The 144,179-nt window shown below is 38.0% G+C and overlaps 4 protein-coding genes and 1 long non-coding RNA gene across 6 annotated transcripts in view; 4 read left to right on the forward strand and 1 right to left on the reverse strand.

The window, feature by feature from the left end:
* The first annotated feature begins 47,321 nt into the window (after nt 1-47,321).
* Nucleotides 47,322-80,703, forward strand: LOC105053621 (sterol 3-beta-glucosyltransferase UGT80A2). Of its 2 annotated transcripts, XM_010934866.4 has the most exons (15): nt 47,322-47,481; nt 51,076-51,263; nt 53,788-54,030; nt 55,233-55,344; nt 55,446-55,616; nt 67,318-67,381; nt 67,620-67,677; nt 70,454-70,631; nt 71,277-71,407; nt 73,371-73,473; nt 73,592-73,668; nt 77,855-77,902; nt 77,993-78,142; nt 80,265-80,388; nt 80,462-80,703. In XM_010934866.4, the coding sequence occupies exons 1-15, from the start codon at nt 47,418-47,420 to the stop codon at nt 80,590-80,592; spliced, it is 1,842 nt and encodes a 613-aa protein (XP_010933168.1). In that variant the 5' UTR covers nt 47,322-47,417; the 3' UTR covers nt 80,593-80,703. The 2 variants fall into 2 exon arrangements, with proteins under 2 accessions (XP_010933168.1, XP_010933170.1); XM_010934868.4 differs by lacking the exons at nt 73,371-73,473; nt 73,592-73,668.
* A 10,416-nt stretch (nt 80,704-91,119) lies between these two features.
* On the reverse strand, nt 91,120-95,035 carry LOC105053642 (uncharacterized). Its single transcript, XM_010934893.4, is given in 3 exon segments — nt 91,120-91,514; nt 92,066-92,992; nt 92,995-95,035. Coding segments are annotated over 3 exon segments (2,982 nt in total). The 5' UTR covers nt 94,697-95,035; the 3' UTR covers nt 91,120-91,161.
* A 13,168-nt stretch (nt 95,036-108,203) lies between these two features.
* Nucleotides 108,204-109,350, forward strand: LOC105053620 (GATA transcription factor 1). The gene is made up of 2 exons (XM_010934865.4): nt 108,204-108,604; nt 108,700-109,350. The coding sequence occupies exons 1-2, from the start codon at nt 108,332-108,334 to the stop codon at nt 109,285-109,287; spliced, it is 861 nt and encodes a 286-aa protein (XP_010933167.2). The 5' UTR covers nt 108,204-108,331; the 3' UTR covers nt 109,288-109,350.
* Nucleotides 109,351-131,477: 22,127 nt separating this feature from the next.
* LOC105053641 (beta-glucuronosyltransferase GlcAT14A) lies at nt 131,478-138,534 on the forward strand. Its single transcript, XM_010934890.2, is given in 6 exon segments — nt 131,478-131,671; nt 131,674-131,964; nt 131,967-132,032; nt 133,237-133,312; nt 133,422-133,537; nt 137,837-138,534. Coding segments are annotated over 6 exon segments (1,206 nt in total). The 5' UTR covers nt 131,478-131,529; the 3' UTR covers nt 138,352-138,534.
* Nucleotides 138,535-143,671: 5,137 nt separating this feature from the next.
* Nucleotides 143,672-144,179, forward strand: part of LOC105053619 (uncharacterized) — a 2,122-nt gene continuing 1,614 nt past the window's right edge. Inside the window, exon 1 of the long non-coding RNA XR_833491.4 lies at nt 143,672-144,179. This exon is cut by the window's right edge and continues 117 nt beyond it. This is a non-coding gene — a long non-coding RNA (uncharacterized lncRNA).

A 144,179-nucleotide genomic window follows, 5' to 3' on the forward strand; every position in this document is an offset into this window, starting at 1 on the left:
ATCTCGAAAAAATAGTTCTCTGTTTGCACCTATTGCTCGCAAGGATCCACCCATGGATCATCCCCTGGCATAAAGATCATCCCATGGGGCATCCCCTCTACGTGCCAGATCTACTTCAGCATGCTGAAGTTGACTCTTTGATCTTGGGGTCGACTCCTGATCTATTCAAAACTCAAAATTTTGATCTTTTTAGTCCATTTCAGTACAGAGATCGACTCCTAGCCTCCTGAGGTCAACTCTACTAGGTCTAAAACTTGCAAAAAAAATTTTGAAATTCTTGACCTAGTTTCTTTTGAAAAATTTTTTTGTGGATATTCACTTCATTTTGAATACTTGAAAAGCTCTATATTCAACTTTCAAATACATGATTAGATTTATAATTTTTTTTTAAATTTAAAAATCATCAAAATCAATTATAAAGTCAACATGCATACTATTCATACTTTTTCCTTTTTTTGTGAGATTAGTTCAAATAAGTAATGTCTATTAGTTATGTATATTGTCATTATTATTCTCATCCCTCTCTATTGTCTATCTTAAGAAATAGAGAAACAAAGTTCTATTTGTAGCATAACAAACTCAAATTATGCTTAATTTCTTAGGTAGAAAAGTTAGAATTATTTTTTCTTTTCTTCTCTCTAAATAAGACAACCAAAATCACAGCAAAATACCTATCATGGCACATTCATATTTTTTTCCCCTGTAAATAAGACCTAGTCAACATTTACAAGATATATAAAGTGGCAATTAAGCTACCTTAGCCAGGTAGCAAGCATAAGAGAATATAAATATATACAATAAAGCTAGTTAATTATATAAATTAGTATACTTAAACAACTGACTAAACCAAATTATGATAATGCAACATATGTACCACAAGGCCATGGTCCCTTGGTCATTTTGACCTTCTTTGAAAGATCATCAAAGGTTGTTGGATGTCCCTCTGAATCACTTGCGATACCCCTCTCCTACATCAATAGTAGGATCTACCACATCAATGTGGGTGCGAACTAAACCTCGCCCTCACTCTCGACCTCTGGGCATAAGTGACCTACCCTTTGCTACAACAAAATCAACATCTGGCTCTGGATCATCATGATGCTCATGTATATGCGACATGCTATATCTCAGAGATATGTAGAGAGTCCTCATGCCACATCTCTAAAAAATATGGTGATGCCATAGGTAACCCAATATGATAAATAAGGATGTGGTCAGCTTGCTCAATATCCTGATATGTATGTTTGATAGTATCATTCAATTGACTTAATATGATCAATCATTCTGATTTATCGTTAGCAGCAATGGCATGTTGTGTGGAAATCGCTATCTCATTCAAACGTTTCATCTGCATAAATCATACAATATAATTAACAATTTAGAGTAATATATAAATTTGATGAATTAAAATTTAATATGATATTGACGTAAGACATAATTTTTTTGATCTTACTAAAATGCACACAGTGAAACTCTCACCCTCACATCCTAAAACTACGTATTGAGGCAGCCCAATAATCCATACTATAATGCTAAGAAATCAAGTCATGTAGTTCTCAGTATATGGATAGCCTTCCAAAATATGATCACCATGAATAATATGATCTTACCGTACATTTCAAATGGTGATATACTCAGCACGCTTGATATGCCAATCAATATGAGCTCTCTCTCGTCGATCAACATGATGAAGTCTCTGACTGGTATATATCAAATTGCTCTAGTATACTCTGTATCTGACCAAATTGGCACAACATACGGTCTGAAAGGTGCCACTCCACCATATCAAAGTAAATAAATGGCATCCTAGCAGGCCATATATCATGTCCATCTGTACACATCTGTGGTAATATGGATAATATATCATCTGTGTATAGCTCCCACAAAAACTAATAGAGTTAAAAATAAAATCCAATTAGTAAGCATATTTTTCAACATATTATGCATACTATAAAAGGATATTTGTACAAGAAAAAAAATCCGACAGCATAGTAAACTATAGTACATATAAAAAGAGCCTTACCTCTGCTCCAGTAGCCTCTCAGCTTCAATTTCTGGCAAGCATAAGAAAAAAAGCCTATGGCATCAATAGGAGAAAAGAGGGAAGAAAGAGGGCGACGATGTTCGTTGGTGATGCATAGTGGATGGCACTTTTAAAAGCGTCATTTGGCATGGCGTTTCTATAAGCGCCATTCTAAATGGCATTTTTATCTTTTTTTTTAAAAGAAACATATTCCAGTGTGGTTAGCTGAGTTGAAATGGTTGGGTGAGTTGGCACTAAAAATATCATTTTGAATGATATTTTTATTCTTAAAAATACTATTTAAAATTATATTTTCTAAAAAGACCCGATTCCCAGAATTAAGTTGAAATCAACACCAAAATCAAAAAAAAAGTTGAAAAAAAAAAAACACCAACCTAAGAAACGATTCCATTGTAGTGGCTAGTTAAAAGCCTCAAATTGCTGATTTGGAAGCCCACCCTTCAATTTCACATCATCTATGAAAAAATTCTTACATGGAATTGTAGGAGGGCTACCAAAACCTCTTTTGTTAACTATACTAAATCTATGATTTAGCAATATAATCCAATTGTATTTTGGTTTTTAGAATCCAAACTTTCTATTAATGCCATTAATAGAATAAAAAGACTTATAGAACTGGTTTGGGAGGTGTACATGATTTTAGCTATCAGTCTTCAAGTGGAGTCATCATATGCTTGCGAAAAGATGTTGGGAATATTTCTTTCATCCACTTTGATAGATAAGTGGCTTTTGAAGTTGTCACACCACAAAATGAAACCACCTAGATTCTTCGGGTTGTGTATGCAAGCACTTGTGCGACTGAACGATGATGACTTTGGGCAGAGGCTAGTATGGTTATGTCCATGGGGATATCTTTTCTTTTTATTGATGATTTTAATTGCATCATGTCTTCAGAAGATAAGAAAGGAGGGCGACCTTTCAGAATAAACAGGAAGATTCGAGACTTTCATACTTTTATTATATTTGGGGTTCTTTGGTCCTAATTATACTTGGTGCAACAACTGATTGGGCCTTGCTCATATGTGGGAAAGGCTTAATCGGGTTTTTGCCTCTGATACTAAGATTAATGCCTATTTAGCAAAAAAAAATATGTTACTCATCTAACCAGATATGCATCAAACCATTGCCTCATCTTGTTATCGACCATGGGAGATATTGATAGAAGACCTTTATCTTTTAGATTTGAAAAGTTCAGCATCCACAATGTGATCCAAAAGATTTGATATTGCAAAGGTTCTCACTCCCTTGGCATTAAGCTAGTTAAGCTTCTAACTAATACCAAACTTGCTCTTAAAAGATGGAAAAAGAATATTGGCAATTTTTTTTAGGAGGAGGCAGCATACAACTCAATGAAAAAATCTACTAACTTCGAACACAGAAGGCTCTTATAGGGGGTCTCAACCACCCATAGCACATGCATCTTTTGTCTCTTGTTAGGACATATCATAAAAACCTGCACATGCAGGAAACATTTTGGAGGCAAAAAGCTAGGTCACCCTGGCCTAAGGAGGGTGATACAAACATATGCTTCTTTCACAAAAATACAATTTTAAGGAGGCGGTGTAATCATATCACTAGAATTAAAACTAGTCAAGATCAGGTGACTGAGGACCAATCTTAAACAAAGTACATCCTTCTTCATTATTTTCAATAGAGATGGTCTGAGGTCCTTATTCAAGGGAGCTTGATGTCCTTATGGTATTCCCTGAGATCTTTTCTGACCAAAACAAGTCTCTAAAGATGTGAAAGAGGAAGAGATGACTGAAGCCATTCGATCTATGCAACCTGACAAAGCCTCTGACCTGATGGTTTTCCTAACTTCTTCTCTATAGAGTTCTGATACATTATTAAATCTAATATCATAAAAGCTATCCAATATTTCTTTAAGGTGGATAAAATGCCTTTAGAATAGAAGAGGACATATATTTCTCTCATTCCTAAAGTTAAGAACCCTGAGGATTAAGGACTTCTGACCCATTAGCTTGTGCAATTCTATGTACAAAATTGCGGCTAAAATCCCAGTGAATATATTGAAGAAAATTTTATCTCATATCATCTCCCCTGAATAAGGAGTTTTCATATCATTGACCATATCTTGTTTAGCCAAGAATTAATACCCTTCCTCAATAAAGCACCACCAGGAGTCTCATGATGCTCAAACTTTATATGCAAAAGGCATATGACTGCATTCACCGGTCATTCCTTTTCAAGGTGCTTCATCAGTTTGGGTTTCATGCCAAATTTATCCAGCTGATCAAAGAATGCATGCAGCACTCTACTTCCCCTACTGTCTGGTTTACTCTTTTGCAAGGATTAAAATATGGTTGTCCTATTTCCCCACATTTATATATAATTTGTTCTAAGATTTTTTTCAAGATTCTTGCAATTTGCAGTTCAAAATCATATGTTAAAAGCCTATAGACCTTCTAGCCAAGGACCTTCAATCTCTCACATCTTTTTCATTGATGATTGTCTATTAATTGCAAGAGCAACTATTAAAGACAACATATACTTACTAGCCATCATTGAAGCTTATCACTCATTATCAGGTCAAGCTATTAATGTGGATAAATCCCATATTAAACTCAGTCCATCAGTTTCTAATTCAATCAAATCTCAGATTAAGAGGCTATTCCATATATCAGAACAAGGGTGCACCTGGAAATATCTTGGTGCTCCACCATCTGGTGAACAACTTACCCCTGCTGATTTCAATTACATGATTGAAAAAGTGATGGCTAGCATTGGGAATTGGAAGTGGAAAGCCCTTTCCCTTGCGGGAAGGATCACTCTTCTTCAGTCAATGCTTCTCTCAATCCCGGCGTTTAGTATGTCATCGGTGGTAGTGCCTTTAATTGTTCTTCTCGAGCTTGAGATGGAATTTAAAGCATTACTATGGGGGCATACCTCTGATTGCATCTCTTATCATGGGAAAGAGTTTGCTCACGTAAGAATTTGGGTGGACTTGGCTTGGTGGATTTATTTACCAAGCATCAATTTTTACCTTGTAAAATGGTCGTCTATCTTATTCTCAATCCAGAATCTTTATGGGCCAAGCTAGTTAATGCTATATATCATTTCCATGGTAATTGGAATGACTATCACAAAGTGTGAAGCTGTTCCTCTATTTGGAGGAGAATCTGTGACTTCTGGTGGAACATAAGCACAGACTCTAATATCAATATTCTCCAAGATCCCTGGCTCTCTACAACATCTCTATCTAAATAGCCAACCCCCCTAAATGTCGATGTCTGCACAGTGAATATGCAAGTGCAGTGGCTCATACAACCTAACCACTCTTGGAATCAACAACTATTAGAATCTATGTTCTCGCCTGAAATGAAGCATTGGATCTGCAGCATCCACATTGCACAGGGCAACTAGTCATGATCTACTTTGCTAGGGTCCCAATAAGCTTCATCGGGTTAATGGCAAAGTTATGTATGCTTTAGTGAAGCCAATTGGATCAGTGGAGGTTAATTACCCATTCAAATACCTCTGGAAACTGCCTATTCCCATGAGGGTTAACACCTTCTGCCGGAGGCTTCTCTGGGATAGGCTACCAACTAAGAAACTTCTATATGATAGGAACATCATTAACAATCAGGATCTTATGTGTGATTATCATTGTTCTTCAGTCAAGGATGCTGAACATGTTATCTTCAATTGTCCTTGTGTCGTCAGCTGCCGGGAACAACTGCACCACAGTGGTGGACTTGACTTGCTTCCTCAAATCACTGCCAGCTTTGAAAGAACATATTCTAAAAGCTCAAGTAGGGATGGGGGAGAGTGCCCTATTTGCTTGTGTTGCTTGACTAGTATGGAGGGCAAGAAATGAGAGGATTTTCAATAACAATGTCACACCTACTGCTAACTTGATTAGAAAGGCCTTTTCAATAGCCATTATTAAATAGATTTCTAACTCTTCACTGTGCAGTAGCTGCCAATCACCACTTTTAAAGGACATAAATCAGTGGAAACCAACAGTACAAAGGCTTATGGTCTCACATACATGCCGCAAAGCCAACCAGGATGCTGATCACTCGTCTAAGGTGGTTCTGATGGGTAGTTTCAACTACCACTCACATGATATCTTGTCTGTACTCTTATCTGACATGATGGTTGTTGATTGCAGAAATGTACAATACATCAGAAGGCAATGAGTGCTTTGAAAAAGAATCGTTATTATATTGTTATGGCTTTAACATTTTTAATGCATCATGAATTTGTCCCTCCATAGGGGCTATTGCAATTATCAGGTACCATCATTTATTTACACTGCCTCAAGTTGAACATTCTGATGGTCAAAAGCTTTGGTTTTACCGGCGTCTCTCTCAATTGAAGCAGAATTACACATTCTGCTATCAAGCCATGCAGACCTGCTGGCACTATCATCGTAGCACGGGCTTGATATATATACTCTGGTAACCCTGTTGCTTTGGGTGTTAAATGTCATAGCCCAAGCCCAAGCTAGATTAACAGACCCAAGCCCAAAACGAAAAAAAAAAAAACAGAATAAAACCGGGAAGAAGACTCCCGGTAGGAGTCTTCTTCTCCGGCGAGAACCAAGCACATTAGGAGTCCTAGGATCCCTCGAAATCCTAGGACCCTCTATAAGAAGGTCTCCCCTCTCTCTTGAGATCGATCATCGGCCTCTTCTCCCTCTCTTTCTCTCCGATTTTCCCGAAGAAGAGCCGCGGGCACTGTTGGTTTCTCACCGTGATTTTTCGCCGATGAGGTCACCGGAGGCCGAGGTGAGTCTCCTTCTTCTTCCCCTCTTTCTTCTCCTTCCTCCCATGCTCCTGTACGCGGCTGCCGGCGACGAGTGTCACCGATCTACCGTCGGGAAAGAGACTCTGTTTTTGGGTCTCTTTTCCTTGAATTTTCCGACGCCGGCGATCGGAATCGATCGCCGGCCATACTCCTCCGTGACCGGGGGAGTGGCCCCCGTCGGCCGCCGGCCTCCGCCGCGACGGCCATGGCCCGAACGGCCAGTCAAGGCCGGAGGATGCCGGTCCTCTGTTCCGGCACGGGAAGAACCAAGAAAAAGAAGAAAAGAAGAAAAAGAAGAAAAAGAAAAATAAGAAAAAGAAAAGAGAAAGAAGGAAAAAGAGAAAAAGAAAAGGAAAGAAAAAAAAAAAAGAAAAAGAAGAAAAAGAAAAGAAGAAAAAGAAAAGAAAAGAAAAGAAAAGAAATAATAATAATAATAATAATAATAATAATAAATATATATATATATATATATTTGTATATATATATATATATAAGTAAGTAAATAAATAAATAAATGAAATTGATGAGAGAGAGAGTTTCTCTCTCTTCTTTCAGTCTGAACCCTGACTTTCTCTCTCTGAAATTGGACTTTCTCTCTCTACTTTCTCTCTCTAGGATATTTCTCTCTCTTGATGGATTCCTCTCTCTCTAAAGTTATTCCTCTAGGATTAGCGTAGTGGGAGGTCTCATCTGATGATTCTGATCGAGTTTAGGAAAGAGTCGATTTTAAGTGAAGTTTTGAATTGGGATTTGTTTAGATTTAATTTTAAATTAAAATTAATGTAAAAATATAATTTTGAATAATAGGCACGGAAGAATCTCCTAGAAGTTAGTCAATCTTTTCATTCAGTGCTCCGTGAAAGGTAAGTAATGAATCATCTTCTCGAGATATTTCATATTTATTCTGAAAATAAATAATTATTCTCTGAAATTATGCATGATTTATGAAATTATGTTTTGAAAGAAAAGTGCTTTTGAAATGTTATGGTATATCGATTTATGCACATGTTCAGTGAAAAATTATGATATATTATGATACAAAGTATTTTGATACAGATCGGATTTATGCTCTCAGCCTAACTATGTTTCAGTGGGCCCCGCCAATGGGGATTATACGTTGGTACTCAGTGGACCCTGCCAGTGGGGGTTGTGCGCTGGTGTTTGTGGACCCTGCCAGTGGGGGTTGTGCGCTGGTATTCTGTGGACCCCGCCAATGGGGGTTAAACGTTGGTCATAGTCAAGGCTGTTGAGTTACGAGTGTTTTGCATCGAATCGGATTTATGATTATGTTATATGTGAATATTTGAAAATATCTGATTTGTATTAAAACAGCATGAAATATACTCTTATGTTTATTTGCAACATTATTCTTGAAAATTATAAAATATCTGGTAGAGATGCTTGTTACTTACTGGGCTGTCTAGCTCATTACCTTTCTTTCTATTTTTCAGATTCAGATAATTAATTTCGAACGTGGGAAGAAATATTGGGACAGAGCTTTTAGAGGCGAGATTTAGCATTGTCAACTTCATTGAACGTAGATCTATTGTTTTATTTTTAGTAAAATTTTATTGGACGTAAGACATTTGATTTAATTACTTGAATTACAGTTGAATAATAATTATTTGAATTTATTCCGCTGTGATGCATTGATATCGTGATGAGATGCCTTGCATGCTTATGGAGAGAGTTCTTCATAAGTATGCGGCGGTTGCCATGACCCTCGATTCACAATCTCGGGTCGGGGGCGTGACATTAAATCTCCTCTACATATATGGAAATTTTTATGATAAAAAGAATGACAACTCTCCTTATAGCCTTCAAATGGCACATTCACCTCATATCTGGCACATCAACATTACACTACCTTCAAGGTTCTATCTGTGGCGGATTCATCTATATTTTGACCTTCTCATGTTAATTTTATATGATAGCTGGTGGATAATTGACTCTTCTATTAATAGGAGAATCATGCTACTTTGAGAGCTTTCTCTACTTCAGTTGACAAATCTTATGAATCCAATGACTCTGTAGCTTTTGTCTTTTTATGATAGTGCAGGAGCTCTCTTTCATACTAACTGGACAATCCGGATGCAAATAGTATGGACTGAACAACCATATTCTGGAATCTTTTTGCCTGGATATAGTCATTCTTGTGTTGAAGATAGATTTACAAGTTCCATCTTTATGCAGATCTATTTGGTATGGAACAAGCAACTCTCTCTTATAAGGATATATGGAGTAATGGCATCTTCAGATTGTATGTTTCAGATAATGCTGACCCTTATCATTATTCCTTCGGGATTTCAATTCTCATCAAATGGATTGGATGCATATCAGTTGCATGGTGATTGTAATTTCTATGATCTATTTCACCTTGCAGAACCCTTATGGTTGCTTGGTGCTGATCTTATAACAATATGCACACATAAGCCTCAAGATGCTTCTTCAACTGTTACTTTTACTTCATCATGCTATAACGTGCCATATTCTTAAAAGTGTTGCCAGTCAACAAGTTTATCTCTTACTCCAGATATGTTAGGTTATGAGTTTGACAAATGTTTCAGATGTAAGGGATGGTGTGGTCTGTCTTATGTACTGCATAATCTCTCTAAGTCAAAATCACAGGAAAGATTGATAAGGGCCCAATGACTTCCATGCACTTCACTTCTGTGCTTCAGTTTCAGACCTTGGGAGTATTTTTGCCTGCATCACTTATGTTTGTATATTGTTCCATCTGATCTCACCCTTTATGTTGGCTTCTTGTATATTTTACATATTGTATTTTGGTTGTTCTTAATGCGATTATAATACAACTGTTAGTTCCTCAATTTACCCCAAAAGCAAAGGGATTGGAAGACTACATCCTCCCAGGCAGCAGCCTCCTAAAAACAAAATACTGATGGAGAACTGAAAAAAAAAAAGAGAAATAAAAATAGCAATGATTTTTTTTTACCTTTTCAGTAGTTTCTTCGATCTTTCTTGATCTAGAAACAATCTTCTATTTTCCCACCACTCAAGCCCAACCCTCTCACATGATGCATTTCACAGGATGCAGAAGGTACGTGAGATCCAGGTTGTAACTCCCTCAAAACTGATAAGAAAATCTTGTTTTCTCATATGATGTAAAAAGGGATTAGAAGGCTGCACCCCCCCCGGCAACAACCTCCCAAAATAAAATATTGATGAACGGAAAAAAAATAGAAAAAATAAAAATAACATTGATTTTTTTAATCTTTTCAGCAGTTTCTTCTACCTTCCTTGATCTGGAAACTCTCTCTTATTTTTCCATCCTCAAGCTGAACCTAGCTTCCTCAAACAATCTCCCAATTCTCTTACCTTCCCACAGTTCAGATCACCATTTAAATGATTTGGGCTTGATTTGGAAAAAACTAAGGAATGACCACTCAGACTCCTTCATCCCGAGAACTTTTTTCCCCTGAGATTAGAAGTTTCATTCTCCTCCATTCAAAGAAGGTCAACGAACTATCCTGTTAGATATGGGATTTCTTTCTTTTGTTTAAATGCAGCTTGATCTTTTCCCCTTTCTTAATAATAAGGCAAGGGGCACCTCTGCCTCATCCTATCAGCCAGCATGCCAGTATGCTACTCTTTTTTCCCTCCATATTTTCCCTTCTATAGGCAGAGGAAATCGGTGACACCGTGACACGGATGAGAGGTATGGATCAACCACATGGCATGCTGATGCGGATGGAAAATGGCTGATGTGGATTGGTCATACGAGCGGGCATTATATACCGCGGTATGGTTCAGTGCTGCGGACAACAAAATTATTGATAAGAATGGCCCCATCATGTACCATCTAAAATCAAGCTAACACACCATCCAAGGGTGCGTTTGATTAACCATTGAAAAAATATTTTTTTATTTTTTAATTTTTAAAAAATAAAAATCAAAAAAAATATTTGATAATATCATAAAAAATAAAAAATATAGATCAAAAAATTAAAATAATTATTTTATATATAAAATAAATTTTTTTATTTTATAAAATTTATTTTTTTATTTTTTTATTTTCATAAATCTAAAATATCAAATCAAAAAGTAAAAAATTCGAAACCTTCATCTTCGCCGGTTCTTCATCTTTCCATCCTCTTCTCTCTTTCTTTCTGAATCTTTTTTTCTTATCAAATTCTCCGTCTGTCATTTTCAAATTTTATTTTTTATATTACAGTAACATAATTATCAAAAATATTTTTTATTTTTTATTTTTTTAATAATAAAAATAAAAAAATATTTTTTAAAATTAAAAATTAAAAATCAAAAACTTAACGAAACTCACCCTAATAATCCAATTCAATGCGTCACTGTTCTCCGCTGAATGCTGTGACGCATAAAACAGTAGCCAAACTATTGTTTATTCCGTACATCGTGTAAAGAGAGTGCAGTCCTCGTGAAGTCACGAGATGTCAGCCTCTTTTCCGTGCATGCAGCGTCGCCTTCTCATTGTTTCTCTTAACCACTATGGCTATACACTGTGTAAAAGCATTCCAAAACTTATAAAATGATGGCACGTCCGACTTTCCTTTCTTTCCCGTTTCCATTACATGAATTGCGGCCATTCCACTATTTATCCCAACTACTGTAGCTAAGAAGGGGGTTCAGGCCTCCCAAAATACCATCACACGTCGAGAAAGGGAGGTTCTAAACTCCTACGTACGAAATATAGATGTTCAGAGAAAATCTTTAGGCACTGCATGTGGTGCAATAGAAGTGTACCATTTAATAATAAAATGATGGCACATCCGATTTTTTTTTTTTTTTCTGTTTCCACTACAAGAATTGCAGCCATTCCACTATTTATCCTAACCATTGTAGCTAGAAACGGAGTTCAGGCCTCCCAAAATATTATCACATATCGAAAAGGGAGGTTCTAAACTCCCCTAAAATTTTTGTGCACTGCATGCAGTACAATAGGAATGCACCACCTAATAATATTTTTTTCTAATTTTTAGTGACAAAATATCCTTTTTTTTTCATAGAACAAAGAAGGAACAGTATTATTACTTCTTCATGCCTTGTATGACTTTCCATAAATGTATATGATGTCTTAAACTATGTATATGACTTTCTATATCTTTATAACATCTTGAACAATATATATGACTTTCTGTAAATATATGTAATATTTCGAATAATATATTGACTTTTTGTGAATATATATGACGTCCTGAACAACATATTGTTGGGTTAGATCCCTCCTATATGGATGAAGAACTTATTTGTATTTGAGCTTATTTAATTATGTCAAGCTCAATCCAATTAATATTACTAATGATATTTTAGTAATTTAATATAGAAAAAGACTTATAGAGAACCCTAGATCGTATTGTCTCGTGGAATGAGTGAAAAATAAGAGAGAGAAAGTGAGGAAAAGGGAAAAACTCAGATTTTTTGGGGTTTCTGTATAGTCTTCATCAAGTTGATGATCGGATGGTAAATCTTGTCCGATTGAGCTAAAATTTGGACAAATTGTTACTAAGACGTGGTTCTTCAATCTGAACGGTGGAGATCAGATTTGGTAGTCATTGATCAGATCTGAAAAGGCTCGAAATCAGACTATGTTTAATATTTTTTTCCTCATAGTTTGGTAAGATCTCTCTTTTGTCTTCTTCTCTAGCAAGGATACACCCTTAGATAGTGCTTACTATAGTTTATTGTTCTTCAAGATTGTATTTTTCTTGATAGATATTTGGTGTATTGGTCTATTGATTTGCTAGAGAGATTCTATGTAATTTCCTTATTGACATAGTGAAGATTGACTGGACCTAACGGTCTCATGATTTTTTCCTTCATACTGAAAGATTTTCCATATAAATACTGGTGTTCCTTATTGTGTGATTGCTGCTATTTATGTTGGTTTTTTGTTGCATTGCACATACACTAGTGAATTGATTGGTTAATTGATAATCTACATATTGATTGATCTCCTAATAGTCTCACATAAGAGGGAGGATATTTGTGGGCTTTGTTCTATTGGTTGCTACCCAAAATCTTCCAACAAAGTGGTATCAGAGCACAGGTTATTACTTTGTGTTGTCTTGGTAATTGTCTTATATGTAGAGATGGAGATCAAGTAGAATAGTTAGTTTAAATAGAAGTAATTATAATCTATGGAAAAAAAAGATGGAAGATCTTTTTTATTGCAAGAGTTATCATTCATCATTATTGGGTGATTCAGCTAAATCTGAACATAAATTTGATGATGATTGAAATCTGCTTAATAGGTAAGTTTGTGGATATATACTGAAAGAATTATATCCTGCAAGCAAATCGCATTTGATATGTGATAGAAACTTTTCTGTTATTATTTCCAACTCATGTATGACATTTATTATCAATCAATAATAAAGAGATATTTTCATGATTTATTATTTACTGTGTCTTAATAATTTTTAAGATTATGATGAACCCATAGACTAAGATAATAATTTTATGGGTATGTAAGGTTCATGTTAGTGAGACCTAAAATTCTAAAATCATAATCTAAAATAATTCTAGTTATTGGATCATTGAATTGGAGATCAATGAATCTGGAAAGACTAGCACATCTTATGTATGCTTGATAGAGAGGATAGATGATCTCAGAACTACTTGTGTAGGGACACTAATACAAGGATGTGGATGCTCATTACGGTATATATATACTGATTTGATCTATCGAGAGAATATCTTATGGAAGCCTTACTTGCATGTCAAAAGATAGTTTTTTAAGTGGGAGTTGTGTAAGTGATCCTTAGACCTAAGATCTCCATAGAATCTTATGCACATGAATCTATATTTTGGTTCATACTCAATCATGACTAAAATTATGAATGGAGTGTTCTGGATATGATAGATTGTATATGAAGATTGTGAGTACATCAATAAAAAATCGATCACTCTGAGTAAGAGGAGATGATATCCTATGTATTCTCATCTCTAGATAACTTAGGAAGTTTTTGACTAAAGTAGTATGAAGATTAAAAAGGAGTTCTAATTTTTTATTAGAGTTATCATTGATTGATGATAAATCAATAGGAATATATATTTGAGTTTGATATAATTCCATACTCATGAACATATTCGGGGTGCAGGATGATCGAAGGATTGAATTACACGGTAACTTACCACTAAAAGGTATTTTGATAATTTTTATCAAATTTTACATCTTTCGGATAGGCATGATACATTGCTAGATATCAATCATGTCTTGTAGGTTTTCATGAATTGAATTGATTAATTCATGAGTCAATTAGAAAGAGTTCTAATTTGACAACTTGGGGTGACATAGGTTTAATCTAAATCGATTAGATGGAGTCTAATCTAATCAGATCAATATACATCCGGACCTTTTGCTGACTAGATGTGGAGCCCATAGAGTCACATATATTAAAAAATTAATCAAGAACAGATTTTGATTGGTTGGTTGGACCAAAAGAACCAACTAGGGTTGCCAAAAAATATGCTAGCACATGTGGCACAAACCCTAGCTCCTTAATCAAGTTGATTTGATCAAAATCTTGTCAATTTGGTTAACCTAATTGAACTATTAATTAAATTAGGTTAGGTTCTGACTTGGACCAGATTTATCTAAATTTTTATTGAATTTTTTTCAACATTTTGGCATCCTCTATAGAGTCCAAATTGGTTAGGACTCTATCATGTCTAGCACTCCAAGGGATAAAGCTGAATTATTTATTTGGTTAAGGAAACTTAAACTCTCGATTAATCCAAGTTCAATATCTATCTTGTAGCTCTCTTAGCCCTCTATCAATGTGGTACAAAGTTTAAAATGTACCATGGCCTGATGAGGTGTGAGATGCCCCAAAGATCTGCGCACACATGGCAGTGAGAAACACAAAGAGTTGCGAATTCACATATTTCTTTCTCTTAGTTGGGATATAGTCACACCTCAATATTAGTGCCATTAGAAGCCTTATTCAAAGGGCTACCACATGGCAAAATCTTAAAATTTTTTGAGATGGTTTGAGATACTAAATGCATCCCTCTTTGCTGGTGGATATGCGAGAAGGCTAAAGCGACATATCTGAAAATTAAAAGTCCTCATATGAGACTCTTAATTTTTGATATACTGATTAAAAGACTCCATGAAAGAGCATATCTGGACCCCTTCTGTGCCCCTTCTATTGCTATAAATAGGTGACAGCAGAGTGGTTCGAGGCATTTCCAACTCTTTTCGATAGTTCTCTTCCTTGTCTTGTTAAGATATTGCCTTGAATTTAAGACAAGTTTGCCCCACTTTAAGATAAGAGCCTAGGAAGAGGATTAGGAAAAAAATAGAGAAAGGAAGAGAGGATTTAAGATTCCAAGTTTAAGTTAAGAAGAGGCCAAGTCCAAGTCAAGGTGCGGATTTAATCAAATTGGGTCAAACCGAGTTCTATTGGTTAGAACTAATCAATAAGATTTTGGCACAACGAGTCCTGCTCCTTGAGCAATTTTCATATGGATCACCTGTGGACGGCATACATTTATGTGTCTATGGAGATTTGAAAATTTAGCATAGGAGATATTTATCTAAACTACTTCTTAATTACTTTATTAGTTGTTCATTAATTACAATTAGTCAAGAGATCTTGAATCTAAGATTTCGGGTATTATGAATTTTATGATTATAAATTTTTGAAGTCCACTATTTCGTTGTACTATCCGAATCCAACAGTGGTATCAGGGCAATCTTGATTGCTTCAATTAATGATCAATTTGATGTTATAATATATGATATGCAAGTCATGTTCATATAAGTAGCATGCTAGTTGTAATACATTATGTGTTGTTGATTGTCACTGATTAGATGTTTCACATATAACCTAATCAATATTAGTGATAAGTTTAAGTTAATCATCATTATGACATTAGGTTGTCTTATAATGATAATATAAATACTATACATCTAGCACAGCATGCTATTGTTATGATTATCATGTTATGTTTTTCATAATATATTATAGCATGTGATATAGTTTGATAAAGTAAGATAGGATGTGTATTTGAGACCATTAAAATCTCTTAAAAATTATATTTAGTCATAGTATTGAAAATCAAAAGCAAATTCATTCAGAAAATAAGTGATAAATTGGTGTCTAGAAAAGTGGTTTTAGAAAGGTAAAGAGTTGGTGGTTTTTAATTAGGTTCATTTCTTACCTGACCAAATCTTTTGATGTCTAAGGTAAGAACGGAGGGCCTCCCACCTCTCTCCCACTTACCTAACTAATTCGATTCATTTAAATCTTGAATTGAAAATGTTAATGATCAGGACACTACTAATGCTTTCCTTTATGCTAAGTTAAAATCATGTCAAAAACTATGGTAGGTTTGTTGTGTAATACAAGGCTTACTATAGGGATTGATGTGAGATTATCTTGATGCATATAATGCTTTATGGCATATTTGATGATATTGCTTTGTTGTGTAACACAAGGATAATATTATTCAAATATGGCGATATAGAAATAAAGTATCTGATTAAACTAAGACATTATAGTTTGTTGTGTAACATAAAGTTATAAGTATCTTAGAGACAGGAGTTATGTTGAGAATTGCATTGGTTGCAATTGAAAAAAAAAAATTTCTATCCTTGAACTCATGAATGTTTATTATGTAATATAAAATATTTATGAGGAATTGAGATCTCAACCGCACTAAAAAAATCAAAATAGGATTTTTCGTTTACTATAGATGAGGATTATAGTGTTCATAATAAAATAGTGAGAGATACAATTAGATTTATGAAGTCCTCATCTAGTTGTGTCTGCCATCTTGAGTGGTTTGCTTATACGTTATTCTTTATTTAATGTAAATTAATTTTAATGGCTTCTTCACTATCACTGTGGGGTATTTTAGATGCCAACAAATTGATCGATCTCAATTATGTAGATTGGTTAAAGAATTTGAGGATTGTATTAACTCAAGAGAGTCTTCTACATCCTTGACTCTTCTGATCTTGAGTCGATCGAAGAGGATACTAAGAGGAAGAAAAGGCCACATATAAGATGTTGCAAAGTGACAGTTTGACTGTCAAATATATCATGTTGGCCTTAATAAGCAATGAGTTACAAAGATAACATGAGGACATGGAACTTAGTCCATATTACTCCATCTTAAAGAGTTATATGGAGAGCAAAGTAGGACTACTCAATATGAGATATCGAAGCAATTATTTTGAGCTAGAATGAGTGAGGGCTCATATGTGCAGACATATATTCTAAAGATTATTGACTTAATCATTTGATTAGGTCAACTAGGGTTTGTCATGGATAGAGAGCTTAGTCAAGACTTGATCCTACAGTCACTCCCTAATTTATTATCTCAGTTTGTCATAAATTACCGTATGAACAAACTGAATACTATCCTATCAGAGCTGTTAAATATGTTGAAAACAGCTGAGAGCCATTTCAAGTCAGAAAAGGCTCCTCTTATTTTAGTTGATAAGAAGAAGATGAAGGTAGGAAAAAAAATTCTAAAAGAAAGTAGAACCCTAAAGTAGCATCCAGAAGAGGAAAAAAGCAAAGAAGGACTTCGCAAATGGTGCCTGTTATCACTGTGGTAAGCAGAGGCACTGGAAGAAGAATTGCAAGAGCTACCTTGCAAGTTTGAAGCACGATGCAAGTGGAGCATCGAAAGCTTTGTATATGATACAAACTAGTTTATCATTGAGTACTTCAACTTTGGATTCATGGGTATTGGATACCGCATGTAGGTCTCATATATGCAAATCATTACAGGGACTACAGAAAATTAGAAGTTTAAACAAAGGTGACTTCGAGCTTTATGGCATGAATGGTGAACCCATTCAGACTGAAGCTATTGGCACCTCTATATTATCATTGCCATCCGGTAAGATATTGGAGTTATAAGACTATTATTATGTGTCCAATGTTATTAGAAATATTATTTTTATACCCTTGTTATTGGAACATGGATATGAAATAAAGGCTAAAAGCAATTGTTACTCTATTTTCTATTCTAATGAGTTTTTGGGTAATGTATATGTGGATAATGGTCTCTTTACTCTTTTGCTCAATGATAATATTTTTCTTATTGATAACAATTGAAAAAAAAGAGAGATAATGAGAATAACTCATATCTCTGGCATTGCCAACTTGGTCATATTAGTAAGTCAAGGTTACACAAGTTGTACAAAGAAGAATTCTTTGATTCTAATGATTTTAAATCATTTAAAACTTGTGAATCCTGTCTCATAGATAAGATGACCAAGTCTTCATTCACAAGACATGGAGAAAAGACAAATAAATTGTTAGGTCTTATACATTAGATATTTGTGGACCTATAACAACTCAAGCTAGATATGGATATTCCTATTTTATAACTTTTATAGATGACTTATCAAGATATGGATATATGTATCTCATGAAATACAAATTTGAGACCTTTGATAAGTTTAAGGAATATCAAAAGATGGTCAAAAATCAAACTAAAAAGATATTAAAGATCTTCGATCCGATTGAAATGGCAAATATTTATCCAGTGAATTTTTTGATTATCTTAAAGGATATGGAATTCTTTCTAAATAGACACCTCTTTATACACTACAGTTAAATGCTATAATAGAAAAGAGGAATCGCACTCTATTAGATGTGGTACGATTTATGATGTACTTCACATATCTTTCCATATCTTTTTGGAGATATGCCCTAGAAACAGTTGCTTACAACTTGAATAGGGTACCATCTAAGTGAGTAACCAGCATTCCATATAAGTTATGAAAAGAAAAAAAAGCTAAATCATAAATATTTTAAGATTTGAGGATGTTCTGCTTATGTCAAAAATATTTTTGGACATAAATTAAGTACTAGGACTGACAAATGTAGATTTATAGGTTATCCTCGAGAATGTATTGGATACCTCTTTTATTATCCTACTGAGCAAAAGATTTTTATCAGTAGGCATGCTATTTTCGTGGAAAAGAAGTTTGTCCAAGAAAAGAAAAGTGGGAGGATGATTGAATTAAGTAAAGTTCAAAACCTACAATCTACCTCATCTGATCCTCAATATGAGATTCCTAAACCAATTGAACCTGTTGATCAGGAATATCCATAATACACACTTCTTCTTCGAAGATCAAAAAGAGTATGAAATGTATCTCTAAGATATGATTTTATTATTGAAAATGACAATGAAGCCCATATCATTCAAAATGATGATCCTGTGACCTATATGGAAGCTATCCAGAGTAGGAACTTTGATAAATGATGTGAAGTCATAAAATCTGAGATAGACTCCATGCACTCCAACCAAGTATGAACTTTGGTTGATCCATCTGAGGGTGTAACCCCAATATGGTGCAAATGGATCTTTAAGAAAAAGATTGGAGCAAATGGCCAAGTAGAGACCTACAAAGCTCGGCTGGTGACAAAAGATTTTAAGCAAAGACAAGAAATTAACTATGATGAAATCTTTTCACCAATAGCGATGCTTAAGTTTGTTCGGATTATGTTTGTTATTGCTGCATATTATGATTATGAAATCTGACAAATAGATATAAATACTACTTTTCTCAATGAAAATCTTAAGGAAGAAGTTTATACATCACAGCCAGAAGAATTTATCTCAAGTGGGAGACCAAATCAAGAATGCAAGCTAAAGAGATACATTTATGGATTGAAGCAAGCCTCGAGGAGTTAGAATATCCGCTTTGATGAAACCATAAAGGAGTTTTATTTTATCAAAAATGTTGATGAGTCATGTGTGTATAAGAAGACAAGTGAGAGTGCCATAGTCTTCTTAGTCTTGTATATTGATGACATACTTATCATTGGGAATGATATCCCAATGTTACAATCGATCAAAGCTTCGCTATCTAAAAAATTTTTCATGAAATATTTAGGAGAAGTATCCTATATACTAGATATAAAAATCTATAGAGATAGATCTAAGAAGATACTTGGCTTATCCTAATCTAGATACACTGATTTAGTATTGAAAAGATTCAATATGGAAGTAAGCAAAAGAGGTTACTTATCTATGAGTCAAGGCATATATCTCTCTAAGAAGATGTCTCTTAAGACACTTGAAAAGAGAAAAAAATAAGTAGAATTCCTTATGTTTCAGCTATAGGATCAATCATGTATGTCATATTATGTACCAGGTCTGATATTGCTTATGGTGTAGGTATAGTAAGTAGATTTTAGGCTGATCTGAGGGAAGATCATTGAAAAATTATGAAAAATATTCTTAAGTATCTTAGAAGAACTAAAGATGTTTTTCTAGTATATAGAGGATCAGAATTGAAACTAAAAGACTTTATTGACTCTAGTTTTCAATCAGATCCAGATGATTGTAAATCCATATTAAGATATGTATTTACTCTGAATGGTGGTATAGTAAGTTGAAAAAGTATCAAATAGCAGACTGTAGCTTACTCAATCACTGAGGCAGAATACATTGCTGTTAGTAAAGCAGCTAAAGAAGTTGTCTGGATGAAGAAATTCATCATCGAATTAGACGTAGTTTTTGAGATTCAACATTTGGTGTCACTATTTTGTGATAACACTGGAGCTGTTGCACAAGTTAAGAAATCGAGGTCTCACCAAAAGTTCAAATATATCTTAAGATACTTTCACCTCATTTGTAAGATTGTTGAAAGATAAGACATTGTCATCAAATGAGTAGACACAAAGAACAACATAGCAGATCCATTCACTAAAATATTTTCTCACCTTGATTGTATGGGTGTTAAATACAAGGATGATTGATTTTAGTACAAGTAGGAGATTGAAAGAATTGTACTCTGTAAGTCAATCATATTTGATATGTGATAAAAACTTTTCTGTTATTACTTCCAACTCATGTATGACATTTATTATTAATCAATAATAAAGAAGTATTTTTATGATTCATCATTTGCTGTGTCTTAATAATTTTTAAGATTATGATGAACCTCATAGATTAGGGTAATGATTTTATGGATATGTAAGGTTCATGTCAGTGAGACCTAAAATCTTAAAATTTTAATCAAAAATAATCTTAGTCATTGGATCATTGAATCAAAAATCAATGAATCCGAAAAGACTAGCACATCCTATGTATGCTCGATAGAGAGGGTGGATGATTTCACAACCACTTATGTAAGGACACTAATATAAGGATATGGATGCTCATTAGGGTATGAGTACATTGATTTGATCCATTGAGAGAATATCTTATGGAAGTCTTACTTGCATGTCAAAAGATAGTTCTCTAAGTGAAAGTTGTGCAAGTGATCTTTAGACCTGAGATCATCATGAAATCTTTTACACATGAATCTATATTTTATTTCAAACTCAATCATGACTAAAGTCATGAATGGAGTGTTCTAGATATGGTAGATTGTATATGAAGGTTGTGAGTAGATCAATAAGAAATCGATTACTCCGAGTAAGAGGAAATGACATCCTATGTATTCTCATCTCTAGATAACTCAAGAAGTCTTTGGTCAAAGCAGTATGAAGATTAGAATAGATTTTTAATTCTTCATTAGAGTTATCATTGATTGATGATGAGTCAATAGAAATATGTATTTGAGTTTGACATAATTCTATACTCTTGAACATATTCGAGGCGTAGGATGATCGAAGGATTGAATTGTATGGTAACTTATCATTGAAGGATATTTTGATAATTTCTATCAAATTTTATATCTTTCGAGTAGGCATGATATATTGCTAGACGTCAATCATGTCTTGTGGATTTTCATAAATTGAAGTGATTAATTCATGAGTCAATTAGAAAGAGTTTTAATTTGACAACTCAGGGTGGCATGGATTTGACCTAAATTGATTAGATGGAGTCTAATCTAATCAGATAAATATACATTCGGACATACTGCTAGCTAGATGTAGAGCCTATAGAGTCACACATATTAAAAAATTAATCAAGAATAGATTTTGATGGGTTGGTTGGATCAAAAGAACTAACTAGGGTTGCTGGAAAACATGCTAGCACATGTGGCACAAATCCTAGCTCCGTAATCAAGCTGATTTGGTCAAAATCTTATTGATTTGGTTAATCCAATTGAGCTATTAATTAAATTAGATTAAGTTTTAATTTGGATCAGATTTATTTGGATTTTTATTAGATTTTTTTTCAGTATTTTGGGTGTCATATATAAAGTCCAAATTAGTTAGGACTCTATCATGTCTAGCGCTCTAAGAGGATAAGGCTAAATTTTTTTATTCGGTTGAGAAAACTTAAACTCCTGATTAATCCAAGTTCAATACCTATTTTGTAGTTCTCTCAGCTTTCTATCAGTGTGGTACAAAGTTTAAAGTGTGCCATGGCTTGATGAGGTGTGAGACATCCCAAAGGTTTGCACGCATGGCAGTAAGAGATACGAAGAGTTACAACTTCACATATTTCTTTCTCATAGTTGGAATATAGTCATGCCTCAATATTGGTGCCATTAAAGCTTCATTCAAAGGGCTACCACATGGCAAAATCTCAAAATTTTCTGAGATAGTTTGAGATGCTAAATGCATCCCTCTTTGTTAGCGGATGTGCAAGAAGGCTGAAGCGGTGTATATGAAAATTAAGAGTTCTTCTCGTATAAGACTCTTAATTTCTGATATGCTGATTAAGGGACTCTATGAAAGAGCATATCTGAACCCCTTCTACGCTTCTTCTATTGCTATAAATAGGTGGCAGCAGAGTGGTTCAAGGCATTCCCAACTCTTTTCGATAGTTCTCTTCCTTGTCTTGTTAAGATATTGTCTTGAATTTAAGACAAGTTTGCCCCACTTTAAGACAAGAGCCTAGGAAGAAAATTAGGATAAAAATAGAGGAAGGAAGAGAGAATTTAGGAGTTCAAGTCCAAGTCAAGGTGAGGCCAAGTCCAAGTCAAGGTGCAAGTTCCAACAGATTGGATCAAACCGAGTTCTATTGGTTAGAACTCATCAATAAGGTTTTGGTGCAAGGAGTCTTATTTTTGGAGTAATTTTCGTGTGGATTACCTGTGGAGGGTATACGCTTATGTATATGTGAAAATTTAAAAATTTAGCATAAGAGATATTTATCTAAACTACTTCTTAATTGCTTTATTAGTTGTTCATTAATTACAATTAGTCAAGAGATCTTGGATCTAGGGTTTTGGATGTTATGAATTTCATGATCATATATTTTTTAAGTCCACTATTCTGTTGTGCTATCCAAACTCAACTTATGCACCAATGGGTAGATGATAATATTTACAATCATATTGTCGATAAAGATAATGCCCATATTCTTTGGAAAAAGTTAGAAGAATTATATGCAAGGAAAATGGGTGACAATAAATTGTATTTGGTGCAGAAGCTTATAAATTTGAGATATAAAGATGGTACTTCTATTACCGACCATTTGAATGAAATGCAGGAAATCTTAAGTCAGCTTATAGCTATAAAAAAAATTTTTGATGACAAGGTACAGGCTTTGATGCTTCTTGGTTCATTACTAGATAGTTGGAAAACTTTTAGAGTTTTTGTGAATAATGCACCAGGTGATAGAGCTCTTTCTATGGATTTTACAAAAGTGGCTTGCTAAATGAAACAACAAGAAAAAAAATGATTGATTCTTTCTTTTCTCAACCAGAAGCATTAGTCTTTGAAAACAGAGGTAGAAGCAAGAGTAAGGGTTTATATTACCGAAAAAAATTTCTGAAGTAAGTCATGATCAAGAAAAGATCTTGAATGCTACGCATGTGATCAGAAAGGGCACATAAAGAAGTACTACAAAAATAGAAAAAAAAAACAAAAAAGACAATCATAAAGGAAAAGAAGACAAGCAGAATGAAGATGATGACAGGATTGCTACTACTGAAGATTTTCTTATTATTTATGATGAGAATGTTGTCAATTTTGCTAGTCAAGATGCTAGTTGGATAATTGACAGTGGGGCCTCTATCCATTGTACTTTCAAGAAAGAATTTTTCTCATCATATACATCTGATGACTTTCGTGTGATGAAGATGGGAAATGATGGCTTGTCTAAAATTGTTGGCATGGGAGATGTGTACTTGGAGATCATGCAAGGTAACAGATTAGTTCTTAAAAAAGTTAGGCATGTACCTAACATTAGATTGAATTTAATTTTTATAGAAAAGCTTGATGATGAGGGTTACAACAACTCTTTTGGTAATGGTCAATGGAAGCTCACCAAAGGGTCTATGGTTGTAGCTAGAGGAAAAAGGTGTTCTACTTTTTATATGATACAGGCCAAAATCTCCAAGAGCTTAGTGGCTACAGTGGAGAATGATTCAAGCACAGAATTATGGCATAAGAGACTTGGTCACATGATTCAGAAAGAACTTGATCACTTAGCTAAGAAGAAACTACTATCAGGAATGAAAGGTACTTCTTTAAAATTCTATATACATTGCTTAGCAGGTAAGCAGCGTAGAGTTTCATTCCATAGTGCTTCTCCATTTAGGATGCATAATGTTTTAGACGTGATACCTTCTGATGTTTGTGATCCTATGAAAACTAGAACACTTGATAGTGCATTATATTTTGTTACCTTCATTGATGATCGTTCCAGAAAAGTGTGGGCATACACTTTGAAGACTAAAGATCAAGTGTTACATATTTTCCAACAATTTCAAACTAAAATTGAAAGGGAGATAAGAAGAACTCTAAAGTATATTAGAACAGACAATGGAGGTGAATACTCTGAGCCATTTGCTGATTTTTATAGAGCTCAAGGCATTCGGCATCAAAAAACTCCTCCTAAGACTCCACAACTCAATAGATTGGCAAAAAGGATGAACAGTACTCTAGTAGAGAGAGTCAGATGCATGTTGTCACATGCCAGACTACCAAGATCTTTTTGGGGTGAGGCTTTGAATACAACTGTTTATATTCTTAATCTCAGTATGATGTACCAGATACAGTATAGAGTGAAAAAGTTGTTTCTTATAATCACCTGAAGGTGTTTGGTTGCAAGACTTTTGTGCATATTCTCAGAAATGAGTGGTCAAAGCTTGATGCAAAAACTAAGCAGTGTATTTTCTTGGGCTATGAATTTGATGAGTTTGGATTTAGGCTTTATGACTCTGCAGAGAAGAATCTTATTAGAAGCAGAGATGTGGTATTTGTTGAAGATCAAACCATTGAGGATGTTGAGAAAGTCATTGAGAAGATAGAGTCTTATAATTATGAGTTGATTGATTGGGATTTAGTTCCTTCATCTACTACACCAAATCAGATTGGGGATGCTACTCAAGAAAATCATGGTAACACAAATGATACTGAGACACCTACAGGCAATGATGAATTAGTTGAAACAGATGGTCAAATAACAATAAAGCCTACAGAGTCACTAGAGCCAGTTGATATTCCATTAAAGAGGTCTATCAAGAGGTGCCAACCCTCCTCTAGATATCCTTCTTATGAGTATGTGTTGGTGATTGATATGGGAGAATCTAAGACCTACCAAGAGGCAATGACAAGTAAGCACAAAGATGATTGGCTTGAAGCTATGCAGGAAGAAATAAAGTCTTTGCATGATAATAGCACTTATGAGTTGATAAGTCTACCAAAAAATAAAAATGCATTGAAGAGCAAATGGGTATATAGGTTGAAGATAGAAGAGCATACTTCACGTCCGAGATATAAGACAAGATTAGTAGTCTAAGGCTTTAGTCAAAAGAAAGACATCGACTTTGATAAAATCTTCTCTCCGGTGGTCAAGATGCCCTCAATTCGGATTATTCTTGGTTTGGCTACTAGCATGAACTTAGAGATTAAGTAACTTAATGTTAAAACTACTTTTCTTCGTAGCAATCTATATGAAAAAAATTACATAGAGCAGCCAAAAGGATTTGGAGTTAAAGATAAGGAAAGCTTCGTATGCAGATTGAAGAAGAGCTTGTATGGTTTGAAATAAGCTCCTAGATTATGGTATAAGAAGTTTAATTTCTTCGTGACCGACCATAGGTACTATAAAACTAAATTTGATCATTGTGTTTTTATGAAAAAAATTTCTGATGGTGATTTTATCATATTGTTGCTTTATGTTGATAATATGTAATTATTGACTGAAATACTTATAGGATTGACAGGTTAAAGGAGGAGCTGAATAAGTCCTTTGCTATGAAGGACTTGAGACCAGCCAAGCAAATTCTTGGGATGAGAATCATTCACAACAGAAAGAAAAAAAAGCTTTGGTTGTCAGAAGAGAAGTATATTGAGAAGGTGCTTAAGAGGTTTAACATGGATAAGGCAAGAGCTGTTAGTACTCCTCTCGCTAATCATTTTAAGCTAAGCTTAAGTCAATATCCATCCACAGATAAAGAAAAAGAGAAAATGAAGAGTGTCCCATATGCTTCAACTGTAGGAAGTTTGATGATGCCATGGTGTGTACAAGGCCTGACATAGTGCATGCTGTTGGAGTGATAAGCAAATTTCTCTCCAACTCAAGTAAAGAGTATTGGAATGCAGTAAAATAAATTTTGAGATATCTTTGTAGCACTTCTAAGTTATGTCTTTGCTTTAGAAGTAGAAAACCTATATTATCTAGCTTTACAGATGCAGATTGGGTGGGTGATGTTGATTACAAAAAGTCAACATCAGGATACTTAATAATCTTTGCAGGAGGAGCTGTGTCATGGCAATCAAAGCTACAAAAGTATATTATATTTTCTACTATAGAGATACTAAGACATGTAAGAAGATACTATGGATGAAGAGATTTCTAGGGGAGTTCGGATTCAAACAGGAGAAATATCAATTATTTTGTGACAGTCAAAGTGCTATTCATTTGGATAAGAATCCAACTTTTCATGCTAGATTCAAATATATTAATTTGAGATATCATTGGATTAGAGATACATTGGATTCAAAATTATTGGAGCTTGTAAAAGTTGGCACTCTCGATAATGGTTTAGATACGATAACAAAGGTCCTTCCGAAAGAGAAGCTTGAAGCTTGTTGCAAAATAGCTGGTATGGTGGTTTCCTCCATATAGTCGGTAGGGAGAGATTTGTTGGGTTGGATCCGTCCTATATGGAGGAAGAGCTTATTTATATTTGAGCTTATTTAATTATGTCAAGCCCAATCCAATTAATATTACTAATGGTATTTTAGTAATTTGACATGGAAAAAGGCTTATGAAGAACCCTAGGGTGTATTGTCTCATGGAATGAGTGAAAAACAAGAGAAACAAGAGAGAGAAAGTGAGGAAAAGGGGAAAGTTCGGATTTTCTAGGGTTTCTACATAGTTTTCATCAAGCTAATGATCAGATGGTAAAATCTTATCCGATTGAGCTAAAATTTAGATAAATTGTTGTTAAGATGTGGTTCTTCAATTTGAACGGTGAAGATCAGATTTGGTGGTCATTAGATCAGATCTGAGAAGACTCGAAGTTAGACTGTGTTTAATATTTTTCTTCTCATAGTTTGGTGAGATCTCTCCTTTATCTTCTTCTCTAGCAAGGATACACCCTTGAGTAGTGATTGAAGGGAAGCGTGGCAGTTTTGTGCATATATTTTTAAAATTTTACAGTAGAGCATATATAGATTAAATAATTTAATTTACAATACATGCATAGATCAAATCTAAAACTACCATACAGGATCTATGATATGAACTAATATGCATGTATGTAAATCTGAAATCTAAAATTCAGCAAACATAGATCTTATCTATATTATATTTAGATCATATCTAAATATGAATTGAGTTCAAAACTTGATACTTGAGCACAGATAGCAGATCATCACATCTGAAATCCATGATAGTTGGTTCTTCATGATGCTCAGCAGCCGCACACGCATCCGATCTCTATAAGTATCCACATGAAATCTTTGTGCTGATCGATCTCTCCGAGAGTACTAGCTCGTGAAGACATCTTTTGTAGCTGATCAAAGAGGAACATAAAGAAGATGAAGTATAAGAAGATCTTCTTCTTTTCTTTCTAAATCAACGTATCAGATCTCTACGATAGAGATCTAGAAAAGAACCATTTCTTCTAAATTTTTTCACGCATAAGAGATAACTTTTCTCTCTTCCTTTCACATCTTCAAGAAAAACTTTTTTTTTCTAATTTTTTATAATAAAAATTAGATCTAATCTATTTTTTTATGTAAAAAATAATATAAATTTTCATATCTTAGAAAAATCAAAAAGAAAGACCCAAGAGAAGAATCGTTCTTCTCTTTTTTTCTCCCTTTTTCTCTTTGATCTAGAGTCCTAGGAAGACCCCAATGCCCAACAAAAATTTTTTAATATTTTTTCTCTAAATTTTTATATTAAAAATTAGATCTAATCTAATTTTTATACTAAAAAAATTAAAAAAAAAATCAGAGAGAAGAAATTTTTCTTCTTCAAGGCTGTGCACTAGAAAGAAGATATTTTCTTTTTTCTTTCCTTCCTCTCATGGGATGAACCTTTCTTTCTTTTTTTTTTCTGATATTTTTTCTCTAAATTTTTATGTTAAAAATTAAATCTAATCTAATTTTTATACTAAAAAAAATAAAAAAAAATTTGAGAGAAGAACTCCTTCTCCAAGGGCTGCGCATAAGAAAGTAGACCTTTCTTCTTCCTTCTCTTTCTCTCATTGGAAAGAACCTTTTTTCTTCAATTTTTTATTGTAAAACCAGCAAGAGGGCCTCTCTTTGATGCCTTAGAACCAACAATAAACTCTCATAAAAATCCTTTAAAAGAGGTTGGAGAAGAGGCTTAGGCGTGTGGAATTTGGGGCGTCCAACTCTTGGACGCCCCCTCCTTTTTAGGCGACAACAAGAGAGGAGAAGGGGCACCTTGTTTTTCACAGAAGAGAGGAGAGGGGTGTGGCATCTTGATTTGGGGCATGGGTTCTCACAGTGAAAGGAGAGGAGGTGCAGAAGATTTTATGCACATGGGTGGTTATGAGTTGGTTAAGTCCTAATCTAAATAGGACTCATGATTCTTGATCTAACTCTAACTAATTCTTGGATCTAATCCTAACCAACTTAAAAATTAGTTATAATAAACTAACTAATTAGGTCCTAGCCCAATTAAAAAATTAATTAGACCCTAATTCAATTAATAAGTTAGTTAGATTAAAACCCCATCTGTGAGAAGTATTTTTTTTCTCATCTTATTAGATATCAGGAAAGCTTTTGATCAATAGGGCTTGATCCAATCAAGTCTATTATCTAATAAGATTTGATCCACTCAAACCTAAATCAAATTAAATTGAATCTTTTTCAATTAAATCTGATTTGCATCCCTAAGATCAATTAGAACAAACCCTGTTATCCATTAGAGCTTGATCTAATCAATTGAAACTAAACCTAATTGAATCTAATTTAATTAGATTTGATCCAATCTCTATTGCTCAATCAAATTGAGCCAATTAACAATCAAATTATTAATTAATTATTTTTTTAATTTACAATCATTAGTAAATAATTTATTACAATCTTTGCATAGGATTAATCATCAATTATATTGATAATTAAATCCTTCAATGATTCATGATCGTCGATCAGTCATTTGATCAGACAGGTACTTCTATGTGTATGACCACAAAGGTTCAAACCTAAGCTGGTAGCATAAGAATAATTTTTGTGCTAATCGATGTAACCATTTAGCAATAAGACCCGATGTTTGGATAGGCCAAATGTATACTCGACAACACTCTAAAATCTATATAGATATAGTTACCATATAATTCATCTCTTTGACTCTCGATGCTCAAGGATGACTTAGGATTAAACTATCAACCCTAAATGAGTGGTCCACATTGTGTCTCAATCTTAAAAAATTCTATGACTCCTCACTAGAACTACTCTGATCAGAGTTTTGCTGAATTGAAACACAGTGATGCATCATCTTCAATTTTACTTAGAGTGATCAATTCTATTTTAACTTGTACTCAGACTTCACTAGTACTTGACTGTATCTAGAAACTTTCCATCATCGAATTAAAAATTTGGATAGTCCGATACTAAAGTATAGTAAGTTGCTTTCAAGTCACCGAGGTAGCCTCAAGTCAGAGAGATACTTATACCCATATCCTATCAGAGCAACCCTTGACAGCAGAGTGCTCCGGAGTTGGTCACGCTCAATGAAATATACTCCTACATTTCATCTGTATGCTATATCCATATCACCACATGTTTTGGTTAAGAAAACAACCAACTAATATGGTATACAATAATCTACACTTGATATAATTATCGTCTTAGTAACAATTGTATCTTTTGATCACGAGCCGGATTTAAGAACTGTTAGAATTCAAGACTTGGGGCATGCATGTGTGTTTTAAAATTTTATTTTGTAAACATCATAGTAGAATATAAGATTAAAATACTTTTAATCTGAATCATACATGCATAAAAATATTAAATCACAAGGATCTAGTTCATGTGCTGAAATTGACATTTGCTGAAATTCAGATTGTGATCAAATCGCATATCTGTTTCGCAATCTTTTTCTTTGAATATGGATCTGAAAGAGGAGAAATTTTTTTCTAGTCATATAAGTATCCAACCTCTACGGATATCCACTTGGGATCAGTCTGAAATAGCTCTCTTCAAATTAAATTTTTTTCTCTAAAAAATTCAGCCTACTGAATCTGAATGAAGTCTGGATCGCGATCAACACTTGATCTCTTTCCTTGATCTTCTTCTTTTCTTCTTCTCTTGTCTTTCTCCTCTTGAATTATGTTACTACCAGTAGGTAGAAACCAGCAAAGAGGGACGCCCAACCAGTCTTGGCATGAAGGAGAAGGGAGAATGCCCAAAGAGCTATGGTGTGAGGACACCAAGGGAGAAGGAGAAGGGAGAGAAAGAGAGGGCGTGGGGGAACCTTTGGGGCATGGAGGGCTGCTGGTTTGGATGCTATAGGGACCTTAGGAGAGGTTCTTTTAAATAGGCATGAGGATAAAATTCTATTCAATATCATAATATAAGTCCTACTTGCATTAGATTTTCTAATAACTTAAATTATTTAACTTACATTAGGAATCCTATTAGGCACCAACTCTTGGAGCCCTTGCACCTAATTAAACATACCCTCTTTTGCACCCAAGGGATGCTCCATATTAGATTAAAAGGCCCTCTAATCATAGGACACGTCCAATTTGATCCAATTAAAGTGGCGCCCTATAATAACCATCAAGAAAATTAATAAGGGCCTTGCACCCTTAATTTATATGATTCAAAATCTTAGACACCCAACAATTGAAGTCAAATGAATCTTATTCATATAGATTATTAGCAGATAATTAAGTTTAAATTATCTTATCAAATAAGAAATCTAAATGGACAGAGAAATTGGGTTCAATCATGTGCTAGCAAGGTTACCTTGAACCCAATCGGATTTTTCTAAACCCAATTGACACTTCATAAGCTCAATTACTAATTTCAGACCTAATTCCTTTATTGTGCGATCCTATAGGTTCCATTCTATCTGATAGTAAGATATACAATAATCTCTATCAAAGTATCATTGAAACTCTTTTCAATGAGTTGGAACAATTTCACTCTAACTCATCGAAGATTGTCGATCCAGAGCAATCCTAGTGAGCTCTCACAATCCACCAGTGATACTTAGCAGTATGTAGTGATAATCCAGTAAAATTGAAATGAACATCTTTGTATAGTTAACGTGTGATTCAGTCCCTCTATCGTGAGTCCCGACTTGATGGCAGGTCATAGATAAATCATCAAATCTCAACATCAGTCATATGATAGATTCGATTAGCTCAAGTCCAAATATAATTTCTATGAAAACTCTTTTCCATCAATTACACTACTATGGCCATAGATTCTTGGACTTAGCCTTTCAAATCCCATAATACTACTCCTCTCTATGAAAATTGATAGATCCTATCTTGATGTGCATCCTACTCATACAGTGGACCAATTGTCACCAACATCTACTACAAAGGCTTATTGAGATCCATATTTATGTATCGATCAAACTTCAGTAGCCTCACTGCGAGTAGTAGTATAATTTCAGATCAAAAAACTATTCACACAACTACGGCATCGAGACAATCACTGATGATTGAATAAAAATCTAAGTGATCTCTCGTATGATCACGCTCAGTACTAGTTATTCTCTAACAACTATCCGCATTCGTCGTCCAGTGTCTCTGCACTATAGATCAAAGATTCATCTATCTCGAAGAAAGTGATCTGTGCACCAGTCTATCCAGATTGATTACCATTCTCATGATAATTCTATGATCGGGAGCATTTAGGAATTAAAGTTATGTCTCTAATTCTCAACACTTTAAGAATAAGTATCAAAAACTAATTTCATAGACGATTCAAGGACACATCACACTGGAATGAAAAATAAATTTATCTTTTTATTGATCAAATCAGTATATTAAGTATAAAATTGTGTCCTACAGTTATTACAATGTGTCAGCCATATTGACTTCTAAGACATACATTTAATAATCTCCCATTTGGACTAAAGTCAATTGACTACAAATCTAAGTCTCATTTTCTCAAGATGGACTTTCATTTTTGGTTTGCTCAACTGCTTAGTCAACAGGTCTGCCATGTTGTCTGTGAAGTCTACTCTTCGTACCTCGACATGTTTCTTTTCGAGATAGTCGCGTATGATGTGATACCGTCGCTCAATGTGCTTCAATTTTTGATGAGACTTCGACTCCTTAGCAAGTGCTATGGCTCTATTGTTGTCACAGTAAAGTGGTATGGCATCCGATGTCATAACCCCAAGTTCTACGATGAACTTCTTGAACTAGAAGCCTTCCTTTGCAGCATCCGAAGCACCAACATACTCAGCTTCTGTGGTCGAATCCACTATGATGGATTGCTTGAAACTCTTCCAGCTAACTGCACCATCATTGCAAACGAATACATATCCTGACGTAGACTTTCTATCATCAGGATCAGATATGCAGTCTGAGTCAGTATATCCCTCGACTCGTAATTCAGAATCTCTTCCAAAGATCAAGAATAAATCTTTAGTTCTTTTTAAGTATTTAAGGATGTTCTTTACAGTTATCCAGTGCTCCTCATTTGGATTCGACTGATACCTGCTCATGACACTCATAGTAAGGACAATATTAGATCGAGTACATAGCATGATGTATATGAGGCTCCCTATGATCGAGGCATAAAGAATCCTACTCATGTGCTGTACTTCCTCAGATATGGTCAGACACATCGTCTTGGAGAGAATAATACTATATCTAAGAGGTAAAAGTCAACTTTTGGAATTTTTCATGCTGAACCTCTTTAGTACTTTCTCTATGTACAGCTTTTGTGATAGACCTAGTATCCGTTTAGGTCTATCCTTATAAACCTTTATTTCAAGAATATAGGATGCTTTTCCTAGGTCTTTCATGGAGAATTTTTTGGACAACCATCTTTTGACCATGGTCAGTATGGAAATATTATTTTTGATAAGAAGAATATCATCCACATACAATACGAGGAATGTTATTATGTTTCCACTGATCTTTTTATATACATATGGTTCTTCTTCATTTTTGATGAAATCAAACGATTTGATTGCCTCATCAAAATGATGGTTCCAACTCTGAGATGCTTACTTTAATCCATATATGAACCTTTACAGCTTGCAGACTCTGTGATCACCATTGCCAAACGTGAAATCCATAGGCTGCTCCATATAGATATCTTCCTCAAGATATCGATTCAGGAAAGCAGTTTTCACATCCATCTGTCAGATTTTATAATCATAGTAAGCTGCAACAGCAAGCAAAGTACGGATAGATTTCAATATGGCTACAGACGAGAAGATTTTTTAAAAGTCAATACCCTTATACTGACTATAATCTTTAGCCATAAGTCTAGCTTTATAGGTCTCTACCTTACCATCGGCACCTATCCTTCTTTTGTAGATCCATTTACACCCAATGGGTACAATACCCTCAGGTAGATCCACTAAGGTCCAGACTTGGTTTGAGCGCATCAAGTCAATTTCTGACTTCATAGCATCTAACCATTTATCAGAATCGATGTCAAACATTATCTCGTCAAAGATATTAGGATCATCACCATGATCTCTATCTTCCATAAGGAATATTTCTTTTACTTTCTTCGTAAGCATATTCGTGTACCTTTCAGGAGGTCGGAAGATCCTACTAAATCTATGAGATGGTTAAGGAACATCTACTACCGACTCATGGATAACGGATTCCTGAGGATCTATAACTCTTGGCTCTTCAAAGATCTTCTCTTTGAGCTCAACTAACCTCCCACTGCCACCATTCTGGATAAACTATTTTACAAGGAATATGGCGTTTCGACTCACAATCATATTATGGTCTTATAAAAAATAGAAGTAGTATCCTATGGATTCTTTAGGATACTCTATAAAGTCAGCTATAATAGATCTATCCTCTAATTTATCCACCATCTGCCTCTTAACATAGGTCGGACATCTTCAAGTCTTAAGATAATCTAGTCTCGACTTCTTACCGAATCATATCTCATACGGTATGGTAGGAACAGACTTTGATAGAACCCTATTCTACAAGTGAATTATGGTTAACAAGATATGTCCCCAAAGATATAAGAGTAGATCAATGAAGCTCATCATGGACCTGACCATATTCAATCGGATCCTGTTCCTCTTTTCGGATATCCCGTTAAGCTAAGATATTTTAGGAGACATCCATTAAAAGACTATATCGTTGTCCTTAAGATATCTCAAAAATTTTTGACTAAGGTATTCACCTCTTCGATCAGATCGAAGAACCTTAATGATTTGTCGGTTTATTTTTCTACTTCATGTCTGAATTTTTTGAACTTTTCAAAGATCTCAGACTTGTGTTTCATCAGATATGCATATCCGTATCTAGACAGATCATCGATAAAGATAATGAAGTAGGTATAACCACCTCTGATCTGTACATCAAATGGCCCACACACATCGGTGTGTACTAGGGCAAGTAACTCAGTGGCCCTTTCTTCATATCCTATAAAGGGTAACTTGGCCATTTTTTCTCGAAGACAAGATTCGTAAGCTGGATACGACTCTGGGTTAAGAGAGCCAAAGATCCCATCCTTTTTTAATCTATTTATCCTATCCTCTTCAATATGGCCTAGTCTATGGTGCCACAAGTACTTCTGGTTAATTTTATCTTTGGGTCTCTTTTGGTCTACAATACTCACTATTTGCTCGTTTAAGTTCATATTCACATCAATATGTAAGTGATAAAGACTGTCAATTAAAAGACTTTGTACAATCAATTTATTTCATAAATAAATAAAATAAAAATCTTTATTGAAACTAATTTCAAAACTTTCCTGTGCTAGCACAGACATGGAAATCAAATTCCGACTAGTTACAGGAACATAATAACAGTCCTTTAAATCTAATCTAACATCAGACGGTAATCGAAGAGGATAAGTGCCAATGGTCTCTGCAGTAATTTTTACTCTATTGCTGATCTGAAGGATCATGTCACCTTCTCTCAATCTCCTACTTTCTATCAGATCCTGTATTAAGGTACATATATGAGCACTCAAGCCAGAGTCTAATACCCAACTAGAAATAGAAGAAACCATAAGGTTAGATTCAATTACGAGCATACCTTCGGAAGGTTTATCATCCTTTTTGATCTTTAAGCTCTTCAGATATTTTGGACAGTTCCTCATCCAGTAGCCTTCAGCATGATAGTGAAAATATTTTTTCTTTACTTCGGCCTTGTTGGGAACTTCCTTCTTTGGCCTATTCTCCTTTTTCTGCTTCTTAGCGGATTTAATCTTCTTCTTTTCAGTAAACTTTCTCTTGGAAGAAGTTCGCTCCATAGCGAGAACAGTATCCCTTGAACTCTTCAAGTTTTTCTCTGTAGTGACTAACATGTTGATCAATTCGAGTATAGTGCAATCGAGCTTGTTCATATAAAAATTTATAATAAATTAACTATATGAACTCGTAAGGGATTGAAGGATCAGATCCATTTGTAATTCTTTTTGTATTTCTAGTCTGAGCTTCCCAAACTCCTCAATATCCTTGATCACTATCATACAGTACTCATAGACTGACTGCCCTTCACATATCTTCAGATTGAAGAGTCTTTTGGATACCTCGAAGTGCGCTGTACGGCTCTGCTCACCATACAACTCTTGCAGGTGAGTGATCATAGCCCTGACAGTAGGCATATGCTCATACTGGCTTTATAACTCGTTTGACATAAATGCCAGCACATAACACTTAATCCGACTGTCTTCATCTATCCACTTCTCAAAAGCAGCCCTTTGCTCAGCAGTAGGATGGTTTGGTAACACTATAGGTTCCTAATCGAGTACATGACTTAGTTTTTTTGAGATCAGGATAATCCTGAGATTTTTGAGCTAGTCTTTATAATTGATACCGATTAAACGATTGGTTTCAAGGATGCGAGCTAGAGGGTTTGATGCTGACATTGTTTAACAGTGAAAGTAGAGATTCAAGTTAGACTTTTGTACTTAATTGTCATATTTGCTTCTAGAGATTTTAAGATGCAAACAATGACTCCTACTAATTTATTAGATCCCTCCACTTCTCGAAAAGAAAACGAAAATCCTAACACGATAAAAGATTCCTAGTGGGTGCTGCGGTCCCATCGATGCCATGCACCTCACCTAACAGTTATTGGTAACATGTATACTAAAGCGTAGATAACTCTTTGACAGATACTTCTTTAAGTATGTTACAACGACTTGATTTCTAAGTCATGTGGGCTCACCTAACAGTTATTGTCATACTCCTTAGTTAAGTCCGATCCACCATTCACAAGCAGGTGCAAGGTCGTCATTGGGTCTCTCACCTAACAATTATTAGGTCCAATCCCATCCTTATCCTGGAGTAACTCTTTGCTAATAGAGTGGTTGTATATTTTTGATGCAATTGAACCACTATGACCAGTCGAGAACAATCAACACCGGTAGCATGCCCACACATCTACAATGGTGGAAGACCTATGGATTTAATATTTATGAAGAGGTTTAGATTTAGATCTCATCTAATCAGTCATCATATGACTGGTCTAATTGGCATAGGCTAAACTAAACCACTAAGCAACCCAATTTAAGATCCAATCTTCCAAATTGACCAGATAAGTCGAGATCGATGGGAGTCCTCCCGTTGCTTTCTTTAGATACTAATAAACTGGCCAGATAAGCGAACAAAATCAATTAAATAATCATGTCTCAATTACTTATCTTAGACACCAATAGGTCAATTGGTCTAAATAGGTTAATTCTAGTGAATCGAGCTCAAACCATCGAGTCAAATTAGGTCCTTAGGTGAATCGATTCTACATATGGGACTCAATCAATTTGATCAACAATAATTGTATGATCATTTAACTTAATTGATCTTATCCTAATCAACACTTGACTCGGTTCGATCAATTACTTAATCAAATTAGATCCATATGACTCAAATCAAAAATTTTAGATGCAATCCTATTACATGACCTAATTTATAATTTTTCATAACCAAAATCCTCATGCACAAATATAAATTTCAGATTCTAAAATTAAATTTCAGATCTAAATTTTTTATATGAAAGTAAATTTTAAATCATAAAAATAATTTTCAGATTTAACATATAAACATATATCACATATATGCATGTAAAATTCAGAACTAAACAAAATTTAAATCTACTACATTATATCATATATCTCATATACTAATCATAGATCATATCAAAAGTAATTTTATCATCTTAAGCATGCAATTACATATCTCATACATAAATTATAAATTAGGTCATAAAAAATTTTAGATTTATGAATGCATCTACATATCATGTGAGTATGAACTAGAAAAATTCTAGATCAAAATTCAGATCTATACATGCTTTGACATATCAACTATATATTCTAAAATCAAACTCAAAATAAAATATTAGATTTAAAGATTCATCTATACATCTCATGTATCAAGAAAAAAATTAGATTTTAAATTTTTTTTCAAAATATGTATGATAGTTTCAGCAATATAAAATCCATGGCTCTGATACCACTGTTGAAATTCAAGATTTAATGCATACATGTGTGTTTTAAAATTTTATTTTATAAATACCATAGTGAAATATAAGATTAAAATATTTTTAGTTAGAATCATGCATGCATAAAAATATAAAACCACAAGGATCTAGTTCATGTGCTGAAATTGACATATACTGAAATTCAGATTGTGATCAAATTATATACCTGTTTCGCAATCTTTTTCTTCGAATCTGAATCTGAAAGAAGAAATATTTTTTTCTAGCTGTACAAGTATCCGACCTCTATAGATATCTACTTGAGATCAGTTTAAAATAGCTCTATTCAAATTGAATTTTTTTCTTTAAGAAAATTCAGCCTACTGAATTTGAATGAAGCTTGGATCGCGATCAACACTTGATCTCTTTCCTTGATCTTCTTTTTCTTTTCTTCTCTTGCCTTTCTCTCCTTGAATTATGCTACTACCAGCAGGTGGAAACCAGCAAGGAGGGACGCCCAACCAGCCTTGGCGTGAAGGAAAAGAGAGGACGCCCGAAGAGCTATGGTGTGAGGACGCCAAGGGAGAAGGAGAAGGGAGAGGAAGAGAGGGCGTGGGGGAACCTTTAAGATGTGGAGGGCTGCTGGTTTGGATACTATAGAGATCTTAGGAGAGATTTCTTTAAATAAGCATGAGGATTGAATCCTATTCAATCTCATAATACAAGTCCTACTTGCATTAGATTTTTTAATAACTTAAGTTATTTAACTTACATTAAGAATTCTATTAGGCATCAACTCTTGAAGCCCTTGCACTTAATTAAACACACCCTCTTTTGCACCCAAGGGATGCCCCATATCAGATTAAAAGGCCCTCTAATCATAGGACACACCCAACTTGATCCAATCAAGGTGGCACTCCATAATAACTATCAAAAAAATTAATAAGAGACTTGCACCCTTAATTCATATGATCTAAAATCTTAGACACTCAATAATTAGAGTTAAATGAATCTTATTCATGTAGATTATTAGCAGATAATTAAGTTTGAGTTATCTTATCAAATAAGAAATCCAAATAAAAAGAGAAATTGGGTCCAACCATGTGCTAGCAAGATTATCTTGAATCCAATCGGATTTCTCTAAACTCAATTGACATTTCATAAGTTCAATTACTAATTCTAGGCCTAATTCTTTTGTTGTATGATCCCATAAGTTCAATTCTATCTGGTAGTAAGATATACAATGATCTCTATCAAAGTATCATTAAAAATTTTTTTAATGAGTCGGAATAATTTTACTTTAACTCATCAAGGATTGTCGATCCAGAATAATCCTAGTGAGGTCTCACAATTCACTAGTGACACCTAGCAGTATATAGTGGTAATCTAGTAGAACTAAAATGAATCTCTAGGTGTAGTTAATATGTGATTCAGTCTCTCTATCGTAAGTCCCGACTTGATGGTAGGTTATGGATAAATCGTCAAACTTTAACATTAGTCAGATGATAGATTCGATTAGCTCAAATCCAAATGTGATTTATATGAAAATTCTTTTCCATCAATCACATTAGTATAGTCATAGATTCTTGGATTTAGCCTTTCAAATCTCATAGGACTACTCCTCTCTATCAAGATTGATAGATCTCATTTTGATGTGTATCCTACTCTCACAGTGGACTAACTATCGCCAACATCCACTACAAGGGCTCATTGAGATCTATATTTATGTGTCAGTTAAACTTCAGCAGCTTCACTGCGAGCAGTAGTATAATCTTAGGTCAAAGGATCATTTACACAACTACAATATCGAGACAATCACTGACGATGAATAAAAATCTAAATGATCTCTCATATGGTCACGCTCAGTACTAGTTATTCTCTAACAACTGCCCGCACTCATCGTCCAGTGTCTCTGCACTATAGACCAGAGACTCATCTATCCCAAAGAAAGTGATCTGTGCATCAGTCTGTCCGGATCAATCATCGTCCTCATGATAATTCTATGACTGAGAGTATTTAAAAATTAAATATATATTTTTAATTTTTAATACTTTGAGAATATGTATCAAAAATTAATTTCATGGATGATTCAAAGATACATCACACTTGAATAAAAAATAAATTTATTTTTTTAATGATCAAATAAATATATTAAGTATAAAATTATGTCCTAGAGTTATTACAATATGTCAGTCATATTGGCTTCTAGGACATACATCTAATAAGAACTATATAAGAAGTCCTCCTTTATCGTTTTGAAAGTAGCTCTAAGGACTTTATCATAACATATGAGTTTCTTTTAAGAAGATGTATTCCTTATGATGAATCTGTCAGATAATATTTATCAATTTATAATTTATATACATACATGGAGTACAATCATCTACAACCTAGATGATTGGTTTTAGGATATATTTTCTAACAGTGATTACTATAGTTTATTGTTCTTCAAGATTGTATTTTTTTATGGATATTTGGCGCATTGATCTATTAATTTACAAGAGAGATTCTGTAATTCTCTTATTAATATAGTGAAGATTAACTAGACCTAATAGTCCTGTGGTTTTTTCCTTTAAACTGAAGGATTTTCTACATAAATACTGATGTCCTTATTATTGATTGCTATTATTTTTGTTGATTTTTTGTTGCATTGCACATATGCTAGTGGATTAATTAGTTAATTGATAATCTACATATTGATTGATCTCCTAATAGTCTCACATAAGAAAGAGGATGTTTGTGGGTTTTGTTCTATTGGTTGCTGCCCATAATCTCTCAATACATATATAGCTTTCTAATATCTTATATGATTTTCTGTGAATATATATGATATTTTGAACAATATATATGACATTCTGAATAATATATATGACTTTCTGTGAATATATATGACATCTTGAACAATATATATGACTTTTTGATATCATATAACGTATTAGAAAGCCATATATATTATTCAGAATGTTATATATATTCACAAAAAATCATATATATTATTCAAGATGTCATCTATATTTACAGAAAGTCATATAAAATGTTAGAAAGCTATATATGTTGTTCAAAATGTCATATATATTTATAAAAAATTATGTATATTATTCAAAATATCATATATATATTCACAGAAAGTCATATAAGATATTAGAAAGCCATATATATTGGACATTATATCATATATATTTACAAAAAATTATATATATTGTTCGAGATGTCATATATTCATAAGAAATCATGTAAGATGTTAGAAAACTATATATGTTATTCAGAATATCATATATATTCACAAAAAATTATATATATTATTCAGAATATCATATATACTCACAAAAAATCATATAAAGTATTAAAAAATCATATATATTATTCAAGATATTATAAAAATATAAAAAATTATATATATGATTCAAAATATTATATATATTCACAGAAAATTATATAAGGCATTAAGAAGTAATAATATTATTTTTTCTTTATTCTATGAAGAGAAAGATATTTTTATCACTGAAAATTGGGGAAAGAAAAAAGTCGAACAGTATTAAATATCTATCCCACCTAAATGTGCTACATGTCCCAATATTATTGGGCAATGCGCTACTATTGCACCGCACACGGTGCACAAAGAATTATTCTAGATGTTCAAATGGATCCATGTGAATCACCTTGGGCCTTCGAGCCTATCTAATTTTAGTTTTCTTTCTAAAAAAGTAGATAGGATGTTTGGATTGAGCAAGAAGTTCCTCCCCTTCCATTAAAAAAGAGAAGAAAAGGAGCCTCTGGCTTGTTGTTTCTCAAAGTTGAATTCACAATGCATAAGAAACAAATAATTAGAGGTTTTGATTTTCCTCTTATTATTTTCTCTTGGTTTGTAGCTAATGGACTTCCAGAAAAAGGTAATATGTGCACTAGCTGTATGGTGCATTTATTGGTCGAACAAGGAAACAAAGTTTTTTTTCCAAAATTAACCAAAAATAACAGAAGTTTTCAATTTGATCAACCTCACTCCCTCTCTATATATAGACACACACACACACAATACTATTTGAAGACTTGGATTATAGAAAAGCATATTTGATCTTCCCTCATGTATGTATGATTGTTGACATATTTATTTGAAAATACATGAAAATGTACCTTGGATTCAACCAACAAGTTATCTTTTATACTAGAGAAGATATATTTTATCTCTTTCTTAGTAGTTAGATATATTGTACCCTTGAGTAGAAATAACAGTACAAAGTAGGGATGGAAATTGTGTCAGATCGGATCATAAATGGATCAAGCCTATACAGATTGAATCAAAAAAATGCATAATCTGAATTTGACTTATTTATTAAATTGGTTAGAATTTAAAACTTGAACCTATACTGTTTACTAAATGGATTGTCCGACCTATCCCATTTAACCTATTTAGTAAATAAGTCTGATTAACCTGTCTAACTTTATACTTTGTTTAGCCTATATAAAAAGCTTTCAAAATAATAATTTATGATCAGAAAGAGGCTTAGAAAGCTATTTACCTGATTTATGGTGATGTCCAAGTAGTCCCGAACAGAATGATGTGCTTCTTTTTCATCATGTAATGAACCTACGAGTAAACTTGGAATCCCGAATACATGAACTCAATCATATTCTACCGACGTGCAATTCTTAAACTCATCCCACTAGATTTACAAATTTCTTTAGGAAAAAAACTCATCGACCCTCATTAGGACTATCGGATCTAATGGGCAAAAAGAAAAAACCAAGGAGAGAGAGAAAGGGGGGGCATCGGAATTCCTGATAGTGAAATAGGATTCGAGAGCTCGGCCCTTGTGGTGGTCAGCAGCAAAGATGAAGAAGGTGATAAGGTAGAGCACCACCTCTGCCATGCTTGCCCCCACTATCGCCCTCTGTAACGCCACCACCTGGTAGCTCTGCCATAAAATCTATGTCACCCCCATGACACCCCTCCCTATTGCTCACTGTCACTTCATGCATACCACTCACTACTGGGCTCTTCCTCGTTCATGAGGACCGTCAATGCTAGGTGCTTTTCAATGGAGCCAATAGCGAAGCAGGACGGTAGGGTGGACTCATCATTATCGGATGGGTATGGATGACCAACAGTAAAGTAGGATGGTGGGGCAAACTTGTTATCATCGAAGGGGTGGGGATGGCCGATAGTGGAGCAGGGTGATGAAGCGAACTCCTCATCATTGGAGGGGTGGGGATGGCTGGTAGTGGAGAGCATTAGAAGTCTCTGAAAAGTATTTAAATCCTCCTAAAAAAAAGAAACAAACTCTCTGCATGAGGCTTTGGACCATGTGGGTGAAATTGAAAGTTTTAAAATTCAAACAGCAAGCTGGATCAGTGATTCAGTGGTCTAAATTTTAAACACCTATGAAATTAGTGGTCAATGTATGAAATCGTGAAAAGGGTGTTTTTCAAGAAAATAGATTTAACTAGTATAAAATAAATACCGACTCAATCCGACCTATATAATAAACAGGTTAAACAGGTTAAAAAGTTAGAACCCAAATCTGAACCGAATAACAAGCAGATCAAATGGATTGATCTATTTACGATCTGGACCTATTTAATCCAAATCTAAACTTATTTATGGCGGATCAAATATGGGTCACATTGATGGAGTGGGTCGTATTTTGCCACCCCTAGTAGAAAGAGATTTTTCTTATTTTTTAAGGTGATATATTGAATCCTTGAGTCAAAATAATAGTACAAAGAGATGTTGCTTATTTTTCAAGATTGCACGTATTGTAAATTTCTCTTCATAAAAAAGACTACACTTTACAATACTAGTGATGTTTGGCTAGGATTATCAGGGGTATTTTCCAACCATAGTTTCTATGAGGCCTTGATAACTATATCCTTAAGCTATCATTGAGCTTGCTTACATAGTATTATCTCTTACTATCTCAAGGGTTTGATTTTGGTTGGAGTCTATCCTCAAGGGGTTGGATGGGTATATAAGGTAGAAGGTGGGGATTAGTCCTTATTAATATCAAAAAAGAAAGAAAAATAAAGCTATGTTCTCAAGCTATCAATTACTAGGAATACTTTTAACAACAAGATGTACGTTCTCTTGAACATAGGGAGCATTTCGGTTAAGCTATGATGCAAGTTGCTGGTGGTCAATTGAAAATTCAAAGTGCAACATTTTAAGTTATAATTATTCTATTTGTTTATCCAAAGCAAGCTGAGGCTTAAGGGATGATGGGACCATGTGACGTTTTAGAAAAGACACTAAGGTCTTCAAGCAATGGGCATGATCATACCAATCAGACTATAATTGAGATGTGGCTGTAAGTTGAATTAGTTGTAGCAAATGAGTCCAATTTACAGATCTCAACCAACCTATTATTTTTGCATGCAGCAAAATGATGGAAAATTATTCCTTACATTTGCTTTGTAGGAATTTTGACTTGTAAGTAGATCTCATGCAAGCTATCAAATAGTTTTACAATTGTAATACCCAGGGGCCAAATACCAAACTAAACATGGTCCATTTGACTGGTCCAGAAGTAAAGTTCAGTCCAAATAAAAAAAAGAAGAAGGGCATGAAAGTTCCCTTATTCTACTAATAGGAGACTGGAAGCCTTCTATAATTCTGTTTTCCTCCCGAGTTCATCGGAGCTAGAAAAAGAACTCTCAGGACTCACCTATTAAAGGGCCCTCTCTCCTTAATGACCATCCATATTTGAGCAACGACCCTATTTTTTTTTTTTTCTCCCTTCGAATTTGCAGCATCCCATCATTGTGCTCACTAGAAATCGAGGCCAAAGAACTCACTATAGCCAAGATAAACCTCGGTCTTCCTCCTCTTTGTTTTTTCTTCTCTCCATGGCTCTAAACCATTCCCCACCGACTTCAATTTTGTTGGAAATCAATCGGAAAGAGAAACCCCTATTTTTTTTTATTTGATTTTTTCTTTTTCCAACGACCTATGCCGCCTCTGTTGGACACTGAACCCTTGGTCGAGTTTCATGGCCTCCCTACGACACTCCATAAAGTCATGGTTGCTGGTGAATGGCTAATGACCAAAAGCAAAGAGAATCCCTTGTCCCCTTTTTTTTTTTATTTTTTTTTCTTGTTTTCTCATCGATTGATCACCATTGCCAGTTGTCCACCGCCTCTAGTTACTGACCATGTTCCCTATACATTCACTCTTCGATGATTCCAACCTTCTCTTCCTCTTCTAAGAGAGACAAAGGTTCCTCTTTTTTTTTATTATTATTTCTTCGTCTTCTTGTCTCTCTTCTCCCTTTTTCTCTATCAAAACAAACTGACAAACTCTAGTGATAAGTTTCATCTTCCTTGGCTATGCATGCCGACCCATTACCTTGACCTGTTTTGGATGTCTCTAAAATTCGATCCCATTCATCTTTTTTGAATCATCTCTGGAATTTGATCGTCATTGAGTTCACATTGTTCGAATGACCCGAACAATCTGGTACACCATCTAGCCAGCCTTGTTTCACCCTCTTAATTTATCTCTCTTCTCTTCATGACTTGTGGGCCCACTAGTGGGACTCTCTATAGCATGGGTTCATCTTAGTAGGAATTCTGAATTATCTTAGTGGTTGGATAACATGTTGTCCCCTTACTTTGGCTCTTGTTGGATTCTACTAGATTTGGTTATCTTTGGTAATAACAGTTCAGGTTGTCAAGCTATCTCTTGGCTGACGTATTCTTGATCTACTTGATTCATGCATGAAACCACACCTTAGTCATACCCTCAGTTGGGTTATTCCGCTCACTTTACCTATTTTAATTCTTGAGGATTTCTTATTTATAGAATTTCTAAGATATTGACTATAAAATTAGTTAAATTTCGATGATCTTGAATATGTGTATTTGATCTGCTGGATTGAATAAATATTTTACTTGGATTTGTCGCTGATAGAGGTAAATCACCTGGTGCTTCAAAGTATATGTTTAATGATATTAGAAAATTATGATTAGCATATTAAATTTATTTTATAATCTTTACTTTATGTCTAATAAAATGGGTCAAGCATGTTACTATTTTAGTTGTTTTATATGGTATGTATTTTGATATTTTTATCAAATATTATTTTTTAACATATGTTTTGTTTTGAGAAATGAAAAAGCTGATTGGGTAATTTGTGAAATTATTTTTATATTTATATAGTCTCGGTATGGCTACAACCTGGCCTCACTAATGAGGTTTTTATATTCAACTTATTAATTTATAACTTAAGAAATTAGTTTTAATACCAAACTATCGATCGTTAGAAAATGATACATATTATCTGTTATCTAGCACTTGTATACTCTATATTTGTTTTTGATTTATACTAGTGAGTTACGTAGCCATAGTCTAACGTTAGGTCTAGTATTAATTCATCAAAACTATACTCTTGAAAAGTAAAAGAAAATTACTCTCAGAATCTTGATATGCCCGGTCAATGATGTGTTATATATTATGTTTGATTTACTATTTGCTAGTATATTTAGACTATAATTTGATGTATTATGTTGCTTATTGGATTGATATAGTTTATTGCTATTTCTTTTTCTATTTTCAGATTCTGAATATGGTTGCTTAAGATTTGAAATGTGCTGGACTGTTTGGAGATATTTGAGTCTCTAGAACTCTTAGCTTAGTTTAAGTTAGCTTAATTTAATTTAGTTTTGGATAGTTTATTTAGATGGAATATTATGGGTCATGTTACTCTAAGATATTTGTTATGAAAATGATTTAATTGGATCATAATTAAATTGATTTTTCATTGGATTAAAGAATTATTATTATTTATCTCTGACTAACAGTCTCGTATGCTTGTGCGATTCATCTTACAGGTATATAGTGTCTCGTATGCTCTGGATCCAAGGCATGATAAAAATTATGGCCAATTCCATCACCGCGAACAGCAGCATTGAAATAGAAAATTGATGGCTAGGTTGGACTCCAGAACAACTTGTTATTTGTCAATCACATGCTAGCGAGCAAAATTGTTAGCAGTCTCGGTAACCGCATGTCACATGCCGCTTTCAAATTATTTTATTCGTAGAAATAAGGGAACCATCCGTCACTATTTGTAGCGAATCTCCAAGGAATTGCTTCTGATCTCATGTAAGATTTTATTCATTAAAAAAGGGGTAAATGGAGCCTTAGAAAAGAAAGAACGACGCGTATGTCACCCTGGAAGGCATGTGATGTTTCCAGTCCCTTGCGGCGGTGGGTGGGTTCTCGAAAAATGGACGGTCGATATTGCATCATCGTAAAACGGCTCCGAAAGAGGATCAGGGAACAAGTGCCGATACACCCTCCTAGTAGGATGCCCACAAGATGCTCTCCTTCGGACGTCCGTATAAAATTCAATATGCGAGGACCTCATGTGCCGACAGCGTTAAGCGTCGGAAGCCATCTGGTCCGTTCGTTTAGTGCGTCTCAATAAACAGCAGCTCTCCCATTCGAATGCAGGCATAATTTTCTTCTGCGGTCACAAGGATCTTCCGTGTATCATTGCCTTGCAGTGGGATTCGGTGGCGTCTCGAGGCAACGACACGTGGCTTGGGTCGGACAACGGCGAACGCAGGAGTCCGAACTTACACACAACCGTCACACCCAGCGTCATTCTTTTTCGTCTTCTTTTCGGGCTCCCTTCCGGATCGGATTCTTTCTCGCAGCATTCCCCTCTCTCCGGGAGAGGAGTACCCAACGACGCGATGGCCGAGAGCAGTAGCGACATTGAGGCGAGCAATGGCAATGGCTCGAGCTTGTCGCCCTCTGGTCAGGCCCTCTCTCTCTCTCTTTCTTGATCAGGCTCTTCGTTTTCCTCTCTCTGCTTTCTTCTTGGTTCTTTCTTGGTTGGTTCGATTTTGGTTGGATTTGAACGCGAGGCTTAGGTGGGTTCCAGAGCTTTTCTTCTATTCGCTTGTTATTTTTTGGCGGGATCGGAAACTTGGAGATTTCTGGTTGTTTTTTAGGATTTCTGCTGGTCTGTTTTCATGGATTGGTTAGATTGGGGGTTTTGTAGGTTTCTTGCGATGACTGATGGGAAATTCTGAAGGAGAAGTGTTTGAATTGGATATTGATATGAATGATTGGTATTTCGAATTTCGGGTGATATGGCTTTTTTTTTTTTTTTTTTTGATATAGATATGGGGTTGGTAAGTTGCCGTCAGTTTGGCGATTGGGAATTGGGATCTGAACCCGGACAGGGGTCTGTCATAGGGGGTTTAATGGCCAAACTGTATTGATACCGAACTTCGAAGTTTAGATAAAGACAAATTGAACCCTTTTTCCCCGGTTATGAATTTTGATGAATCGTCTTGCATTGTAGTGTAGTTGCTCAGAAACTTGATCACCTGACTTGGTCATGAAGCTTTCAAGAACTTCCATTGCATCAAAAGGTTGAGATAAGTCAAAGCTTGTGGAGAACATTAGAGGGACTCAGTGGCCTCAGCATGCAGCAAGGAATGAGTTTCTGATGTTGATTGTTTGCCATGAAGGCAGTGATCCCTTGGTGATATTTGAAGGGAACTCAATCAAATATATTTAGTGGTGATACAGACAAATAGAGATTCATTGCAAGAGGCAGAAGCTGGCAGTTTGTTGGGGATCCTTTTGATGACACTTACCCAAAATAGGGCTCGACTGATGCCGCTTATAAATCAAATTCTAAAGCATAACCACATTACAATGGGACCATTAATATCTGAATCCAACAAGGACATTTGCCTTTATCTGGTATTTAACATGTTTAATTGATCAAGGCTATGTACAAGACTAAAATAAAATTTTAACACAAAAGTTTCCTACCTAACCTAGGAACATGTTTGGAAGTTGGAACCTTTTTGTTCCTAAAAGACCCAAACCTAGTCCGCCTTGTCTGATGCCCACCAAAAACTATCCATGCCACAACATGTGCATCAGCACTGCATGCAGATGACACTCCTGTGCCAACCAGTGAATGGCATCAGTTCCTCAATCTTTCGTTGGCATCACTTGGAAATATAATTTCAAAGGTTGCAATTTAGTATAAAAATATTGGAGTCATAGTTTAGGTGCAGTATGCCAGTGCCATCTTGATGCAGCACTAGCACAGTGTGGATGCCAGTACATTACATACTGAGCAGTGGTTGGTGCACACTGAGATGCATGCGCGAGTGCACAGTTGTGCTCCATGTTCATCTAGCACTGATATGGACATGTTGAGGGGCACGGATTGGTATGGCCAGCACTTTAATCATTGATTAGCATAAATTAGTTGCTCTCACATAGGAAATCATCAATGTGTTAAAGCCTTGACTTAGCACCATAAGGAGTTTTTCTATAGATATCTTAGATTACATCTTCTTCTATTATTTTGTGAGATATGATGGGAAAACCATTATTTTGGAAAAACTAAAGGGAGTTGGACAACCATGGGTTGCCCAACACACGGGCATTAGGTAGCTGAGGCTGCTGATGCCAGGCCAAACATTGCCAGTAAATGCGGTTGCTATTGGCGGTAGTCTCAGAAGCAGCTGCTACTGTTATCAGCAGCATAACCACCAGCAGCTGCTGCCGTTTAGTGCAGCAGCCCCACCACCAGCAGAGACACAAACCTGAGGAAAAAAAGAAGTAAAGGTTGGGGCCAGGAAAAGAAAAGAGAGAAAAAAGGAAAAAAAAAAAATCGACCACACCTAACTACCATTTCTTCCTTTGGTCGCTTTGTACTCTCTTGCCTTAGGGTGGGTTAGGGCATTATTTGACCTATTTAGACTTGCCTCAAGGACACCTAAGGCACTAGGCTTGCCTTGAGGCACTAGAATTCGCTGGAGGCTGGGCTGCCTATTTTGGCCACCCAAGCCTAGGCAAGATGCCTATCCAGCATTCAGCTTGTATGTGGAAGTAACATAGGCATGCTTATCTTTGTTAGTGGATGGTATTCATCATTGCATACATGTTTTGTTGTTTTAATATGTGCAAGCACCGTTCGAGGTGACATTGGACTTTGTACATCTTACTCTCCTTTGACATTGACGGGATTGTAAGTAGGATAAGATGTATCCTTTTCCCTGCAATCATCTGAATAAGTTTTTCCATCAATAATTCCATCTTGCTAGTCAAATATACAAACAAACTAGCAATCGTATAAGCTTTGTTCTTTATTCATGGTGAATTTATTCAAACTTCTCTATTGCATATGCAATATGAGAATGAGACAAGTTCTACGCATGCCAAATTGGTACTAGGAAACTCCAAGAGGAATTTAACTAGCAAAGAAAGAAGCATTGTCCATCCATCTTAAGGTACAAATAAATGTTCACAATGCTTGTTCCTAAGGGGTTTAATAGTCATTATCTTAGTTGCTTTAGGTTACTTGGCCTCAATCATTTTGTTTTGGACTGACTAATGCCGATGCAATACAACAGAATTGACTTACCAGCTTGGCAAGGGTATTTTGGTTTTCTGACCTCTTGATTATTGTTTCCCTAACTAAATAAAAAAAAGGGGTACAGGTAGTTCAACCAGGGTATGTAGCTGAGCTCATCAACACTTCCTTTCTTTGTTATCTTCTTTGAATCTTCTTTCACCTTTTTTTCTTTCTCAACATTAGCTATCATGTGATATTGATATGGACTCATAGAGCTGTACTACTTGTTTAGAAAATATGTTTAGAAGAGAACTTGGAAGAAGTTTATGTGTAGTTGCTCCCTTTCTCCATTTTTAAATGGTCGATACCTTTGCTCTGACCATATGGGTAATATCTAGGAGAAAGTTATATTGCATAAAGCTTGTGAGCTACTATGCAACTGCTTCTCTATTTTTTGGTTTTGGCTTTTAAGTTTTGTATGCAATTTGGAGTGTAACAAAATTTCTGCAGAGAGGGCATTTTAGTCTGCTGAATCTAATTTTGTTTGATCATATATCTTAAATTGCAGGTATGAGCCATCTGGATTCCAGATTTTTTCCTAATACCTGTCAAACTCATAATTGCTAGTGATTTACTGGATTCCACTATGCAGCAAACTTTGACACTATGCACTGATACTTGTGCATTACTTATTTTTCCTTCACTGGAAGATCCTGTAAAGTTTAAATTGTCGCTAAAGTACGCTATCCTTCTTTATTTTGTTTCATTTCTGTTCCACGTCCAGTTAACTTTCTAGATCTGCACCCAGCCGCATATTCCTTTTTATTGAGTGACACTTTTAGTTGCTTGATTACCGGCATAATGGTTGAAAAAGCACAAAAATTTCATGTTTATTGAACTCAGTTAGATTTAAGAGGTGTTAGGTTGACTATATTATTGTTGGAGTTTATCTGTTTATTCTTTTTTTGTATCTGTCATTGTGGTATTATTGTTACTGCAACTTCTGAATCTCTTTTGTTCAGCGACCAGTGAGAGGAATCTACCCAGGGCAAATACCATGCCTGGTGGGACGACGAATACTGAAAATTCAGAGACATCCTCGGGTCAGCCAAATTTGGGAAGGTCACAAACTGAGAGACATAGGCAAAGTAATTTACGAGAAGATCCAACGGCCCAACTGTTTGATGATAAGATTTCTGTTAAAAAGAAGGTATTGACCCATTCCATGCCCTTATGTTTTTTGTGATTATATTTTGTTATAGGACAAGATCTTGTATGGTATATTTTGTCTCTATACTGAAAACATTTTGATTGCTTGGTTGTTAGCACGTTCTGATTGCTCATCTTGAATAACTTGGAGTATTAACTGAATTTCTGATCTACCTGTTGCAAACTTATGGATATCATGATGTGCCATTGCTGGTTCAAGGCTGTGCTTTAACTTAGGATGATAAGCTGAGCAGTGCATCAGAGCTTCTCAGCAACCTGCACATTGTGCTTCTTTTTCTCTTTTATTTGCAAATGATAAATGACCAACTATGTGGATAATGTCAGAGAAGCTAGTGTTTGTACTAAAACAAACTTGTATATCCAAGCAGTTTTTAACTTTGTATACTTCAACATGTATTTGATGTGGATATGCTTCTTGGGAATCATACTTTGCAATTTCTCAAACTATGGTGAAAAATCAAACCTGTGATCCCATCGAGGTAGTCCAACATAAGGATGCTGTCATGTGGAATCCATGTTAAAGATATAGCTCTTAAAGATAAGAATAATGGTCAGAAGGAAAGAGGAGAGAATAAGAGAAGAAAGAAGCAGGCCATGCAAACCTCTTGCTTTATTGCTAAAGTTGACAATGTACCTGTTTGCTCAGGGGAACAGCTGTTACAGCTTGATATTTTATGCCAAAATGGTAAAACCTACATGCACAATTATTATATAAACCAAATATCCACTAAAATGTATAATTAAATGAACTTTTTAAATGTGGAGCAATCTTGTGAAATTACTGTTCACCTTTACATAGTCTTGCAATTTAGGACATTGTATTGTCAACTGTATGCTTATGCTTTGCAGCCTGGTTGTAACAATACATCTTCATTGGATGCCGCAGAAAGAGCTTCACTTCTGAGAGAAGTGACTTTAACCATAAGAGTTTGCATAATGTGTGCCATGGTTTTATAGTTTGCCGTTGCACTGGATCCTAATACGTCAGTCCTCTTACTCTTTCTGATCACATGGTTACACTAAACAAACATAAAATATACTCTGCTTGTCCTTTAATCTATAGGGAAGCTTTGCTTTTGTCATTATAAAAGTCTTCCATCCATGGACGGCCATATGCATGTAGAAGATGCCTCGACCTGATGCAACTTCTATAATATCAAAAAATTCCTTTAGTTTTTCCATTATTGTCAAGGACATGCTTGAATTTGGTGGCATTGCTTTAAGTTATAACAAATGAGATTATCTTTTTTGTCTCTCTGTTTTGCATTATGTCATGACCCTCAAGTGGTTCTGTTTGTTCAGTTACAAGCTTTGTTCAAAAGGCCCAAAGGATGTTCCAACATTCAAATCCAAGCATCTCAGTTTCTGTTGTTATCTTTCAACTGCAAGTCCTAGAAAGTAATATTAACTTGATTTGGGTGCAAAGTTACCACATTTTTTTTTAATATTTCAATGCCAAAGCTTTATGATTGCTATATATGTATACATTTATTTAGTGCTTGAGCCACTATATTGGCTGAATTCATTAATTCAGTATCTTTTGAGACTGATCCTTTGCTTGTAAATGATACCTTGACTTGATGCGACTTCTAAGTATCAAAAACTTTTTTTTCCTTAAAATTATCAAGAGAATGCATGGATTAATTAACATCACTTGCAAGTTACAACAAATGAGATGTTAGTGGATGGTAATTTTATGGGAAGTGTTTTTGTCTCTCTTTTTTATTATATTGTTAAGATCATTAAGAGAATCTTCTGGATCAGTTATAAGCTTTTTTTAGAAGGCCCAGGATGTTTGTGTTCCAACATTTGAATCCAAGCATCTCAGTTTCTGTCCTGCTCTTGCAAAAGTCCTAGGAAGTACTTTTGACTTGATTATGGTGCAAAAATGTTTCAGCACATATTTTTTACAATCCTATGTCACTATATCTGCTGAACTGATTAACCCAACACTTTTCTAGACCAGTGTTAACATGCCAGCCTAAACTTTCATTTCATTTTTGTGTCTGTCAATTTTTTTTCCTATTTTAATGAATTCCTTGCTTAACTGAGATTTCAGACACTTGGATGAGATTAAGTTCCTAAGTTTCATATAGTTAAAGCAAGCTCTTTTGTTCTGAATGTTCATGAAACATAGACCTTTCCAGATGCTTCACAGACTAGTTATTACCTGTGCGTATTTTGGAGTCATGCCTATCCGTTCTTCAATTTAGCACTTTTGATGCTGATTTTCTACAACTTTCAGTTCACACCGTGTCCAGTGCTGATCTTAAACAAACATGAGTTTTGTGGAAGTGGTAAATTTGATTCTCTAATTATTGGCTATCATATTGTGTAATTGTGTGTACAACCACAAACTTCCTCACAAACCCATGCATTATGTTAAAATTCTTTCATCGATCGCTGGCTGTATGCACTAGTTTTTAGCAGCTGTGCAATTTATGAGAGAAATTGAAAGATTTCTTTTGTTCTTTTCTTGGTTTTTTATTTTGTAAATGCTGCAGCTGAAAATGTTGAATCGAATAGCTACAGTGAGAGATGATGGAACTGTAGTAGTTGAGGTTCCAAGCAATCTCGAACCTGCATCACTTAATCTTAGGTCTGAGGATGTTGCTGCTGAACCGGTTGATGAAGAAACACTTGACTCAATGGACTTTCAGTATAGACCACCTATGAATATAGTCATTCTTATTGTTGGTACACGAGGAGACGTCCAGCCATTTGTTGCTATTGGTAAACGTCTGCAGGTTAGCTTTGTTTCTAGTTGTAAAAAACTCATTTGTTGTTAATTTTCTTGTCAGCCTGAAAGTTATACATAGTTTACATCATATATCTAACCTCTTTTCCCCTCCAAAATTAACTTATGGAATCACTTGCTAAGTGTCTGATAATAAGGTACCTGACAGCAAAATATATGGTGATCATTTTAGCTTATCAAATTTTTGCAAATACTTACCTCATTTTTGACATTGTCAGTGCAAATGGAGCATTTGACTGTTGTGAGTTAAAGTAAATTGTAACTACCTTTTTATTATTGATAAAGTTATAGTATCTTTACTTAAAAATCTAGCTTATTTGGATAGAAACAAAAAGCACAAAGAAATATACTTCAGAATTTTGTACATCTGGAGGAGTTTGGTTGGATGCTTATTAGGTCACGTAAATAGCATCTATCATCCATTTATTTTTCCCTATATTATGCACCACCTTTGCATTTTCATTAGCAGACAATGTGAGTGTACAGTCTTGGCAATTCATTTGAATTTGTCTAAGGAGAATAAACAACTGAAGAATTTGCATTACTTGGAAGAAAATTATCAAAAAAAAAAAAAAAAACTATTAAGAATTTTCATATATGGCAACCCTGGAATATAATGTTATTTGTTCTGTATATGTAAACATACCAGCAACATGGAACATGAGGTTGAATATCTTTTCTAAACTATAGACACTATTTTAAATGAATCCTCACCGGATGCATAGGTGAAACATGCTTGCTTATTTGAGTTAACTATTATTATTATTAGTAGTATTAGTGGTTGTTTTATAAGCATCACCTCTGAATGCATTATTATTCAACCATATGTTGATACAACAAATACAGTTTTTTCCCTGTCCATTGATTTGTTAATTCATAATGATGCTCTTGCATTTGTTTGGCTGATTCGCACTCTTTTCTTTGTTGAAGTTTTGCCATCACTATTTATAAATTTATTTTATGTACGATAATTACGATTGTGAAATTTGGAATTTATTGAGGCATCTAGTAAATGCCATTCCTAACATTCCTTCTTGTCAGAAAGTATTAGGTACAGTTAATTTGATCTTTGTTGAAGTGTCAGCCATTAGTGGTTACAATATCCTCCCCCATTATTGTACTAGTATCTTCTTATGTTCTTCATTATTTAACTAAACAGAAAGGATTAATGAGATGATGACTTTCTTGCAGGACTATGGTCATCGTGTTAGACTAGCAACTCATGCAAACTTCAAGGAGTTTGTATTGACTGCTGGACTGGAGTTTTATCCCTTAGGTGGAGATCCAAAAGTTCTTGCTGAATGTATGTAAACTACATGCATCTGTTGTTTATTACTTGTTAAGAATGTATGGAAAATCAAAAATTAATGTTACTTGATGGTACTTGGTTGGTAATTTGAGCAGACATGGTCAAGAATAAAGGGTTCTTACCTTCAGCACCTTCAGAGATACCGATTCAACGAAAACAAATCAAGGAAATTATATTTTCGTTGCTCCCAGCCTGTAAGGACCCAGATGTTGATACAGGCATTCCTTTCAAAGCAGATGCAATAATCGCAAATCCACCAGCATATGGTGAGATTATCTTATTTTTCTATAATTTTGTATAGGACATCTACCCCTTCTTCGCTTACTTTTATAGTTTAAACAAAAAAGCAGTTTAGTTTCAAAAGCATCTCCCCATCATCCTCATTCGGTCCTGCTGCCACTCACATACTGATTCTAAGATAGACCTTTTAACTACCAATGGAATTGTTATAACTGATTAAGGTGATGCACTTTTTCTATTGTATTATTGCAACATTTACATTGTATATTTTTTAATGCATAATGATTTCCCACATGTTTATTTTAAATTAAAATTGAATTCTTGTTGCTGGGTTTTATGAAAAAGCTCTGTTCCATCCAAGGTTTGCGGAACTAAAATCGGGATTTGTGCTGATCGACCGGCAGTATGAGTTGGTATGGGTCCATATTGGATCGGATCGGCGTGAACCGATATAGAAGATAAGAAGTGAACTGGGGAGGAGGAAAAGAGGGGAGGGGGAGAGGGGGGGAGAGGGAGGGATGGAGGGAGAGGGTGGCTAAAGGAGACATCGATGGTGGCCACAGGTGGGCTGCTGGTGCGCTCAGAGGGCCGCCAAGGCCTTCGTTTCCTCCGTTAAATCTCGACAGAGAGAGAGATAGAAGAGAGGGGAGAGGAAAAAAAAAAGAGGAAGGAAAAGCTGTCGGAGAGGTTGTCGGAGGGTCTCTAGTTGGTTGTCGTGGCCGTGAGACAGTGCAATCGTGACCTGCAATGCCGTAGATGTGAAACAGGGGTGATTGGATTTTTTTTTTTTGAAAAATCAAGACTACAGTGAAGTCGGCAATGGGGTTGCCGGCAAACTCATTGCTGGCTTCACTATTCATCGTCGTTCTTAAAAAAATGCGATGAATTGAATAGGGACGGTCGCTCCTGTTCCCGATCATGGCTCCGCCCGTACATTTTTGTAGTCCGATGGCCATGGCGGCCACCCAATGCCCTCCGGTGGCCTCTCCGCCGGCTGTGCCTCTCTCCGGCACTATCGCTCTCCATTTTTTTCTATCTCTTTCGATTAAACGTCTTATCGGGTGACATCGAGCCGTGGAGGCCTTCGTGGCCCTCTGACGACCTCAGCGAGCCACCATTGGCCTTCGATGGCATCGTCCCCTATTTTCCTCCTATCCTCTCTCTCTCTTCCTCTCTTTTCCTCTTCTTTATCCGGTATTCTGATTTGTCTAGCTGAACTGTCTCGGTTTGCCGTTGGTATGGCTCATAACGTTCTGAACCCCCCCCCCCAAAAAAAAAGGCTTAGAATGCTATGAATCATCTGGTTTGGGATAGTTCGGTGAATGTTAGTTCCATCCATGTATTGTCATTCCCTAGTGCTCTGATCGTACTCTACCATCAAGTGACTGATGATGTCTGCTTAGACCATATATTGTTATTTGGAGGTGCACGAACATGACTAATAACTTCCACAATCAGAAACACTTCTAGAAGAATATGACGAAGGGTTTTTTAATGTATTAGGGAAGGACTATATATGGATGACTGGTTATAATCTGATTTGTGAGAAGGAAGGATTTTCTTTGACTTGCTCAACTCGAATCTCTTGAACAGAATAATTAACAAGAGAATTTTAGAAAGCTAGGTTCTAAGACTTTTATTCTCATTTATTTTTCATGATCCATGAATTTTTGTATATATTATGGGTAGAAAGTAGAGTCCATGCTCTTCGCATTCACTCCCTTTGTTGGTGTTATAATGGGTGAAAATAGAGTTTGTGATCCTTGCTTATGCTCCGTCTATTCCATTCTCCAAAATCATCGCATATGCCCTCTATTTATATTAGTGAGGTCCTCCTTATTTGATTCTGATTCTTTTCTGGCTAAAAAAAAAAAGAGAAGTTGCAAATTCTCTACTATAGGGTCAACTCTATCTTTATTTGAGTTGGATTCCTCTTCCAATTAGAAGAGGATGAAAACTTTTTTCTTTTTGATGCTAGTGAAGTCCTTCCCAAAAAGGATTGGATTTGTCTAAGTTCTGCATGTGGCAGATCTTGCTTTTGAAGCTTGTCCAGTCCTATCCAAATTAGCATCATTGATCCACAGTGGGTTAGATGATCCTCTTAGATCATGTTCGTCACAAAAATTCAAGTTATTTATCATACAAATATCACCAAATATCAATTTGACAATGCATAGATGGTATTAACGGCAACACGCTCAAAATTCATGGTAAAACTCATAGGTAGACAGAACCAAGGAAAAAGATTTTACTAGATGGCAAGCTTAAGTAACATATGTGCACATGCTACAATAATGAACAATGATACATATAACAATGACATATATGAATCTGCTGCACGTCAAGATGCTCACCCCCACTTTGTGTGTCAGGGTCCTTAGGGCTGGTTTTATGTGTATACTTGCCAATATAGGCTATTGCATAGCAACATGAGCTGGCATGGGTACTGCATTGCATGGATAAAAATGCCACCGTTAGCTCAGTTTATATAAAAGGACAAACTCAAAATATGGTAGCTAAGTTTTAGCATTCAGGTGTATTATCAAGCTATTTCATATATACTCTGGCTGAAGCAAGGTTCGCTGACTCGGAACTGAATCCTGTACCGATCGGCCGTCCAATGGTATGAGTCGGTACACCATTGCACTAGATCGTACCGGGCCCAAACTGATAAGGAAATGAAAGCAGGAGAAAGGGATAATCGGAGAGGAAAAGAGAGGGGGAAGGAAGGGAGGGAGAGGGAGGCCGGCAAAGACATCGGCGGTGGTTGTTGGTGGCCGACCAAGGCCGCAGAGGCCTCCAGAGCTTTGCCTTCCTTCGAGAGAGGAGAACAGAGAGAGAGATATAGAGGGGGGAGGACGAGAAGTGGATGGAGGAGAAGGCGATAGGGAGGCCGTCGGAGGGTCGTCGAGGCCTTCAGATGGCAAAAATCAATCCCAAGGCATCCGTGGAGTCGAAACAGGGGCAACTCATCCCTGTCGACAGTGGGATTGCCAACTTCATTGTAAATTAGATTGGATTTTTTTTATAAAAAAACACAATGAAATAGGGGCGAGTTGCCCCGGTTTCGACCCCACGGACATTGTGGGGTTGATTTCTGACGTCCGGGGGCCTTAGCGGCCCCCCAATGGCCTCCCTGTTATCTTTTTCTTTGTCTACTTCTCTCCCTCCCCCCTTTCTCTATTCTTCTCTGTCGGAGGAGCTCCGAAGGCCTCGGCGGCCCTCTGACGGCCTCAGCGGGCCATCGGCGGCCCTCTGACAGCCTCAGCAGGCCATCGACGTCCTTTCTACTTGGATCTCCCTCACTCCATTTTGCTAGTGTTCCAAATCAAATGTTCGAATGGCACTGGTAGGCTGCTAGTGTGGTTCGGCACATTCCGAACTATCCGTTCGGAATTGTTCGACGAATGCTGTGCTGAAGTGTATTTTATTGGAGATGAAGTTTCCACAAATGGAACCAATGCAATATCAAAGCTTTATTGATACTCTTATCGTGGTTCACTTTGTTGCTAATTATGTCTTCCATGAAACAAAGCACATCTAAGTAGACTGCCCTTTCATCCTTGAGAAAATCAAGGGAAGAAGAGGAAATAACATCATAAGTTTGATCTCAAAATTAAATGGATCATATGTGCACCAAAGCTCCATTAAAAAGACAATTGTTCGAATGCCATGCTATAATTGGAAACTTTTAAGCCTATGCTCTATCTTAGAGGGAGATTATGACTTTTCGTTTTATAATATAAATAAGGTAGCTTAGCTTACATGTGACTCTTGTAATTGACTCTACTCCTGGCATATATAAATTGATTAACGGCCACCCCCTTAGTTCATTTTGATAATTCATCCTGTTCAGGTACCCATAGATGGCTACTATTTGGGTAATCAGTGTGGAGGAAATGCTTCTAACTTTGTTCATGATTTCTTTTCTTCTTTTATCTTTGTTCTTTCTTCTAATATTTTTCCCTTATTTTCTTCTAATTCTTTAAATTTCTTGTCTCCAATGATCTCCTAAGTATTCCATATGAAACATATTAGATCTGAATATATAGATTCTCTCATATCTTTTATATGCCTTTATGGCTGGTTAGGGTGCTCTTTTGATGTCTCATGTAAAACAAAGTATTTTATGGACAATGATGTTTGTAATTTGATAATTTAGCATAGAAATTGTAACATCATAATTAAGGTTTTATGTCCTAGTGGGATAGGAGGCGTCCTACCGTCCCGTCCCATTTTTGTGAGCAAACAGGATTGGAATAGGGTCGGGACTCTAAAACCCATCCACATGGGGAGAAAGAAGAAAGAGGAAAGAAAGAATGGAAAGATGGAGAAAAGGAAAAAAATGAAACGAAAAAAGAAGAAAAATGAAACAAAGAGAGAAAGGGAGGAAAAAGAAATGAAGGAAATAGAAAGAAGAAAAGGGAAAAAAAGAAAGAAAGGAAGGGAAAGAAAAGAAAAGAAAAGAAAGAAAAAGGAAAGGAAAGAAAGAAAGATAGAAGAAAAAGAAAGAAAAAAGCAAAAAAAAGAAAATAAAAAAAAGAAGGGGAGAGAGGCTAAGGATATCTATCGGGATTGCTGTCGGGACGGGATAGCGACATATTGTTCCATGAAGAAATCGGGAGACTTTCGTCCCACGGAATTTAAAATCTTGTTCATAATTAATGTAGTGACATGTCTAATTTTGTTTTAGGTTGACAGCATATTCCATTATAGCCGTTTGTTAATAGTCAAGATCATCTATTTATGTAGGTTTTAGATTGAATTTTCTTTCCTTTTTTTAGGGATATAATAAAATTCTTTAAAGATGGCCTTCTTTCATGAATAATCTTTTTGAATGATCATTTGAAATTCGGTATCTGATATTGATTATGTCCTTTGACTATTGTTGTGGATGACCAGGACAACGAACTACACCCATGAGTGGTGATGATGCTGGTATTTGTTTTTGAGATGCCAATCCCATACATATTAGTCTTGTTAAGATCAAAAAGTGGGAAAAGAGCCAAGCAAGGTTTGCGGTGCCAGTATCGATAGCCATTTCGGTCAGCCGATGGCATGGTACAGTCCTGTATCGTACCGAACTGGTGCGAACCGACGAAGGCAAAGGAAGTGAACTAGGAGAAGAAAAAGAGGGAGAGAGAGAAATAGAGAGGGGGTGAAGAAAGAAAAGGAGGGAGGAAAACTTGTCGGAGACGCCGTTGGATAGCCTCTATGCATGCGGTGCCGTAGGCGTGAAACAGGGGCATCCACGCGTGCAGTGCCGCAAGTGTGAAACAGGGGCGAGCCCTGTTTAACGGCTATTGTTTTTTTAAAAAAGCCCAAAATACTTGAAGCCGGCAAACTGATTGTCGGTTTCATTATTTATCTTCGTTTTTGTGATGAATAGGGGCTGTCGCGCTTGTTCCGTAGCCGTGGCTCCACCCATCCGATGGCCATGACGGCTATCCAGCAAATACCGACGGCCCTTCCACTGGCTGCGCATCCTCTGGTATGTTGCTCCCCTCTCGGAGCTCTCTCTCTCTCTTTCTCACTCTTGTAAAAGCCCGACTGGGCGATAATTGGGCCGTGGAAGCCCTTCGGTGGCCACAGCGGACCACCACTGGCCTCCGATGGCTAGGGCTTTCCCTCCTCTCCTCCTCTCTCTCTCTTTCTCACTTTTCCTCACTTTCCCTCTCTTTCCTCCAGTATACCGATTTCGTTGGCCGAACCATACCGGTTCTCCGTCGGTCTGATATGGTACGAGGTGTACCGATCGATTCGGGCCGGTACGAAATTTTTTGGACTCAAGCCTCATTTGGCATTACTTTCGAAGGGCCAAAAGGTGCTTCTTAGAGGGCTAGAAGTTCTTTTGGGTAACTTTGAGGTCTCTGGAGCAATCTTGAAAAATTTTTTTTCAAAAGTTGAAAAAAGTCCACTAAGAAAAAGCTCAATTATAGCTTTTGGGCAAAAGTACATGAGACTCATTCAAAAGATGTTTTTTTGGAACAAAAGCTCACTTGATAGAGCCTTGTTCGAGTCCCCGCAATGAAATTTTTTAAAATTATTTAAATTGCTTTTATTTCTATATTAAACTATATCTTTTTATTGCGATAATCATGCAATTAAGGATTTTAAGTGAATCTTTTAATATTTTTTATTATTTGGCAATGAACTCTGAAAATTTATTATGTTATTTATATTAAAATATAATAATTTTGATAGTACAATATAATAACTATACAATATAATATAATATAATAATATCAAAAAATAATAATATAATATTATTATATTATGTTGTATTGTGATATAATATATTATATTTTGATAATATTATAATAATATATTATTGTGATAATAATATAATACTATTATAATATTATATTAAAAATATTACAATATTTTTATAATAAATGTAGAATATCATTATTTACTAATTACTATATTATTTAAACTAAAATATCAAAATAAATAAAATATTTTTTGATAGTAGAAACGAGTAGACAATTGAAAGCATTATGCAATGCCTCATTGTTTTTGATATTAAAAATACTTTATTAGTGTAGTTACCAAATAGATTTTAAAGTTTCATGGCACTTCAGAAATGTAGTTATCTAATAACAGACAACTTTTTATTAAAAGGTCTACTAGAAAAGAGTTCTGTTACTGAAAGCTTTATAGACAAAAATTCTATTGCTACAACAATACCAAATGAGGCCTTAGATTTGGATAACATCAAAGAATCAAATCTAATCTCAGCTATTTTGAACACTGCCCTCATTGTCTCCATCCTCAAGGAGATTGCTTGCTTCATCCTCCACATCTTGCCATCTTTGGACACAGACTGGTCTAGCTCCACTTCCGATTGCCCTCCTAAATGGTGACGATGATGATGATAAGGGTAACATTTTTTTTCACTCGAGAAAAAAGAATAAAAAAAATGAAGGGGCCCAAATCAAACATGATTGGAGCCCCAACATGATCCCTTTGACCGTCCATCATGTCAATAGAGTGCGATCACTCGCCGTTGAGATCCCTGAGCCTCTACTCATCACTTGGAATGCTTCAACGCTGCTCAGCTCTCCTGCTCCACCAAACATTAATAGCTTGGCTGTAACCTTCTCTTGGTGTTGGGCCTTTTGCATGAGGGTGCTTGGTAACCACATGTGCATCAACCCCAACATGTACATCTTTATTAACTTACCCACCCATACTCCAATATCTGCACCCATTCCATCTTTGCTCATGTTAGCACCATCCCAGGAACCCCCTCCACCGATGCATGCTAGGATCATCCTAAACCCAAATCTAAATGGAAGGAAAGAATGGTAAAGCAAGGCTATGAACTGAACCTATACTGACCTGAGTGGTGATGATGAGAATCTGGTCAGTGATGAAGGTGGTGGCCCTCTTGATGAAGGCCTTGATGATGGTCAGTGTTGACTTGTTTTGAACGCTTACCCAGCATTCCTGAAGATTGAATCAGCCCATTTTGTTCATGTTGAATAGCTTGGCTTTACATCGAAGTACTGATCTCCAAGGCCTAGTGGCCAAAACTTTGCAATTGGCAGCACCTTAAGTGGCCCACTGGTGGGGATGCCACCTGGATGGTGATGAGCGACTCCATCCAATGGGTGAAGAACTGATTGAAGAATGATATCAATGACCATGACATGATCCCTAGGAACTACATCCTCAGCATTCACATGGGGAGTGCGGGGTCATTCATCATCATCACCATCTGCCACACCTTGATTGGTGAGATCTCCTTCTCAAGGTAGTGACGATGTTTGGGGAAGGTGGTCTTTGATCTCCCTGGTGTTTTCTTTTTTGTTGGGTGAATATGGCATTATCCTTCTTGCTAGCATAGAGTCATGGGTCCTTTTGGCCATACACATCATTGGCATTGTTGAATGGAGATATCTCCTAGCGTGTGGTCTAGCAAATAAAATTTGTACCACGCACTTGTAGCCATTTATCAGAGGGAAAAATCAGCATCAGATACCGAATGTGAAAGGTACATCCACAAAAGATCACTTGTGAGAAAAGACCAGCTTTAGCAATTTTCTTGTAATTTTTCTTTTTTAAAGCTTTTAGCTTGAATTACTTTTTATTGTTAGCATATACAAGAATCAATGTTGTTTACGTCTTGCTCGTTCATATGCCTCTATTCAGTAACAAAATCATGTTTAGAGATTCTACACCAGATTCTCTTTTGTCTTTTGTACTTTTTGTCTATGTCAGCTAGGATCTTTATATAGTCTTTGCCCCACATGACTATAGCAATTCAAATGTCTCTTTAGCACTTTATTCTCTTTCAGATGTACATCCTAAGCTTGCTTGATAATATTTGTAATTAGGGTTCAAACGAGTTGAGCTGCTCGCGAGTTATTCGAGTTTGACTGGACTCGGTTATTATCGAGCTCGAGTAGTTCGAGTAGTTTTTTAAGTCAAACTCTAGTAGCAGAATATTCGGCTTGAAAGCTCGCGAGCTGATTCGAGTTTATTTATATTTTTAATAATATTATATTTATTTATAATACATATTAATATATATCTATTATTAGTAGGATAAAACTTGATTTCGAGCTAGAACTCGAGCTCAAGTATGGCTCGGTTGATATTCGACTTGATTCGAATTATTTTCGAGTTTTGTCTATTTTTTATTAAGCTGAGCTTGAGCTTGGGATATTAAGGCTCGATCTATTTGAGCTGAATTTCGAATTCGAGTATTTTGAATCTAGTCGAGCTGGAGCTTTCAGCTACTCAACTCGGCTCGGCTCAACTTGATTGCACCCCTGCTCGTAATTAACTTTTCCCCTACTGACAGGACAGCACGTATTAAGCAATGTTGTTAATCTCATGAGTTTGCCGTCTCGATACTAGATCCTGTATCAGTACCATCTTATTATAGTGTCAGCATGCGGTATCGTATGGTTCAGCGTATCGAGTGTCAATATGGTATGGTTCTATATACTGGTTCGGTACTGTTGGTGCAGAATTCCGCTGAAGCCGGAGAAGCTGGAGCTGAGATGACCGCGGCCGCCGCCGGGACCTGCAAGGGAAGTCTAAACCGGAGTTGGGGGTGCTCCGGCAAGACCCTCCGACGCTCAAGTCAGTACTCTGCTTCAACAGAAATGGAGTGCTCGAGTGGGAATTTTAGCAGAGTTTCGAGATAGGGTTTAAAGCTTAGAGAAGAACGTATCTGGGGGTCCCTTTTTATAGACGAAAAATGTAACTGATTGACAGCGACGTCTGTAACCGCCTGGTAGTAGGCCGTTCAGAGCCACGCGGAGTTTGTTATGGAGAGTAGTGGCGTCAGGGACCGTTCAGGACCACGTGGAGTTTGTTACGGAGAGTGGAGTGGTGTCCGTTGTCGCGACTTGCCAGAGAGTGGTGGAGCCATATGGAATCCATTGCAGAGAGTGAAGTAGAATAGTGGCCATTGTCGTGACTTGCTAGAGAGTTTGGATCTGTCGGTTGAAGCTCGGCTGGGATGTCTAATGGAGCAGAATGGCTCTCTATCTCGTCGATCTAGGAGAAGCTCGGATGTTTCCGAGGTTGTGACGGGTCTACTGTTGTTGGGTGCCTAGAGCACTGATGCTGCAGGCAGGAACCATCTGCTGTAGAAGCTCGGACGGGGACTTTCTGTTGGGGAAGTCCGGTTTCATGAATCTGGCAGAGGGTCGGCCGGCGGTGGACTTCGGATGGCGTTGGGGAGGTTCGTCAGACACCGGAGGCGATCGGTCGTTGTAGAAATCCAGCTGTTGGAGCCCGTCTGTTGTAGAAGCTCGTCCGAAATTCATCCGCTATGGAAGTTCGGACGGAGTCCGGTTTTTGCAGAAGGCTGAAAGGATGCCGCTTATTGTAGAAGCTCGATCGAAGATCAGTTGTCGTGGAAGCTCGGAGTAGTGACCTGGCCGGTGGAGCCTGTCCCGTTGTAGAAGCTCATCTGGGATCCGGAGTAGATATTCAAAGTAGACTGCCTGCAGTAGGAGTTCGGAGTAGACTGCTTGCTGTAGAAGTTCGGCTCTCGCAGGAGCTCGGGTGGAATCTGGAGGGCAGTCGACCGTCGTAGAAACTTGGATGGAGTCTGGTTACTGTAGAAATCTCGTTGTCGGAGAAGCTCGGATATTGACGAAGTTCGGAGTAGGGTCGTCCATGGCCAGAAGAAGTCTGGAAGGGATTCGGAGAATAGTTGATCACTGTAGAAGGTTGGTTGATAGTGAAGCCTAGAGAGCCTTTGGAGCGGCCCGGTAGATGAATGGAGAAGCTCATTATCGGAGAAGTCTGGATGGTCGAGGAAGTTCAGAAAGACGTCACACAAGGTCGGAAGCCGGTAAAGCCCTGGAAGGGTCGGCCTTTTGCAAACTTCGGCTGGGGGTATTTTATACCCAACAGGTACCAATATTGTATGATGCGGTACCAACTAGTACGGCAAACCTTGCTTACGACTCTTTTCTTGGGGGTTAACATATCCAATGTTCCATAATGTGTATCCAGCTATGTTGGTGCTTTGTATAATTTGATTGATTTATAGCAATCACCCTGACCTAAATTTATAACATTTTTTGAATTTTTTTTGTTAATATATGCAATTATTGGTCATTAAACATTGCTCCATTTAAAGAAAATAATGTTGTTCTAGCTCGTTTTATAGCTATATTCTTGTAAAGAGGTTGATCTTCTATTTTCAGTAGTTTCTTTTTGGCAGAGTCTAGTAACGAATAACTGTTTGCCAGTTTATATGTTATTTGTTATCTCAAGCTTGCATTATATCATTAGTTCTGTTGATTATGTATTCTTGTCATTTTTGTTGGATGCCACTAGCTCTTTGCACTATATCACTAGTTCTGGTAATTATCATGAGATGCAACTTTTGTGACCTTGGCAGTTGCTCAGTGGTCACACACACCCCCATGCTTGGAAGCATGGCGACAGGGGTTTGAGTCTTGAGTGGTGTTATCCCTTAATTCCAGGGATCAGCTGAAAAATCCTGGGTTCGAGTCTTAGGCCAGCCCGGGTACTAAACAGGCTGTACTCTCCCGATGGGATCCCTCCTAATCTGAAAAAGAAAAGAAATGCAAGTTTTAGTAATGTTAATCTGTATAACTTTGTTTACTTCATGCTTTGCAAATGCTTTCTTAGTTGAATCTATAGGTAGAGATCCTGATTGTAAGTCTTGTTAGATATGGTAAAGCATCTATGATTTTCTTCTTTGTCAACTATTCCTTTTGATTTAGCAGTTATATTTTGTCCAGATTACGATATGAATCATTGATTGTCATTTTGCCATGTGAACATATTCTGATTAATCTTCAGGCATAATTTAAGTTCATATATAAATTGATTTTTGTGATTCATTAGCTGCATTTTTATGGCTCTCTTTTATCTGAATTTCCTTTGTTTCATCCAAGATCTTTAAATGCTGCATGCTAGTGCGTTGTCAGTGCTTAGTATTTTCTGGTGTTACATGCTGGTTCATGCTGACTGGTATTGCTGACACTTTAATCATTAGTTCTCTCATCTATCAGTTCCACTAAATGGTTATCACTCTTAACATTAATATATGATGAATGGGGGATCATTTTCTGGACCACTAATTGGTGCATTGTAGTGATTGAGTTTTAAGTTTTTAACTCTTGTAACTGGTTCCAGGGAATTAATAGTATTTTTTTTTTTTTTGTTTTGTGCACAATTGGAAGTTTGAATCCAGACTGCTGACCTGGATGACTGCATGTTCAGGGCATACACATGTGGCAGAGGCGTTAAAGGTTCCAATTCACATATTTTTCACAATGCCATGGACGTGAGTTCTTTTCTGTCCTTAATGGACTGATTCTTCTTTAGAGCAGGATAGATTTTAGGTGACACCAGGCATCTCCTTCAAAATAAAGTCATATAGACTTATACATATCCATAATAAATCTGCTACTAAATTAGTCTACAATGTGCTTTCTTTTCTGTTCTTGGTCAAGACAACTATGCATATATATAATAAATCTGCTATTAAATTAGTCTAATGTGTTTGCTTTTTCCCTGATCAGGCCAACTAGTGAATTTCCCCATCCTCTTTCTCGTGTCAAGCAACCAGCTGGATATAGAGTAAGACAGTTCAAGCCTGCCCTTAGCAGCCACTTAGTTTACTAGTTAATTTGTTTAATTTACTATATCTTAGTAAGATTAAATGATTAGACGGATGCTTGAATGGATCTGGTCACTCTGGAAAATCACTCAATGAGTTTTCAATCATCTTGTGACATGGTTGACCCAAGCTGTCTGAGCTTTGGTACTTCATCTTCTGATGTTAAATTTGTGTTTTAATGCACAGATCTTCATCTTATACAACTTATCTTTTCATCATGTCCTAGTGCATGGCCAAGTGATTAATTCATGATCATACGCATTTTATTTCATTCTTGTAATACTATTCAATCATTTCATAAGCTTTTATCCCTAAGAAATGCTTTTGATTTATAATGGGATAGTTTGAGGCAAGGTATGCTAAACTGGTATCGTTTTCCATACTAGTCGTCTATGGGTCCATTATAGTGTGGTATGGAACAAAGCTGATTAGGCATATTGTCCGGCATCCCGATCATTTTGATCAAGTTGATTTCATCAAATCATGATTGAACTAGTGTACAGATGGTTCAATAAAAATCATGATGATCAAATCTAATAGTATCTGGTGTGGCCAAAGTGGGTGCCGGCACGCTGTCTAGTGATTTCGAATCAGGACCCCTTCATCGAGATTGATCAAACTCATTGAGACAATCTTCTCAAAGATCCAAAAAAATCTAGGAGAAACAATCTAGAGAGAGAAAATTGTAGAGAGAGAAAGCAGATAGAGAAGGTGGAGAGAGAAAGAGAGGAAAGAGAGAGAAGAGAGGGAAGAGAGTGTCTTTTTTTCTTTTCTTTTTCCTTCTTTTTTGTTATCTTTGTTATCTTTTCTTCTCCTTAAGCAAGATAGGGGAGCATATGCTCTCCCTTCTTAAAATAGGAAAGAGGAATGAAAAAGGTGTGGGTGGTGGCTGTCGGTTGGAGAACCGACGGTTGACCACCATGAGCAATAGCCAGTGGTAATAGCAGACCGACAGTGAGGAGATCAAACAAGGCTTTGCCCTTTAACCCGTAAATCTCTTAATATCTAGCTATCGTGCTTTGCTAATAGGCACAAGCCGACATAGGGGGTCGTTCAGGAACTTTGGCAACACATGTGGATAGCGGGGAAAGGTCGGAAAAGAGAAATAAGGCTGAAAATTAGATCTAAAAGCAGTGGTTTTTCTTTTAATGGATTTTTCGGTGAAACTAGCTGTCGACTTCATTGCCTAAGGCTATGAGGAGAAGGGGAAGAGAGAGAGGAAGGCTGGGGCTTACCTTGGGCTCTGGTGAGCTCTCGAACCCTGATTTTCGGTGAGCACGATGAAAGGATATGGCAAACTCAAGAAGAAAAAGAGGGCTTCTCCAATGATGGAAGGTGGCCGGCGATGGTGGTTTCATAAATGACTTGATCCCTTTAAATAGATAGAAGAGAAGAGTCCGAGTCCTCTCGGATTCAAACTCTTCCATTGATTTTGGGAGGGAGAAGACTCCCCGTTAGGATTCTGAGAACCATCCTGAATCGGGCGGTTCGAGACGTGCCGAACCAAACCGGCAGAGAACCGCGATGGTTCCAACGGAGAAAATGGCACACGTCGGTGCCGAGGAAGAAAGAGAAAAGTAGAGGCAGAGAGAGGAGGAGAGGGAGAGAGAGGAGGACGCCGTCGGAAGTCAGAAGCCGGCAGTGGCCCTCTATGACCGTCGGAGGGTGGCGGAAGCCGCCGCAGCTTGGTTCGCCCGATGGGGCTGCCGCAACGAGCAAGAAAGAGAGAGAGGGGGGACCACCGGAGATGGGAGGATGGGATGGTGGAGAGGCCGTCGGAGGACTTTGGGTGGGCGGAAGTAGTGCGGGCGGCGTTGTGGTCGTGGAATAGGGGTTGTCGTCCCTGTTTACGCATGGCCGTTTTTTAAAAACGGAGATTAATAGTGAAGCCGGCAAACCATTTACTGGATTCACTGTTTAAAAGGTTTTTTAAAAAATTTAAAATCAATGAAGCTGGTAATCTGATTGCCAACTTCATTTTTTGAATTTTTTTAAAAAAAAACTATTAAACAGTAAAGCCGACAAACAATTTGCTGGCTTCACTTAAGTTTTTATTTTTTAAAAAAACCTGTGAAATAGGGGCGTCGTCCCTGTTTCACGTTCGCGGTGCCGCGCTCGTGGACTACGCCGTTCGACGGCCAGCCAGAGGCCATTCGACAGACCCTCCGACTCCTTCCCCTCCTTTTCTTTCTTCCTCCCTCTCTCTCTATTTCTGGGTTGGATTATCACAATAATTATACCTATATTTGCCTAGAACTTACCACAGCTGTATTCAACATATGATGAATTAAATTCACTCCTAGGAATGCAGAAGATAATTTCACATTGGCATCACTACAGAATAGCAGGAATTGGAGAATTTTACATTGGTTTCTTTTGAAGCTTTTATCTTGACTGATAACTGTTTTAATTGTTTAATAAATTCCATACCCATCATAATGTGTTTTTATTGATGCATAATGAATTTCTCAACAAAGTGTTTTGATTCTTCTCTTTTTCTTTCTTTTTTGGTAATGTTTCAGTTTTCTTTTCCTTTTTTTTCATTTTATACTGGTTAAGAACATAGATTTTAGGACCTAAGATTTATGTAATATTAGAATTCTTGAGTCCTTTCATCTGATTTTGTATGTCAATAAGAATAATCACGCATATGCCTCCTTGTCTATATTTATGTTAGTTCATTCTTCTCTGTGGTTTTGATAATCACTTGGTTGTCATTTTGTATTTCTTTTGCAGCTTTCATACCAAATTGTTGATTCTATGATCTGGCTTGGAATACGAGACATAATAAATGATTTTAGAAAAAGAAAGTTGAAGCTGCGGCCTGTAACATATCTTAGTGGTGCACAGGGTTCTGCTTCCGACGTTCCTCATGGTTATATCTGGAGTCCTCATCTCGTCCCCAAACCAAAAGGTCTGGCTTCAAATAGATATTTTGACTCAGAGACTAGCATTAGAAGTTGAAATTCACTAGATAATATAAATAACTAAATTGATATATCAGGAGGGATAAACCAACACAGGCAGTAAATGATTTAGCATGGAATTACAATAGTAATAATATTCAACTAAGGTCTTTGTGGATAGAAGAGTAACCTTTTTTGTTTTGACTGATATCTCCTTTATTTGAATTGGTGTGAGTCAAAACATCTGTTAATCAACTCTTCTATTCATGGTTTCTAGTTTTAATAAATTGTAAATGCTAAATTTTATGACAAGGTTCATTATACCAGTGCGTACCTTCCCATACTAAACATATTCCTGCATATGTTATTTGTTTGTTTTTTGGAGCCCGCAGTGGGGGCGGGGGGAGGGGGAGTTGTTACCGAGTGTTGGTATGCCAAATTGATTCCCTATAGGGCATACCGACACTGACCAACATTGTACCAGTACGAGATGTGGTACCAAGCTTGCGAACCTTCTTTTATCATGTACCTATTGTATAGTTGTTTCTTATGTGACAAGCCTTTAAGATGGAAAGCAAACATTTTCTGCATTGGTGAATCATTGCTTTTTTTATGACATTCTGACAAATCCTATCTTAATTTTTGGTTTGCAGACTGGGGACCTAAAATTGATGTTGTTGGATTTTGCTTTCTTGACCTTGCGAAAAACTATGAACCTCCAGAATCACTTGTGAAATGGCTTGAAAGTGGTGAAAGGCCTATTTACATTGGATTTGGCAGCCTTGTGAGTTCAATTTTCTGCTATCACATGTTTTATTTGTTTTATAGAAAATATCTGTCTAGAAATTACAACTTCAATGAAACTTTATATTTTGTTCTTCCTTCAAAGAAATCACATGTTTGTCTAGTATTATCAGTATAAAATTTGTTGCTGATTTTCTTCTGAAACCTGTCACTGCCTAAAGTGGCTATTTATCTTCATTTTGTATAAGTAATTGTCAACAAGTTCAAATATTCAAGAGTTAAATGCAACTTCTTTTTATTCCTTCACTGCCTAATTCATGTAGTATTATTTCTGTCATACTTGACTAGTTACTCTAGACTAATATAACATTATTTGTTTTCATCTTTTCTGAGGCTTCCTGTTACCGAATGCAAACCATGCTGCCATTTACAGAACTACAAAAGATTAGCATATCCAGATCTGTTTAGTGCTTAACATCATCAGTCCAATGCCATCTTATCCAGGAAATTTAGGAGTAATATTTTGTTGGTGGATAATGTTTGAAAATCTTCTCGATCTGGAGGGCTATTGGCATGTTTCAAGTCTATACTACTGTGAAAAATTATAGTTAATAAGGTCATCTACTCATGATCTCCTAAGAATGCTCTTTTTGGAGGAAGTGAAGGTAATTGTTTATTAATATGCTCATTGTGATTAATTAATCTGCTTGACCACTAAGAGCAGATTTTTGAGTATGCTTCCACTATTATAAATTTATTTCTTAGATCTACTTACTAATTTTACAGTTTTGAAAACCTGTGCTGCATGCAATCTTCAGTCTAACACTTATCTATGAACTCTTTCTTGAAAAGTTTGAACTGTTAGTTGCTGTATTTGGTTTCTTATTAAATAGGTATATGTCTCTTGTCGTCCTACATTGGTTTCTTTGTCTTTTCCCAGGCCCATTCGTTTAGTCTTTAGAGCAATTCTTTGTTTTCACGGTAGTTATTATTATACAGATTTTCTGTAAAGTAGATTGGTAACATAAGTTATCCACTATCCGAGATCGACTAGGAACTCCATAGAAGGGTTCTGACTTGTGAAGTTCTGAAGCTAGAAATTCAAATGTCAATTCTACTCAAAATTGCTCATTTTGACCTATGTTCTCATAAACCAGATGGATCTGTGATGAGCTCTCATTCTTCAAGTAGAAGATACAAAATGTGCTGATGAGAGGAGCCATCAGTCTAGGGAAGTGTTAATTGCTAAAGTTAGTATTCAAGTGGCACGTTGCCAATTTATCTTTGCTGTGTGGTGCACTAATGACCTACATAAGTGACCTTTGGTTTATTGATGGCAGATTTGAGAATAGAACTAAGGGAAAGAATGGGTAAAGTTAAATCATTGAAGGCTTTGTATCAACAATGGGGCACTTCTAGGAGCCATCAGAGCTAGTTTCCTCTGCCTGGTGGTGATCATGTTCTCTGTTTAAATTATACATGAAACAAAATTAGCCTGACACTCAGTGCCACCCCATAGTGGAGTGAATACTTTTTTTACCATCGCGAGTATTGGAACGGCTCAGAGCCTATGTGTAGTTTTTTCAGGATGTATCAAATAATATCCCAAACTCTTCCAATGCAAGTGTATTTAAGCATGTTAATCTTGGGAAGGATGCTGCATTTCAGCTCTCAGAAATTTTGCTTTATAGCTACTTGACCATCATAAGTCTTCAGAAAATTATGAATTTGAATATTTTATACATCCATCCATACATCCATCCATCCATATACATGCATACATACATGCACGCATCCATTCATACATTCATTCATTCATTCTTTCTTTCTTTCTTTCTTTGAGATAGGAATTAAGAAAATTAATAAAATAAAGTACTTTGCTCACTAAATTACCTTGTAGATAAACGTGTTTTGTTCAGCTTTTTTAATTGTTCTCTGATACTTCCCTTTGCACTTCACAATGATTGACTTTCTTGTTTGTAACTTTTTTGGTGATATCATAGCCTGTCCAAGAACCAGAAAAAATGACTAAGATTATTGTGGAGGCACTAGAAATAACTGGCCAGAGAGGTATCATTAACAAGGGGTGGGGTGGCCTTGGGAACTGTAAGTTTGTGCTTCCTGTTTTCTGACCAGATATGTAGCATTTTATGCATATCTCCTATCTTTTAAAATGCTTAACCTCTTGCCGAATCTTTGTGACAAGTGACATTATATTTTCCAGTGGCAGAGCCTAAGGAATTTGTTTATCTACTGGATAATGTTCCTCATGATTGGCTGTTCTTGCAGTGTAAGGCAGTGGTAAGGGTTTCAAATACCTTATTTTGATATGCTAAAAAAAATCTCGATAAGTGACAATCCATATATAGTCAGCACACTGCCTCTTGTTTTTCTAAGAAGACTGTTCTGTGAAGTAGAAACTTAGAATATTTCGATAGAGAATAAACCTGCTATTGCTTTTCAGAATACTAAGTTGCTCTTCGTTTTGGTAGCTTTAGGTATGTTGCTTTTTATGATTAAGAATGATCTGTATGATTTATGAATGGAAATATCTCACTAGGTTATTTACATCCTTTGGGTAGTTTGTCGGCTTATTAGACATGTGTCCCTGAATAATATAGGGAAAAAAATATTTGGCATTCAAAAATCATAGTAAATATTTCAAATTTGACAAGTTAGAGAAGAACACACTAAAGGCTGTGTTGCAGTTACTTCATAATGCAAAATTCAGTATTTTTTGGATTACCCTTAACCACAAATGTCAAGCCACACAACCATGTATTTCCTTTCTCCTTTACCCAACTTTGTTGTTTCGACTTATAAGGTTACAACCTTTATATAATCTGGGATTCATCAAGTCTTAACAACTCTTGTTTGATTTTGTCTATCTCCTATTTGTCTTTCAGTTGTTTCAAGATAACTTTGTTTCCATGGTTTCATGTTGTTATTTAAATATTCCATCTTAATTTGGACTACCTCTTTGTCATGAGCTGATCTTTAGCCTTTCCTCCCCTGGTTATACCACCCTTCTACATCAATGTTCTTGTCTTTGTATTGAGTCTGGTGCTTTTTATCTCCTACATTTATATGCTGTCAACATTGATGGCCCAATTTCCAGTTCTTGGACTTTCGTCTCTTTTTTTTTTTTGGTGAAGGCACAAATGACTATAGCGTATACCGAATACCTTATAATTTTTCACCTCCTCATAATCACCTGATAAAAAAGGTTTCTTAGGGTTCACTTTGATTTAGTTGTTTAACATGCACATATGTATATGCATGCACATGTAGACCCCATGTTCCCTAGCATTTTCAGGCTTTTCTGGTCCCAATGATTGGGAAGCAAAGCATTACTGCTCCGAGGCCTTTGCTACAAGATTTATTAATCACTTATGGATGGACTCTTTCAAGTTGGATTGCTTCTTAAATTATGTCACCCCCATAATTATTGATGGATCTTTTGGCTTCCATAAACTATCAAGATACCATGTAGATTGTGGCACATCATAGTGCCCAGTCTTGGTAGAATGTTATCGTGCCCCTTAATTAATGTTTCATAAAAGTTCGAAATATCATAATCAGCTGTCAGTTTTTGGAAATCACAACAACAACAACTATCCAGTGATTCCCGCCTATACTTCTCTAAGCACCTTTCCACCTGGCCACCTCTTTCTTTAACAGTCCGAGATCCCCTCTCGCTTCTAAATTTTCTGTCCTGAATGGATTTTCTTCCTTAGAATCTCTGTCAGACTGATTCCAACGGCTCGAGTCTTAGTCCTGATGGCATCAGAGGATGATTATGGTTCATTATTTACAGATTTGTTGATTTGTTGACTCAAGAAAAAAGGCAAGTGTTTGTGTGGCTCTGCTATTGCATCATATACATTTTAATTATTTTTGGAACTATTTTAGTTTCACATTAATTTGAAAAAGATAATACTAAAATCCTAGTTTTTCTATTAGTAAACATGTCTCTTGCTATTCCCTTATTTTCTGCATGCAAAATTCTTGTACTTTATTTTAATTTATATATTAGATGGATTAGACTGCATGAGAGAATGTGGAGCATAGGTTCAATAAATATATGATTTTATTAAACATGTAGTAATGTCTTTTGGGATCAAAGAATTAATATTATTACATAAAACTTTAATATTTTTAAAGTAATTTCTTCCCCTCAAGAGTTGAATCCCGGCCGCATTCCTGCTGTACATGTACATACATACATACATAGATGTATGTATGTATGTATATGTATTTATATATGTATCTATATATGTATACATACATGTATATGCATGCATGCATTTGCAAGAATAATATATGTTTGGAGACTGCTTATTCCACAAAATTGTTAAAGGATAGTAGTTTTGAGCTGTTGTCTTCCAAACAACATAACAATTGCTACAGCATATGTTAATGCATCCATCTAAAGAGTTCTATGCAGCTTCATTTGCCGCACTCACCTTCAGTCACAAAGAACCAAAGGCCCCCTAGAAGCTTCATTATATGGAGTCATGACCAATTGTATACTAATATCTATATTTAAGTGTAGGTTCAGGCACTTCAGGCTAAATCGAATCTAGGTGATATTGGTGGATTTTTATGCTACCTTATTGTTTGAATACTGACACTTGTTGAACTTGACTTCGCTGAAAATTTCCGTCAAGTGACTAAAACATTGTTGATGGACCAAAATTTAATGATTTCGATGCACTATTTAATGCTTAAAGAAATCTTCAGCACTATTATGTTGCACGACATGGTACATTGCTGGGTTTGTGGTAACTGAAGGTGCATTGTAAATGAGGTTGCAGCAGCTGACCTTGCAGCCAGTAGAGATGTATGTGATTGAAATATTTCTTTTCGGATGGATCATTGATAGATGCTGTAACTATTGTTTGTTGTTTGGAATATGACATCTAAAAGGTACTATCCTTTCCTGACACCTGGAAGGCATCAGTGCATCCCATCTTATAGATGACCTAAATCAAATGAATTGAAGGTCTATCAACAAGTCCTTGTTTACCATATTGTAGAACATTTCCGAGGCTTTCTCATTTGGTCAGCAAGCTGCCGTCCTTGAATTACATTGTTGTAGGGTATTGACCACATTTAAGGAAATTGAGGACTACCTCTCTTCTTCATTAATGGCCAACCGGAGTTCTGGGTGATGGAAAGCAGTGCCGGAGTAGTTGATCACAACTTCTGGAATGGCTTATTGGATTATTGGGGTGGAGGAATGGATTGTTGAATTGGACCAATTGGTCAATTAGGGCTCTGGGGTGCTGGATCTGAAGACTGGGATGGCTGATTGGAGCCAAAGTGGCAAATTGAATTTCTGAGGTGGTCATTGTGAGAGCTGGAGTGGTGCTGCAGTGGTTGATGACCAATGAGATCCCTGGAGAGCATGGGAAGATAGCTCAGATCAGGTCCTTCAGGAGAGGGAAGGGAGAGGAGCGAGATGCTTGAATGAGGTCAGAAGAGATCTGACCCATTTCCTGGGGTGCTGCTCTTATCCTGCAATCATTTTGACTGCAGGTTGAAATGCTGCATTGGAGCCTGATTTGTAATTTGAGTTGCTGTGGCTCACTGACCTGCAGCAAACCAGACATGCTTGGTTCCCTACGGCTTGCATCTGGATTTACAGATGAGTTGAGATACAACCAAACAGATAGGCCGTTAATGTTGCATTGGGTTAGATCATCAATTGAGTCTGACATATTCATGAGCATTGTAACTCATCATAAACAGGCTGCAAGATTTCATCACATTGGCTGAACAAAATATGATTGGGCTTGGACCGGGGCCTGTTTATTGAGGGGAGGAAGAGGAACTTTACATAATCAATCCTCTAATTTTACATGGTAATGGTAATATTCACAAGAGTTCTCGAACGATTTTGTAAAAAATGTTAAAGATCAAAAGGAAAATGCTTTTAGGAGTGGAAGTACTGATATTTTATGGACAGATTCTGGGGAAGCTGGTTCAGCAGCAGGTTGAGAGAATCTGAATTTTTCAGTTTCTTAAAATGACTTTTAATAAATTGTCTGGTGGTTGATATGTCAGCATGAAGTCAAGATATCGGAACCACACATCATTAATATTGACATTCTTCAACATTCTTTTGTGTAATAAACTTATCTCACAACTATTATATCTTGTTCTAAGCATTTCCTGGGTCACTGGTTCATGCAAGATTATTGGGTCCAATGCATTGACTATAGATTTTGAAGTCTAGTGAGCTCCATGTATGTCTGAACTCTGAAGTATGGATCATGTTCAGTGGTTATACATCTTTTGCTTTGGAACCTTGCTGTGTAAATTTTTCTGGACATATTTGTATCTAAATTAGCAGTATCTGCAAGACTGCAACTATTTCTTTTATTTCCTAAACTAAGCATTCTTATTATTCTAACTAATGGTTTAAAGTCAGAAATCTCTTATGAACCATGGAGCATAATTTTGCCCTTTGTTTTCTACTCAGGTGCATCATGGCGGTGCTGGAACAACAGCTGCTGGCCTAAAAGCTGCGGTATCTGCCTTCTCTTTTTCTTAAGAGGACCCCTTTACTAACAAATATTGAAACATAATTACTCAAACATTGATGTTTTATGATGTGCAGTGTCCAACCACCATTGTACCTTTCTTTGGTGATCAGCCTTTCTGGGGTGAGCGGGTACATGCTAGAGGGTTAGGTCCCTCACCTATTCCTGTGGATCAATTCACACTGCAAAAGCTGGTTGATGCAATAAAATTCATGATGGATCGAGAGGTAAATACTTCTGCTCTCTTATTGCTTTTTTATTTTATCTTATTCTGGATCTTGTAGTGTTTTTTTCCTTCTCTTAAAGTGGTAGAATTGTAGAAGCACGAGCAGTAGAAATTACCTAGGGCTCAAACTCATATCATATAATCCATTTCACCCTGTAATTTTTTCCTAGGCTGTTGACCAGCTCAGATATTTAGTTCTGTTCTTCATCATTTTCAGTAGTGTAACAAGATTTTGTGAGATACCAATAAAGTATACTGTTGGTGCAGATTTTTTACCTTAAATATCATCAGATCTTTGGTCATCCTTAATTTCTAGTACTGGTTCATATTCTTGTTGGTAGATTGCAGTGTTTAAACTAGTATCCATTAGAGTATTCATAATCAATAACTCTGGTATTTGGCAATTTATACAAATCTCGTATTGGGCCATATCCCTGAACCCCTCTCTAAGCCTTCTCAGTCCTCAGATCTTTTGTGGCAATCTCTAGCCTGATTTTATCCTCCCACCCTCTGCACCCAGAAAAGAGAGAGAAACAAAAACGAAAACAAAATAACAATAGTAAAAAAAATATCCTTCGTGCCCTCCTCTTTTGCAAATCACTTCGTCTTGAAGTTGTAGGTCATAAATCTAGTATTCTAGTTCTTTTTGCTTAACATGAAATGCTAAAAATAGGGCCACAACATCTTGACAGTTAAAATCTTAGGAGTCTATAAAGTCATTTAGGTAGCCAAAGTTACCTATCTAGTGTAACATATACACGTAGATGTGTGTGTACGTATGTCTTTCTGCATCAATATATTCAAAACAGACTCACATACATGCATGTGTTGATGAGGACTAATTAGTGATGATCTGCCATGCACGGGAGCCCTTTGGGTAGACTAGATTAGGGTTCCAATGAAATTGGTCAATTGCTGCCTAAATCTGAGAACAGGACAGTGAGATATTTGTTGTGAATTTATGGATGAATTGAGGATTAATTTTTCAAGTGAAGAGAAGATTTATCTTTTTGCAAATATTTTTGAGAAAATATCACAATGCAGAATAAGTATGAACTGAAGGTGAGATGTTATTATTGCAAGAATGTACATATTAGAAATAGCAGTGCTAGTATGTGGGTGCCCATGCAACAGCCTAAGAAAGCTTGGTTCTAGCTAGACAACCATGGGGCCGACATCGATGATCTGAGCCATTGGATGTAATTTGTAATCTATTAATTTTTTATTATTAAAAAATATATGATTTGGAAATCCGTATGTTATACATCCGGTGGTCAAAAAATATTGCATTGTTTGTGTCATTAAAATTGGCTATTTTTGACCAGTGGATGTGTAAAAAATGCATAGGCTAGGGATCTCCAAATTGTATGATTTTTGAAAGTAAGCAGTCTGGACATAATAGATCACACAACTCAGATCGTTGGTGTTGGGTTCCCAATCATCCTTTTAGGACCGACCTTATTTGGCTATTTTGTAGGCACCTATATATTAGCTCTACTCTACATATATGTGTACGAATACCTGTGCATATATATATATATATATGCAAGGAAGCAATATCAATGTGATACTGAAATCTCTAAAGAGAAAAGAAATCAATAAGTACGAAGACTTGGAATACAAATATGGTTAAAGCCCATTATTGCAGTAGATGTCCTGGACAGAGATATAAAGGGTAATCGGTTTATCTTATGCAAGAGGTTGAAGTTGTTTTTATGGAACATCAAATAATGAAGTCACTTTACAACCATATCAAGATCTTCATTCTGTATGGATGGTGGCTAACGTTATGAGAATTTTTAGCAGAAACTGCTCTAGGAAATGATAGAATTGCAATATATTTAGGGCCTTGACGCAAGGTGATTGTGATAGCATTTATCTCTAGATGCTTCCCAATGAAATCAATGACAGCTTTCTCAAAAATAAAAATCTATACTATTGATGATGATCTCCAGTGCCTAGGCTGAAGAAAGTGATTGTATTTTCCCCCCTAATAAGTTATGTAAGAATCTAAAGCCTGAGTAGTCTTTCTTTCATCTTTCACTCTCAGGTGGAATTGCTTTAACAGAAGTAAACAGACTGAGTGAACCTTTCTTTTTTATTTTTTTTTTACAAATTTTCAGGTGAAGCTACGGGCTCTTGAACTGGCCAAGGCCATGGAATCAGAGGATGGTGTGACTGGAGCAGTGAAAGCATTTTTGAGACATCTTCCTCAAGAATTGCCTCCTCAAACTCCACCAACATCAGGTTTCATCGATCCCCTTCTTGGCCCCGTAAGGAGATGTTTTGGCTGTTCCTGATTCTCTTTCTTTTCCTGTAGGCACCCATAAACTGTCATTTTGTGCCTTCACAAAACAAATTCTTAAACCAGTGCCTCTTGTATCATTTTGTGTCATCTTGTTGTCTTATTATATCCTGGGCAATGTCATTCCACCGCAAAAGAGAAATTAGAGTCAGATTATTGATTTCTTCATTTTGTGCACTTCTTGTTCTTGTAATAGCTGGATTTGTTTAAATTAAAATACAAATGGAAAAACTCAACAGTTTTTTCAGTAGTTAAAATGTCCCTTGTCTTTCCTACATTTTAATTCTTTATAATTTCAGAAGTTATGGTTTCTTCAGCTCAAATGATTCTTACCGTATGCATATAACTGGTTGTCGGCCCTAGTAATTTGATACTGGAGCTTATATACACTCGTACATGGAATTATGTGTAATATTGGTACTGCAATTCAGCTCTATGGGAAAGGGAAGCAGAAAATTAAGGTGGTGCCCCTTGTTGTAGCAAATTAGACATCTTCCCAGAGCTTGTCTCCAAAATGGTGAGCTCTAGGTAAGTAGTTTGACAGGTGAGCAGCTAGTAAATCAGCTGAGTGAGCCCACAAATTAATTTTGAAAAATAAACCTTTGTTAGAACAAATAAATAATCAAGTTGTGAATCTGGTGGATTCTGCAAGGATTCACCGATGGGCAGTGGGAGGTTGGTTTTCAGGAGAGAGCGCATGACGAGTTGTTTCAGTAAAGTGGTGTGTTCTGACATTAAGAATATCAGAATGTAAGTTGTGCGAGTGGTTTCTTTGACACTTGGACCCCATTACATTTACTAGCTACGAAGTGCTTCCCACCCTTTTGTCTTGATTAACTTTGATTTTCCCTCTGCAATTCTCACTTTTAAGCAGCAAATATTAACATTAGTTGTAGTTCAAGGATAGAGCCAACGCGTTTAAAGATATTGACAGCCAAACAAAAAACTGCTTTGGGATAAAGCAGTTTGTGACATCAAAATGCAGTTTCTACAAAAAATTATTTTTTGACTAAAAGTTACAGCATCTCCACCCTTAAATTATTTTATAGCATATCAAAATTAGATGTAGTGGAAATAAACAGAAATGTTGCATAAGACTTATTTTCCAGTAATATCTTTAAAAAAAATAAGGATAGATATGCTTGATAATTCTGCACGTATTTCTGTTTCTAAATTTCAGCAACAGATTGACTAACTAAATTTCAAGTGGAGCATATTCCCAGGGCCACGATTTGAAGATTACTATTGGTTGTATGCTCTGATTAGTTTTTGTAGGAGATGAAATTTTTTCCCATGATTTTGCACATTAAATCTAAGGTGGGTTAGCTATTTAAATTATTATTTTGTGTAATGCTATGTCCAAATCCTAGCTGGTACATTTTGTCTTTGTACCTAGGGAATTATTTTGTTTGCTGGACTTCAGGGGAAGAGAAAGGACTTTTTAAATCTGATTTTGTTAGTCTTTATTGATTTATATGTGTGATAAAGTACTCAATCAGAGTCTTACTGGAGCAACTATCCAATAAAATCCAAGAACTGAGTTTTATGAAACATTCATCCATGTCTTTCTTTCTTCTTTTTTTTTTTTTTCCTTTTTTTTTTTGCAATGATCTGAATTACTATGTTTTTAGAGATCAAACCTGCATTCCTCTTTTATATTTTGGGTTCCACTTTCACCTTATCTCCTCTCTATGCCATTTCATCTCCTGTTTGTCATCTTCTTCATCGGCTTCATTCTTCCTCATCCGCACTTCTGTCATCTCCATCCGCTTCACTCTTCCCTATCTGCACTTCTCTAAGTTCTGCAAACCCCTTTCTTCCTCCTTGAAACACAGCTCTTCACCTGCCTTATCATTTTCCATTGGGAATCTTCTTTGGGGTTCCTTGTTCTCATTTTTTTTTAACTATTTCTTCATCTGAACCAAATAACAAACTGGATAAAACAATTTTAACTTTGAAAACTTGTTTGTAGAAATCAAGCTTTATGAAGATTTTTTAAAAAAAAATTATTTAGAGTTTGTTTGGATAATTTGATGGGATTGGATTGGAATTTTTATAAGAATTGGGCCTATTAGTTTGTTTAGGCCATATTATTCTAGAGAAGTTCTTTGTACACCGCCTATGATGTAGAAAATTTGATGTGAAGCGCACTGTCTTACTCGATTGGATCGTATAGTCATTATTTTTCAATGCATATTTAATATCCGCAGTTTTATTTTTTCGTTTGAAATTTTGAATAATAAAAATATTTCTTTCTTTATGAAAAAATTATGACATCATGTCGATATTATGACATCCTACGTTGAAATTATGACTTCTAATTTTTTTACGAAAAATTATAAAGAGGAAAGGATATTTTCATCATTGAAAAAGTTATATGAAAATTTTTAATGAGAAAAATATCTATTAAAATTATGACATCCCGTGAAAAATTATGATATTCTGTGCAAGAAGTCATAATTTCAACGTAAGATGTCATAATATCGGTACAAGATGTCATAATTTTTTCAGAAGAGAAGGAGCATTTTCATTATTCAAAATTTCAAACGAAAAAATAGAACTGTAGGCATTAAATACGCATTGAAAATCAATTGCTACATGGTCCAATCGAGTGAGACAGGGTACTCTACGTCGGATTTTCTACATCGCAGAATTTCGCATTATGCTAATGGTGTGTCCTAGTCTTAGTCTATATGTCATCTATGGGATTGTTAGCCTGTAGAAAGGGGAAAGAAGAAAAAGGCATTCATAGGTCTTTTTGTTCCTTCCACGGGGTTTTTTGAGGTGGGGAATGTTGAGTTATTGACTCCAATTCACATGTCTAAACATTTTTTATCAAAATAGAAATCTTATATCATGTATTTTCTAACTAAATAAAGATTACAGTATTTCTTATATAGTTAGAGATTTTGTATCTCATATTTTTTAATTAAATAAAGATTATAGTATTTTCTATTTAATTGAACATCTTATTCCTCTATAAATAGAAGGATAAGGCTATGGGTTTATGTGTGCATGATATGTATGGCAGATTATAAGAAAATGATGTAAATAGATTAGGATTTGAGAGTTTTTTTTTGTATTTCAATCTTAAAATAGTGCATCACCATTCCATCATCCGTGGACGTAGGCTTTGGCCGAACCACATAAATTTGTGTTTTCTCTATATTTTTATTTTCGTGTGCCTATTTGCTTGATCTACTTATCTTCAACAATTGGTATCAGAACATCGTTGGATTTTCTCTCTTCTTTTGAGATAAGATTTAATCGAAGTTCATTCACGTAGTGAATGATTTTTGGATGTATACAAGGGCAAATGGTATTGTTCATGTATCTTGAGGTCTCAACCAAAAAATTGATCTGCATTCCCAGTATTGAAAAATAGTGGGAGGTGAAATTTTGCGTTAATCAAAAATTGATCTTTGCTATGACAGTGCACACATCAGCGGCCACTTGTCAACCACATCAGCCACCATATCAGCATCGACCACATCATCGGCCACGTCAGCTATCACATTAGCATCTAGTTAGTCTCTGTTGCCATGATGCCACATCAGCAACTATCGCCACGTTATCAACTCTTTGATCAAAGTTTGACCCGTCGATTCACATATTTCTAAATCAGTTTTTTGAGTTCTAATACTAGTTCCTAAGGTTTTCGAATATGCTAAATCCGTTTTGGTGTTATTTTTACAAAATTTAGATTCTAAGGCACCTTTATTTCAATTTTAAGCTGTCTGGAAAGTTTGAAATTGAGAAATTTGATGAATTTGATAACTTTAATCTCTCGCAAATCATGATGGAGGATATTTTGATTCAGAATGGGCTTGATTTAGCTCTTTTGGGAAAGAAAAAATGTCCTCAATGTTAAAGAAAGAGCAGATACAAGATATAGACCATCCAGTATCTTTAATAATTTGTCTCTATCTCTTTAACAGTATGGTTAGAGAGGTCTTATCGAAAAAATCTGCTATAGATTTGTGAATAAGTTGAAATCACTGTATTTGATGAAGTCCATCTTTCATAAATGATTTTTGAAGGTCCAACTGCAGACTGCATATGGAGGAAGGTACATCTATTCGATCACATTAAATATGTTTAATCAAATTATTACTGACCTCGAAGCTTTGGAAGTAAAGTTAGATGATGAAGATGAGGCTATTGCTCTTTTGTATTTTTTACCATCTTTTTTGGCAAGTTTTAGGAATTCATTCCTTTATCATCGGGAGGAACCGACTAAGGTGGAGGAAATTAAATCAACTTTACTATCCAAAGAGTAGATTGATAAGCAGCTAGATGGAGATGAGAATGATAACAGTGACTCTATATTGGCAGTTCGAGAAAATAAAAATAAAGAATCCACTACTATTATTGTAAGAAAAAGGAGCATATTAAGGTAGATTGTTTGAAATTAAAAGCTTGATGTGAAAAATATTTGAAGGATAGCTAAGATTATAAGAAAAAGGGGGATGCAATGGTTGTTCGTGATTTAGATGATGGAGATGTCTATATAGTAACCAATAATGCTGGTGTTGAGCATGACGACTGGGTTGTTGATTCTGCCAGTTTTTATCACATCACTCCTAATAGGGATGGCTTCTTTACTTATAAACCTGCGAGGAGTGGTATGGTGCATCTAGCAGATAACACTAAATGCTGGATTATTGACGTAGGAATGGTTCGGATAAAGTCATTTGATGATTTAGTTGTGACACTCCAGGATGTATGTTATGTCCCCAATTTGAAAAGAAAATTGATTTCATTGGACTGGCTGTTGTCGAGAGGGTATAGAGTATACACGCGAGGTAAAATTATATGCATTCGAAAGAGATCTCGTCAAGTTTGAAAGACGAAGTTATCATCTGGTTCTAACCTATACAATTTGTGAGGAGCCACAGTTTGGAGGAACAAACACTTTGGAGGTAGGATCGTGCACCTCGAAGAAAAGAACGATCCGCATCATATTATGATTAGTTCTATCAATATTTTTATATAGTCCATTCAGAGGTTTTGGAGATGATGGAGCTCTGCATGCTTCGAATTGAAGTCAAAGTGGAGATTATTAAGTTACTGACTCCAATTCGAATATTCAAGCCTTTGTTATCAAGATAGAGATCTTATATCATATATTTTCTAACTAAATAAGAGTTACAATATTTTCTATTTAGTTAGAGATTTTATACTTTATATTTTTTAATTAAATAAAAGTTATGGTATTTCCTAGTTAGTTGAAGATCTTATACCTTTATAAATAGGAGAGTAAAGCTATGGATTTATGTGTGCATGGTATGCATGGGAGATTGTAAAAAAATGATGTAAAGAGATTACGATTTGAGAGTTTTTCTCTTTATATTCTAATTCTGAAATAGTGCATTTCCGTTCTATCGTTCGTGGACATAGACTTCGATCGAACTATATAAGTTTCTGTATTCTCTCTGTGTTTTTATTTTTGTGTGTCTATTTGTTTAATCTATTTGTCTTCAAAAATCTCCAATAGGAAGATATTGAACTGATATAGGTCATCACTTTATATGATATATGCTTTATATGATATATGATAACTTTAATGTATATCACCTAAAGTTATCTGGGTATTTTTGCATTTTCATATTTAGAAGGTTTACATGTAAAAAACTCAAAAGATTTTAATGTGTTCTATTACTTTCTGCTGCTACTAATCTTCCCATATCATCGATGGATGTGCTCTATGAATTTGGATTGGATTATATTTTATATAATATTAGCATAATAACTCAAGATCTTTCTCAAAAAAATTAGTTGAAAGATGTTGTTTTTGATTTTTTAATTTTATATAAATATCTAAGATATATCTGGTGTATAACCTATATGTGACTAAACACACATCTATATAAATTCTCCTATACTCCTTCCATTCAAGTTTTAGTATTTTCACCAAGCTAACAATCAAAATTTAATCAAATTCTATTACAAATAGCCGGATCGATCTATAGCCTATGCCTCCTAGTTCATATAGAATATGGATTAGATCCGTTCTGATATTATTTGTAATGATCTACAACCTCATTGAAAAAGATAGTTGGAAATTATTTGTAATGATCTACAGCCTCATCCAAAAAGCTAGTTGGAAGTTGTTAATTATTTTGTTTGTCTCATGTAAGTGCCAATATCTCTCTAGTAAATAGTAGATATGGAACTAAATATATGCCAACAAGACTCCTTGGCCAAATGATATGAAATTTTTCACTCAAGAGGTTTGGTGGCTAGCTAGCCAGTTTGAAGAGTTCTGGCTTATTCTTGTAGAAATTCACGTTATTGCCGTTCCATTGTCTGGAGAGAGAGGAGATTATAGCAGTAACACAATGAGGAGCTGGTTACGTGAAGACAAAAAGTTCAATGTACCAAATAGCAGACAAGGGTTCGTATTACTTGCGGGGATTAATAATAGCATCGACAAGACTGGCTATCGTGGAGTGGCCAGCTCGACTATGATGGGCTCGGACAATTTTATTACTGGCATTCCAATATATTTTCTCGAATATAAATGTGAAAAGGGGTTTTCTACTACTCCTAACTAGTTCCCAGGAACCAAAAAGTTCCTATATATTTTGGTGCATTTCTATAGTATATTCCAATAGAGGTAAGCCGAACCTGTTATCATAAATGTTTGAGGCACAAAACTACCACTGTAACTAAGGTGCAATCGAATTGAGTCGAGTCGAATGCTGGAGTTCGTGCTCGATTTAACTCAAAATATTCAACTTTTAAATTCAATTATGATCAATCGAACTTTAATATCCCAAGTTGGTGTCTAACTCAACAAAAAAAAAAATATTTGAAATTGATTCGACTCAATTTAAATTCCATCGAGCCATACTTAAGCTTAAAATTGAGCTCCAATTCAAGTTCATAATATATATTATAAATAAAAAAAATATTAATATGTATAAATTCGAATAGTTTAGGGCTTTCGAATCAAGTATCTTGCTATTTGAGTTTGACTTGAAAATTATTCAGGCTACTATCATGTTAACTTGAATTGATAGTAGCAAGTCAAGTCTAGTTTGGAACTCAAGTAGCTTATGTGCAGTTTAACTCATTTGTACCCTTAACTATAACCATTATAATACTACCTTCCATGTCTTGAAAAGTAGGTCCTTATTTGAGATGAAATTCTATTGCTATTTTTATATGGTAATCGGGACATTTTCATGAGATCCACTTTGAAAATTATTTAACTCATTTTGAAATATTTTTGATAAATTATTGATTTAATTGATAATTATATTGTTATTATCGAGAATTTTAGATTCATTTAAACAACCTACTGCAAAATAAGCCTCACTTGCGGAGGGCACTGTAGATCAACCGAGAATATATGTCTGGTTATAGCTCTCCGAACAACATGGTTACCTGCTTTGTAACTAGATTTATAACACCGATCTACTTTCAGCATGCCAATAGCCCATAAATTTAGTAATATTTTCTTCCCAAAGTGGTTGGAAAGAAAGAAATCTATAACCTTAGCATGCAGGTTTGGTGACGAGTCTCCATGCTCTCGTGCCCAATCCCTATTATTCTCAATAAGAAAGAGCCCAATTTCTCATCTCTCTCTTTGTGCAGGTGTGTGCTCCAGGAGGGATCACTGGATTTGATGTAGAATACTTTACCTATTATGAATAGAGTTGGATAGGGTATAAGAGTAAGATCCACTGCACCGAAAAAATCGAGTTGTAAACCAAACTTCTGAGGGCATAATTTGATCATATAACATTCAATCGAGATTATCTTTTTTTTTTCCTTAAAAGTTGAACAGTTGTTCAAGATCTATAATATGATATTGTCCTTGGGGGGGGAAGGGAGGTGATATCCCTGGTGATTAGGCTTAAATTTCTTCCTTTGGATCCAAAATAAGCTTATCAAACTGAAAGTTTCTTTCTAGATAAGATTTTGACCGGACATATCTTCTAATTGAGAAAAATCTGATGGAGCCACCGAAAGTATAGTTGATATAAAAATTGAGATTTACTTTCTAAAAAATTTTAATTTTTTCTAAATTATTTTTATTTATCATATTTATTTTAGATAAAAGAGACTTATTAGAATTAGGAAGACGAATTCAATTCAAATTGTGTAAGGATAAATCTTGCTATTATAAATAGAAATCGTGTATCTCATTTCTGAATCAAAAATAAACTTAAGCCTTACTTTTCCACTTCTTCTCTTTTCTTGTAGTTTTTTTTACAAATTCGAGTTGAACAAATTGAGAAAAACCTTCTTCTTCTCTAATTAGATCAGCATATTCATGCACACGTGCATTGTACACCTAGTGGGCCTCTCTTTATGTTGAGGTTATCGTTAGAAAAATGGTTTGTTGCCTTTTTCAAAGGTAAGTCATACTATCTCTTTGAGATAAAAACTAGCCTTTGGGGGAAATCTCTATTATATGTTTTTTTCCATAATTTTCATGTGATAAACTTCTCTTAAGCCAACGAAAAACATTGTTCTTTATCACAATTTATAATCCAATTCTTGTATGAAGCTAGGATTGTTATGCATTGTTGACTGAAATGCAATCTAGAGAAGTTCAGAATCTCGAGTTTGCAAAAAAGTACGTGTATGTTTAAACAATGCGAAATTAGGGGGCAAATGAGTATTTTTTGAATAAACTGATTGAGGGATCTTGGGAAGGGAGACATTTAAGAAAACTGGGAAGAAATTTAGAAATTATAGTCAATCCTTTTATAATGTTTTATGAACTATTCTTTGGATGAAGGTGCGTTTATAATTTGAATTTCTATAACTATGTTTCATATATGGTTGATATGTTGTTTTTTACTTCCACCAACTTTTGTTTGTCTGGATGATATTCTCTCCTGATGACTTACAGCAGGCCTACTAACAAAGATTCAAGTTTATATACCACCACATTATGGTGAACTAGTTTTAATGACTGTATTGAAATTTAGCAGTTCTGTACCTATAGCTATTGGCAGAGGCATATCTATAATTACAATAGGAGATCAAAAGTAAATCAATCGTAGACATATTACCTTATGTCACTTATTTTACTATTTTTATTTTAAAGTGTAATTTTTTATAGAATATTGTCAATAATTACAAGGTCAAGGGAGTATGTAAGAAGACAGGTTCACCCTCAACAAGAAGATTGCAAAAGAGGATGAACAAGAAGAAATCAGGCAAATAACCTAGATTTATATTTAACAACTAATTTAGCAACAGCGGTGGTGCTTTTTTGGCGGTGGTGCTTTTTTGTTCAGCTCCACCCACGATGGAAGCAAAATTATATTAGATATATACAGAGAGAGAGAGAAAAAGAGAAAAGAAGCATATCAAATGAGAAGAATGGCTTAATATGAGAGATAAAGGATATAATAATAACCTTTAAATCCACATTAATGATTGAAATGAGTGTTTTAATTGTCCAAACTGTCCACATATAATTAGAATTTATGCATTTTTTTTTAAATTTTTTTTTAATAAGTGCGTGCTCGCACGGCGCTCATTTGAACGGACGCTCATCTTAACTATTGACGTGGATCTAAAGGTTATTATTATATCTTCTCACCTCTCATATTAAGTCACTCCTCTCATACGCACCATATATATATATATATATAAAAGGTCAGATTAATGTTGAATTAATGAGTAATTGACAGTCCTCAATCAAAGTGGAATATTTATCATGCTTGAACTAGTGAGGGTCCTCTCTCTACTCATCGCCCAAGGAGAAGAGGTGATAGAAGGCTGCCAATGGTATCCACCATACGTTGATGGTATTCCAACCAATATTGTTGTTTGATATCAATACTAACAATCCAAGACTTCAACCAAAAAAAATTAGGCAAAAGATTATCGATTAGTATTTTTTTCAATATCTTGGACCTTTCTAATGTACGCACTATGTTGGACTAAAACCATGCTCACTATTATGCCCTGTCCCATCAGCATAGGCCGTATATCCCATAGAGTTTGGTCCCATAGGATACACATGGCCTGCATAAATTTTCAATTTCCAAATAGATATTCTTTGCATTATAATAGGACATGACAGAAACTAGAGTACCTATAAATTCTAAAATAAAAAATTTCCACCAAAAATCCCACTCCTTAAACAGTAGATTTAGGCCACCTAAAATTTTTGTCGATAGGAGAGGTTACTATCGAGGCACAGATGCCTTCACTCCCACATGTGATGAATTTGGCACTAGTCCTATTTCTTTAGGGTCTTGTTGTCCCCTTTTTAGCATTTTTTGAGAAAAAATAATGAAGAGTCTACATGTTTTTGATGAATCTGTTAGGAATGAGCTATGCCCAATGTTAGATATGGATATCCATGAAATCATCAAGATATATTTTGCTGCAAGCAGAATATATTATGCTAGTCTCCCACATGCTTAAAGTATTGACATAAAAAACTACAGAATTCTATTTATACCTTAACGTAACGTTGTTTTATACAAAAACTTTGCAATATATGAAGTGTGCAGTTTTTTTTTTTTTTTTTTGGCATATACGGATGGTCACACCACTTTAATATAAGAGCAACCCAAAAAACTAATATAAAAATCATATGTACAATATTTTTGTGTAATGCATGAAAATCATGTATTGCTCTAAGTCTACAAAAAGCTAATAGGAGACAAATACCTTAATAGCAAGACTGCGATCACTTAAAATATATAATGATGCTAGCAAAAGCTTTATTTTCTTATTCATATTTGGATGTGCTTAGATGACATAATTTGGTCGTGTAGAAGTTGAGGGATCGATGGTCTTAGAGTAGCCAATTGCTGAGTTACATGCTGCATTGTTGGACGAGATTGTGGATTGTCATCTAAACATTGTTGTGCTATCATAACTACTTTAGCCACTTCATCTGCAACTTGTGCCATGGGAAGAGAAAGTCGTGGATTTAGAAAATCTTTCAATAAGGTGTTTTCACCATTAGATGATGATAAAGTAGATGTAAGATCTCCAGGATGCTCTCCCACAAGCACTTCAAGTGTTACCACTCCAAAACTATATACATCGCATTTCTCAGTAATCCTCATTGTATAAGCAAGCTCTGCAAAAGCACAAAAAAGATTTATCAAGACCATCATCCTCAACAACTTCACTGGACACAAAGGAAAACAATAAAAGTACAAAAAAGATTAAAAATGTATAATTACTCCAAAGGATCATCAAACCACATACTGGAGTATGTCAGATACATTAAATTCCCCAATGTATTTCACAAAAACAAGCAAATAAATCTACTCAATGAAATCCAAGCAGAATATAAGAAAATATCCTTCTTCCACCCAACTTCTGATGTTGCATTACAATCATGGAGATTAATAGTGCTATTAAATGTACTCAATTAATAATAGGCTTTGTTTAACAGCAAAGTATAACTGAAAATTGCAAATACAGTGACAACCTTCTCAAACATGACATTTTAGTCTTCTATAATTCATGCAAGTATCAGCACTAAGATAAATATGTTCTCGCTCGCAAGAAAAGTAAACATAATCTGATATGTTCTATTTTTGACACACTTTTCAACAGAAAAAAATGGCATGAAAGCTTGTCATGTCGACTCTCTAGAAGTAGATCATAGAATTTGCAACTTACCTGGTGCAACATATCCTCGTGTGCCTGCAAGCATGCTCCAGTTAGATGAATCTGGCCTTAGAAGTCTGGCTGTTCCAAAATCTGAAACACAAGCCTTAAATTCTACATCAAGTAGAATGTTGTTGCTTGTTATGTCTCGATGTACAATGGCTGGAGCACAATCATGGTGCATATAAGATAGGGCATGAGCAACATCTTTAACAATATTCACTCTCTTTGTCCAATCCAACTGCGTTGCCTCTTCACTCTTGAGGATAGTTGCTAAACTACCTCTCTCCATGTATTCGTACACGAGTAATTTATGTTGAGTTGTAGAGCAAAATCCATAAAGCTTCACAATATTTCGATGACGGATCCTGGTTAGTGCTTGTATTTCGTTTAGAAAATGTGGTTCATTTAGTTGGTTTTCAGTTTCCAGTGGCTTAATCCTTTTGACAGCAACTATCTTGCCATTTGGCAGGACTGCTCTGTAAACACTCCCATATGCTCCAGTGCCAATGCAGTGGTTGGCATCAAAATGATCAGTTGCCTGGATGATGTCTTCATATGCATCTTTCCCATCAAAATTCCATATAGAGAATGCACCTCCCTCCATCTTCTGACTTGCATCTTGTACAGTGTTATTCCTTCTTCTCAGAAGCAGAAAAGTGGCTCCACCAAATAGAAATAGAAGGAACAAGGTACCAACAACAGGAACAGTGGCTAGCAGAACAACCTTGTGATGTTTCGCTGAACCAGCTTTGCTTGTTGAAAATGTATGGCATGGAGGCAAACCTTGCACTTCGCCGCACAAACCTTTGTTATGGGCAAACCATTCTATTGGAGATCTTCGGATAAATTGGCTATCAGGAAGTGGACCCTCCAATTCATTATATGATAGGTCTATGGACAACAAGCTAATCATATCACGTAAAGAAGGTGGAACGAGCCCGACAACTCATTATGTGATAGGTTTAGATCTTGCAAGATAACCAATTTGCTAATCTGTGATGGTATATCTCCTGTTAAAGAGTTGTGGCTCATATCTAGTAAGTCCAATAGGTTTACTAGATTGCCAATTTGAAAGGGTATGTTACCATTCAGATTGTTGCTGCTAAGTTTTAACAAGCGAAGTTTAAAGCAATGACCTAACTTTTCTGGCACCCTTCCACTCAAGTTGTTTTTGGATAAATCAAGAATTTCTAGGTTGGACAGTTTTCCAATATCTTTTGGCACTTCTCCAGATAATTTGTTGTTGCTTAAATTTAACTGGTATAGAGAGACTAACATGCTTGCATTCTTTGGAATTTCGCCTACCAAAAAATTCGAAGAAAGGTCAAGTACTCTAAGTTGAGCTAGTTGCCCAATTTCAGGGGGTATTTTTCCAGTGATCTTGTTATTGGAGATTCTTAAGCTTGTTATATTAGCACATTTTCCCCATTTGGCTGATAAGTTACCAGAGAACTGGTTGAAGCTCAAATCAATATAATTCAGATATGGATAAACTCCAAGGCTTTCAGAAATATTGCCACTTAGTTGGTTTCTTTCCATTCGAACCCTGGTTAAGGAGGAACAATTCCTCAAGCTTCTTGGTGTGGGACCTTCAAAATTGTTGTAACTCACAACAAGATGCTGAAGCATTCCTCCACTGCACAGCTCTGGTGGTAGATAGCCAGAGAAATTGTTGCCAAGCAAGTCAAGGAAAACCAAATTTTTAAAAGCTGGCAACGATCCAGAGAAACTATTATTAAATAAGCGCACGTCTGTTAGGTTCCTTAAATTATCAAAAGATCGAGGGACCGTACCAGTGAGATTGTTATTGTAAAGGTATAACATAGAAAGCATGGTCAAATTTGCTAAACTGGAAGGGATGGATCCTGTTAGACTGTTGTTAGAGATCACTAATTTAACCAAACTTGCAAGATTTCCTAATTCTTGAGGGATGGTGCCAGATAACTTGTTGTCATAGAGAGCCAACTTATAAAGCCGGGTTAAATTTCCTAAACTTGGAGGGATGAAACCTGTGAGGAGGTTGTCAGCAAGTTTCAAGAACACCAAATTCCGAAGCCTTCCTAATTCCTCTGGAATGGTACCCGAAAGGCTATTGCCATACAGCAACAGGTAGTTAAGCCTACTCAGATTAGCTAAGGATGGAGGGATGGAGCCACTTATCTGATTCTCACTTAGATTTAAGAACTGGAGCCTCCTCATCGAGCCAATCTCGAATGGAATTTTCCCTGTGAGTTGATTACTGGTGAGATCAAGAGAGCTCATCTTGAAAAGAGTGGCGATGGTTGGAGGGATGGTTCCATCGAGCTGGTTGAAGCTGAGGTTGAGATTGGTGAGTGATGGTAAAGCAGAGAAGTTGAGAGCATCCAGCGTTCCCACAAGACTTGTATTGGACAAATATATCTCAGTGATCACCCTTAGTCCTCTTCTTGTGACGTTGCATGTTACTCCAGTCCAGTTGCATGGACTAGCACTGGGTTTCCAAGATTGAAGGGATAGTCCTTGGCTTTGGAGACTGGCTTTCCACTGGAGAAGGGCCCTCCCTTGGGATGCAAGTGAAGCTGACCCCATGGCAAGAAGAAATGGAAGCAGCAACAATAGAAGAAGGGTGGAGAGGAGGTTTTGAAACAGTCTAGATTCCATAGCTAAGTTTCAGCTTGGACCCTAGTGCTTAGATTCTTGTGCTTGTGTACCCGAGTCATGGTGGCCTTTTAAAGCCTGATTCGTTGAGCAGAACTCCCCTGGATATTTACCAAGCTATAATCAGTAACTGGCATTCGTTGCGTCGCTTTGAACAGTTCAAGCTGAGCAGAAGTTGTAGTCACGTAGCTTTCTGGCCCCTTGAAGAGTCGGACTTGGCTCAGCAAATCTGTCCTGCTCCTTCCAGCAAAACAGCCATTTCCACCAATGGATGACCAACATATAAGCAGAACTGGTGGGCCTCTCCATGTCATCCTTGTTTTAATGGCGACGCATCACTACCATCCGAAGACATCGTCTTTCAAGTCACTGTTGTGACTTTAGGCTCCCAGCTTAATTTTTGAGGTTAATGGCCGTCATCAGGCCGCCAAGGTCCACTCCAGTCCCCATCTTATTTGCGTCAGAGGTTGTTAATTGTTATTGATGGTTTCTTTTACAGGGAAACGACTTTTCCTTATCTTTGAAAAATAAGAGAGTGGGAATGCCATCATGCACGACTGAGTCCAGATAGGTTTACTAGTGGAGTGCCAACTAAAGGAAATCAAGTTTCATCTTATCCTCGATATATAAATGATGGTGGGAATTATTTAAGCCTAGGATGCACCTCTAAGTGAACAAAGATCTAAGCCACCCAATCTCACAGTACACCATGATTCATGTACCAGGACAAGACATTCTCTGTTCTACGTTAGCCCGGTAGATTCTTTTCTGTTCTCTCCAAGATCTTGTTGTTGCCAAGCTCAGATTGGTTTTCTGTGATGTGGCGTGACATAAGAGACCCAGCTGTTTAAGATCATCATACACCAGGACTTGTTCAAAATGACATGACAGGAAGACGACCTTAAAAAACAAAACGGTGGAATTATGTGGATTATGTGATGACCAGGCCAACTTCTAGGAAGAGCAAACAGAGTCGAATATTTTCTCTCTTCGGATACCAAAGTTGAGAAATAATCTCTTGGATGTCAACAAATGTTTACAAGGCTCCAAGTGGATACATACATCAATCGTTTATGAATCGTTTCCTTTCATAGTTGATAATTCTCATCATTTTTTTCCTCGTAGAACCTGCAATTTTCCTCCAATGAGCATTGGCTCCCATGTCTTGGTTCATAACCATCAAACCACTCGATTGAATTGTAAACTACAATGAGGAGAACCAATTGCTAAAACCATCTATCGTTCAGTGTGCGATTTTATGATATACTCGATGTGATCTCGTCAATTGACCAAGTCAATCTCAGTTCAAATTATTTGTAGAGACTTGCTTCAAAGTTTAAATAACGCATAAACCGCCGCTGCTGTAACTAAACTATACTAGACTTCGGCAAAGTGTCTGTGGAGAGCTCCTTGCAATAAAAGTGGAGTCAGAACGCTCGTGGTGGAATCCAATCACGAGCGTTTGCAGTATTTTCAGAGATGCTTTAACAAACTCAAAACTAGTTTGTCAGTTTCGTAAGTGTTGGGATATACCGACCGATCCTTTTATACCGATTCATCCTCGGACTGCCGACCGACGCCCGACTCTACGACTGCACCACCGATGATTGCCGACAGTAGCTGCGACATTATCCGACGAAGGTGTGTCAGTCGGACAGGCCATTCTATTCCTGACTAGCCGAGCGGTGAAGCCCAATTTCTGACTCACTGTCGGCGAGGGTGGCAGCTGACGTCCGACTCCAGCAATGTGCCAGGCTGGCCAACGGTATCCCCGATCTTCACCCGACGTCCCGCAGCCGAATACCGACGTATAGTCGGTTAGCTCCCCAAATCGTACTACTGCTATTGGCTGCTATCCTGACAAGGACATACGACGTGACCGCCATGGGACATCGTCCTGCCTAGGATGTAGGTCAGCCCCAGTGATTTGACGGCCCACGGCGACTTGTCAGGCCGCGGCGACTCTGACAGCCTCCGGCGATTTGACAACTTTTCGGTCGTCTGCGCCATTAATGCGGGACCACGCCGCGCTCTACTATAAAAACGGGAAGGCAACAGTGTTGAAGAGGTTTTTTCTAAGCTCCTGGACTCTCTCTCTCTCTCCCGCTGAGCCCCTGATTCTTTTCTACTGTTGCCTAGTCTCCTCTCTGACTTGACCGTCGGAGGTCCCCGCGGAGGCATCTCCGGTCAGTGCGGACTTCTCTTGTAGATGTCGTTCCCGGTGACCAGGCGATGAGGGAATTGGCTGCAACAAGTTTGGCGCGCCAGGTAGGGGGGGCTATCATGACTCCACAGAGTTTGAAAAAATCATTTTGAGATGATAAGAATAGGCTCAGCAATCGAGAGCCACCGGATCGGCGAGGCACTCTTCCCATCCGGAAGAGGCCTCTCCTCCATCCTCCATGGCGGAACCTAGCTCTCCGCATCCTGTGGTGACCACGGAGGCGCAGATCCGGCAATCGTGCGGCAGATGACTGTGCTGACGGACGCAGTCAAAAGCCTTCAATAGCAACAACCCGATTGCCACACGCACCGACGGAGTAGCCAGCGGCGCACCCGATGCCGTCCAGGAGCAGCCGTCGATGCCCGCGTCGGTCTCCGTCTCCTCCTCAGAGCAGCCGTCTCAGCACTCCCACCGAGAAGGAGAGAGGCGGCCACGGCGTGACACCCACTGGTCTCGACGACCCTCTCCTTCCCAGCTGGAGCGAGCAAGGAAGGAGAAGTGACCATGGATACCGTCCGCCTCCCTCTCAGATTCATCGGGAGACTCGACCTCTAGGGTCTCCCAATACCGACGGATCGATGACTACGAATGTAGGTTCGAAGAAATGACCGTCGACTTGCCCAGCTCCAGTGGACAGATAGAAGTCTTCAAACGACGTCGACTTCCAGACCGCCCAACCTCTCTCCCGACTCATCCTCGACGAGCCATTCCTAACCGGTTCAAGATGCCTCATATGGAGCCTTACGACGGCTCCACCGACCCAGTTGATCATCTGGAGAGCTACAAGGCTCTCATGACGATCCAAGGGGCAACCGATGTCCTCCTCTGCATCGGCTTCCCCGCCACACTTCGCAAAGCTACCAGGACCTGGTACTCCGGCCTCCGCTCAGGAAGTATCACTCCTTCGGACAGCTCGAACATTCTTTGTGGCCCATTTCAGCACCAGCGGAAGCCGCCACAACTTCGGACAGCTTTTCTCCCTCAAGCAGGGAGAAAATGAGATGCTCCGACACTTCGTGACGCGATTCAACGCGGCCACGCTTGAGGTTCGGACCTCAACGAAGGCATGGCTATCTCAGCCATGAAGAGGGGCTGAAGGGGTCCCATTTACATACTCCTTGGACAAGACCCTCCCCCGGACATATGCCGAACTGCTGGAGCGTGCGTACAAATACATGCGCGCAGACGAAGGAGCTTCCGACCGGCACCTGACTGAGACCAAGGGACCGAAGGAGAAGCGAAGGAAAGGTCGGGCTCCCACCGAGCCTAGGGGCCCCCGACCGACAAACAGGTCTCACCTCGACGACAGGGCCCGAGATGCTCGGCGGGGAGTCCGAGGCCGATGCGTGGCAGGTATGACTCCTATACCCCTCTCTCTGCTCCTCATGTGTAGATTCTGATGGAGATCGAGGGAGAAGAATATCTGCGATGGCCTTGCCTTTGAAGGCAAAGGGCCTCGACCGAAAAAATACTGCGATTTCATCGGGGCACGGCCACAACACCGAACAGTGCATCCAGCTCAAGGATGAGATCAAGGCCCTCATACGCCGAGGGTATCTCGAAAAGTTTCGAAGGAGCCCACCGACTTGGCCCGTCCCAACCGACGACCCCAACGACTGAAGAGGCAGCGAACAATCAGCCCACGACGGGGTCATCAACATGATCTCCAAACGACTGGATCGGGGACGACTGCTGGAGGGGAGTCGACGAAGAAGCGCATCAAGATGATGTAATTACTTTTACAGATGAAGATGCTCGGGAGTCCAAACTCCCATGACGATGCTGTCGTTGTCTCGCAATGATAGCAAATTATGATGTAAGGAGATCTTGTAGATAATGAAAGTTGACTAACATTTTGTTCTACTCGACCTTCTCCTGAATGCGACTGTCGGTCGATCGGCTCAAGAGAGTCTCCACGCCCCGGTGGGTTTCGCCGGGGAGGCTGTCACGGTGGAAGGAGAAATTACTCTTCCCGTAACAGCTGGAACCAAACCGCGACAAACACCATCCACTTAACCTTTGCGGTCGTCCAAGTACCTTCGGCCTACAACGCATACTTGGAAGATCCGGACTAAACACCCTCAGAGCGATAGTCTCGACGTACCACCTGCTGGTTCGGTTTTCGACCAAAAATGGAATCGGAGAGATGCCGGGGATCAACAGCTCGCTCGGCGATGCTTCCAAATCTCTGCTCGAAGCAATGAATCGAAGGACTCCTTGACGGTCGACAAGTTGGACCAACGGAGAGAGAAAGAACGGGGTGAACCGACTGAACAGCTGGTTTCCATCCCAATAACGGAGAATCCCGAACGAGTGGTCCGGGTCGAATCCCAATTATCGACCCTGAGCAACGCAGCTAATAGACTGTTGAGGGCCAATGCCGATGTATTCGCTTGGTCGGCAGGGATATGTCCGGCATCCCCCCGAGATGATGACCCACCAACTCAACATCGATCCTGAAATGAGGCCGGTGAGGCAGAAGAACAGTCTTTTGCTCCCGAAAGACAGAAGGCCATCGATGAGGAAGTGGACAAGCTACTCGAGGCGGGCTTTATCAGAGAAATCACGTATCCCGACTGGCTCGCCAATGTTGTCATGGTGAAAAAAGTCAACGGAAGGTGGAGGATCTGTATCGACTATACGACCTAAATCGTGCCTGCCCGAAGGACAGCTTTCCACTTTCGAAAATCGACCAGCTGGTAGACGTACATCCGGCCATCGACTGCTCAGCTTTATGGACACCTTCGTCGGATACAATCAGATCCAGATGGCACCCGAAGATGAGGAGCATACAGCCTTCATGACCGCTAAGGGCCTTTACTGCTACAGAGTAATGCCCTTCGGACTGAAAAATGCCGGAGCCACCTACCAGTGACTCGTCAATAAGGTCTTCAAAGATCAAATCGGGTGCAACATGGAGGTGTACGTGGACGACATGCTGGTGAAGAGCGCACAGACTTCAGATTATGTCCAAGATCTCGAAGAAACTTTTCGCACTCTTCGACGACATCGGATGAGGCTGAATCTAACTAAGTGCGCCTTCGGGGTGGCTTCGAAAAATTCCTCGGGTTCCTCATTTTTCAATGAGGAATTGAGACCAACCCCGAGAAGATAAAGCGATCATTGACATGCGGCACCCGACATCAAAAAAGATGTACAACAGCTTAACGGAAGGATCATCGCGCTCAGTCGATTCATCTCTCGATCGGCTGAGAGATGCCTCCCATTCTTCAAAACCTTGAGGCAGACGAAGGACTTCTCTTGGTTGGACGAGTGCCGGTAGGCCTTCGAGGATCTGAAGAGATATCTGGCCTCCCCGCCACTGCTTGTGAAGCCAGAAGTTGGAGAAATGCTGTACCTTTACTTGACAACCTCCCCAAAGGCGGTTAGCTCGGTGCTCATCCGGGAGAACGAGAGCCAAATTCACCGGCCCATATACTATGCCAGCAAAGTGCTCCACGAAGTTGAAGTTTGGTATTCAAAGGCGGAGAAAATGATATTCGCCTTGATCGTGTCTGCACAACGACTTCGTCCGTATTTGCAAGCGCACGCTATCGTGGTCCTCATCGACCAGCCCCTGAAGGCGATTTTGTGTCACCCCGATACATCAGGACGACTGGCGAAATGGGCGGTGAAGCTGAGTGAGTTCGACATTCAGTACCGATCGTGGCCTGCTTTGAAAGCATAGGTTTTGGCTGACTTTATTGCGGAGTACCCGACAACCGACCAAGGATCGAAAGTCAGGAGCTCCAAAGAGGCCGCAATCTTCGAACCTGACCCTGGGTCTACCTGGGTGCTGCACATCGATGGAGCTTCCAACGCTCGAGGAAGCGGGGTCGGATTCCTGCTCACCAACTCGGAGGGAGTGGTTATCGAGTATGCCCTTCGATTCGACTTCAAAGCCTCCAACAATCAAGCCGAGTACGAGGCGCTCCTCACTGGCTTGAGAGTGGCGAAGGAGCTTGGGATCGACAGCCTCAGAGTCTTCTCCGACTCTCAGCTGATCGTAGGACAAGTCAAAGGCGAATTCGAGGTGCGGGACCCGACCATGGCAAAATATTTCAAAAGGTGAGAGATCTCGTGGCACACCTCAAATATTTCGAGATCTCTCACATTCTCAGATTGGGGAATGCTCAGGCCGACGCGCTCTCCAGGCTTGCGACATCAGCCTACGACACTTTGGGTCGGACACTTGTGGAAAGTCTCGAGCAACCGAGCATCGACAGGGCTGAGGAGGTGCTGCAACTGACGATCGAGCAGAGCTGGATGGATCCGATCGTTCAGTATCTGACCGACGGAACCAGCCCTAAAGATCCTGCGGAAGCCAAACGACTTCGGTGGATGGCCTCCCAATATGTAATGATGGACGGCCGACTCTACAAAAGATCGTTCTCCTTCTCTTGCTGAGGTGTCTGGGACCAACTGACGCGGACTACGTGCTCAGAGAAGTGCATGAAGAGATTTATGGAAATCACTTGGGGGGCAAATTCTTGGCCTACAAGGTCCTATGGTAGGGTTACTACTGGCCCACCATGAAAAAGGATGCGACTGAGTTGGTTTGGAGGTGTGAGCCATGTCAGAGGTACGCTAACATACAACACCGACCCGCCAACCAAATCACTCCCATCGTCGCCTCGTGGCCCTTCGCCCAGTGGGAATCGATATACTCGGTCCTTTCCCTCCGACGTCTGGCCAAAGAAAGTTCATAGTCATCGCAATCGACTATTCACTAAGTGGGTGGAAGCGAACCTCTGACGTAAATCACTGAGCGAAAGATGGAAGACTTCATCCAGAAGTCCATCATCTTCAGGTTCGGGCTGCCGCATACTATTATCACTAACAATGGACGACAGTTCGACAACGAGACTTCGAGAGTTCTGTGCGAGATTTCATATCATGCACAGGCTGACCTCATCGGGCATCCATAGTCCAACGGTGAGGTCGAAGTAACCAACCGAACCATTCTGCATGGACTGAAGACCCGACTGAATGAAGCCAAAGGCCTCTGGGTTGAGGAATTGAATTTCATCCTGTGGCGTATCGAACGACACCCCATGTCCCGATCGAGGAATCTCCTTTCAGCTTGGCCTACGGACGGAGGCAATGATCCCACTCGAGATCGGGCTACCATCGACTAGAGTTGAGTAGTACCGCGAGCCGGGCAACTCCGAGTGTCAGAGAGCCGACTTAGACCTCTATCCAAACTCCGACGCGAAGCTCAACTCCGATGGCTTCCTACCGACAAAGAGTGGCCCGATATATAATGCTAAGGTTAAGCCGAATTTTTCAGACCTGAAGACTGGTCTTAAGGAAGACGGAAGTTTCGAAGCCCTGGACTAAGAAAATTATCCCCGAACTGGAAGGACCCTACAAGATAGCGGACACCTACAGGCCGGGAGCCTACCGACTGGAGACTCTAGAAGGAATTGCCATTCTCCGAACTTGAATGCCGACAATCTGAGTTGTACTACCAGTGAACTCTATGTGCCCTTGTTCGGAATACAAACTCAGCTTCAAAACTTGGAGTCTAGAATCTCGGCTCTCAATTGTGCGTCGGCGCTCACCAGTAGTACGAACCCCGACGCCCCGACTTGGGCCCAACGTTCCATTGGGGATCTGCGGCCCGATCGCCGACGATGCGTCGGACTCTTACGAGAACCGATATATCTACATTGGTGGAAGACCGGCGATGGTGATGAAACCCCCCCTAAATTGAAGCCACGCTCCTTCCACAGTCACTCTCGAGCTAGACGACTGGCTAACTTGCCGACTTGGCTCGACCAAGAAAGGCAAAATACCGACGCGACCAACATCGCATTCGCGACATACCGACCAGGTTACAACCGATCGAAGGGTATTCGGCTTACCACCGTTTATCACACGTTGCGACGCATACGCCCGACAAAGAGCCGGGCAACGGATGACGACTTGTCATCACCGAATGCGTCGGATACTATTCGACTATCATACTCTACATGATGATCGGGTCAAAGGGCTACGTCCGAAGATCGGTCGACACCCGACTCGGCGAACACGCTCGACTCAGGTCTGGGTGACGGACGCTCGACTTAGACTCTCGACGTCGGGTCGTACGACAGTCAGGACATCGATCTAAAATCAGAGCCCGCTCTACCTTTACCGTGGTGCGTGCTACCGTCTATCTCGGCTAACCTCCGGGGTCTTACCAAACATCCTAACAAGGTACGTCGGGCCTACGACTTATACGCTCGGGGGCGTCTCGGCGAAACATACATTCCAAGATACATTTCAGGATGCATAAAGAAAAAGAAAGTTGAAAAGTTTTCAATTCCATTCAAGTATGAACTGAATTTATAAAATTGGGTCAAAGCCCGATTAAAGTACACTAAGTAAGAGCAAAAAAAAAAGATGCTCCGACTACTCGTCGGAGTCGACTTCTTCAATCGGGAGAAGTTCGGGGGCGATCGGCGTGCCCGCTCGGGTTGGTGTAGGATTGGAGGTGGGGCCGCCTCACCTTCGGTGACCTGCTCCGGGATGGCTTCCTCCACGGCAGTGGGATCTCCCGACGATGGGTCGGCCACCTCTTCGACGGCTTGGCCCTCGGCCCTGGGGGAATGACGCTGCTGAGATCAAGCTCCGGATACAGGCCTTGGACTGCCTCCCGGGCATCCTCGTACCCCACTTGATATGAGGCAAGCCACTCTCCAGGAGCTCCTCCGATATTCATCGAGCCGCGGAAGTCCTCCACCGCCCGACCTAGAGCCTCCCTCGCCGACTCGCCTCACCTTCGCTATGTCTGCATCAGCTTGGGCGGTGGACAAGTTCTCTTCAGCCTTGGCGAGATTCTCCAGGCTTACCCGGAGTTGCTCGCGCTAGCCTTGAGCTCGATGGGCGACCGTCCCGCTCGCACCTAGTCGGTGAGTGGTACGACCTTTACGCCTGGCTTCCTCGCTTGTCGAATGAAGTTCGCCCCCGAGGCAGCCAGGGCATCGGGAGGCGGGAAATCTATCTTGAGTCGGGCCTCACGGTCGACCGATTGCTTCAGTGCTCGACCATTGTCGCCTTCTCGCCTCGCGACCTCTGCCTTCTTCTTCCAGGCCACCAGAACATCCTCGAACCTCCGTACCCGACCTCCAGCTCGGACATATTGTAGATCAGCTGCAGATGAAAGACCGGCTATCAGAAAATGAATTGATGAAAATAATAATGAAGAGGAGAAAGAAAAAGAGCTCACCTGGATCATAGTCGGGAAGAAGGAAAAAAGCATGTCGACGCCGTCTGACTCTTCATGATCTCCCGATCGGCCGGGAGAATGGTTGCCTGGCACAACCTCTTGGCCAAGTTATGGTTGGCCAGGGCGATGCTCCTTCGGAAGCTGGACGTCGGACGACGTGGCTCGGCCGGCGACCTTGTGTCGTCACCTGGCGCCATTGGAGCCTTCCCTCTCCGGCCGCCCAGGCCCGAAAGTTGGAGAGAGACGGAAAGCTCGAACTCGATTGAGCTCCCCCCGAAGCCGCAACGTGAGCCGCTGAAGGTTGTTTGGGCTCCTGAGCTTCGACCCGAACCTCCTCCATCAGCAAAATAGCTGACGCTCCCTCGGTGCACCATCCGCTGTCCTCTCCTCGGGTGCACCTCGGATGGCACCTCCGTGCCGACAATGGATAACCGGTTCCGGCTGCACAGACGCAGCCGGAGATGACGTCTGGGGCCTCTTGGGCGGCTGCGAAGGTCCGCCCCAGGCGCCGGCCTCTTCCTTGCCGCATGTTGCCAAATCTCGACGTCCGTCAGCCTCATTCTGATGGCATACCTGCAATTTCAACAAAAAGTTAGTGCAAATTTGGAGATAGACGAAAAGCTAAGAAACAGTCAACAGGCCGAGCTGTTCCTAGGTGGGGGACCAAGCTCAAGCCGGCGTCATAAAGAGCTTGTTCGGTAACAAGCTCTCTTTGCTTCGGAACCGACATATCTTTGAGTCGGAGAAAATCCTCCCGATCGCCTGCCTCCACTTGGCTATTCTCGTTCGGCCGAGTCAGGGGGTCGCCCCAGCGGAAGGAACCCCAGGGAAGTGAAGAGGAAGAAAGAAAAATTGGTTCTTCCACCTATGAATTGACGATGGAAGACAGTGATGAAGGAAAGACCTTCCGAAGATTGAAAAACCACCACCCTGGGCTTTAGGTGGGTCGGAGGACAAAGAATGCTCGAAAGAGGAGATACGAGGATTGGTCGGCAAAAGCCGACACAACAAGGCAAAACTAATTACCAGCCGGATTGAGTTCGGCGCTAGTTGCGTCGGACAAAGTCGTAATAGTCCAAGATGTTCGGACAAACTTCGGAATCGAAAAACGAAGATCGGCCCGGAGGTCCTCAACGTAGAAAGCCACCTGGCCTGAGGGCGGGTTGTTAACCCGACCGTCGGCCCAGGGGTAAACAGCTGAAACTGCTCCGGGATGCTGTACTGCTCCTGAGCCGATCAACATCGGCCCGAAAGTGAAGAAACCTCCACCTCCGGGGTCGACCGAGAATCGTCTGTCGGGTTCCCCGACGGACTTCTCGAGGAGAGGTTCTAGCCATGACACTAGCCCCAAAGAAGAAGGATAAAGAAGAAGAAAGAAGAAAATCTCAAGGAAGCAAAAAACAAGGAGACAAAGACAAAGGCTTCGAGAAAACTTTCCAAGGAGAAGATAGGGACAACTACCTGAGACAAGGGACCACTCGACCAGAGTCTGGCAACAGGCTGTGAAAAGTGGAGTTTTGGATACAGGCGACCCTATATATATAGTGCCCCTCGATGGTTGGGATGAGAGCACGCCCAACGAGGGTCTCCCGGATCTTGACACGTGGCAGCATCTGGACCTTCCCTCGGTTCGACGATTCGACGCACCTGCCCCAAATCGAGCCACGTCACCTCCATCCGCCTGAACGGGTTCGGCCCAATGGCCCCCTGCCATGTGGTGGAGAAACACGTCTCAGGATTCACTGACCGACGATGGTTTGCATTCCTGAGGAGACGGCGGAAACGGGGTTCTATTTCCAATGGGAGTATGATACCAATAGGACGTCTGACACCGATGGAATGTCTGACGTCGGACCGTTCATCGGTACGGTCGTCAGAGTCGGAGCATGATGTGATGGATATCCACTCCTTTCGCCTGAAGCCGTCGCCTATGCGGAAACGCTGGCCAGCACGACATCTGACTCAGGAGTGGGGGGGGCAACTGTTGGGATATACCGCCGACCCTTTTATGCCGACTCACCCTCAACTATCCACTGACGCTCGACTCTATCAACCGCACGACCGACGATTGCCGACAGTAGCTGTCGATATTATCCGATCGAAGGTGTGTCGGTCAGGCAAGCCCATTCTGTTCCTGACTAGCCGAGCGCGGAGCCCAGATTCCCGGCTCACTGTCGGGCAAGGGTGGAAGCTGACGTCCGACTCCAGCAATGCGCCAGACTGGCCGACGGTGTCCCGGATCTTCACCCGACGTTCCGCAGCTGAATACCGACGTATAGTCGGTTAGCTCCCCCAAATGTCGTACGACTGCTATGGGCTGCTGTCCTGACAAGGACATGCGACGTGACCGCCCTGGGACATCGTACTGCTAGGACGTAGGTCAGCCCCAGTGATTTGATGGCCCACAGCGACTTGTCAGGCCGCAGCGATTTTGACAGCCTCCAACGATTTGACAACTTTCCGGTTGTCTGCGCCATTAATGGCGGGACCACGCCACACTTTACTATGAAAATGGGGAAGGCAACAGTGTTGAAGAGGTTTTTTCTAAGCTTCTGGACTCTCTCTCTCCCGCTGAGTCCCTGATTCTTTTCTACTGTTGCCTAGTCTCCTCTCTGACTTGACCGTCGGAGGGTCCCACGGAGGCATCTCCGGTCAGTGCGGACTTCTCTTGCAATGCTCGTTCCCGACGATCAGACGATGAGGAAATTGCCGCAACAGTAAGCAAGAGACATGATTTATATATTAGAATTCTGTGATCTTATAGGTCTTTTTTTTTTTTTCTTGATCATGTAGTCAGTTATTTTGATCTAGGTTCATGAAGTGAAGTGAAACTCCAAGCAAACAGGAGGATGAGAAAGTTGATAGCCAAGAGAAACAACAGAATATTCACTTGTAGATTTTTTTTTTTTGGGTATTATAGGATAAATTTCAAAGTGGTTACTTCAGATCTCCGAGCCCTGCAGAAGATTACCGGATTATAACATTTTGTGGGGTTCTTATCACCTCCATGGATTCCGTCTGGACCTAAACTTTGTGTGAGTTTTCAGGTGCCACTTTGCTCATATTTTGCCAAGTACATCCGTCGGCTAGAATTAATAACAAGGAGAGGGGGAGGCTTTGTTTTAGAACCTGTTTGTTCTTGATCCACATCCCTGGTTCGCTTCTCTTTTCTTAGCTCATCTGGTTGTTGCTCTCCAAGAGGGCCGAAGCTGGCATCACGGCTGCAGTCCCGACACTGGTCATCCCCGGCCCTTCTCCACCCAAGGCCAACCTTTCGCTTCTAGGCCGAACTCCTCGTTGCTCCACGTCCCTACGATGCCATTAGATCCATGCCATGACCCATAGCTACCACCTCCCCTCATCGACGGCAAAAGGTCCAAGAGAGAAGAAAGTTAAAACTGGGATACAAGAGAGAATGGGTAAGACTCCATGTGACAACTCATGATCTCATCCAAAAATATTTGTTTGGAAGTATTATTTAGATGCGTTTATTTTATATAAATATTTAAAATCTATGTAAAACTGATGTGGAATTAAATATATGTGAGTATAGACCTTTATATTTCAGATTTTGATGTGTTCTTTTTCAGCATTTCATTGATAATAAAATATTGTTTTCATCTTTTCCTCCTTAATTAGCACGAGAAGGTGGTGGACGGGACGTTAAGTACACATGCCCGTGGCGACAACACAAATGGCCACAGACTAATCAAGGATAAATTAGAGCCATCAATGTTGACCTGGACAAGAGGTTAATCACATGTGAAAGACAAAAATCCTTTGAGGTAGAGACATAAATAAACATATCCCTCCCAACAGCACAAATGACCGGATGGTTACCGGTGGATAAATCAGAATCATCCACTTTGAAACGGATGGCTAGAGATTAATCATTGTAGCGAACAAGCACAGTTCACAGGATCCAGAAAATTCTCCGACTGTCTGGATGTTTTAGTAATCTAACTAATAATAAAGGGTCCCCCCCACCACCCCCAACTAAAAATCGCCGTCAGCCCAGTACAAGACCCAAACCATTTCTTCGGCTTAAGTAGAAGTTTGGAGTTCAAATACCATCAACATAGAGGAGAGAGAACAAAACTGGGAGGGAGAAAATAACAAAAAGAAGAAGGTTAATAGGAAAAAAAAAAAAAAAGGCGAAAAAAACTCTTCCTCACCCTTTTATCCTCTCGGTTCTCCCACGATGAGGTTAGTGGCAAGCGGAGTAAGGGACCAAAGTGAGCACTGGGTCGTCTCGGATATGGCGATGGTGGGGCCCCTCGAAGAGGCGCCGGAGGGCTGCCTCTCCGCCGACGACCTTCTTCTCCTCGACTTGCCCTGCGACCCCGGGCTCGACGCTCCCCTGCACCGCCGGAACCCTAACCCCATGGCCCCGTCCGCCGCCGGAGGGCTCCAGGATCAGTCCCTCCTTGGTATCCTCGACTCCGCGGACATCCCCGCCGTCGATGGCTTTCCGGTTAAGCTTGCCCAAATCCTTGTCAAAATCCGATTTTTTTTCTGCTTTATGCGGTGAAGATTTGATTTTTATTTCCTTTTCTTGGGGTTTTATAGGGCCTGGCGGCGGAGGAGGGAGGAGGAGGAGGTCAAGAGGAGGAAGAGCTGGAGTGGCTGTTAAACAAGGACGCGTTTCCGGCGCTGGAGACGTCTTTTGAAATCCCCCCCACCTACTCGCGGAGCAGCGGCAGCGGCGGGACCGGGAGCAGCGGCAGCGCCGCTTCCAGGGCGCCTCCGGCGAGAACGAGCCCAGTGTTGGTCCTGGCCGGGGCGGTGCCGTTTAGGGTGCCGGTGCGGCCGAGGAGCAAGGGGCGGCGACGGAGGGTCCTGGCCGGGCTGTCGCCAGCGCCGGTACCGAGGGAGGCGAAGGAGAGGCGGCGGTGTCGGCACTGCGAAGCGGAGGATACGCCGCAGTGGAGGGCGGGGCCGGAGGGGCCGAAGACGCTGTGCAACGCTTGCGGGGTGCGGTACAAGTCCGGGCGGCTGGTGCCGGAGTATCGGCCGGCCGCCAGCCCAACCTTCTCCGCCGCCATCCACTCCAACTCCCACCGCCAAGTCATGGAGATGCGCCGCCGAAACCTCGCCCGCGGCCGGAGAAGTGGCAGGCTGCCGCCTGTGGCGCTCGTTGGTCGGCCGGCGTTGTAACCCAACCTCAAAACCCTTGGGAAATGGTTTCTTTTTTAATCCATATTTTCTTATTTTCGGAAACTCGCTTCTTTTTATCCTTTATTAGTAGGAATTTTTCTCAATTTTAGGGAGGCAAAAAAATTTAAAAAAAAAGGTTAGCTTAAATGGTGTTTATTTGTTCATTTAATTCTCACACCGTTGATTAAAAAAAATGTAAAATATTAGCTCTGTAGGAGAGGGGTTGGGATGATGGTAGTTAGGAATGAGGGGAGAAGAAGAAGCTGGAGTCAAAGAGTGCGTTGAGGTGATTGGGTGATCAGAACCGTTGATGTTAGGTTTCCTTCTTAACCCATCACGCAAACCCTTTTTATTCCTTTTTATTTTTTGGGAAACAAAATTGTAGTCTTCGTTTCTTACCCATTGTTGACAAGGTTGGGGTCTTGCCGTCTTGGGGATGAGTGGAATGGTCATACATATGCCGGATGGGGGAAGCAAACGTTATAGATGGTTTTTAAAATGTTTGACACATGCCCGTTGTCTTCTTTTTCGTCTAGTTTGGATTATTTTAGTTACGTAGGGCAAGCGATTGCTATTTTAGTTTTGTAAGATTTTATATTTGGTTTTCTATAATAAGCTGCATGATTGGGGATATAAATTTAAGCAATGTGCACGCGTGGACGGTGGTACGGAGTCAAGAGTGAGGAGACTACATCCATTGCCGACACAAGCAAGGATTCCTATGTATCGTTGGCTTGTGTGTTCCTAAATCCTGAATAGAGGTGTAATTGAGCCGGCTCAAGTCAAATGGTTGGAGATTCAAATATTCGGATTTAAAATTTAGTTCGAGATCGATGAAGTTTTAATATTTTAAATTTCAATTCGATTTGATAAAAAATAGATAAAATTTGAGATCGATTCGATTTGAACATCAACTAAGCCATCCTCGAATTGAAAATTAAATTTTAGTCTTCTAATAATATATATTTATATATATTTATTAAAAATAATAATATTATTAACAAATATATAATTTCGAATAGCTTTTTAAGTTTTTGAGTTGAGTATTTTGTTATTTGAATTGGATTCGAAAAACTATTCGAATTCGAATTAGATTCGAAAAACTATTTGTGTTGAGGGTCTGGCCAAGACATTATTCACGTTACATTCGATCATGTGTAGATACTACAAGAGAAAGAAAAAAGAGAAAAGAAATACAAGATAAGAGAAAACAATCAAATACGTACATCAGTCCAAAACTTATCTTCATGAGGTATGCAAATTTTACTATAAGAAAAAATAAGTACAAGAGAAGATCTTTATACTTTCAATCTTTATACACAATCTCTCTCAACTAGAAGCTACTCTTACAAAGCCTCACTAGAACCCAAAGAGACTCTCTACTTCTCACAGCTCTCTGTCAGTCACTAGTTACCATGGCTTTTTTTCCTCAATTATCCACAGGCCTTCTTATAGGCCTAAACCCATCACAAAATACGTGTCAAAAGCCTACGGAGTCCCGTTGAGACTCTATACCCCAATCCCAATCAAAATTGTGTTTTGATTGCATCTAAACCCCCTAAAGCCCTTAGATCAAGACCGCAAGCTCCTCTAGCCACATGATTGCGCACTTGGTCCATGAAACCCTGTAAACCATGTGAAACCAGTGCTGATCCATGGTGGACCGTGCAAAATCGAATGGGAAAGACTCATCAGTCCACGACAAGGCATGGATGCGTGGAGCGGCCTCCCATGCACTCATCCGCACTGGGCCGCACGCTCGGGCTGGCCCATGTGTGCTTGGGCCACGTGCATCCGTGTGGGCTACGCCTGCCGACGGCCATGGGCCGTATCTACTGCTCTTGAACTTTTTTCGTGCGTATCTCCTCCATCTGAACTCCATTTGGACTATTTTTGTGCTCGTTGGATTTTATTTGTCATCCTAAACGTCGTTCTAAGCTTATTATAGATCGAATCTCGAGATATTTTTCTCAAAATCTCCATCTCGACTTGATATTCGATCTCCACAATAGCTCTAAGAGCTCATCTCTCGTCCTCATGTCCTGGGACAAATGCCTGCTGCTCATAGATGGCAAGCATGTGAGTTAAGCTAGGCCGCTCGATCCCATCTGCATCATGGACTGTGTCCACTCTGACCTGAGACTTGTTCGGGATAGTCTTCTGTGGTAATAGGAACTTTATCTTGCGACGTTGCCGTCATCCTCTCGAGTCTCTCGTCTCGTGTCCGATCCATCTGCTCCTGGAGCTCCACCTCGCACTGGGCTCCTTGCCAAGAATAGTATCCTCCATACTGCTTTCCTTTCATCACGATCCTATTGCCATGCATGACTTCAGAATTCCTCCATCAATTCTCCATCTGTAGCTATTTGAATCCAATCTGCTGAGAAAAATTAGATTTCTTTTGAAGCTGGATATGTATCAGAACTCATCCAACTTTCTCACTATTCCATTGTGTGTCTCCATGCTGATCATTTCAATGTCCTTAATCGTACAGCTCGATCCATCCGACAAGCAAATAATGCCCTCATTGTTCTTTAGGGCTCAAACAGCTCCTCTCTATAACAAATATAATGGAAGCAAGCAAAATTTAAGATCCACCACTGGAAAGGAGTAGATACCTCATCTGAGACTATAAGTACATCAACAATCTCAGTGTCGCTACTAGCCACCACCATAATAGCCATCATTCGATCTTTAAGTTGAAGGCAATCTCTGACTCGATGTCCCAACTCATCACACTGGTAGCATTGATCTTGCTGTAGTCTGTCCTTTGTCCTGAACTTGGACCATCCACATCATGATCTCCTATCACTTCGTCTTCCGCTACCACATCCTTCAGTCACTGCCAGAGCTGAGTCACCGCTGAACTCGAAGCTCGATTTTTTGTCTAAGAACTTCATTCTGGAGAAGTGCAAAGTCACCACTTCCATCTTGATGGTGCTCTTTCCTACTAGAATAGCAGTTACCAATGATTCAAAAGAGGGAGGAAGCGATGATAACAAGACCAATATCTTAATCTTCTCCTTAACTTTCTCACCAACGCTGAGGAGGTCGATGAAGATCTTCTGAAAGTTGGTTAGATGCTCTTGTATGCACTATCCTCGATCATCTGCGACTGGTAAAATTGTCTCCAGAGGAATAGAATGTTGGTGAGAGATTTTATCATGTACAACTCCTCGAGCTTCGACCATAGCATCATCAAAGAAGTTTCGTAAGTATATGGATTACTACCTCATCCACCAATACAAGCAGATCGTGCTTACCATCTGCATCTAGAGCCGCTTCCAAACAATCACTTCTATGGGAGTCACTTCTCCTCGCATAAGAGAATATCGATCAACCCTGTTGGATGAGCACTCTTTTACCCTCGATTGTCAGAGAGAGAAATTATTCTTTCCATCAAACTGATTGATCTCCATCTTGATTGAGCTTGTCTTCTCTATCTTCTTCGATCTCGATCAATACAGTCAGATTTGGGCAACCTCGTGCGCTGGTATTGTGGGAGCTCTGATACTAGTTGTTGGGGGGTCTGACTAGGATACCACCACCATAAGATCTTTTCGATACCTCTCGCATTGCACTCGATCATGTGTAGATAATGCAAGAAAAAGAAAGAAGAGAAAAAAATACTAGACAATCAAATATGTGGATCAATCCAAGACTTACTCCATGGGGCATGCAAAGCTTTACTATGAGAAAAGATAAGTATAAGAGAAGATCCTCATACTTTAACCCTTATATACAATCTCTCTCAACTAGAAGCTATCCTTCTAAAGTATTCACTAGAACATAAAGAGACCCTTTACTTCTCGCAGCTCTCTATCAGCCACTGGCTACCATGGCTTTTTTTTCTTAGTTATCCACAGGCCTTCTTATAGGCCGAAACCCGTCACAGAATACGCATCAAAGGCCTACGGAGTACTGTTAGATTCTGTATCCCAATCTCGGATTTTGATTGCATCAAAACTGTGTTTTGATTGCGGCAAAGCCTACCAGACCCTTAGATCAAGACCGCAAGCTCCTCTAGCCACATGATTACGCACTCGATCCACGAAACTCCTGTAAACCGCGTGAAACCATTAGGAAACCAGTGCCGGTCCATGGTAGACTGTGCGAAATTGGGCAGAAAATGCTCGTAGATCCATGGTGAGGCATGGACCACATGGAGCGGCCTCCGCGCACGTGCCCACGCACTCGCTTGCACTAGGCTGGGCGCTCGTGTCCAGCCCACACGCCCCATGTGGGTTGCACCTGCTGCCGACCTATGGGCCCCTCCGACGGTCCGTGGGCCATTCTTGCTACTCCCAGCTTCTCTCACGCATATCTCCTTTGTCTGGATTTCGTTTGGGCTGTTCTTAGATTCGTTGGATTTTATTCGTCATCTTGAACCTCGATCTAAGCTTATTATGGACCGAATCTTCAAATATTTTCTCAACAATTTGAGCTCGAACTCAATTCAGCTTGAACTCAAGTCGAGCTGAAGTAGCTCGCAAGTAGCTTAATTCATTTGCACCCTAATTTAGAATATGGTATGTCTATACTAAGATAAGGTATCATTGACAATAACATGAATCTCACAAAAGAAAATATGTATTAAAATTTATCTTATAAAATGTAGTGATAAAAGTGGTGCTAAGCTTTTCTATTTACTAAAAAAAAGGCATGATATAGAGTGGATATGATTCATCATCTATGTAAATTAGGGGACACAGCAAGACGGATCTATTAGAGCTGATTAAGGATCAATCGTGGTGCTGATGATTAGATTTGAATGGATTTTGATCTTTAGCTTAGAAAAGACGTTAGAGTTTAAATGAAGGAAAGATGTGAGAATTCACATAGGGCTATATTTGGTTTCATATCGGCTAGGCAATAGATAAATTTTGGATATTTGTAAAGGGCCAACTAAATAATATTTTTCAACTAATCTTTTTAGATGGGGTCTGAGTTGTTACAATCACAACTGCTTATTCCTATAGTGGTGTATTGAGATACGTATTTGATGAATAGGGCCTATAAAAATAGGTGGTTATGATTGATGGCATGTATAGCCATATAGTGAACGTAGTAGGGCATAATTTCTCTCAATTAATTCTGTTTTGTTCACCATGCTTCGTTAGCAGCCATACTTAATTAGAACAAACATCATATGGTGTGGGCATCAGAGAAGAAAATATAGGGTGGGTTTCACATTTTGCCATAGTTTTTATGGTGTCCATCTTGAAGAAGAAATCCAAAAATCAAGAATTCTTCATACTAATGTAGCCGTCACTCTCATTCTTGTCATTAAGAAGGAAAATACAATGAAGGAAAGAAAATTCCACACGGCATTCTCTTTCTTTCTCATCAAATCTCTTTAGTTATCCTCTTCCAATCAAGCAATCTTTTCTATCCATTAGGTCTTTCTTTTTCATTTTGAGTCTCTTTCTCCTTCAAACTCCTCTCTTTTATAGAATCTTTGCACAAATTCATGGAATTTTGGAATGGTATGTATGTAATTTCTTATGTTAAATAAAATTAGAAAACTATATACTATATACTAATAGGGATGAATACCATATTCTAAAAACCGTATAGCGATTTATCTAGAGATGAGTATTGGCTTGCTAAATGGTTAATTTTTTTGGTATGCATTATCTGATCATGTAGCATATACTAGTAAAAAATATATTTTGCAAATTATATATCTGTTTACTTGGATATGTGTTTTGCATCATTACTCGATGTGTATTAAAGAAATTTGTAGCATGTATTAGAAAATCGATAAATGTATATTATCTAGTCATATATTATGGACTGATGAATATAATGAGTTAATTGCTAAAATATGTATAAATAGGTATATTAATTTATTTAGAGGTATGTATCAGATTATTAAAGAATTAATTTATTAAGTGTGTATCGTCTGACTGTATATTATATTTTGATGAGCACCATATTCTAGAAATTATATATTGACTTGCTAGATGACTAATTTGTTAGATATGTATTATCGGACCATGTAATGTATATAGAAAAAATTATATTTTGAAAATGAAGAAGCAAAAGGATGCCATAAATGATTTTTTTTTTTTTTTTTTTTTTTTTGTTAATCATTGGACCAACAACTTCATTAGTAGGAGATGTTCCTAACATCTGGTTTCTTCTTTAAGATAGAGACTAGCAAAAGGTAAAAAAAAAAAAAAGCTCGCCCCATATTTCCATCTCTAGTGTATACCCCGTATGATTTTTGTTCCCATGCTTGGCTCGGCTTTAGGGGGTTCTAAGTTTCTATCATCCTAGGAATTGTTCTATGATTGCATTGTGGCTGTAGGCGATGTTTAGTTGGACTTGGTCTTCTTGGCTAAATAAATTTCATTTTATCGAAAGAAGGAGAACATGCATCATTTTAATTAAGCTACCTTTCGGCCTTGCTTGGCAGTTGTATTAGGTATGGATTAAATGCAACGCATACGTTTGGTTTTACAAAGGAAGAGATAACATCAGTTGTTATAAAGATTTGTGTGATGCGTCTGACATGTATATGGTGTAGGCAATTGGCATCTATAACTATGGTTAGCAGCATGGTGATACACTTCTTTCTTGTCAAATATAATACGAGAAACTGAAAATGTTACTCTTGCATGCTGAGATGCCTTCAATGGTATTTCCTTTTTGAAGGCATTTTAAACCAAGCTCGCCTCTATGGGACATATTTGTTGTCAAGTGTCACCTTTATGGTGTTCTGTGCAACTAGTGCTTTGTAATCAAGTCAATATGTGATTACGCAATCTCTATTTGGCGAATACAGAATTTTGAGTAAATTTCACACTAAAAAACTGAAATCTTCCAAATTACAATATCTTATTTATTGTTACATCTACAAAACATGACTATAATATACGATCTAAAATTATTGGATGCACTGCATGCACGGCTACGCTAGTATATGCCTTCAATGGCCGTAGTGTATTATGATGGGTTAACCATTGAGATATGTGTATAATAAATAAAACCTTCACTCACACATCTCATGATTGGTGGCGTGCTTTAGGATGGCCGTGTATGTGGTGCATAAAAAATTTCTCTATACCCTGGCTTTTCCAATGATGCGAATTATATGTATTTTTTGGAGGACAGATCCTTGGACCATCCTCCTTTTTCATCTGGTATTTGTGGCTAAAATGGCAACTGAATCTATTCAATCTGAATCACGGCCCAGTATGAGTCCTTGGCAGTCAAATTAATACTTAGGGAAAATCGATGTCATGGATTGTGACGGAATAGATTGGCTCATTATAACATATGATTTGCCATTCGGAGTTATTTAATCTCAGTTCATTAATCACTTTAAGCTATATGGCACTTCTGCAATCACAAATTCATTGACTGGGGTAACATTTTTCTATGGAATAGTTGCTTTGGAAAAAAACAAAAATAGCAATGCTACTATTCTTTATTTAATTTTTATATAATATAATTTTAAAAATTTAAATCTTATTTCTGGTTGACGTCAGAAAATTGAGAAGCACAATGCTAGAGCAATCTGCAAAAAAGTCCGGACCTGAGGATTGTGCTTCGATGAGGATCCTCCGATGCTCAAGTCAGAATGCGCAAACAGAGAAGTAGAGTTTTAGTTCTCTAAGATGGATTATTTATTTGATCTTCGGAGTTTGAGTATTTATAGAGGAAACGACTGTGTAACTTTTTGATAGATAGCTGGTTAAATCTGGTGCGATATTTGGTTGTGATTCTCAGATCAAGCGTTACACCTGAAAGATTTCGGGATCAGATGGTTATGCCTATATAGCATTGACAGCTATAGCCGATAGCATTGACAGCAATGGCTATTGGTGTTGCTTTTTGGATCTCATCCGATCAATCTACTTCAAAGAAGATTAAAGAGTGTAGCATGCCGACTAGAAGTTAGAATTGATAGTTTTTTGACCAAGGGTCAGACTAAATTTTTTCCGCCAAGATTCGGATCAAGAAATTCTGAAAGAAATCGGACAGAATAGCCTCCGATAGAAGTCGGGACAGAAATTTCCGACAAGAGGTCGGGTAAACCACAACAATTAGCCGCTCGAAAGGCCTGATATAGACCTGATGGGTCATAATGGGCTTGAATCTTATACATCATCGGTCCATTCAAATTACTCCTAATAGATACCCCTACTCCCTAGTCCGAGCTTAGTCGGGCTATGGGAGTATTTATCTTGGCATTCTGAATGGCCGGGAGGTAAAGAGCTCTTTTTAAATTAAATATCCGCACATGATTTTTCAGATGAAAAGTTACCGAACTAATGATAAAATTTTCAAATCTGTACAGATGCCATTCTTCTCTACGGAGATGCATTAAATGTGAAGACCATCGGCCAGCTTGAGCTAATGAAGGCTTGATGTATGGTCCGTTTCAGAAATTCATACCGATTGATATTTTCGAAAGACATGTGTCCTTCTATTTAAACGAGTGGCTTTTTTTGTTTTATTTTCTCTTCTGTTGATTTTGGTAAAATTTTTTCTTCTTTGCCATTTTTCTTACTCCAAAACTCCTACAAATGGATTTCCTTCTTTCTTCACTATGCGAAGAGCCTCGGAAGATAGTTACTTTTTTTTTTATTTCTTACTCGAAGATAAGTCCCTCTTACCTTCTTGATTTTTTCTTCCTTTCACTTCCCCTTAGGTCTCCATTTCCATAGTGGGTTCCAAAAATCCTAGGAGTGAGAGCCCCATGTGAAAAAGTGAAGGGTCTGAAAAATCATAGGTCTAAAACTAATTTTCGGTCGGATCTGGAGAGATCTAAACGAGCTGACCTTAGGTGACTTGGAGTTGCTCCGAACCAATACTATATTCCGGACGAGTTCCATCTTGAACTTTTCGATTTCAATGCTTGAGTCCACAGTCCACCTTCAGATCGATTAGCAGTGTGCGAGGAAAATCTTCAGACAGATTTTAGATTTTCTATTTTTTTCTTTTATCTTTGAGCTTTTTAGGTTCTATAGGATTACTTTCTGTGCTGTATTCCCAAACTCCTTTAGATACATCATAGGGTTTCTTGTACTTTGCTCTCGGGCGGAGTCCGACCTTCAATTTCTCTTTTTCGAGCTCTCTTCACATTAAAGAAACACCCATATGCCAACTGGCTATATTTTCTCCTAGAGGGGTGTCTCTCCTCTGATCTCTGATACTCCTTCATCCATTCATGGATGAAAGAGCTGTTTTTTTTTTGTTTCTTATGCTTTGATGGATGACTGGGGGCTTTCGGACTGGGATCGGATTGAAACTTCATCCTTGAAGCCCGTAAAATTGAGTATCGAGGAAAAGAGAGAGCTTAGGGATCTCTTGGATCGCAATACTCTTATCTGGATGAGTTTTTATCCGATGAATCTCTTTTCTTGGTAGGGCTCTCCTCTAGCGACCCTAGGAGTGAGTGGGGTCTTCTCTTATATATATATATATTATATATTATAATATATATATATAAATATATATATATATAGCTCTTTAATCCGACGTTTGTTGAACAATTGTAGAAATGGAATCCTTGGCAAAGGGTATTGCGAAATTGAAGACCTTTCTTCTGCAGAAGAGGAAGACTCTGACCGTTGGGACCAAGTGGAAGAAAATTCAAAATCTACCAGACTCAACTAAGAGCCTGCCACTGTTGACCAAGCAGTTTCTTTCGAGGTCGGAGCAATTTTGACGATATCTGCACTTACTCCGACCCTGACCATCGACTCCTGAGAAAAAATCATCAAGCAGCCTCTGCCTTCCAAGACCTCTGCTCGGGTCGAGTCTTCTAAGGAGACCGACGATGATGAAGCTCTTCTCGATGATATTTCGGAGGATCTATTTTTTCAAGATTGAAAGGCCGTTCGAAAAACTGTCGAGAACTCCACAATTCCAGCAGAGTTGGAGTAGATGGATAGGATAAGCGTTTCCAATCTAAGAAACTATTTTTGACTATGGGTCACCAGGTGTAGCATTTATTCTATCACCTTCCTCCCTTTGAATCATTATACTTCCTCTAACGCAGTCGATTTGAGATGCAGCTGCTCCATGTTCTCATCAATTTGTCGGACCGCTCGCCAGAGAGGCACAGGCACGAGAGGCTGAGAGTGGATGTCCAGATAGTCGGGCAAAAATTAAAGAACTAGAGGGTGAGGCCAAAAATATCCAGGGGGTCTCGGATAGGTGGAGGCCGATCTCGCCCTCACCCTGAAGAGGGAGAAAGAGGCAAAGAGAAGGACTGAGGAGCGCATTCAAGATGCCAAGTGCTCTTCAGTCGAGGAATCAAGGCATCACCTATTTTTGCTGAGGAGATAGCTTGAGCAGTGGAGGTATTTAAGGCATCTGAAGAATACTCAATAGTCATATGACCTTCAGCAAAAAAATTTTCATCAAGCTCACAAAGAAGATTGGGTCGACTTCGAAAGTCAATAGAGGAGGAACATCTGGAGCTTGATCTCGCCTTCTTGGACTATGAAGATGAAGATGACAAGAAAGTTCACACTGCCTCCAAGCTCCCATCTCTGAGAAGGAGAATTTGCTAAGCTGCCTCCTCTTCAATTGCTGATGCAGGTCTTCCAAGCTTCTTCAATGCAACTTCCCAAGAAAGGTAGGAGATTGAATGCTTGTACTTTTTGCCCCCTTTTTTTTTATCTCTGTAAGAAACTTTCATTTAATAAAATAAAATTATGAGCTTTTTAAATTTACACTTTCAGTTATTTACATAGTTGGTAAATGATGCTCCGACGTCAGCCGATAGCTGCTGCTTTTTACTGGCCACTCCTCTTCCTCCAGTGATGGTGGTTAATATTAAAGCTAATATCAAGAGTCTAGAGGAGAAACTTAAATTCTTCGAAGGAGAGGCCACTGATCAGGAAGAGAAACTTTGAAAGGCTCAAAAGAAACTTGATGAGGTCGAAAAAAAGTTAATAGACTTCAACAAAAAGTACGGTGAGAGTTGTAGCACACAGTGTCGAGAAAGCACAATTGGTCGAAGAGATACAGGATATCCAATACAGTGAAAAAGAAGTCCTGGGGCACGACGGTGAAATTGACTGTATATCGCCATCAGCTTGTCTCCACCTATGAAGAAATCTGCATCTTGGAGTCCTGATCATGTGTAGGGAATTTGGATGGGCGAGGTCTATGCGAACATTACAACTTCAAGACGAACACTACAATTCCAGAGAGAAATTTTGAAGTTGCAAAATGTATTGAATGGTAAGAAGATTGTCGCCGCCCAAGAACGTACAATAGTGAGGCATCCAAGTGATTGCTCCCATTATCGATGGCTCGAAAGAGCTTCTTTCAATCTCCCATGACGAAAGATCTTGGTCGAGAGAGCGAGAGCCAGAAGGCCAATATCTGGCAGGAGGAGAAGGAACTTCTTCTTGATCTCATGAGCAGCTGATGGATAATTCTCAATCGACGATCCATAGATATTTGCTGTCAGGCATCATTTGGCTACAGTTTCTGTCGAAATATACTTCGAATTTTGTACCCATAACTTGATTGTTCGAGCTGCCCAATCCCAAGATGGATATGAAGATGCTTTAATGCAGCTGCATGAAAATCGAGGGAATACTTACATAGTTTTTAAATTCATGATTTCTCGTAGAGCATGGTGCATCGAAAAGGTGCAGCCAGCAGACGATGCCCACCAGTCGAATAGCCAATTTTTTTTTCTTCGTTTTATCTTTTCTCTATCTTGTAAATCAAACAGAGCTGATCAGACTTATAAACACTTCTTGTTGGAATAAAGTTACAACTTTTCCAATCATGCATTCATGTATATATTTTTTATTATATATTTTTTTATGTTATCATTTTTAGAATCATACTGACTCCACATGATCACCATAAAATGTAAAAGTGATATGATCGTGATATTGTCGTTAGGACACCGTGATTATCAATCTAATTTGACTTCAATAAAAATTAAAAATACGTAAAGAGTAGCGAGTCGGATTGAATCTACAGAGAAGGTAAAATTTTGATTTAAAATCTTTAATTTTTATAAAAAAAATAAAATTTTGAAGAAAGTAATTTAAGTCGATAAATAAAAATTAAAAGTATGAAAAATAAATCCGATACTAAGATTTACTAACTAGATCCTAGCATCTACTTGCAATAAAAATAAATAATAAAAATTTAAAAAGTATAAAATAAATTGATACTAGATCTACTAACTAGATCCTAGCATCTAATTACAAAAAAAATAAAAGATAGAATTTAAAATATAAAAAATAAATTTTATATTAATTAAAATTAAAATTTAAATATAAAAAATTTAAAAAATAATAAAATAAAATAAAAATAAAACTGTAACAAAGATCTGAAGTTGATTAGTCCAGTCTTGTCGGAAAGATGGTTAATGACTCTCCTTTTTTCATCATACTTCATAGAGCGAACCAATTTTTTTCTTCTTCTCTTTGGGTCTCTAAATCTATCTAATTTTTTTCTTGACTTTCTATTAATTTTTTCTTCTCTCAAGACTTATTTTTGGATCTCCTATTTATAGATAAATTTTTCATCTTTTTTTGGTAGTAAAAGGAGTCCTAAAACCTTTAGAAAATATATTATACTCGTATAAATTAATTTGGCCGTTAGATTGCATTTGGACCATCCAGATCTGATAAAAAAATCATAGTTTTAATCCTTATCAATGTTAGATTCAACCATAGCAATTCAATCTAGGTTCGAATTTATTTTGGGCTATCGGATTACGCAGTTTAACTCCTTATCAAAGTCAAAATGATGCTGGCCATCCGATCACGTGATGGATTGAATTTTGACTGTCAGATCACACAAAAGCTTCCTCTTATCAATCGATAATAAACAGTAGCCATTGGATTTGAGTCAAGATGATTGTGGACCATTAGATCATGTAAAATCATCTTAACCCACCATGAGCCGCACCTGTGGACCATGTATTATTTTCGGTGGATCGCACCCTGACTTTGTGGATCGAGCGGCCAGTCCACCATGCACCGAAGGTAATAAAAATTATGTTTAAGGATATTCTGACTTAATTTTTACTTAATTTTTATCTAAAAAATAAAAAAAATATATATTAATTTTTTAAAAAATATTCATTATTTTAGTGCTTAAATTACTCAATTAAATCAACATCTATTTTCTATAAATATACTCTAATTTTATATTTTTAAATTATAAATTTTTGTAAGAAAATCTAATTTATTCATCAAATTAGATTTTTAAGAAGATGTTAGCACCAGAAATTATCAAAAATATCTAAAATAAATACAAAAATATGTCACTTATTAAAAAAATTTAACATCTCGAGGTGATCAAAGGTCGAGTTCAAATATAAGTCGATCGAGGCTTTTAATATCTCGAGACCGATCAAAGGTCAAGTTCAAATATAAGTCGATTAGAGCTTTTAACATCTCGAACTGATCAAAGGTGAGTTCAAATATAAGCCATCAAAATTTTAGTATCTCGAGTCGATCAAAAGTGAGTTCAATATAAGTTGATCAAAGACTTTTAACATCTCGAGACTGATCAAAGGTCGAGTTCAAATATAAGCTATAGAGGCTTTTAACATCTCAAGACCGATCAAAGGCTGAGCTCAGATATAAGCCATCAGAGACTTTTAACATCTTGAGACTGATCAAAGGTCGAGTTCAATATAACTTATACTTATATGTGGAAGGACCGACATTGACAAATTGGAGTGTTATTCATGCACATCCTTCAGTAAAATTATAATATCATTGATAATACATGCGAGGTTAGCCGAGTTTCATGATCTTTGGAGTAGAGTTCCATCAAGTTGTTTCAGTTTTTAAGTTTTGGGACGTACTATCTCATCCACCTGATAAGAGCCTTCCAATTAGGCAATGGTTTTCTCACTCCATAGGTTGTGAAACTTCGGTGTGCTGTAGACCAGATTACCAACTTAAAATTTTTTAGACTTGACTTGAGAATTATAGTATTTGGCCATCCTTTGTCGATAGGATGTCATTTGCACAGCAGCTCATTTCCTACTCTCCTCAACCAGATCAAGGTTGGTTCGCAACCGTTTATAGTTGGTATCCTCGTTGTACTCTTGACTCTGAAGGAAGAAAGTCCTATCTCAACTAGTATAACTGCCTCAGTTCCGAATGCAAGGTTGAATGGAGTTTCTCTAGTCAGAATTTTTTAAGTTGTTCGATATGCCACAACACATGATACAGCTCATCTACCCAGGATCCCCCAGTTCGATTAAGTCTAGCCTTTAGGCCTTGCAAGAGAGTCATGTCGTCACTTCAGCCTCCCCATTTGCCTGTAGGTGTCCGACTGAGATGAAGCATTATTCAATTCAAGGTCTTCATAGAATTCTCAGAGCTGGGAGCCACTGAATTGCCTACCATTGTCAGTTACCATGCCTTGGGAGACCATAATGCCAATAATAGATTTTCAGATAAAGTCTTTAACTCTAGCCTCTGTTATACAGTTAGGGGCTCAGCCTCCACCACTTTGTGAAATAATCAATGGCCACCAGGAGAAATTTGTGCTAATATGAGGCTTGAGAAAAGAGACCTAGGATGTCTATTTTCCACCAACGAAAGATCATGGAGTGGTGATAGAAGTAAGGGGCACCACTAGTTGATGCTGAACATTGAAAATCCTGACAACGATCATACCTTCTGACAAAATCGAAGGCATCCTTTTGCATCGAAAGCCAATAATAGCCTTGCTAGAGGATTTTGTAAGAAAGAGTCTTTGCATCCAAATAATTTTCATAAATCTTCTCATGGACCTCTTTAGTGCATGTCTGTTTGGACGGTCGCAGACACCTCAGAAGTGGAGAGAGAAGGATCGCTTATACAACTTATCATCATGAAGCATATAGTGGGTAGCCTACTTGTAGATTTTTCGAGCTTCCGACTGTCAGGTGTTAATTCGTCTGATTTGAGGTACTTCAGCAATGGATCAATCCAGCAAGACTCTTTTTCAATCTGCTGAACAGCAAGAGGTTCTTCCAGATTTGAGTTTTCCAATACCTCGATGTAAGTTTCTTTTTGAAATTCAGACGAAAGAGAAGCTGCTAGCCTTGATAGCACATCTATCTGTATATTTTGTGTCTGAGGTACCTATTGGATATCAAAGCTAAAAAAGATGCAATTAGTTCTTTTATCTTTTCGATGTACCTCTTCATGTTCTCCTTCTAAGCTTCATATTCGCCCTTGATTTGTCCCATCACCAGTTGAGAGTCACTGAAAATCTTCAAGTGTGTGGCTCTCACATCTTTTGGAAGTTTAAGCCCGACAATTAAAGCCTCATACTCTACCTCATTGTTGGTGGCTGAAAATTCAAACTGTAGAGCATACTCTGCCATGTCACCTTCTACCTGGTTAAGATGATCCTGACTCCTGATCTCGATGAATTGGAAGATCCATCCATATAAAAATCCACTGGTTTTCAGGATCAAGGTCTATATTTATTTGTTTCTTTAGTGCCATTGAGCTACTCTCTGCAGTCTCTGAGCCCTCCTCATTGGGGATGGTGCACTTAAGGATGAAGTCCACCAAGACTTGAGCTTTGATTGAAGGCCCTGAGCGAAACTTAATGTCGAACTCAAAGAGCTGTAAGGCCCATTTTGCAACACGTCCTGACATGTCCAGATGGTGGAGGACTACCTTGACGGCTAGTCCATGAGCAGCACTATTGTATGAACTTGAAAGTAGGGCTGGAGCTTCTTTGCCGTGATGACCAGAGCAAATATTAATTTTTTTAATTTTGTGTACCTAGTCTCAGCATCATGAAAGATCTTACTTAAGTAATACATTGATTTTTGGATTCATCCTTCTTTCCGGATAAGAATCGAACTAATTACTGATGGAGATACGACAAGGTAGAGTAACAATTTCTCTCCGAGTTGGGGCTTTGTAAGCAAGGTGCCAAGCTAAGGTATTACTTCAACTCCTCAAATACTTTCTGATACTCAATCATCCATTAGAAGTTCCTCAACTATTTGAGGGTTTGAAAAAAGACAAACATCTCTCAACCGATCTGGAGATGAAATGATTGAGTGAGGGATCCTTCCGGTGAGGTGCTGGACTTTTTTATATTTTTTGATGGGAACATCTCCAAAATCATCTTAATCTTCTCCAGATTCACCTCGATTCCTTGTCAGGAGATCATAAATTCAAGAAACTTTCTAAAGCTAACTCGAAGGCATATTTTGTGGGATTCAACTGCATCTGGAATCGACATAGGGTGTCGAAAGTTTCTTGGAGATCGACTATGTGATCTAGGATGGCTCGGCTTTTTACCAACATATCATCCACATAGACCTCCATGTTGTGATCAATTTGATCTTTGAATATCTTGTTCATCATCGCTGATATGTTTCCCAGCATTTTTTAGCCCAAAGGGCATCACCCTGTAACAATAGAGCCCAGAGTCAGTAATAAAGACCGTTTTCTCCTCGTCCTCAGATGCCATCTAGATTTGATTATAACCGAAGAAGGCATCCATGAAGGTGAGAAGCTCATGCCCAAAAGTGGCATCCACCAATTAATCTATTCAAAGAAGAGGATAGCTATCTTTAGGGCAGGCTTTATTCAGATCCGTGAAGTCGATGCACATGCATCATTTTTCATTCGCCTTCTTGATTTGTACCATGTTAGCGAGCCAATCAGGATACGTTACTTTTCGAATGAAGCTGGCCTTGACCAGCTTGTCCACCTCCTCAGCAATTGCTTTCTGGCGCTTTAGGATAAAACTTCTCTTCTTCTACTTTATAGGGTGGAAGGTTGGATCCACTCCCAAGTGATGAGTTATTACCTCTGGATCTATGCTAGGCATATCCACTGTCGTCCAAGCAAATAGATCTGTATTTTTCTGCAAAAGAGTAATTAGTCGAGCTTTGATTACCTGATTTATGGATGACCTGATTTTCATAGTTTGATGAAGATTTTCCTTCCTCAAGAGAACCTTTACTAGATCCTTAAACGGTCGATCATGCTCCCCAGCCAGATCATCATGAGCGTTCAAACCTGTTGGGAGTTCAGGTTGGGACCGTCGTTGTTCCTTCGTCCACAGCTTAGCAGTAAAATACTGTCGGGCCATGGCTTGATTGTCTCAAACTTGCCCCCCTCCAGCTTCCGTCAGAAACTTCATCATCAAGTGGTAGCTCGACACCACTACCTTCAGCACTCCTAGACTTGGTCGGCCAAGTTTTGCATTGTAGGCTGATGGCAGTTAAACACAAGAAAATCAACATGAATAGTCACCTGTCTGGGTTTGCTTCCCAAGATAAGGGGCAGTCTGATAATCCCCTCTGAAATTATCAACTCTCGAAGAAATCTTGGATTAAGTACTGAATTTATTCAATGTTTGGAAACAAACTCCATTGCAGTGAAAGCAGCAAAGTATAAAATATCAACAAAACTTTATTATCGATGAAAATATGGTGTACATTGTAGTTAGCTATATTAGCAATAATAACCATTGCATCATTGTGCAAATTTGTACACCTTCAGCATCTTATTCTGTGAAGATCATTAGCTCCTCAAGCTGAGGCCTCTTCGCCGCATGCGGCTCCATCGACCCAGACAACACCCAGTTATCATTTGAATTTCATCCCATAGGGATCGATCTTCTACTACCACCTGCCCCTCCTCCCATGGTTGTGTTGGTGCCGGTTGAAGTCGAGGCTGAGGGGGATGGCGTTGTCGCTACTGAAGCGCAGGATGTCTCTACTGCTGCTGTTCGACTCTTGGAGGATATCAGCGTGGAGGATCTTGTCATCAGATGAATCGATCCAATCTCCCCTCTCGGATCAAATGCTCAATTTTCTTGATTAGTAAATCTTAATATCATGATCATGATCACGATGATAGAGGTAATACTTGTTTGGATTGTGGCACCCCAGATTTGTCCACATCTTAGGAGGTGGAGGTAGCTCGACTTGCATCTCCATCAGAATCTCTCTCCTAGAAGTATTCTAAGGAGTGAGATCGTCCAATCGTCGTGAGGTGAACGATTCCTCCTTGGCAAAATATCCTTCTCCTCAGTAGGGATCTTGAATGACGGTGATTTTCACCATTTTGTTTGGACGAGCGAGCTCCGCTCTGCTCTTGATTCTCCATAGTTGGGATTATTCAGACGGTTTCTTCCTTAGAGAGTCTTCCAATCAGGTGTATTTCTCTGACGAGCCAGTATTTTTGAAAAATCTCGAGGAAAGATCTTCAAAAGTGACTTTTTGAAGTTGTCCATCAATAATCCATCCTTAAAACAAACATTACGATCGAATGATCTAAGTCACGAACTTCCAACATAGCTCTATTGAATCAAGCTATGTAAGATCGAATGGACTCATCCTCCTTCTGTTTGATTATCTGAAGTAGTTCGAGTGCTTCTGTTGTCATCGACTGATGATGAAATGGGCAGCAAAGGCTTGATTCAGATGTCGGAAAGAGTGAATAGAAGCCGACTTCAGACTAGAGTACCAATGTCGGGTCGTCCCCTTCAAAGTGGAGGGGAAGGCTCGGCACAATATAGCATCGAAAGCTTCCTGAAGGAGCATGACTGTTTGAAAGCTGTTGACATGATCGACGGGATCTATGGTCCCTTTGTAGCTCTCCAGCTGAGGAACCTTGAAGTTTGGTGGGATAGATTCTGGAGGATGCTCGTCATAAAAGACGGTTCAGAATCGAACCCATCGGATGGGGTTGACGGGTTATTGCAAATCTACTAGATCTTTTGATCTATTTTTTGAAATTTTCGCTCAATTTCCACATCTCAGTTGGTATGCGCCTCAGAGCGCAGAGGAGATCATCAGCCGGGGGTGGAATCATGCCCTGACCAAGGACTCGAAGATCGTTGTCTTTTGGCTTTTGAGTATGATCCACTGTCAGTCGCTGGGTTTGATTCACCAACTGTGGTGCTGGTAGAGGCTGGATCGTTATTTGAACGACAGCTGTTAGTTACTGCACCTATTGGAAAAGCAGGTTGAATTGCTCCACAATCACTGTCGTGGATTGCTGCACTGGTGCAGAAACTTTCGCCGTCGTGGAAGGTGCAGGAGTAGAGTGATTTATTTTATTCTGCATCTGTCGGGAGGTGGAAGTGTAGGTTCGTCAGGAGGAAGTCCTGCATGGAGCCATTTTTGAGAGTTTCTGACTTATCTACTTCTTTCTATAGGCCTTGAGATTCGGCCCTTCTTCTATCTGTTGCGTCTTGTTTCTGGTTGATGCTAAAAAATTGAGAAGCGTAATACTGGAGCAACCTGCAAAAAAGTTTGGATCGGAGGATTATACTCCGATGAGAATCTTCGATGCTCAAGTCAAAACGCACAAATAGAGAAGCAGAGTTTTAGCTCTTTGAGATGGATTACTTATCTAGGTCCTTGGAGTTTTGAGTATTTATAGAGGAAACGGCTGTGTAACCATTTTTGTTAGACAGGCTAGCCAAATTTGGTATGGTTATTTGATTGTGATTCTCAGGATAGGTGGTTACACTTGAAAGATTCTCAGAATCAGATGGTTATGCCCATATAGCATTGACAGCTATGGCAGATAGCATTGACAGCTATGGTCAGTTGTGCCTACCTTTTAGATCTGCGTTCGATCAATCTGCTTCCGAGAGAGATCAAGAGTGTAGTGTGCCAACTAAGAGTTAGGACTGATAGTTTTCCGACTAAGGATCGGATCAAACCTTTTCTGCTTAAGAATTCAGATCAAGAATATTCTGATGAGAAATCAGACAGAATAGCCTCCGACCAGAGATCGGGATAAAAATTTGCTGACCAGAGGTCGAGCAAACCGCAACAATTAGACCGATCGAAAGGTGCTGATATGGATCCGATGGATCATAATGGGCTTGAATCTTCATACATCATCAGTCCATTCCAAATTACTCTTAACAAAATCTATATTTGGCCCATCTCTCCAACCTTTCTACATCTCTCCACAGCATATTATGGTGCCCAATCCTTATTACATAGTTGGTGGTGATACTTAAGTGTGTAACTCGTTTACCTTGATTCAACCCATTATAAATCGGTTGAGATTGCTCTATCGATAAAAATACCAGATTAAAATCTAGATTTTTGATCCACTTAATAGATATGCAAGATTTGGATTGAAAAATTTTTGATCTATCTTGTATCAGACCCGGTCCACTTGTCACTCTTCATGCTTCAAAGTTGGGCCTAATCGCTTTACATGAGACAAAGTTGGCCACATGAAGACTTAGGTCCTGCTTGATTAAGCTTTTAGAGTATCAGAAAGTATTTTTTGGCTTTCAGAAAGTACTTTGAAATGATACAGTGATATTTGGTAAAAATATCGGGAAGCTATTCTGGTTTTGTCAGAAAGCTGAAAAGATTTATTTGGAAAAAGCTGTATTTTAAAGCTTTCTGCAAAAATACTTTCTAGCTAATGTCGGAAAGTTGTTTTGCTTTTTCCAATACATTTTATCAATACGATTACCAAACAGTAAATAATTTTTTGTAAAAACTCTAATTTCAAAAATTTTACTTTTCAAAAAATTTATTTCTAAAAATTTTAAAAGCTTTACTGTCAACAGCAATCTTAAACAGAACTTTACTCTTGATTTAATTTGGACTAAACATAGACCATGTGGCCGTGTTAGCTAAGCTACCCAATATTGACTCTCTTATGGAAGCCTGACAAATGACATTTCAAAATATGACTTCCAGCCATGTATAAGACTATTTATATATAGAAGCTTTTATTGACACATATTGTGCCTTCCTAACCAATCTGAAAACTAGGTCATGGAGAGAAATGTTTAATTCTTCAGTAGGTATATTCTCAGAAATGGTTAAAATTCATAGCATTTGCGGTTTTATAAGTCATTGCACTCAGTAAATGCATTCATATTTAGAATCTCCTCTAGTAAAGACAACTGTAACATGTTCTTATAATTGATTACCCTGGATGGTCAAAAGTACTCTCAAACAGACCATAGAAGATTTCAGAACACTGACATCATCTTTTAGCAAAGGTGAAACCTGTGGAGAATATTGGAGAATGGAGGATGCATTGTTGGGGCATAAAGCAATATGTAATTACAAATTACAAATGCACAGGTTGACAAATCTGTCGCAGAATCACATTAGTGCCCAAGTATTCCACGTTAGGAATGAAAGAAGTATATGATAACATATTTAATGACAAGAGAGAAAAACTGTTGATGATCTCAAAGATCATCATGCTGGCATAAATCCTCTATATTCACCTTCAATAATACAATACTAATTTTCTGAGTTGCATGATTTCATCCAGCAAAGTATCAGAGAATGAATAAAAAAGTGAGATTATATATATAGGTCTACAAACTTGGCTTTTGCATGTTTATTCCTGTGCAATAATTTTTTGTACATATACTCTTTAATAAATGTTATTATCGCAAGATTATCCCTTCTATTCAATTTTGGGTTGAAAATGTTTATAAGTTTCCATTTTAAGCATAAAATGATTCTATCATCTTTTATATTGACACCCTTGAAAAATTTCAATATTGATTGACTTTATAAAGAGTTATTTTTCAAATAAAATATTGATGCAAGTGTAGTAAAATCTTTTTTACATCTAAACTAATTAATTACTAATATTGTTGACAAAAAATTAACAAGAAGGGCATCTTTGCAAAAATGGATGCGACATATAGTAAATTTTGGAAGATAAGTGCATAATATCTCATATTGTTAACAATGTATGTAAGAGATATTTTGAAAAAACACCACTCAAATGAAAGGCCTACTATAGTAGGTTTGGGTTACATTTTTTTTTTCAAGAATCTCGATTTACATAGATTTCAAAGTATTTTAAATTTTTCAAATGATGGATCCGATCTAAATATAGTAAATCCTTCTTTCGTGCCAAACATACAACCCACCCCTACTAGGCTACTACATACCTACTCATCCGATACCCGTTGAGAAAATTTAAAAAAAAAAACCACTAGAGAAAGGATGATAACCCCTAATCGGTATAAAGCAGAGAGCCATAAAGCCACCGACCACGTGCACCCACGGAAGACGCTCCCAGCTACCTGGACTTTTTAACTTTTATCTCCGACCAAGAAACAATCAAACAAAAGGATGGACGGCTGCAATTTGCCAATCACTACCACTACCCATTTCCATTACTAGCTTCACTCGCTCGACGAGCGACGGACGCAGAGAAAAAGGTTTAAAGGAGCCGCTGTAAGTGCACTTAATCACTCACTGCCGGAACTGAGCGGAGATAAAGAGAGAAAAAAAAAAAAAAAAAAATGCAGTCGGCTCCTCCTCCGCCGGCCCCCAAGGAGTCCCGTCACCTCTCCTGCATTCTCGTCATCGCCCTCCTCGCCCTCCTCCTCATCCTCTCCCACTCCTCCTCCCCAGGCCCCCCGCCCCGATCCTCCGCTGTCCTCCTCCCTCCTCTCCGCCTCCCCCCTCCCTCGCCTACCTCCTCTCCGGTACCGCCGGCGACGCCGACCGCCTCCTCCGCCTCCTCCGCGCCGCCTACCACCCCAGGAACCTCTACCTGCTCCACCTCGACGGCGCCGCCCCTCAGGCCCAGCGCGACCGCCTCGCCCGTGCCGTCCGCGCCGTCCCGGCCTTCCGATCCACTCGCAATGTTCACGTCATTGGCAAGTTCGACTTCGCCAATCCCCGCGGCTCCTCTGCTCTCGCCGCCATCCTCCATGGCGCCGCCATCCTGCTCCGCCTGCCCCTAATTGGGACTGGTTCATCAATCTCGATGCCTCCGATTACCCTCTCGTCACCCAGGATGGTAACGTCCGTCTATCTATGGTTTCTTCCTTAGAATTAGAGTTGTTTTTTCCGGCAATGATCGAATTTTTTCGATCTTGTTTTTTAAGACGGAATCTTGAGAATGCTTGTTTTATCATGTGATGCTATTTTGATGGGGCATTTGTGGAGTGAGAGTTCAGTTCTTGGGTGGAGTGCGTAGATCACTGAAACAACTCCATTGATACAATTTTCTATTGGTAAAATGGAAATGTGATAGTGGTTGTATCTGTTAAAGTTTCCAGTTCTTTATGTTTGAATAATACTACCTTTTGTTGTACTTGAGGAGGGGAAAAAAGGTTCTTTGAAAGAAGTTTAATGTACCAGTATTAATCGTTCTCTTTCTGGAAAGAAGTTATGTTGATTCTGATTTTATTGTGTGATTATTCCTCTTCTTCTTTTAAATCTTCTTCAGCTTTTAGATTGGTAATCCAATGACCCATTAGGGATGTCCAGCTATGGTGTCTCTGATATGGATATCGTGAATGCAGAGGAAAATACACTCGCAATGGTACATTGGAGAATCATCTATATGGCTGTGTGATTGAAATTTGAACCACACGAGTTTAATGCAATATAGAAACCTATAGAGTCTTTTTTTTTTTTTTTTGAATTCTGGAAATTTTGGGACGGCAGGATGAATGCCTTCTCCAATCCCTGCTAGTTTGCCCGTGGAAGGGTGGTGAGGCATTCAAAGACAAGAAAAGCCCCTTGGCACCTGTTTGGATAATCCAACAGGATTTCAGCTGAATTTTCAGCTGCATTTTTGGACTGGAAAGCTCATTTGAGCATGGCCTATATCGATGCAACAGCCTCCTAGCTTGAATCCTACGGGAAAGGAAAAAAAAGGGACATCCATGGATCTTCTTTTCTTCCTGCAGACTAACAGGCCCATAGGCTGGGACTTTGGCAGGTCTCCAAAAGGATATTGGGGTGTGTGGGCCAACAGGTCCAATTCCTGCAGAATATTCATTCAGGTCACTGCCAAATGATGATATATGGTAGTAATTTATTTAGTTAGCTAACCTTTTTAAATAATTGTTTATTTAGAAGGAAGATCTGCTAAGTTCATAACCTACAATATCCAAAGTATACTGTAAACACATGTATCTGCCACTTAGGCAGTCAGGCTCTTTGACTAGATTTTTTTTTTTGAAATATTTGACCTGAATTTTGTTGTTTTGCAGATCTTCTTCATGTTTTCTCTTTCTTACCTAAGGATCTCAGCTTTGTTCAGCACTCAAGTTATATTGGTTGGAAAGAGTATGGACATTTGGTTCTTACTTTGTCCTTTTCCCCTCCCTTCCAATATCAAGCATTCTGCATGATTTTAGTTTGTTATCATTGGCTTAACAAGTGCTTCATGTAATAGGTTGCAACGAATAAAGCCAATTATTGTCGATCCGGGTCTTTATCTCTCAGCCAGAACTGATGTGTTTTATGCTACACAGAAGCGTGATTTGCCAAATGCCTACAGGTTATTCACAGGTTGTTATTTAGCTTATTACACTTGATATGTTAACTATTTTTGATTGTTAAGCATGTGATTTTATCTGGAAGTTTGCAGTGCCTAATCTTGCAGTTACAATGGACTCTATCACATTAACATTATTGGCAGCATTCATGTCATAGTGATGTGGATAAATTTCAGTTTACACAAGTAGAACTAATAAATTAAACATGCACCACTTTTTATATTAATAATTTGATGGTGATGGATTATTTGTGAAGAAAGAGATATTGCTTTAATAAGCTTGATACATTCTAACTGCCATAGAGTATTGTGTTAGCATTCTATAGCGAATATGATTAGTTCATAAAGGTGAAAGAATACTTTAATGGTTTGTAATGAGTGTGTTTTCTTCAATGGAAGACCTGAAAAATTGTTTCAACAATTTATTTTAAGTTAGCTAAGATAAATTTTTTTTGAAGTGTTCACTTTTCATATTAAAAATAGGTCAAAGTATTTGTGCAGAGAGAGATGTAATCTAAAACTATTGAATTTTCTCCCACTGTTGCTAACATTTAATATGATTTCTGCAAAGAAGAAAACTTGTACTGATTATGTTTTACCTAATGGTATCAATCATTTCCGAAAGCAGAATTAGTTCTCTGTTGCATTTAATATTTGTTAAGAATGACAATTTTCGAAGTATTTACTTGTTTGTTGTGGCTGTTTGATGAAATACATTCATTTCCAGTAACTTTAAATTGGTAAAAGGCTAGCAGTAAATAGAGAGAAGAGGTTGTGAAAACCAAGACCATATTGAATTGATATGCAATGGCAACAAAAGAAATGAAATGCAAGTGAAACACCATAACCATTGTAATCCTTGGGCTTTACGAAAGTCCACACCTACAGAAGAAATGGAGAGGCAAGAAACCATTTGAAGAGTGCTATTTTGCATTTATTTGGTATAAAAAATAAAGGAATAGAGTTCAACAATTCCACAAGGTAGCCCTCATAGAAGACAAAGCTGCTATACTGATGAAGTAGAAGAGTTTTTTCTATCCGACTTCAGTATTCCAAATAAACCTTTTTTGTTCCATTATATAATAAAAATCAGCATCACCGAAGTAATAGGAAGAGGAAAGATGGAATCCATCAAATTATAGACATCATTTAAAGGTCTAGAAAAAACATGATGAGCAACCTGTTGACTGAAGCAGAGGAGTTTCAATCTTGTCATTATAGATTATTTGATGTGTTATTTGTTGAGGTCCTTTCTTATCCTGAAAACTGCATGTAGGCTAGATCCCTGTATGATCTGAAGCCAGACCCATTTAAGTCATAAGAACGTTTAAACCCAGAAACTTACCCAGTGAGAAGCCACAAAGTTGATACCTGGGCGAATTCGAATTTGATAAGGTCTTTACTATCTGATTAAGCTTCGATTTATGGGGTTTATTTGCTTGAACATAGATATTTATGCTTTGTTCTTATGTGGAATCTGATAGAAATTAACTCTTATAAAGAAAAAAGTTGACATTTGCAGGTTGATAAGAATCAGAGTAAAATAATTGATGACTAGGGGGCAAAAGGCTACTGTAAGCATATATTGTTTTTCAAATTAACAAGAAAGAGCTGGTTTTTCATTCTTCTCTCAGCAAAGGCACTTTGGTTTCTTAAGCTTAGCTTTGACTTTTGTAAAATTTATTTTCATCATTTTGACTAGCACCTTACAGTCTTTTAGATCCTACATGTCATACTGACTAGTTTTATAATTTTTGGTTTGATAGCTAAGGCAATGTGTCCCAATTGTCTGAATACATGATAATGTTTTACTTTTCCAAGAACCTAAAGCAAGGACCTTGCTACACCACCAAAAAATAATTTATAAATATATAAATGAATGCAAGTATAGGTGTTGGTTCCTAGACTAAGTTGACCGTTAGTTTTGCTTATGATTGGAAAGGCATGCATTTCATCTCCCATGATATCAAAGTAAAAGGAAAGGCAGTTGTTGGCACTTTGACAAAAGTGTCAGTACACTATGTTTAATGTTGTGTCCCGCTAATAATGGCTGAGGGCAAGGTGATCGATGCACCTGGGTGTATCTATGATGTCCATGTTGATTACTAAGTAGAACATGTAGCTGGTTAGGTGGTGGTTTGGAATTCAAATCTTGGATAATTCCTTACCGGATATAGGAAAAATTTGATACTAGGAGCAACTAGGCTTTTTGGAAATTTAGGAACGATCTTGTTGAAACCAGTGGTTCAGATCATTGATTTGAGTTAAATATACTTGAAAGAAGAAAATCTTAATAGAAAAATTGGTGCAAGAGGCATAAATTTGTTTAGTGTTTGAATATCTTAGGTTATGTGAATGTTTGTAAGCATATTGTTGGAGCGAAAATATATTTAAAGGTTAAGTCTTGATTTATATGAAAATAGTTGTAGGTAAGTTTTGCTATACTGGTCGGTATCGTACTATATCGAGCACACTATACCAGACTGGTATCGAACTAGTATGCTGACTCATACGTACCGACACTAGATATGCCTCACCATCTCGTATTGTACACATAGGAACACTGTAATAGGATGGTATTGATACGGGGTTGATATCAAGATAGCCAACCTTGGTTGTGGAAGTTGCAATGGTCGAGAACAAAGCAATAGAGAACTGATAAAGGTCGAGGTTTTAAGTTTCGCTGAAACCCATATATTTTAGCCAAACTAATTGATCTTGGCCACAAGTTTCCGATTTCAGCAAGTTTTGATTTTTGTCTAGTTCTAGTGGTGTTGGACAAAACTGACTGAAACTAATTATAAATGTCCTTTTTATCTTTCATTTTAGTTTTTACTTTCATATTGGACTTATTTCTTTATCTATTTGTATATATAGGGTGTATACTTTCAATTTGTAATAGCTTTTCTTTCTTTTTCTTGAGTTAGATGTAGGAGAAGATAATAAACATGATGTTTAATGAGCCAAGAACTCCAAAATGGGCCTTATTATAGTACAATACGACTTGAACAACTACAAGACATTTTATAGGGACAATATCTTTTTTTATATAAAATACATATAACATTCTATAACTAGGTGTATTTGATTACTTAGCCAGTTTGTTCTAAACAATGATAAAGAATGCCTAGATTCAATTTGTTTGTGAGTTCTAGTAGAAAATGAAGGAAATTTTTGAATGCACTAGGCATTAAAAAGGTTCATAAGTGCTAAGGTACAATGAATTTTCAAATAACAAAGTTTAGAAGTAAATAATATAGGATGCATCGTACATAATATCAGGATGCGCATCGTACATAATATCAGGATGCATGAGCTTCACCTATATTCATCAATATTAATGTCAGCCTAAAATTGTCAAAATTATGCAAGAACTAACATCACATACTCTAGATTATTGTGTATAATTTTTCTTAGTTTCCTTTTTTCCAGTTCATTTCTTTTAATTTTTGAATTTTCTTTTTTTTTTTGGATCAAAAATTTGAAACTTTGAGGGAAACTGTTGAAACTGAAAGTTGATGGACCTGCCTAAATCCAAACCAAAACTGGTTTTTCAAACCTTGATTAAGGTTGTATTGTCATATTTGTTGGAGATATTGGAAGATCCTAATAAGAAGGGGTGCTTGAATTTGTGACAATTTTTTGGCAAGAGGCCAAGGCCTAGCCAGCGCTGAAGAATCAAATTCATATGCACGCACACACACACGCATGCACGCACACATGCGCACACGCATGCACACATGCACACACACATGCACGCACGCACATTTCTCTCAACAATACTTCTTAATTATGATAGAAGAAAAATGCAATTGATCAACTTTTAAGGAGGACAAAAATTTACTTCTAATGTCATTTATGATGGGGCAAACTCCTTAATGGAACAGGTTAACTTTTCAACATTCTCTAAAAGCTGCATTGAGAATCTGTAAAGCATCATAGTGTTTGTCATGTAACTGACATGACATATTTGACATAAACTCTTGGTGCTGGACATGAGCGTCCAGGTAGCACATGCCTCACCTAACATGGATGGGAGTTATAAAATGATCTGAAAGAAACATATAATAACACCAGAGTTAGCCCTTCGAACAATGATGGGCAAATAAATAGTAACATAAGAACCAATGATGGTGGTTATGCAATGGAGTTTAATACAATATTATGTCATTTCATTTGTGTTGACTGCATAATTCTTTTCCTTTCCAGTGGGTTAGCGGGGGAATGGTGTTATGTTGGTGAATATGTACTAATTAAAGTTAAACTGATGGAATGGAGATGCTACGATACTAAGCAGCATACTGTTGGTGCAGGTTCTGCTTCCGTAATCTTAAGTCGGAAATTTGTGGAGCACTGCATCTTGGGTACTGAGAATTTACCCCGTACTCTTCTTATGTACTATGCAAACACACCTTCATCGCACACAAACTACTTCCAAACCATCCTCTGCAACTCCCCTGAATTCAATAGGACTATTGTTAACCATGATCTACACTATGTGGCATGGGACATGCCCCCAAAAAAGGAACCCCGTGTACTGACTCTGAATGACTTGGAGAATATGACTCAGAGTGGTGCAGCCTTTGGTAGGAGGTTTGCCAAAGATGGTCATATTCTTAACCACATTGATCAGGAGGTCTTGAATAGTAGTCCTGGCAAGATAGTTCCAGGAGGCTGGTGTCTGCGTAAAGGCCATGGTGACCCATGCATGCTCCGTGGTAACACTGATGTTCTGAGCCCAGGTCCTGGAGCCAGGAGACTTGCGCACTTCATCACACAGCTGCTGTCTATTGAGACTTTCCATTCATATCAATGTATATGGGACTAACCATGTAATTCAAGGTACACCTGCTTCTAGAAAATTTGTTAACTAATTCTTATTTTTAGGTCTTATTGTACTGTTATTAGCTCTTATAGTGTAGTTGATTTAATGATGTTCTGTTGGTATCTTGTTAGGTACTCTTAACCACCATTCAAATATATTTCCCTCTACTGCCCCTGTTTGATTTCATTCTTAACCTGTTGGTGAACAAAGATGACTGTGGTGGGCATATTTGTTAGTTCAATAGTAAATCAATTAGGAACATAAGTTATGCATCAGTTTATTCTTTAGCTTAGAATTCTCTGAGGTTGGATGCTAGTTCTTAATGGGTCTTACAGGGTAACAGGAAATCCTTACACCGAAGGTTTTAAACATCATAATCTTCAATTGTTTACAATGTGTTCGGTGACCAACATTGTAAGTAACCTTTCTGAACACTGAGCAACTGAAATTGATGATTTTCATTTAGACTTCCAAATGTCCAGTGTGTCTGTATCAGATGATCAGTTAATATATTATTTGGTGATAATATTCTTAGTTTTGTTGTGATGTCCTAATCATGTAAATTCTTGTATTGATTGGTCTTATTGAAAACCTATAAGGCCTGAGAAGGAATAGGCCCCAGAACTAGCGGACCGTGGAGGTTTAGATGTAGAAGGGTTTGGAGATACTTGTAACTTACAGGAACTACTTTGCATATAGCTTCTCTTTTCTGTAAGGCAGCCATTAGACGTCGAGATCATCTTTTTTTTTTTTTTATGGTAAGAGAGGTGAAATGCCACCCAAAAGTGTAGATCATCATAAGCTACATTTTCAGGTTTTTGCCCCGTTTTCTTTTTTTTAATCTCTCGTCTTTCTTCTTCTATTGAATTTGAATTCACACCCTATATGATGAAACTCATTCGAGAAGAGATCATGGATTTGATTTACATGAGCATTGTCGTCATTTACATGAGAAAACAAATAGGTGATGTACATTTGTTTTCCATGATAAGTGGCAAGAAACTGCTTGCAAACCACCAACCACAGTCCCAACTCTTGGTGTCCATTGCTTTCTAATCCGTGTCCAACCATTCGGCAAAACCCCAGCAATCTTTGTCGATGGAAGACCAGGTCTTCCCTTGATGGCCTGGGGCCACATGAACCCCTTCCTCGCCCTTGCCGAGGTCATCCACCACGGCTTCCCTACTTACGCCGTTGCCCTCGCCATCATCCCTCTCAACATCCAAAACCTCTTCTCCTCTCTGCCTTCCACCTCTCCCATCCGCCTCCATTCCCTCTTCTTCCTCTCAGCTCATGGCCTTCCCTGACGTGCAAAGACCCTCTTCCATCCCCTTTCACCCGTTTTATCGACCTCTTCCAAGCCTCCAGGACCCTTTAGCTCATCTTCGATCAGCTCATCATAGAAATTCTCGAAGAGAAAGGCAGTCCTCAGAAAAAGGACAGTCTAGTGCACAAGACCCCTACCATCATGGATAAGGGTGGCAATTTATACTATTCCATTGAGTATCGAAACCTAGTCTATCCTCGGAGGATGGGTTTCACCCCACTCATTGAGGGTAGCAAGGGTTATTTAAAGTAAAACTTATAACTGGTTCGAGATGGGAGGCAAGTAATGGTGTACCCATGCTGAGGTATAGGTGGACTGGTGCTTTTCTGAGCCATTGGTGTGGAACTTGGTGCCTGAGAGCTTGAGCTACCATCTGCCTATCATCGGGTGGCCGGCGTTAGACCATCAGCTATTCAACTTGAAGATGATGGAGGAACAGCTGGGGTTTGTTTTGGTTATATCCTTTCAATAATAATATTCGGACGAGTCCTTCAAGGAATATTCGTCGAAACATTAAAAATTGGCAGCAAGAAGAGACTTATATTGAGGTAGGGGATTAGTGGCCATCCTGCATCATAAATTTATTCCACTATATTGTTCAAAAATATTTATCGCACATGATAAGAAAAAATTATCATATCTAATTACTTTTTATGTCCTTATCCTTTCTTTAAATATGTACTAGAATGGGAAGGTAGTTTTATTCTTATGATAAAAACTAGAGTCAGTTTGGTTGGGTATGTTAAATTATAGGATAATCTGACAATACATGAAAACTATTTACCTAGAAAAATGATTATGGGAGACAAAAAAATTATCATATTTGGTACTTGGTAGGTGGAAAAACTACTCCAAAAAATGGTACTAAAAAATTATTATATTTGATTAGAGATAATCCTATATAAAATATTGCTAAGTTTTCAATAGCATCCTTGAATAAATAATTTAAGTTTTTTTTTTGTTCATTTCATTTGTTGATAATATGTGGCCCACTTTAACGAAAGTTGTCGATATGAGTCATTTCCAATATTGAACTTTATTTATATGAGTACTTGGTCTGTCTAACATGAGATATGAATGGTTTGCCTGTGTTATATGTTGAGTTGCAACTATTATGGGATTAACTATATGAAAAGGAGGTGTTTGTGAGTTTCAATGAAAAAACTAAAGGCATTTCCATCAAGCAATGGTAAATTCAGATTATTTTCACTTGGTAATCTAGCGTGGAAAAAAATATACCACCCCTCTAGCAATATTTGTTTTACCTTTTCTTAATAAAATAGATATAAGGTCCATCATTTATTTTATTACTAGCTTAAAATCCTGTGCAACGCACGGTATGTAATTATTTTTTTTAAATAATATTTTTATAAATTAAAAATTTAACATAATATAAAAGACATAATGGATGATATCGAATGTTCTAAATAGAAATATAAAATTAGATTATTTAAATAATATGATAGTAAGAAATAACATAATCATTTTTATCTGGTAGAGAAATCATTCTTTAAATCAATATTTTTAGCATCAATTATTTTGAAATCTTTATCATTATTATTTATATCCCACACATATCTCTTTTCTTCGTAGTCGTATCAATATTAGAAATTTCATCCTCATCTACTTTAATTTGCAAAAAAAAATTTAGTTACCAACTGATGGCTGGCAAGATATTTAAGTTTTAGAAATGAAGAAAATTTTTTTATTTTTTTGGTATTGAAATTTTGGAGATCTAAATTTTAAAAATTTTTATTTTAAAAAATAAAAATTTAAATTTTCAATTTTTTTATTTTTTTCTTTCTTTCTTTTTTTCTTCCTTTTTTCTTTGTAATAATCCATATCCTCTTTTTTAGAATAATCAAGGACTCATGAAATCTTTTTTTTTTTTCTTTTTTTTTCTCTTTTCTTTTCTTTTAAAAATATTTTTCCTTTTTTTCTTTTCTTTTTTCTTATCTTTTCTCTTTTTTTAAAAAAAATTTTTTTTTCTTTCTTTTCTTTTCTCTTTTTCTTTTTTCTTTCATTTTCTTTCTTCCTCCTTCACGGGAACCCACTTTTCCTCATCGTGCCGCCCGTCCCAACAGCCATTGCAATGATCGCCGCGGTCGCAGTCACTGTTACCCCACTTGAAGCTGCAGCCGAAGCGCCCGACTCCTTTCTTTCTTCTTCTTCTTCACGGGCACCCACTTCTCTTTCTTGTCCCGCCACCTTTCCCGACGGCCATCGCAACGATCGGGGCCACGATCGTCGCGGCCACAATCGCCACTGCCCCAACTGAAGTCGCGGCCAAACCCACCCCTGTCTCCACCTCTCTCTATCATGAATGAGGATGTCCATGCCTTTGCCTCTCTCTCCTAGGCCCGAACTCGCGATGCTTCTATCATTGCCGCCGACCTACGCCTCAAGTTCTCCGAACTCCGGCACCTCCCTCCTAGCCACCCCCTCGACTTCCTCCCGCCATTCACACCACCACAACTCGCATAAAAATCTGTATGCTCAAAAAAAACCCCAATGGGAACCTCAAAAACCCCTTCGATCTTCGTGAGTGGGCGATTTTTCCATGCAAGAGCTTCGACACCTCCCTCTAAGCCGCCTCCCTTTGTTTTCTTTCTCTGCGGCTCACACCACCACAACCCTCATTTTCCTCAAACTTCAGATCACCCAAGCTATGCAGTCTCGGTCTAGTGCCTTCACTGTTCCCGATATATCTCGGACCCGACAAACGACGGCCTCTGCCTCTCCATTGCTTTTTTTTTTTTTAATTTCGAACATTTGCGAGCCCTCACCCACCTCCTCCCAAATTTTTTCTCTCCTACACACGTTGCAGACAGAGGCATGCCTACGTGGCAGATGGAGATGCACGAAACATTTGCTCCATTTTAATATATATATATATATATATATATAATTTCTCTCATAATTTTTTTATACCAAAATTGATAATTCAATATAAAATTTATCCTCCAACAAATAACTGGGAAAGATGTTATTCCGTGTACTCATCCCTCTAAACAAATAAAAATTCCTATCTCCCAGAATAAGTCCCATCTCTCCAACACTATTTTAATAAATTACGTTTATTTTTTTTAAATTTATTCCACAACCAAATATACCATAAACTAGATTAAGGTAAAATTTGGCTGCCAAAAAAAAGTTGCTCCCCTTTCTAATCATATTTAGCTCATCGTTGTTGTAGGTCTGTACTTCGACCTCGGCCTGAACAACCTCATCATCGCTAAATAAGTTATAGCTAAGCTACAGGAGATGACATTTACTGAATTGAATAGACATAGTGATCACCTAATATAATTTATTGGATTAGCAGTAGTTCTTCTTCCTCAATCTGATCCCTTCTTATCTGGACGGACGATCTATTTCAAGCCGATCAATTTTGATTAGCAAGATTCTATGTTCTTCAGCTTTAGCAATCTATTAGGTCGACTGTTGCCAAAGAAGACCTACTAGGTTAGTCTTTACTGAACTACTAAATCTGTCTATAGACTTTTCTTTTCCAAATTTGGAAAGTCTAGATAAAGTAGAACTCCTTTACGGTCGGATCTTTCGTAAAAGAAATTTTTTTTTTTCTGAATCTATCCATCTGACAAATTCGAAAATCGTCAGTCAGGACTCCGAGTTGAATACGTCTCAAATTCTTCTCCTATAAACAAAGGCTCTAGGACCCTTCAAGATACGCAATCAATCGACTCTTAATTCTCTCTTCTCATCATTCTCCATCTCTTGACTTGAGCGTCAGAGAATCTACACTGGAGCCAACCATCCGATATAGACTTATTTTACAGGTATTCGGATGAAGCTTCAGTAGTGGATCTATATCGACCATAGCTATTTCGGCGTCCGATCTCAGATGGAGAGATTGGCAGCAACAATCATAATTATTGATATTTTCATATTTTATCAAGTAAATTATAACAGGAAAGGTACAAAATTAGGTTGTACTATTTATGTCTGGCCGATATTTTTCTAGGAAGACTAGAAGCGAATTCTCCACCACTCTCAAACAAATAAAGAAAACCCCGCAGCAGCCCTGATAAGAACATCAGAGACGTGTTCAACAAGGAGACCTTCCACTGCATGTTCTCTCTTTACATCTTAATCCTGGCCACAGACTCGTGTGGATAAATCTGGACCAGTAAGATATTGCCTTCGCAGCCAATCTGCACCATCAAAATCTTGCACCCAGTCTGTTCTATACCAATTCTCAATGTGAAGGAGAATGACAAAATAAAAACAGCTTCCTTATTGGACATGCTAAGAGATAGTACCAGTACGGTGGGTCACAATGGGCGGTACCATAAGCTGTACTCCCTCTTATTTAGTACTTCTCTTTCAGTACGCGTGGAGACCCGAGAGTACAAAGGCCCCTATGGAATTGGAATGTATAAATCGAAGCAAGTAATAAACAAACTGATGGCAAGGGAGAATAAGGAGACCGGGGAAGTTCCAACAGGGGCGACCTGCGACCACACGAGCTGAAGTCCTTCAT

Source organism: Elaeis guineensis, chromosome 11, assembly GCF_000442705.2.
Source record: "Elaeis guineensis isolate ETL-2024a chromosome 11, EG11, whole genome shotgun sequence".
Lineage (NCBI taxonomy): Eukaryota > Viridiplantae > Streptophyta > Magnoliopsida > Arecales > Arecaceae > Elaeis > Elaeis guineensis.

Bases quoted from the DNA above. Each gene is read 5' to 3' on its own strand.
- LOC105053620 (XM_010934865.4), top strand. From the start codon at position 108,332: ATGAGGTTAGTGGCAAGCGGAGTAAGGGACCAAAGTGAGCACTGGGTC. The intron at 108,605-108,699 runs GTTAAGCTTGCC...GGGGTTTTATAG, and splicing joins CCGCCGTCGATGGCTTTCCG to GGCCTGGCGGCGGAGGAGGG.
- LOC105053621 (XM_010934866.4), top strand. From the start codon at position 47,418: ATGGCCGAGAGCAGTAGCGACATTGAGGCGAGCAATGGCAATGGCTCG. The intron at 67,678-70,453 runs GTAAGACAGTTC...TTTCTTTTGCAG, and splicing joins AGCAACCAGCTGGATATAGA to CTTTCATACCAAATTGTTGA. The intron at 71,408-73,370 runs GTGAGTTCAATT...GTGATATCATAG, and splicing joins ACATTGGATTTGGCAGCCTT to CCTGTCCAAGAACCAGAAAA.